At 37.2% G+C, this 144,179-nt stretch overlaps 2 protein-coding genes across 2 annotated transcripts; one reads left to right on the top strand and one right to left on the bottom strand.

Annotated features, from left to right (window-relative positions):
• Positions 1 to 77,197: 77,197 nt before the first annotated feature.
• On the top strand, positions 77,198 to 116,985 carry LOC140161646 (uncharacterized). Its single transcript, XM_072184946.1, is given in 23 exon segments — positions 77,198 to 77,808; positions 79,877 to 80,064; positions 81,771 to 81,928; positions 83,052 to 83,113; positions 83,116 to 83,148; positions 85,454 to 85,543; positions 91,662 to 91,749; positions 92,442 to 92,627; positions 93,402 to 93,659; positions 94,337 to 94,398; positions 94,400 to 94,488; positions 95,276 to 95,934; positions 97,141 to 97,568; positions 97,570 to 98,295; positions 98,762 to 99,172; positions 100,190 to 100,510; positions 101,205 to 101,396; positions 102,738 to 102,845; positions 104,063 to 105,091; positions 106,122 to 106,386; positions 107,164 to 107,306; positions 108,198 to 108,452; positions 109,796 to 116,985. Coding segments are annotated over 22 exon segments (5,712 nt in total). The 5' UTR covers positions 77,198 to 77,808; positions 79,877 to 79,984; the 3' UTR covers positions 109,865 to 116,985.
• Positions 116,986 to 119,491: 2,506 nt separating this feature from the next.
• On the bottom strand, positions 119,492 to 139,013 carry LOC140162482 (EF-hand domain-containing protein 1-like). The gene is made up of 10 exons (XM_072185720.1): positions 138,824 to 139,013; positions 129,403 to 129,624; positions 128,450 to 128,737; positions 127,370 to 127,525; positions 126,825 to 127,017; positions 125,996 to 126,216; positions 125,345 to 125,485; positions 122,683 to 123,077; positions 121,880 to 122,072; positions 119,492 to 120,784 (listed from the first exon to the last, which is right to left on the bottom strand). The coding sequence occupies exons 1-10, from the start codon at positions 138,866 to 138,868 to the stop codon at positions 120,713 to 120,715; spliced, it is 1,926 nt and encodes a 641-aa protein (XP_072041821.1). The 5' UTR covers positions 138,869 to 139,013; the 3' UTR covers positions 119,492 to 120,712.
• Between the last annotated feature and the right edge of the window lie 5,166 nt (positions 139,014 to 144,179).

Here is a 144,179-nt window from a genome sequence, read left to right as displayed (position 1 = left end):
GCCGGCGAGCTACAATTTTTATGGCGAGTCCAGCCGGTGAGTTAAGATATTTATGTCAAGTCCTGCCGGTGAGTTAAGAAGATTTTTATGGCAAGTCCCGCTGGCAAGTTACAACAAGTTCCATTGACGAGTTAAGATTTACGGCAAGTCCCAATAACCGAGTTACGGCAAGTCTTCAGCGAGTAAAGAATTTTACAGCAAGTCCTGTTTGTGAGTTAAGATTACGTGTACAGTCTGATTTAGTCTAAAATATCAAATGCGTAGTCTATTCTCACCATCATGTTCAACCAAAAATAAAAACTATCCTTAAACTTACCTCATCACTGATCATATATTGCGTATGCGTTGTAACTCCCGAAGGGACTTGATTAATTTGTCGTAACTCGCTTGTGGGACTTGACAACATTTTTGTAATTCGCTTGCATTACTTTTATTCTGTTGTCATAACTTACCGGTGGGACTTGATAGTGTTGTTGTAACTCGTAACTTTGTGGCTTTGTCGCAACTTCGTTCACGGGATGTGGTGTTGTTGCCGTAACTCGCCGGTGGGACTTTGATGGCATTGTCGTAACTCTCATTTAGCTTACTTTGGGGGGGGGGGCATGGGTAACATTAAACTTAAAAATAAGTCTTAGCAAAAATGGTGGTCATTAGTTACAGGTAAAATAACATAGCCACAAAGTGAAGTTACTTTTCAGTATACATACCATATGACCTGATTGATTGTTGACACCAAATTGTAATTGTTGCAAGTCACCCAACACACTTTAGGTGTAACACAGAAACCAAGATAACAACATTATACTGTAAAAGTGGTAATTTTCGCGGTACATTAATTTTTGCGCTCAATGCAACTACCGCGAAAATAAAAGTATTAAACATGCGAATATATTCTTTTTTTGTATAGGTCTATGTATAAAGAAAACTAAAAATCACAAATTTTAATAAGTGAAATGGTTAAAAATCGGCAAAGCGTGAACATTTACACACACAAAAATAACCACTTTTACAGTATATAATGTTATTTTCCTACCAACTGTGAGTACATGAAGGTGCGTTCATGCTGTCGCAATCATCTTAAAATTTTTAATATCTTAAAACGTTGCTTGTTTGAAATCTGCATCCCCTGTGTGAGAGATTGACGTCATGTCTTCCATAGGGGTGTACAGATTTTAACTGGTATGCCCAAATTGTCCGAAGAATGAGGTCTGGATACTTTCCATTTAGACTGGATATAATTATCTTTTTTTTTGGGGGGGGGGGGAGTGGGAGTCAGGGATTGGGGTCCTGATTGAGTGGGCTCAAGCTCCATTTCCCACAACTTTGTGGTATGACCGATGCCAATATCATATTCGCACCTAAAGCATGATATGTGATAACAGATTGGAATTAAGTGTTCACTCAAACAGATTTGAAATCTTTGTCTGATTTCTTGATCATGAGAGATGGATCCAAATCACGGAAGTAGAGAAGGAGACTCGGAACTCGACTGCCATCTTGATACAGGCATGGAGACAAAAATTGGGGGTTTCAGTTTTCCTTGGAATGCGCTCGTTGTCATGGAAGAGCGACATGAATGATGGGCGCATTTGAGAGATGCACTTGATGCGACCTGCACGCGAGTCAAGTACCAAGATGCTACAGATGAGACACAGAATTGTTTTTGTTCGCATCTGCGCACCGTCAGCAAGGCCCTGAATACTGCCAATTTTCTCCTCATAGCTGACAGTGCGATTATGTGGCTTATAATAATATAGGGAGTCCCAGTTCTCCTTCTCTAATTCTGTGATCCAAATGGACATATTGGATCCAGTGCTTCTATTCAGCCAACCAATATGTGAATATTGATCTAAATCTTCCAGTAGATACAATCATCTTGTAGTGTGTTCAAGAAACGATACAGGTTTCAAAACAGAAACTCCACAAACTTGAGTGATTGGATTTGTTTCAAGAGCTTTGCTTTCCAATCTTAACTTATCTTTTCAGGCCAACATCTTTAGAGAAATTGGTTTGTAGTAGTCTTAATATTTTGTGCCCAGTGTGAACATGACCTGAGTCATGTAAACCAGGCAGCATTGAAAAAGTGACACTATTAATAGAGCAAGAGCTAGGCCTGTAGGGCACAAGTAGGGAAGGACGGGACAAAAGCCGCTGGCTTCATTGCCCAACAGTTGGTCACATACCCGGCGGCCATTTTTGAAGGATGGTGACAACTTTTTGTTATCCTTTTTATGAAGGGTGCCTGCTAGTACTTGATCATAAGGATACAGATACACGTACATGGACGTGGCAATTCAGTAAGACCTGTACAAATAGTTGTAAAATCGACAACATGGCGTAGTATCAAGTTCCTACTCCAGCACTTGCATAATATGAGCAGACTTCGGCTATAGAGTGTTTCTAGATGTTAACAATGTCCTTTTTGTCCTTCATGATGGGGTTTCTAGTTTTATTGATGTTTATTGGTCAGCCAATCGTAAGGCAACTTCCAAGCTTGGGTGGTGTGTGGCAGGTTCACCCATTGTTACAAAGCATCAAGTCATTACGGATGCAGGACCTGAGTGGCTTGATTTTGTCCAAAATGGTTTTTCTTTTCAGCAAAAGGCAATGTATTGTATGTGAAGAAGCACTCATCATACACAGAAAACAGTAAACAGGAGGAAAAGGCATACAGTTATGTTTTCATAGTAACGCATGTTTATTTCGGTATACTGTTACATGATGTTTAATTGTTTATGGTATGAAAAATATGTATTTTTTAAGTCAATCATGAATGATTTTAGCTGTTAGCATTTAGCTCCAAGCCCAGAGACACTCCAAATCCGAAAAAAAAAACTATTATTATTATTTTTTCTTCTATTACTTTCATTACATTGATTTGCTGCTTTTCACTGAAATTTAACAAGAAAAAGAAACCAAAAATCGGATATAAAGTTGCTTATTATTTTTTGTTATGGGACATGCTAGTATGAAACATGTATGGCTCAAAATATGCTAAGGTGTCATATTATAGCCATATATTTTGACATCTTTTTTTTAAAATAATAATTATAGAAATGGAATATTTGCTAGTTTAGTGGCAAGTTTAGGTAGTAAAGACATAGCATACACAATTTAAGTAAAATCCTTTCACTCTAAATAATAAAAATAATAAAAATAGCTGTAAAAATGCCTATTTTTACACTTTTATTTGTAACATGCCAAGAGACGCCTTTTTTCAACAGCTTTTAATTTTTTTTATGGATCCTTATAGAAATTCATGTGACCTGTTTCCCAAAATGGTGCAGTAAACCAATAAAAAAAACAGAACAAATTAGAGGCATTATGAATTATAAGTTAACAGATCAAAAAAGGATTTAAAAGTTTGCCTTATGTATGTTACTATTGTCTGTCAAACTTTTGATTGATTTTGAAGTCCCTCAGTTTTTTATAAACAAAGACTTGAAGCATAAACTAAAGGGTAAATCTATTGTAAATAACTTCATTTCTCCATATTATAATCAATTTGTAAGTGGCTGCCATCTTTTTGGAACATATAACAATTTTAAAATTTTTCTTGAAATGTCTGTCAAATAGTAACATACGCAAGACGGTGCTGTAATTCCTGCTAAACTAGGGTGATACAACTAATTATGCTACATGACATAGCATTTAGCTCCACCTAGCTTTGTGGCACTATCACTTTGTGAGGAGAAGCTTTTTTGATGACACAATCCATTGTTAAGTGTTGTCTGTCAAACATTTGTACGCAAGTAACATACGCAAGATTTGTATGTGTCTGTCAAAAGTAACATACGAAAAATAAGCTTTAAAAAAATTAAAAATCACTTGATGTTCACATTATGATGATAGTTTAGAGTTTATAAAAGTGTTTTAAAACATGTGATTTATAAACTGCATGTGATCTTTATTCAATTTCCCATCTTGAACTACTGTTTTTGCCAAATTATTATTCTGTATGTTACATTTGTCAGACATCTTGTGTATGTTATGGCTTGACAGACACACATATTTTATTTATAATAATTTATCCTCCTTATTGTAATATACATGTATGGACACATTTTTTTCCACAATCAGTTGCTGTAGGTCCTACACCTAAATAACCACAAAATACCTTATGTAATACTTTATAAATTTTTATTTGATTGCAGAAAATCATCAAAATTGTGTCTGTCAAATATAACGTCACATAAGGGCTAGAAAATTAAATTTGTGAAGTAAATGGTCTATAACTTATCTTTCTTTTAGTGTATTATGAACGATATATGTGCATACTATAATTTAAACCTGGTTGGAGACCAAAAGAAAAGAGCTGGAAAAATAATTGTGTGTTACACTTTTATGACACCTTAGCTTATTTTGAGCCGTATACAAATAAGTGTACGGCAGCATGCAGTACCATACCAAGTGGCAAACTGGCTCACATGCATCCTGTTAGCCTGTTTAAGGCTTCAACTAGTAAATCTACAGCTTAACTTACTAGCGGAAATGCTCTGTGCTCTAAGCTTTCTTCATGGGGGGCTGAGGTACTCGCTACTATGTAGATAGTGTGTCGATTCCTTTCTGAAGCGATGTAAAAACCTGTGCAATGTTTACAACTTACAAGTACCACTTGCTGTATACTAGTTTGGTATTTTAGTGTTCATGAACCTGTATTTTTTCACATTTTTTTAATTGAAGTGCTAATTTTACATCGGAAAAAACAACCTCCCTCCCTCATCAATTTTTGACAATCCTCTGGATGAGAACCAAAATGTGGTTCACAGGGGTGTGATTCTTCAGAATTTGTGCTGATTTCAGTATTTTTGTGGCCAAAATTTATGCAATTTTATTCATTTTCAGCCCGTTTTGTGGTATTTTAGCCCAATTTCACACTGTTTTACAGGATTTTTTTTACTATTTTCAGGATATTTCATTGAATCTAAAGCCAAGAATTTTCTGCTTTACAAATGCTAAATTCCGCTTTTCTCCGCTTTGTAATTTTAGCACATTTCTGACATAATAAAATTCACGTTCAAAAGTTTTCCTGAAAACATTACTTTTATACAGCCAGTGGAAAAAGACACAGATGTTTGGAATCCCTCAAAATTTAAAATCTTTGTTCCTTATTGTCTTCTATAATGTTTTTTTTTGTATATTTTCCCCTATTTGTGAGTGAAGGTAAATGTCCTCAAATGGGTTAAAATCCTGAAATGGGGTTGTAATATTCCCAGTGGACAGATCACACAGTCCGTGTCGGAAACCCATGGCAGGCTAGAAAATGAGCAGGTTCTATGTTGGACTTAATGGAAATGTTAGAATGCAAAGTATTATTGAGACATTCTATGTTCGATCAGCTTCCCCTTATTCCAGATCATGAATGATTGTTTTTGCAGGGGATTGAGTGCAGCTTTTTAGCTGATTTCAGCTATCTTTGTTGCCAAAATGTATGTGTTTTCTTTTATTTTCAGCCCATATTTGGCACTTCCCCCCGATTTTACACTGTTTTTCAGCTATTTTAGTAATTTTTCTCTTTTCCTTTCACACCCTTGTTTTTGTACTTTGAATCACTAAAATGAGTGCATGGATCTATGATTTGTTTTTTGTCCTTTTGGCATAAACATGCATAATGTCATTATGTGAGGGTTAAAGTATGCAAATTTTGTTTTTAAAAAGAATAGTTTACTGTGTCTGGCCATGGAAATTGAAGACTGTTTGGCAAAATAGAACTACTAGTAGTTTAAAACCAGGACTAGAAATTTGGAGAAAATCAGTTCTCGCAGAGATCCCTGCAAAAGTTCCTCTTAGCTTATTTAAAAGCACTTGATATTTGGCATAGGTTTTTTTTACCAAAATGCATAGAATGAGAGGGTGCCCATTCACCATTCAACAATGAAAAATAAAATGTTCTCAGAATCAACCTACACTACATTCCAGAGAGGGGGCACTCAACATGACCATACGTGTATTTACCCCTGGGAAGATCCCCCTTTTTTGGATTTCGCAGCTCCGAAAGACCCCAGGTATATTTGACCAAAATAGAGCTCAGAAAGACCCTTGATTTTGATAATTTCAGCTCTAAAAGACCCAAAAATTGCTCATTGCTCATATTGTGTTTTTCAGGCGATTTTCAATCAAAAAAAGCCAAGAAAGTCTGATTTTGACTGTTCGCAGCTCCAAAAGTCTGCATTTTACTTGTTCGCAGCTCCAAAAGACCCCCTTTTACCGGTACGCCGTCAGCTTCCAAAGACCCACCACCTCAAAATTCCGGGGGAACATACCCACCAAAACTTTTTGATGAAACCTCCCCCCCCCCATCCCGGGTACGGTATTCTCTTGTTCTAATTGATGTGAGCATCCTGAATGCCAATCGCTTCTTCAATGCGTATTACTGTAATCAGCCAATTAGATTACAGGTCTGTAGTTATGACTGTCAGACAATTGAATTAGCCAATTCGAATGCCACGTCCATGTTTACGCTGCAGTGCAAGTTCTCAAAATGTAAGCAAGTGCAGTTCTTCTCTGCCAGGAACTGTAGTGTCCACTGTCCACTGCCAATATACTCCAGCCAGCAACTGCATGCTAAACATATCACCCATTAGCTATTTCTAAGAAGCAATCTTGAGTTGGCCAAGATGCTTGTTGAGTTGAGAATCAATGCAGTTGTACCTGGATGTGACATAAATACCACACAGCTGACACACATACTGTATGCACTGATCATACATAAACATTTATGCACCAGTCAATGTAGTATTTATACAATGAAATCAAAATAATTATGCACTAGTGGTTAAGGTCTTTGCCTTTGGTGCGAGAGATCCCAGGTTCAATTCCCCGCAGGACCAAACAAAAATCTAATGTAATTCCGCTTTTCCCATGGCTCATCTGGTAAAGGCGGGGCAGATGACCCATGATAAAAAGACCTTGTCCTGTAAAAATACCCCAACCAGCTATCTATGGCGACCCCCTTCACCAGGTCACTTGTGCCTGGCCGAAGTTTTGTCAGCATTATCTTCTAGATTTCAGTGTGACATAAAATATGTGACCTAGATATGCTTGACATAAAAAAACGGAGAAAAAGGGATGAAAAGGGAAAGAGAGAGAATAAAAATAGGCAGATGAGAAAAGAGTGGGGAAAAGGTTAAAAGAGAAGTGGAGGACAAAAAGAGTTACTTTGAAGAGATTTACATAATTTATTTCCCCCCTATCCCTCGTATGAGCTTGTGAGAACCCAATTTAGATTCAAGTATACCCCCCTGGGTACATAGGATACTTTGATGAGTGCATTAGAATTACTGGATCAAGACTTGAACTCTGTGCAACCTAGTTTCCTGCTGCCCTACAATGTGCTGTGCATAATTAGTGGCATATTTTAGTGGTGTATTTTTTTAGAAATATGCAATTTTTGTGATTTCTTTTATTCACATTTCAAAGTTCCGGTCCTGAAATATGCCCTTCATGAATGTATGTGTGTAAACAATTTTTTGCAGCTTATTTGTAGGCATGAAAACTGAAAAGTGCGAAAATGAAAACTAGCGAATAGCACTATTATAGCAGTACATACACATTCATAGTTGGATGCTGGAAGAGTTGTACATGCTGTGTAACTACAATTTTGCTTTGTGCATGTTAAAGCCAAGTAAAAATAAAAACATGTTTCTCGTCAGGGTTTTTGAAAAAAAAAAGAGGGGCTTTTTATTTTTATCGAAAAGATAGGTGTAAATATCCATATTTGGCTCTGTATTTATGGTAAACAATAATACGTGATAACAGGAGGAGGATTTTTTTTAAATTTTTAATTTTATGTTGTGGTAGGTTCCAAGCCCTCTCTAATATTCACAGAACCTTCAAGAAGTGTTTCTTGTACATACGACAGCTGTTCAAGCTTTGACTTACGTTTGGTGGCCAGAATGGTGGGAACTTAAAGTGAAAGATATCCTACTTATAGGAACATTTTCTAGGGTGAAATTTTGTGTAGAAACTGAATCTGACATAAAAAATGCATAATTGTCAACTTGAAAATTTTCCCCATAGCACTGTACAGGCATATTTCTGCCCAAGTCCTCAAATTTGAGCGAAAATTAGGCATAAAAAAATAAGTCCTTCAAAACTGGGACTCTCAGGGCTAAACAAATATAAACTTGCTCTAGAGGGAGGTCTTGGCTATAGCAAGTTTATATTTGTTTAGCCTTAAACCTCACGGTTTTGAAGGACTTATTTTTTTTTGCGAAGGCCTGTATTTTTTTCACACCTGCCGAAATGTTAGGGGTAGGGGTAACATATTACTACTTTAATTTTTGTCAGTACATTTAACTGAGTCAAGTTTTATACCACCATTTAGCTATTGAAATACTGAACAAAAAGACACAAAAAGCATCTCAATAGCTCATACCATTGAGGAGTTATGGCTTTTTCAAGCTCAAAATTAGACGAAAATTTCATTTTTTCCCAAACCAATTGTCACCCTGACCCCCAACTTTCTAACCCTGTTACAAAAATAAAGAAATAGATTTATCCCATTTAATGATTTGAATATCACAAATGTACCCTTGTCACATAATTAGAATAAAAAATTAGGCACTACTCACTACTCAGTAGTTTTCATGTTCATACACTCACAGGAAATTAGCAAGTCAAAATTTTTGTCACCCCAAAACGGCCATTTTCAGCCAAAATTGAATTTTTCTCAAAATCGGTGAAAAATAAGGAGTTTTAAGTGCCAAAATCTGAAAATATGTGACATTTTACCCCTAGAAACATTTTGACTGTTTCCACCCCTAAATATTTTTTCACATGTGTGTCCGCCAAACGTAAGTCAAAGTTTGAATGCTGTCATACAAATGTACGATGCTTGCAAGGCTGTAGAAAGCCTCTCAAATTCCTAGACGTCTTTTTTCATGGTTAAAACTGAATTTATAAAAAACAAATTGAAGCGGCCTCAAAAAATGAAGCAGGAGGGGATGAGAAACGTGTTTTATTTTGTACTTGGTCTAATTAAACAGTTGGGCTAAAAATAATGTATTTACATTGATTCATTCAAATGTATTGATATGTGCCCATTAATTAGCAATATCATGTTGTTGTGTTCTATTGCAAAGGAGGGCATCCATTTGTCAGGGCTGGAAAAATGAATATTTCCTGGAAGATGATCAAAATTTCCTTCAAAAGATAAATCTCCTCCAAATTCTTATGTATTTCTTTGTTTAAGGACCTTCATTTCCCTCCAAACTTCCCGGGAAGGAGCTTCCCACTTTCCACATATTTCTTGATTTTCTTCAAGGCCTGCCGTTTGTCGCTCTGCTTGATGCATATGTTTCAGGGACATTGAATGTAGGCACAAGACGTTATGACTACCCTATTTTACCTAATTAGCGCCCTCAAGAACTTATCTAACTTGTATTTTGTTTTAAGCACCTTGTTTTGCTACTTGAATGTGCATCATAACAACCTAAATTGCTTTGTTTTTGGTCGCTACAAAAAATAAAATGTTGTTTTAATATAGTCATAGTGTGACATATAGAAAGTAGGGCATGCATTTGTCGTTCTGCATATGTTTCAGGGACATTGATTTGAATGTACAATTCTTTACCATGTTACGTTATGACGACCGTATTCTACCTAATTAGCGCCCTCAAGAACTTGTCTAACTTGCATTTTGTTTTAAGCACTTTGTTTTGCTACTTGAATACACATCATAACAACCTAAATTGCTTTGTTTTTGGTCGCTACGAAAAATAAAATGCTGTTTAAAAATATTGTCATATTATGACACATAGAAAGCGCTGCAGTCCAAAGTACAATTGAGTGAGCTCATTATGTACTGTATAAGTGGTAATTTTCGTGAGGGTTTTATTTTTGTGAATTTTGCGATTAGAGCTCCAACTGCAAAAATAACACCGCGAATGTATGCAATAATGTTTTTCAACTATAGGGAAAGACTGGGCAATCGTGAAAATAACAATCACAAAAATGTATCTCTCACTCCAAATCACGAAAATAAATGTACGCAAAAATTTATACCACTTATTATCAGATGGTCATTGACCTTATGCAGTGGCAATAACTGGTAGACCCTAAACGCTTCAGGCTCAATCCAGCCTCACCTACCATGAAATAGAAGTCCTGGGCACTACCCATGTGTGAGATACATGTAACTACAGTGTGGAATGGATCATGGGGATGAGATAGTTGGTGTTATCTAGTCAGGCTGTGTAAGGTAGGGGTGGGCAATATTGGTATTTTTGTTTTGTGAAGATGACATTCATTGTGAGGCGCCCATGACATTAAACAAGTTCTAAAATTTATGTTTTTATGCCTTATGCCTCATGCCTCCACCGCGAGGCAACCGCGAGGCATACTGTTTTTGCAATGTCCGTCCTTCCGTGCTTCCGTCCGGATGCGATATCTCGGGCATGGATGGGCGGATTGACTTCAGATTTTCAGGATAGGTGGGTCATGGTCAAAAACTCTGGCTACTTTTTTTTGGGTGAGGTTCAAGGTCATATACTGAGGTAAAAGGTCATTTGAGGTCAGAGGGCCCATTTTCCTTATTTACCTCTTTTCTCGGAGACCGGGGGTCGCACATTCCTCAAACTTGGTGGGTGGGTGCATCTTGACCCCAGACAGAACAAGTTTATATTGGTTAGTGGGTCAAGGTCTCCTGAGGTCATGCAGGGGTCATCTGAGGTCAAATTAGCAAAAATAGTCATATGGCCATGAAACTTGGTAGGTACAGTCAACATTTAGAGCCAAATTTTTGGAAGGTCATTTTGGGGTCATCTGGGGTCACCCAGGGGTCATCTGAGGTCAAATTAGTAAAAACTGTCGTATGGGCATGAAACTGGGAGGGTACAGTCAACATTCAGAGCCTAATTTTTAGAAGGTCATTTTGGGGTCATCCAGGGTCACCCAGGGGTCATCTGAGGTCAAATTAGTAAAAACTGTAATATGGGCATGAAATTTGGTGGGTACAGTCAATATTCAGAGCCAAATTTTTGGAAGGTCATTTTGGGGTCATCTGAGGTCATCCAGGGGTCATCTGAGGTCAAATTAGTAAAAACTGTCGTATGGGCATGAAACTTGGTGGGTACAGTCAACATTTAGAACCAATTTTTGGAAGGTCATTTTGGGGTCACCAGGGGTCATCTGAGGTCAAATTAGTAAAACGATTGTATGGGCATGAAACTTGGTGGGTACAGTTAACATTTAGAGCCAAATTTGTGGAAGGTCATTTTGGGGTCACCAGGGGTCATCTGAGGTCAAATTAGTATAAACTACTATGGGCATGAAACTTGGTGGGTACAGTCAACATTTAGAGCCAAATTTTTTGGGGTCATTTTGGGGTCATCCAGGGTCACCCAGGAGTCATTGAAAGGTTGTTTTGGGGTCATCCAGGTGTCATCTAAGGTCAAATTCAGTCTCCTCTTTTAGGCTTGAAGCTTTGTATCAACTTGTGAATTCCACATCACTCCCTTTGGTGGAGGCATCACGGTCGACGCTGTGCGTCGAATACCGCGACATCCGAGAACCGCGGTCCATCTAGTTTCTGTTGGGAAAAGAATAATTTGAATCTTTTTGAACTTCGAACAAGAATTTGCAGTTTTTGGATCAAAATGTTCTTTCATGTATGTGTGCAGAAAACTTTGTCTATTCATGCAAAGTGTTTCATGATATAAACTGGGGTGGGGTAAGAATGGAAATCTGTTAAAGCAAGCAGAAACATAAATAAATAAATAAATGTTGGTATTTATACAGCGCCTTTCACATGTGAACATGTACCAAAGCGCTTTACATTTATTCCGCCGTCGTTAGAATATGTCAGCTGCCACAATGCCCAAGGCATGCTCATACCTTTGGGCGGCGCTCAATGGACAGTATTCATAACAGCTCCCCATTTCACACCTGGGTGGAGAGGAGTAATCGAGATAAAGTGCCTTACTCAAGGGCACAACACGATGGCGTCGCCTGGGCTCGAACCCGCAACCTTCCGATTATGAGTCCTAGCCCGTTCCGCTCGGCCCCCGTGCTCCACATAAACCAAAACAAGCAGACAAACAAATTTAAGCAAGGCGACAGACATAACCACGCAGGTATACTTGCGTGTCTGTGAGACTTGTGTGTCTTTATGACACGACGGACGTGTGACGGACAGCTTGTGTGTCTAAATGGCCCAAAACAGCCCATATGACAAATGGCAATCTGACTTCTGATTTGTAAACAGGTTTGTTGTAGTATCAGCAACACAAGTCACACAACAAAATGATAACAAAATTCACTGAAAAATAAAAAATGTACAAAACCGGTCTGCAGAGAACTACCCTAAATGCCATGCATGTATATTGTGACTGTTTTCTTCACTACAATAGGCCTACATTGTTTTTAGAGAGAGCATTATCACCACTACGTCATGATACTGTGATCGTATTGACACCACACATTAATTCAAACACCCACACATAGGCCTTAATTTTATATGAATTGCTCATTTTTTACCCTCATGGATTTCAAATCTCATGATGAATAGTACTTTTCCTTGTGGATGATAAAATTCTGCATTTTGAAGAGTTTTACCAAAATGTTGGTTATCAGATATGATTCAGGAACTTTGATGTAACAATTTGTATTCTACCTGGTGGTAGTTGTATATTTTGCTTTCTACCTTTTGCTTCACATTTCTACACTAGAGAATTTAGGGAACAAATCAAAAGTCCAATGACACCCAATAAAAGAAAATGTGTTCGTTTGGAAACCGACCCCTTCCTCCCACCTTGTAACATAAATTGTAAAATGTTGAAAATTCCAACCCCCAAAGGTCAACTTTGACCAATATTTTAACTAGTTTTTGACCCCTCCCCTCTAACAAAAGGACTTTTGTTTTGTTTATAGGGCATCATCGAACTTTTGGTTTGTTCCCTTCGTATATTCTTTTTCAAAGGTCATTTTATAAGCGCACTTCCACTAACCATATGAGGTTTAAAAACGTTGGCACTGCAAGATGAGCATGTATTCTAAAATTGGACATTTTCATGCTACAGTTATTTTCCCGTTCCAAGCTGCTACCGCGAAAATAACAACATGAGCTGATCAAACTATAAAACTATGTACACATAAAAGGCTTCTGTGGTCAAGAATATTTTTGTCCCGGCTTTTATATTTGCGGTCCTGAAATTAACCTTTGAAATGGGTGAAATTAAAACCTTTGCAATAATTTTACGCTATACAGCATAAAATTAGAAAGTTTCTCCTACCATTTTGGAGCTAATATGATAGGTTGTTATTTAACTTCTTTCTTGTGAAAGGTTTTCACTTAAAAGCTGTCTGGCTGTGAATGTCGCATAAATTAAAGGAGGATGGTGTGATCATATGCCGCTATTTTAATGTCACATTCACAGATTCTGTGGTATGTTTAGAATGCCCTCATTTTGATATCAGCTGCGTTTTATTCCGTGGAGAGTTTGGTTTTGATAATTTTTTACCAGCTCTTATGCAGTTGTCAGTTTCAATTCTCGCCCCCTGGATCCCGGCAACAATGGGGACTTAGGCCGGACTTTACCGGTGATGTAACAGCAATGCATCTCAAAAGTGTCTGGGATCTATTTGGACGTATAAACAAGTACTCTGAACTGTGCCGGATCGTACGCGGGGAATCACTGATCTGTTATTGATTTACAAGGGAATCCAAGATCTTTTTGAGAAGTCATGTACCTTTTGTGATCTTTCCGGCGGATGCCTGGGATTAGGGGGCTGAGGATGTATGTACATCACTCTGCCAGGACTTGTCCGGGCCTAGTCCCAGTTCCTGTGGGGCAGTGATTACAACTGACGGCCACATAGCACACTACTCAAACCTGTGGTTCCTGACTGGATGCTTATGCTCATACCGATTACTTCATAAAATAAAAAAAATGGTTGAACAATACTCAATTTAAAAATAAAATCGTAAAAACGTATGAATTTTAACCAAAATTCCAACCATTTTTGATGAAGTTAGTAAATAAAAACGGGTTTGTTTGTTTGTTTGTTACATGGCCATTTTGGATTGTTGCATGGGGACCAAAATAGAGGAGTTTTTGCAGCAGGGACCAATCTGTGCCAAGTTGAAATTTGGCAGAGTTTTATGTATGCACAGTAAATATGCTTAGTTTGTTTACTCCAAAACAAGGCACCTTGCCATTTGGGTGAAGTTTTTTTTTATGGAGATGGAAGACAATTTTAGCTTGCTAACAAATTTGAAAAAAACTAAGCAGCGCAGCCCAATCTGTAGTGACATCGATAAAATGACCGATAATCAACTTGGTGGTTTCCTAGTAGGCCCAAGGCGTGGAATAGTATTGAAATAATTCAGGATTAGGAGGATTAGTGCAATTTGTTCTCCTCCATGATGGTTTGTTGGTAAATGCAGTGAGCCAGAAAATGGGACGAGGGTGTTGCTGGTCATTGCCTTGTAAAAGAAAGTGTGTGCTTACTCCTGATTCCAGAAAAATATAGTCACTCATTTTTTGAAATAAAAAAATATTTTCTTGTTATACCACATAAGACATAATCCAACCCAAACAAATACTTCCAATTGGAGCTAATATTTGGCTGCATATAGGATAAGATGCTAACTCTTATCAGCATACTAAAAAAGACCCCAAAATCCACATTTTTGGCTCTGATTGGACCTTTATCATGCCAAAACCAAAATAATGCACTGTATTGTTTGGGAGTAGTTCCTTCCCTATGTGAACTCAGCTATTGTCAAGAAATGTCTTACAAAAAGTAGCATGAGTATTTGCTCAGTGCCTGTACCTGTACCTGCTCCCAAACTTAGGACAAGTACATTGAGAAAAGAGGTCTCTCGTTTCAGGTCTAGAATTTGTGACAGGGCTTTGAGACTTTGAGTCTATTGACAGTTTATAGTTTAAAAATGACACATTGCGTTCATCATTTGAGATTTGTTACCGAACCCTGGACATGACATGACAAAACCACTATGAACATCAGTAGCCTCAATCACCCTCCAGTCTTAACTTTTTGACAATTTGTCAAAATTTTTACAAGCCAGTGATCATTTTGTCCTGGCATAGTAGCTACAAGCCCAGGAGGGTTATTTCTGTAGTAGCCTCTCTTGTCCCAAACCCACAAGTATTCAGTGAACCAATAAGAGCCATAGAAGAGATCTAGTTTCCCAAAATGCATTTCTTTGCTTTTTAATTTTCTGTACTTACAATCGCAAATTTCCAATTTGCGAGTGTTCTGTTTTTGGTCAGTTCTTCTTTCTTTCTTTCTTTCTTTCTTTCTTTCTTCTGTCAAACTTTTAACGAGCCATTGTAGCCATATGCTTTAGGCCAATGTAACCATATTTGGTCACAAGGACCATTGGGTAGGGGCACAAATGTTACATGACCAACTCGAGGTCAAAGGTCATCCAAAGGTCATTATGGCCAAAATGTGATTTTCACTAAAAATGCTTCTTCTTCCACAAATTACATAATACAATGACATCACTTGCATACCTGCATCGCCTTTAGCCAGTGTCTAAAAGTTGTACAAAGAATTGGGGTCAAAGGTCATTAAGGGGGTAAAATCTTACAATTGCATTATCTCGACATCCATAAGGGGTATGGGGCTCAAACTTGTTAACAACAAATCTCATGACCAGGGGAACATTTTACAGGGGTCAGGTCAAAGGTCATGCAGAGGTCATATTTTAGAAATGCATTTTCTGTACATCTGTAAGGGGTACGGGACTCACACTCTGTGACAACAAACTTGATGACCAGGGGAATATATTGGAACAATTTGCAGGGGTCAGGTTAAAGGTTATCTGGGGTCAAATCTTATAATTTCTTTTTCTGGACATCTGTAAAGGGGTATGGGGCTCAAACTCAGTGATAACAGATCTCATGACCAGGGAACATTTTGCAGGGGTCAGGTCAAAGGTCATGCAGAGGTCAAATTTTAGAAATGCATTTTTGGACATCTGTAATGGGTACGAGGCTCAATTTTGATGACAACAAACCTCGTGACCTGGGAAACATTAAGGTCAAAGGTCAGATCAAAAGGTCATTAAAGGGTTACATGTCTGGCGATTGTCTGCGCTCTGTGAGCGCAAATTATCTCTAGTTTGTATTGATTTACTATGTAGTGCTTTTTCATGGGTCAATGGTGATAAGAAGTACCTCAATGAATAGAGCACATCCAAATCTTGCAAAATATGTTTTATTATGACTATCAAGTCAACCCATTAGCCAGTCTATTCTCAACCTGAAAACAAAGGTAATAGGAGTGCCATTTGATGTAGTATACTTCATAGCCCCTTTTGGAAATTCATATCAACTCATCTCACAATGATTGCAAGTTTTAAAAAAAATGTTGACATTTATACAGCGCCTTTCATGTGTATCAAAGCGCTTTACATTTATTCTGCTGTTGTTAGAATATGTCGGCTGCCATACAATGCCCAAGTCATGCTCATACCTTTGGGCGGCGCTCAATGGACCATATTCCTATCAGCTCCCCATTTTACCCTTGGGTAGAGAGAGACAAGTGAGTAGAGACTGACCGATCAGATCGGTAGCTTCCGAATCGGACCGATTATTAGCTTAACGGTAGTGATCTGCATCGCCGATTTTTCCTTCATCCACCGATGTAATGCACCGATCACCCAGTATCATGAAAGTAATTGTTGAAGCTTAACAAGTTTTCATTTATTGATATATTTCTTCGAATTAGACTAGTTAAATCAAGCGAAATTTAGCATAAGAACAAGCTTTCTAGGCGATAAACTTATATTCATACCGTGATTCAGGCACGCAGCTGAGATAATCAGGTAATTCCCCGCATGCACATGTACGTACGCCGTATGGCCAACAGATGAACATATACATTATTGTAGTTCGTACTTCCGGGTTAAACATGTGCATATCAGTTTGGAGAGAGCTACGGGCCGTGTGCAAAACTCATGTACTGACTTGAACGAAAACACACTATTAAAATGGGGCGATCGAATGATTCAACAGACTCAGACATTAGGGGGAAAAGGTAAATTGAACTGAGAATAATCATGGTCAAATTAAGTATTTTAAATGAATACGGGAGAGTGTTTTTGGTGCTCAGAGCATGCATTAGTAATTACAAGTACCCTTTCAACATACGGGTGAAATTTACTCGGCGATGGCAGCCATTGTTTACATTTGGGGGATTGATCGGTGATCGAATCGGCAGATCAAAGAGGGAATTGATCGGCCGATTCAGATAAGGATCTGATCGGTCAGACACTACAAGTGAGGTAAAGTGCCTTGCCCAAGTATACAACATGATGGCACCGCCGGGGCTCGAAACTCGCAACCCTCCAATTACTAGGTAGAGCCTGTACCGCTGTCCAACTGACCGTGCCCCTCAAGTTCAGAATGAGAACTGCTCCCATCTGAAAACCATAACGCCACTAGGGTTTCTCTGAGCAGAGCAGTCACTGGGGATGTCTTTTGTTTTTTGGAATGGCATAGCTGATGTGAATTGTTTATCAAAAAGGGAATGCAAAGCAGTCTACATTTGATGTAGTGAGGTGATGCATCATGATGCAAAGGATTCTGGGAAGTGTAAGATATCTTCTGTGTAAGAGCATTAAGAGCAAATATAAAAATAATTTTGCACAGGTACTCCCAGTTTACACAGTCAGTACATATACAATACATTTTGTGAAAACAGTACATAGAGTGCAAACACATTGTCATTATGTTATGGCAGGTTGGTGAATTTAGTATGGAACGGTGGAATACCTGCCTTTTTTACTCTCACCACAGACCCTAGAAAAGTCTTTTTTCTAGGGTCTGTGCTCACACATATCACAGTATACAAAAATGCAGTGGCAGCACCAGGGATTTTTTTTGGGGGGAGGGGCAAAATTAACAAATTGTGTGCAAAATTGCTACAAGAAGTGAAACTTCTCCTAATATTTGGAGCAAGAGTTCTGCCGCGGAGACATTTGCTGCCACCACGGCACTGCCACTGCAAAAATGTAGTTATTGGTTGGTTCACAAACTTAGATTGCTACTTTAATTTAATAGTCACAGAAAACTTTCAGAAAATTGGGAAAATATTGCAGTATATTGCAGGATGTGATTAGTGCAACCTACTTGTAGTGCAGGGCGATATATTCACAAATTGCTATGGTATTAATCCTGTTACATCATCACTACTACAGTGAATAGGGGTTAAAGGACTGAGATCATCAGATGAGCATGTTTGATAATCCTAGTCATATCGTCTTCCATGGATGCATACAAATCCCTCTCAGATGTTTCCATAAGTAGCAAATGTGAGCACAGAAATGTGATGTCATTAGACAAGGAGAGGAGGTGAATTAGAATGCCAAGATCCGATCCTAAGATCTTTTAATCTTTCCAATCTAGGTTGAGCCAACTTGACACACTTACGATGTTTCATGCACTATGGACCACCATGGCCTCATCCCAATGGCATAGTTCAATAACCTCAATTAAACAATCATAGTGCAAAATTTGACCTCAAGTTTCAGAGTATGAGTTTTTGTACCCAAATTTTCAAAGGTCATTCAATGAATGTGCAAATGTATTGGGGTTAGAACTGTGCCTTGATAGATGAGCATGTTGTGGATCCTAGTGATGATTTGAATATGAGCTCCTTGTGTCAAGTTTTGTGCTCTGAGTTGTGACTAACTTACTCATGAACAGTTGGTCCCACTTTTGAACACTCAAGTCATTGTAACTGATTTTAAATTAAATCATAAATGTTCTTGCATTCTTGGTTTTAATAAATATTAAAAAAAATTAAAAGTTTAACTTCTTGAACAATTTGAAGCACTTGCACATTGCCTTATTGGATGCAAGACTACCCAGCATGCAGTTTTCTCCCTAAACTGTGCAGTCTTTTGAACTTTCCAACCTACAATTTGGATGGTCTATGTAATGATTGGGTTATTCCAGTTGAAATCCACACTACCCCAGTGGAAGATTTTGGAAATATCCTCCACAGGGGGAGTATGTTCTTCAAATGTAATTGGTCAGGGTTAATCATTTTGAAACCTATACTCTCCTGTATTATATGGCGTTACCTATATCTTCCACAACTGGAGTGAGTATTTCAAATGGAAGTTACCAAATTATCTATTCTATTCAAAACTAATACTCCCTCTGTGAAAGACTTAAGCTAAATCCGGGGCTAAATCATCCACTGGGGTAGTATGAATTTTAAATGGAATAGCCCATTACCATCTTCCCATTGTTGGAGTACAAATTTCTGCTGGCCATGATTGACTGGCTCAAAGTTTGTAATGTTTGAGTCATGCTATATGTTGGCTCCATTTCTTATGTGAGAGAGAGGGAGGGGAGGGGGAGAGTATCATGGGGTGTACTAATGACTCGGTATTTAGTGCAATGAACTGATTCCATCAAGATGAGATCAGACAGGTCAATTCAACTCATGTCTAATTACACAGCCGTGACGTTAGTCACGGCTGTGTCTTTTTTCTTACAGGTTCTTCTTTCTTTCTTTCTTCTTTCTTCTGTCGACCAATAAATTTGCTCTAGCACTCACATGCTTACATCGATTTTGACCTAATTTGGTCACAATGATCATTGACCGTGCCCCTACATGTCACATGAAACTCGTGGGGTCAAAGGTCACGCAGGGGTCACAGGGGTCAAAAACGTGATTTCAGCTCAAAATGCATCTTCTCCTACAAATTACGTAGGACAGTGACGCCACTTGCACACATGCATTATAATTACCCAGTGTCTATGTGGTGAACACAGATTTGGGGTCAAAGGTCATTAAGGGGTCACTTCCGGCATAAAACGGAATACCTTCAAATTTTTTATTAGCTAAGGAAAACATAGGACAGTAACGGTATGTTCACATATGAGTTGCAGTTACCCAATGTATATGTGGTATTTTTTATTTGGGGTCAAAAGGTCATTAAGGGGTCACTTCCGGTATAAAACGAAATACCTTTAAAATGCATCTTCTCCCACAAATTACGTAGGACAGTGACACCACTTGCACACATGCATTGTTGTTACCCAGTGTCAATGTGGTGTACACAGATTTTGGGTCAAAGGTCATTAAGGGTTCACTTCCGGTATAAATTGAAATATCTTCAACAAATTTTATTAGCTAAGAAAACCATAGGAGATTGATGGTATGTTCACACATGAATTGTGTTTACCCAATGTATATATGGTATTTTTTTTATTTGGGGTCAAAGGTCATTAAGGGGTCATTTCCGGTATAAAACGAAATACCTTTAAAATGCATCTTCTCCCACAAATTACGTGAGGACAGTGATGCCACTTACACACATGCATTGTTGTTACCCAGTGTCTATGGGGTGTACACAGATTTGGGGTCAAATGTCATTAAGGTGTCACTTCCGGTTTATTAGCTAAGAAAACCATAGGAGATTGATGGTATGTTCACACATGAATTGTGTTTACCCAATGTATATATGGTATTTTTTTATTTGGGGTCAAAGGTCATTAAGGGGTCATTTCCGGTATAAAACGAAATACTTTTAAAATGTTTCTTCTTCCACAGATTCTGTAGGACAGTGACGGCACTTACACACATGCATTGTTATTACCCAGTGTCTATGGGGTGTACACATATTTAGGGTCAAAGGTCATTAAGGTGTCACTTCCGGTCTGATACGAAAAACCTTCAAAATGCCCCTTCTGCCACAAATAACATGGCAAAGTAATGCCACGTGCACGCATACATTGACATTAGCCAATGTCTATGGGGTTTTCATATATTTTTGGGTCAAAGGTCATTAAGGGGTCAAAACACGGCTGTGTTCGTGGTCTTAGACCACAGCTAAGTCTAGTTGCAGTTTCATTCTGATGATAACATGCATCTGTCCTAGAATACAATGTATGTACTCCAATTTTGTACAAGTTTGTCCTTTTAGAGTGACAATGTTCGGAGTCTCATATTTATTTTTTTCCGCCAATTGTCTGCCGAACAAACTATACCCGTTTCCAGACATAGTAGGATGAGAAACCAAGAACAATACAGCAAGCTAGCTCCACACTGGATCAGACAGGTCGCGGTATATATGTGACATCATGTATATATAACCCAATTTTATATGGAGGAGGAGAAAAATATTGAAAATAGGTCTATCTATTATGAATATTGTCTGAATTTTATTGTATAGAGTGTAAATAAGTAATTATAGTTTGGATACTTGAAATGTAGGCCTACTTAACTATTATGATTTATGAACATTGTCTACATTTTATTCTACATAGTTTAGATACTTGAAAGTTGGTCTACTTCTAATCTGTTATGCGACAAAAAAACAACGTTTTACAGGCCTGACCGACCCAGATTTTGCATTTTGGGAGGCTGAGCAATTTATTTCTTTTACCTTTTTGCTAAAATCATGTGAAATCAGCTGTTTTGGGCCACAATTGATTGATTTTGACTGAAAATTTTGGGGTCCAACCAGTGAAACCAGTGAGATCCTGGACTCTCATTGCCTTAGGATATGACTTTGGAGTTGGTTTTTTACCTCTCAGTCTCATTACCTCTATTTCAGCATTTGCTTACAAAATGCAAGATTCTTCGCAATCGCAGGGCTCGAATTTCAGTTTGGCCACTGAGGCCATTTGCCTGCCCTTTGTGGAATTTCAAGGCATTCTTCATCACTTGTTGGCCTTGGTGCCCTTCTTTGTCTTTGCCCAGTGGCCTTGAAAATGGGTGCCCCAACAAATTAAAATTCAAGGTCTGATTCTTCGACTTTTCCACCCTGGCCTTAAAAACTCTCTATTTCTAAACCAGTTTTTAAATCCACAGTGTGTGCCTGGTGCAAGGTATTGCTCCTGATCAAGTCACATCTTACACCAGCAGGTGATAGCTCCATGTTTATTTCTGCAACTGATTCTGCAATGCCATGTTTAGGTTCAATGCTAGTGACCCTTGACATGCCAAGTATATTTATAAAATGGGTCATGTACTATCTGCCAGGAGTTTGATGTGATAATGTTGGCTACCAGACATTTTCACTCCGATCTCACACCACTGACACAAAATGACAAAGTTTGCATTTGGAAAGACTGTAGCTTCTTCAATTAGGGGCTTTGCTGAGCCCTGATGGAGGGTAAAGTTGGGGGGAGGGGATAAGAAGTTTTTGGCAAGCTAAGGGGGGGGGTACGTAATTTTAGCAGGTCAAAGGGGGTAGTCAGGTGATTGTTGGCAGGTAAAAAGAGGGGGTGGGGCAAATGATTTTAACATACATTTACATGTACTGGGTAAAATATTCAAAATTTACTGCTCACATTCACTTTCATTTACAACAAACAGCCTAAGACAAAATCGTAAATGATTCTGCAGTGAACACCATCATCCATGGAATATGATTTGCTCTATTGGTCATGCACCTTACCATCCCAAGTCCCTACTGACACCAATAGGGGAAACTACTGCCTACCATAAGCTATGCAACATACACCATGCACTAGCATCCACAACATACTCATCTATCAGGGCACAGTTCTTTAACCCCAATACATTTATACATTCATTGAATAACCTTTGAAAATTTGGGTACAAAAACGCATACTCTGCAAATTGAGGTCACATTTTGCACTATGATTGTGTAATTGAGGTTATTGAACTATGCCATTGAGATGAGGCCATTGTGGTTCATAGTATGTGAGGGTACCGCAGTAGCAGCTGCACTCTAACCAAGAAATCATTCTCATAAATAGCATTCCATCTCTGTGATTTATGAACATTTGTTATGATTCCAAGAAAAACAATATCATGAATGAAAATTATTATTATTGGGAAATATCACAGAGTGAAACTATACCAGATATGTGGAAATCAATCAAAGAAAAATAATTATTAGGGCCTACTCATGAGCAGATTATTCCCATATGGGGAACTTGATAAAACAGCCTAGAGAAGATGGAAGGATTGCTGAATGTAAGCTGAGATGTAAGCTGTAATAACCTGAAAAATACCTCAAAGATCAATGACATCAGACTTGTAATATAGGCTATGTACTATCAAAAATACAGGGTGTCCCAATAAAAACAGAACCCTCATTGCACCCTCTTTTTCTCCTATTTCTGAAAAGTGGATCAAATAGGCCTATATTTTGGTATGTAAAGAAACCTTTATTGTAAGCTTTAATAAACCCAAACAATTATTTCAATTGGCTCAAAATTTATGCAGATATGCCCTTTTTAAGAAATGTACCTGTGCAAGAGAAGTCCCATCCCATATCCATCTTCAAAAATTTTGAGCCGATTGAAATACTTTTTTCGGTTTATCAAAGGTTTCGTTACATACCAAAATATATTTGATCAAAATAGTAGAAAAAAAAGGGCGCAATGAGGGTTTGTTTTTTCTGGGACACCCTGTACATGTATAGGTTGCCCCTTTGCCTCTTTACCACATACTCTAAAGATGGGAAAATTTAGACTCTGACTCCAAGTAACCCCCTGAACACCATGGGAAAGGCAAAATATTGAATTGTCACTCTTAGGGGATCAATATACTGTCACTTCAGCATTTTTTCAGGATCAGGGGTAGAATTTTATTGCACAGGGCAAGAGTCAAGATAATTCTTGCAATAATTTGCAAAATAATTCTTGCGAAGCTAAATAACTTTACTGGCTGCTACATGACGTGTACTGCTATTAAATTGTGCAAGTTGTATCTTCAGTTTGCCTTTTGGCATCAAAATCTGTACATTAACCATATTAAACTTGACTGCACTATGCCACAGATTCACGCAGGCCGGGCCATCGTAACTCCCATGGCTACAGATTGGTGATATTCTCCGTGGCATGGGAGGGGTCTGAGGTTCGAATCACGGGGGGTACAAATTGACTTCATTATTCATCTTCTCTCCTTTCGTTTCTTTCCCACCCAAAAGCAAAAAAAAACATGGTTTGGGTTAGGGTTAATGAGCATCAAATCAGGTTTACAAACTGAGGGCAGGCTGAACTTGGATTATAGAATTGCAAAAAAGCAAATTCTTTTTTTTTTGTAAATCCATTAGCTGTAACATTTCATTCCCATTCACCTACATGTAGTCATTCAGAGTTTTCCTTTTCATCTTCTCTGCTTCATGACTATGGTAGGACTATCAGATTAGAGGCAAGCATGTTAGGGTCAAGAGGTGACCAAGTGGTAGTAGAAACTCTGTGACTTGAATTTCTGTGTAAAGTAATTTCTGTGTACTGTACAGTTTGTATATTGCGCCTTTGCTTGATATAACAGAGCTAGGCAACCCAGTGTACATGGTGTATGCAAGGTATTTCTGGTCATTTGAAGTAGGGCCCAGTATTCCATGAAAATGTATTCACCATTGAATGGGAAACAATCATAGGCTGCTGAAAATTGAGAACCCTTGCATGCAACCCTGGATTCTGTCTGTCTGGTTGGTTCACACAACCTTTCACTAGCAATATATTTATAACCTCTCAGACTCGGCCTCAAATGTACTCAATTTGAGTGCAATACATTTTGCAAAAAGGATGTGCTTACAGGTTCTCAACATGCCGGCCTCTCTGCCCACCAACCACTCATATTTGGCCCTTGACTACTTTAAAATTTAAAGGGAAACATAAGAACTGTGGTATATGGTCATTTTCACAGTAAAGGGTGTAACTTTTGATTTTTGGGTCAAAATTTCAAACCACTTAAATATGTTTCTGTTTACTGAAATCATGCATAGAAGCAACTTAAATTCCAGTAAAATACTGTTTCAAGGCTTAAACCTTTTGATTTCTAATAAAAATTTGACATTTCCATAACATTTTGGTTAAAATCTAAGAAAAATGTATTTTACATAACCTCAGAAAATGTATGACATGAAAGCTGGAATACATGTGAAATTCCATTCCAAAGTAAGTCAACAGATATAAGTTAAATTTTATACCATATTTTGCTATGTTTGTAATTGCAGTTTTGACAATTTTTAACATCAAGTGTCACTTACAATGGCAATTTCCAAACCTTAAACATATTTTTAAGTTTTAATTGGGTTCCTAAAATAATTTGAATGTCTTACTTCATGTACAAATACTACTTGATGAAAGGAACCTCCCAGCCAAGTTTCACAGAAATTGGAGTTATTTTTTAGAATTGGCAATTCAAGCGATTTGTGTTTCGGAGGCTTCAGTTAACAACACAGGTGATCATAAAAGTAAAATATTTGGCTAACCACTACAAGTTGACATAAAAAATAGGTAAAAAATATCACAATTACCAATTTTCATGCTTTGCTTCTAAGTATTGAATTTCAGTTGTGACAAAATTAAATTATCACAGCAAGTCATTTTTTTTTGTTTCGGAGGCTTCATGTTAACAATTGTTAAACATTGCAGAAGTAGTTTTTTGAAAACAACAGTGTTGGGATCATCTAAGCTGTTATTTTCTTGTGTATATTGAATCAATGATTCTATGCGGCAGATATTGTAGATTTATCACATGTTAATTTTTTCACCCATTTGTTAAGTATGGTGTTTTTTGCATGTGAAGCCTCCGAAACAGGCTTTTTGGATATCAGTATATTTTTCAAACATTAACCATAATGTCAATTTTTTTTTAATTTATGACATTCTGCACATATCAAGTAATAATTACAATGCAGATATCAGTATGAAACACACCAATTTAGATATGCATAGATGATAAGTAATCTTATTGTTGTTTCGGAGGCTTCATTTGTTTGGAGGCTTCAATTGTTAACGGAAAGTTTGTATTGGGTCCCATTTTCAAACGGTGATATATATCTCCACGATTTAAAACATGTGACTTGAGGATCTACTTTGCTACATTTTGATAAATAGATTTGATGAGCTCTTTTATTTATATTTGCACAAGCTTGCTGAACAGTTTGTTTCGAGGCTTCAAAAAGTTAACGGAAAAACGGCTCTTTGAAGTCAAGATTTTATAAAAATTTTAAAAGCTTGCAAATCGACTAATTTTGTTACCCATTTCAAGTTAAGATAACAACTGTTATGAATCAAGAAGAAGTGAAGAAATAACCAAGAATTATGAACTAAAGCTACACCCACAAAGTTTGTTAACAATTGTTAACGGAAAATGAAGCCTCCGAAACGACAAATATCCAAGTCCGGTTCTCAAAAATACAGGGCTGTTCACAATTAAATCTAATGTGGCAGTGTTTACTGAACATATGACTGTACTTTCAGGATAAGAAAAATTATCCATGAACTAACTGAAGAAAACACAGGGTTTTACAAAATGTTACTGTTTTTTATAGTTTTTCAAAATGGCAATATTAGGTACATTTAAGCCTGCTAAAACTGAACGCAGTAACTCCCGAAGATGATTATGCTACCCAAGGTAGCTGCTAACTAGATGACTTATGTGGCCAAAAATCATGGAATTCTGTGGCTTTATTAGAACACAACGGATCAAAATGTTAAAAATCCAAAGTTACACCCTTTACCGTGAAAATGACCATATACAATGTATGGCCCTCAAGCATATCGATTCTAGTACTTTTTATCAAAATTCTAACACTGATATGTCAATTTTGCACTCAACTGTTAGGAGTGCAGAAATGAATTTAGTTGGCATACTAAAGTTTAATGGCAGTATGAGCAACAACTTGGTGAGAGAAATGGTTTCATACATCCCAAGTCAATGGAAGATCTGTTGGGTTGGAAAATGGGGACCAAAACAAATTACATAGGATTATGCATTAAAACTGAAAATTGTTATGTTGCTGAAAAGATTCAACTGATATAGATAAAAATGTGGAGCACCGCTTTTGACCAATTCTACCATATTTTGCTCGATATTCAGATAAGAATGGGGGGAAATAAAGCAAAATTTCAGTTGCCCACATGTTTCAGAGAATGAATAAACGTCACCGGGGGCGTTGCATTTTTCAAAACGGGGGCGTTTATTAGAGAACGACAATTCCTTAAAACTTATGCTGAAATGACGAACTACAAACTAGAAACACCGACTTCTGGTTCACTTCCTGGTTTCCGACCAGCTTTTTGCCGATTATCGACGCCATGTGTGCAGCTTGGAAATATCAGCATCATAAAACATCTTGGTTGAAAAAAGTGGTGGGGCATTTATGGGGGGGGGGGGGCGACTATTCGAGGAAATACAGCAATTGTATATTGTGCTGAGGTGTTTCTAATGAGCTGACAAGCTTTTTCATTATTTATCACAAGCTTTCTATGATCCATCAATGGGCTTAATAATGAGCTTTATTTACCTCAATATTTCCACCTTCATGAATTTACTTGGGTGGGGAAAGTGGAAAAATGACTTTAGAATTAGATGTAGGCTGAGTATGCCCTTAACAAAACAAAATCTCAGTTGGTGAAGCCAACCTATTTCATAGAAAGAAGTTCATCAAGATCTAGAACAGAATGTTTATTGACGTGTAGGCCTACATTATTGTGAGATGTAATATAACTAGCTGACGCAGCCTTTTCCATTATTTACAGAGATGCCACTTTTCCAATTTTTTTTTCCCAGAATTCTGATTTGTTAACAAATCCAGATAATAATTTTTTTTTTTTTTGCAAAATTTTTACTACAAAGAAAGACATTTTTCTGCAGTTGGCATGCCCACAGTACTCCCCTTGAAGGGCTTTGTGCTTACAGCACTCACACTCCAAAATGCCACAACAGGTAGATCAATTTAAAATATCAGGTTTTTTTCCATACCCCAGTGGCATCTCTGTATTTATCATTGGGTTTTATCACATGATCGATCAATATAATTTTCACCATTATGAACTTATTTGGGCAAGAAAATGGAAATATAACTTTCAATGTAAACAAAACAGAATCTCAGTTGCCCAATGCCCACCTGGGAAAAGAAGTTGCCTTAGATCATGGAAGTACTCTTACTTCCATGCTTAGATCCAGGACAAAATATAAATCTTGAAGTGTACATTATTATGAGATGTAGAGCGATGTATGTAACAAGCCAACACACCATTTCCATTATTTATCATTAGCTTACCATGATCAATGGTATAGCCTTATAGTGACCTATATTTACTTAAATGGATGTGGAGGATTTGTTATGGTTTCTTTAATTTGATAGTGTTATTGTACATAGGATTTTGTAAATTTTTAAATAGATGATGGTTGTATTCTGATTTTACAACAAATTTGTGCCATCTTCCCCAAATATGGACAAAAGACTAAATAAAAGGAAAACTTCAGAATAGTGAATTCTTCAACTTGACCTAGAAAACAAATTTAACGCTCACGATGCTGCAAAGTCGGAGCTAACAACGCAGTACAGTGCAAAATTGGTATAATCTCTAGATATTGTGCCTGTGAGAACATAACTTTCATAAAACTGGAGTACTCTAGCTAGGGCATCGAAGCGAAAACATAATGCAGCGCTTGTAACAATGGCTTTTTGTATCGTTGAGTCACAATCTTGGGGGTGGATGGGTGGGTGGAGATGATTTGAAACTAGCAAAAATGCATGTTTTAACATGACTTTTCCGCCATGAAGTAGATGAATATAACATACAAAATGGAACAATCTATAAAAGTGTATGTGGAAGTTGATACACAGATTTGAGAAGTATCTTTTACCAGCAGTGAGCAAAATAATTTCTTTAGATTTTGGATTACAAGCATATACTTCATTTTAAATTTCCATTGATGTATAATACTGTTTCCCTGGGTTAGCCATTTGCATGATTATGCATTTGTGTGAATGTGTTGACATCGCTATTATAAACCAAGATGGCGAAAAAAACATCATTGTTTCATTGGTGTAACAAGCTGAAAATAATAGGGTTGGTATCTTGGGAAATTTAAAAATTTAATAAAAAATGAAAAAACCCACCCAAAGTGTGTAATTTTGGTGGGTGTATTTTCCAATAGTTTTTCAAAATGCACCCAAAATTGAAAATGTGGGTGTTTTTCATGACCCTAAATATTTTAGTTTTCCTCCCAAGAATTAGGGTAGGTCACCATAATATGTGCGATGCGATCAAGCAAAGTGAGTCGTATGTCCATCAAAATCAAAATTCAGTTTTTAAGTTCATTATATGTGACCTTTCAGAGCATTATGTTATATGATGATGAAAACTCCATCACAATTGGACTGACAGTTCCAGAGATATTACCCTTTTAGTATTGCTCAGAACAAGAAAATACAAAGGAAGTGGATTATTATTGGCTATATATCTCAAGATAAATATTGCCAACATCCGACTCATTTTGCTTGATCAAATCACAACAACAATTTTTATAAGGTCTGTTTTTATTAATCATTGATTAATGAAATCTCTTTGTATTTTTTAACTTACAGGTAGCTTTAAGAGGCATCAATCACCCCCTCTGTCTCGCTAGCTCTTTGTCGCTGACAAACTTTATCTTCATATCGTGCAATCTACTGAAGAATCAGATGTGACTCCTGAATACCAGGAGTAAGTTGTTTGCTCCACCGACATCATAGGCACAGAGAACCTTAGAGGAACTTACTTTGTGCACACCGTTTTGTATTCAATGGATGCATAAAACTTGTACAAGGTAGGTGATAAGCTTGTTCGAAATGGATCTAGCCAGTGGGGCCAAGTCTTTTGTGCTACAAATTCAGGGACGCATTTTTTTTTTGTATGACAATTTTTACAGATATGTTAAAAAAAATCAATGTTTTTCACTTTAAATTAATATTTTATTGAAAAACTAGTCTTAAAATGATTATCTAACAATTGTGCAGTTGTCAAAATTGACAAATGTCCCTAATCATGCTAATGGAAGAAGCATTATTCAATATTTGTGGGGATTTAAAATTTTTAAAAAATGTATCTACAGACCCAACCTTCCCATTTTCCCACAAACACAACATTTTGTTTATGTCCTAGCTTCCGGAAACTAACATGTTTAGGTGTTTGCTTAAAAGCCATCATGAATCATAATAAAAGTGTGTAAGCTAAACAAGTTTTGGAAACAATTTCTGATGAAGGAAACAGGATGTAATATTTCCCATTGAGTAGGCGTTATCATTTTGCTAGCTTATATAAAAAGTGACCAAAGATGTATTACCAAAGAGTACCAACTCAAAATTGCACTGTACTCAACACTATGGTATATCGGCCATCTTGGTCTAGGGAGGCCACTTGACCCCCTGGACACTACTGGTCATCTAACAACATTTCTGATTGGTTGATAACTTGAAATACTCATTTCAATTGCCAATTATGACTAGGCGTTAAACTATTTATGGTCAAATTTGCATTTGCAGATGATCTTATTAACACCCTCCTTGATTGGTTCAAAATTGGACACAATATTCATTTTGGCCAATAGGCAGGTAGTTTTCATGGGGTTAATTAATGTACCAGTGGCATTTAAGGTTAGACACTACTATTTAACTGTTGCGATTTGGTAGTTCATAGCATCTTGCGAATGGTAGTGAGCTTTGGCAAAAATTGCATTGATCAATTCATTGCGAGTGTGTAGAAGAATTCAAATTTCACAGATATACTTTTGTAGGTCCTGTGGTTCTTGAGTTATGTTGTAAAGAGGGCTGAAACAACAACACCTTTGTAAAACGTACATAACTCGTTTTAAACAACAATAAATCAATCAAGTTTTCAAAGTATATGATTTGTAGAATGAACTTTTGCAAAACATCAAAGTATTATTTTTCAATAATATATTGATTTAGAATTAGATAATGAAAATCGATTTGTTTGGCTGCTTCGACCAACAATACCTAGTCAACCCTTAAACGGCAAGGGCCCAAAATCAAACAATGTATTTCTCATACATTTAGAAGACAGTGCGTTGTTTCGCTGCAACCACATCACATAAAAGTTTATGTAGTATTTTAACACATGAATACGCATTCATTATGTTGACTTGCCGAACACCAAAGTGAAATAATTATGAAATACTCTTTGATTCTACTTCATTGGAAGAGACATTTCAACAATTTTTGGAATCAGTTCTATAGGTACAGGATGTTTGTGAAATACGTATTGGTTTTCAGGTGGGGTTATCACGTGGGAGGTTTCCTGAACATATACCTTGTACAACTATTCCAGTTGAAATCCATATACCCACCTGTGGAAGACATAACCTCAATTTCTCACACAGGGAGTGAGACTTTCAAATGGGGTTACCTGAATGGGTGACTCCCATTTGAAGTCTATACACCCCCTGTATGATAGGTTAAGGTTTTGTCTTCCATAGGCGGTATGCTTTCCACCGGGGGGGGTACTCAAGTTTGGTTTTGGTAGGGACGTGCCGCTGAGATTTTGGAAGTAGACCCATAAATATACCAATTTTTCAAGAAATTTGGACCCATTGATATACCAAAAGTCGAACTTTTCGGCCGAATTTACCCAAAATTTTGGCTAGATTACCCAAAATTTTGGCTAGATTAAGGAAAAATTGGGCTGCTTTCCGAAAAAATTTTGAAAATTTTGAAAAAGGACCCATTCATATACCAAAATAGGCTTTGAAAAAGGGGTCATTGATATACCAGAAGGCTGAAAATGCTACCCATGTTTAATGCACGTCCCGTATGGTCATTTGTACTGAGTACCCCCTGGGGCTTTCCATAGGGAGTATATGCTTTCAACTGGAATAGCCCAGGTTGTAAAAGGCCTTCAACTTCTTGGCTCCTATTTGTCACAGTAGCCAGTTTTCCCAAATCATGTTGTTCATTCAGCAAATATGATTAGTAATATTTTGTTTATAGAAAGTAGCCTCATCAGCACTCCTGACTTGAGAGTGAAAATTAATTTATTGCAAACAATTCCTCTGCTGCAGTATCTAGGTAAAATGTAAATGTGAGAGGGGTATTGCTTTTTATAGAACAGAACAAAATAATCGACAAGGTATCTTTGCACAGAAAAAGTCTTAAAATAGAGCAGCAGTTCCATACTGCCTTTAAAAACCACACCACTCACAAAGAAACTGGCAGAATTTCCCTAGATATATGACAGGCCATTTAGCTTCACTTTTTGCTTTTTGCTTGAACACTATAAGAAATACATTTGAAATTCTAAAAAAGTTTGCTTTACGTTGAGTAAAATTCAGGATCCAAATAAGCGATAGCCAATGCTATTAAATTTTCAGTCTGGCTACAAATCTCATAGCCAATCGGGCTATTGATACTCACTGCCATGTTTAAATTTCACATGCATGACAATAAATAAATTGTGTGTTTGTGGCCAAAGACAAAAAGAATGTGTTCGCAAAATTATGTGTAACTCAATTAGGCCCTAACTGAATAATCGATGAACGCCTGGTTCAATTAATTTTGCGAACACAACAGAGATTGTACGTTTTCGGGAAATCTCCTGGGTTTGTTTGGGTTTGGTTCTTTTTCGGGCATTATCATGCTTTTCTCAGGAGTTTTTTCGTGGCTTACATCTCTGTCGTGTGTCTTTTTCTTCCACCAAGTACAGGGAATAAAAAAAAAATAATTTTTGCGAACACAACATCTTTTCTCTTGGGCTACTGAATTTCCTTCTGGGCTATCAGAAGATATGGCTGGATAGCACGGATTGCTATCAGGGAATGATCCCTTAAATTTCTCCCCCTGAAAATTTGGCTTATTTTCTGGGAAATAAACGTTTTTTAGCCTTGTGTGAGAGTGAAAGGGTAAATTGAACAAGGAGCAAGGGGAAATTATTCTCTAGAATCACTGGCAAAGATAACTGCAATTTTTAAAATGTGTGCAACTCTGCATGGCTCTCACTGTACAATTACTGGTTTATGAACCAGTGGTGTGCTCGGAGATCTAGAGCAAGTTGCCAAAGGGGTTTTAACATTGGAACATATCAGCCAATATAGTTTCACAGATCAGAGAATATAATGAGAATATTATCAAAATAATACTATTGGTTAATACTTGTCAGTATAGGTTGTGTTAGCAGTTGCTTACTCAATATTTTAGTCTGATTTTCTGCTGCTGTTCATATTTTTATAATGTTAGTGATTGAGGTTAATATATGCATTTGTTGTAAATAGGGCATACTTGTGGGCGATATGTTTTACCCCCATTTTCTTCTTTTTACATATCAGTTGATATTTTGTGAAACTTGTAATGTTAAAGCTCTCAAAAGTGAGAGCATACTGTTTTGGAATACATTATTGATTCGTAGATCAATTTTGAATTGTCATTAAACTAGATCACAGATGCAGCTGACTTTCTAGTAAAGTATTCGGAAGAAGTGAGATACTTTACTGAACGGACTACAGTGCGAAAGAGGAAGTAAGGAAGTATGAGTGACTGATGTAAAAAGGGAAACATTTTAATAGCTATCTAGCGATGGAAAGGTTAAAGGTCACAGGTCAATAACTTTGATCTAGCTAATTGCTATAGCCTAGATTTATTTGTCTGGTCTTGTTTTGAGTTCACAGAACTTATTCAAGCATTTATTTTAGAATTGAGCATATATATCGCAGACATTCATTTTGCCTGTCAAAGGAGCAAACAGCGTGTCCAAACTGATAGATGGATGGGTGGCTAGCTAACGCCCTGGTGTTGGGCGGCAGACCCTCCCTGGCACTACAATCCCCCTGCCCCACGGCCTGTCTTCACTCTCTGCACTACACACCTTCCAAGTTATAGACTACTGCCAGCCCCCTGATTGAGCAACTGAACCACTACCATCGATTGAGCAACTGAACCACTACCATCAATTAACCCTAACCCAACTAGGACTCACTAAAGCTCACTATTAAAACCACTTTGCGTGCATGCATTCCACAGGACTTGATGACGCATAATCCGACCAAAGTCATATATACCCAGGGAATCGTTGGCGGGCCAACGCGTCACCTGTGTAGCTACATGCTGGGGATCTTCTGCGTGGCATGCGAGGGGTCCGAGGTTGAATCGGGGGTGCCAAGTGACTTTCTTCTTCATCTTCTCTCCTTTTTGTTCCTTCTTATCCTTCCGATAGCCAAAAAACCACGGGTAGGGTTAGGGTTATATAAAGTTCCTTTTACATGTATGTACCATATACAAAGATAAAATTTGTGGCATGAATTTTGTGTGGATCACAAAATGGATACAAATTGTCTATACTGTGAATGACACAAGCAGCTGTTCAATGGCTTCCAATAAATATTCATTCAAGAGTTTTAATGTTTTGAAATCAAGTGTTACTATAAATTGGGGAATTCCCCTTCATTCATTTATTTTCTGAATTACCATGTTCTGAACATTGCAGACAATAAAATCACTAAAGTGAAACAAACTGAAAAAAGTTTTAAAATTAATTCCATGTTTTGCTTATAATAGAAATCGGCAACTCTTGCTATCCTGAAAATGTACTTCCTGTAGGCCTATATTAAGTGAAATAAACTGAAAAAGGTTTAAAATTAATTCCATGTTTTGCATATAATAGAAATCGGCAACCCATGCTATCATGAAAATATACTTCCTGTATAAATGTGCAATGTTTTAAAATCACATTCACTCATAGATTCATCTGTGCATATCTATTTAATTAGGAAAGTGCAGTGAACTTTGGATAATCAATATGTCTGGCTGAAGGTGGGTATTGAAAAGTGGTCAGACTCAAAAGTAGCAAAAATAATTTTATGTCAAATTGTAATAAGGCCAGATTTTGTATAGTTTGATCAGCTCGTAATAGGCGGGGAATGTTTGGCTTTTACCACTGCGCCAAAAAGTAGACCCACGGTAAGAGTGCTATTCGTTGACCTGTCTAATTTTATGTCAAAGTGTAATAGGCCAGATTTTGTAAGTATAAAAAACCTATAGTTGATCAGCTCGTAATAGGCGGGAAATGTTAGGCTTTTACCACTGCGCCGAAAAGTAGACCCACGTTAAGAGTGCTATTCATTGACCTGTCTGGTCTTTATTTTGTGTGTTTAAAAAGAAAGTAGACAAAGTATAGGACTTGAATAATAATCTGTGATGCTTCTGACGAGATGTCACAAAAAAATTCTCAAAATAAAATATTTTGATATTAATCCACGAATTGTTATAAGGCCCGCCGATTATGAGCTTTTCAAAGTATAAAAGATGACATACTTAAATGTCAGTGCAATCTAAGGGATACCCTTAACATAGTGTTTGGTAACATGGCCCCTGGCAAACTACACAGGAAATAACAATTTTTGACCAAATCTAAACAACACTATATTTCTGTACATGTACATAGGAATACATGGGTACATATTTTTTCATTATTAAAAATGAAAATATTATATAAGCTGTGTGTACAATTTTTGGGAATAACTGGTTTCAACTGCAGAATTAAACTATTTTTTTGTACATTATGTGATTATTCATTGACAATTTCCCTTCAAAATAAATCTGACGCTGTATTACAGGGATATCTAAATAGTAAAATACAATAAGCCAGGGAGGGCCCACTCCAGTTTCGTAGTGTACATATGCCTTAGCGGAGAGGGGTTGTTTTTAAACCTATTGGTGTGTTTAGGGGGTTATTTTAGTGATTTTCTCATGTACTTAATGTTCGTTCTTCTAGGATTCAACATAAAAGTCCAAAGTGTTGAGATATTTTCTCAAAATATTAAGAACCACTGAACCAATACTAGGCTTGAGACTCATTGTAATCAACATTGTACAAAAAACATTTTTGTGTAACGCTTTTTCATACAAAATATTTTAAAACGTTTTCATGACCTTTTAGATTCTAACCTGACATTTAAATGGCATTAAAACATTTTGACCGAAACCCAAGAAATGGTTTAAAACATTTTAAAAGCATTTGTTTGTATGCTGTGATCACAGTTTATAATGTCAAACACTCATGTATGTCATTGGTGAGCAGGCCTGCTGCCCAGAACATGTGAATCTTCACGCATGCGTGCACAGTAAAAAAATGTGTGTGTGATTTAACCAGGCACGAGATGATCATTTTGGTTGAGTAGTGACGTCAAGGGAGTTGGGAAATAATGCTAATGAGATAATATCGAGAGAAAATCAGTTTATGAATCCTTTTGTTTACAAAATGTTATACTGTAAAATAAAACATGCTTCTTTAGCAATTTTTTTCCATATTGTCAAAGTCATTAAGCCCTGGTACATGTAAGAAAATAATTTTTACTCTTAATTTTATTAATGATCATGCTTCTTTAGCAATTTTAATTTTCATGTAAATTGTCAAAGTCATTATGTCTTGTAAGAATATAATTGTACTCTAAATTTTATTTAAAATGATAATAACGTCAATGAGACAATACAGATCAGATTGTGAATGCTGCTTTTTACAATAGCATGGAGTAAAAGACAAATGTTTTTTAACATTTTTAAATTCAATTCCTAGATTTATATATAAATTGTTAAATGTTGTCCTTTTGGAAAAAAAGATGGTCATTCTGTTTTAGTTATGGCATATTTATGCTGCAGAGAAGCCAAAAAGTAAATAAAATAAAATGAGATTTAAAAAGTAACTGATGAATAAATAAATAAGGAATTTAAGGTTAAAAAACCCATAAATTTACCTAATAAATAAGTGATAATTGTATTATTAAAAGTTAAATCTTTTTTTTTCATCAAAAAATAGAACAATTGAATGCGCTGTTTCCAGTTTAAAAACAATTTGCTAAGCATTTCATCAGACCCCCCTGAGAAACCCCACAATCAAAATAAAAAAACAATGTGTGCAGTGTATGCCACAATGATCACACTACTGCACCCGTACCGTTCATGAAGCTTTTGCGTTGCTGCGTATATATCATATGCAACAAAGTGTTCAAGTGTCCCTCTATAATAGATCTGCGATTCTTTGGACATCAATAATACACATGAAATGGTCCCTCCATCTTGATCCATTGAGTATTATGCGTGACAGACCAAGCTCAGATATAAATACATGTGTCCCCACATGTGCAGTACTCTCATCTACTAATATCAACGTGATCGAATATTCACGCAATAAATGTTCACATTCAGTCACTAAATTTGTCAAATATTATGTGCAGCATCTGTAAGCTGGGATTCAAATGGCTGCTGATGTTTAGAAATGAACATTCTCATTTGGTGTAGAATTTTACGCTGCCATGGAAATATTTGCGAGGATTTGAAGTGGATGGATTGTAAAAAATTCCAGTTTACATTAAGCTAGTTTGCCTTGACCAGGGTAGACCCGCCTCACACTATTACGTCAGGCAGTAGGGGCCGGAGGTATGTGAATTGCTTCTTTTCCTCTCCGTGCTTGTGTGCCGGCCGGCTGTTGGGTCGACCGGTGTTTTGTTAACCCACTGGCCACTGCTGGTCATCTAACAGCATTTTTGACTGGTTGATAACTTGAAATGCTCATTTCAATTGCCAATATATTTAACTAGGCTTTAAACTATTTATGGTCAGACTTGTATTTGCAGATGATCTTATTAATACCCTCCTTGATTGGTTCAAAATTGGACACAATATTCATTTTGGCCAATCTGCAGGTAGTTCTCATAGGGTTAAGTGAGATGACAGGTCTTGCGGTGGTGTGAAATCTAGAGCTGCATAATCAGATAAATGCAGTGTACCATTTGGATGTGTGCTGTAAGCTTAAAATGCTGAATAAATTTGGAAGGCTAGTATATATTATTTTGTTACTTTGCAATATGATTATTAACGTAACATTCATTTTCTATATTCTTATATTTTTCATTCATGCGTTCATTCATGCGTTCATTCATTCATTTATTCATTCATTTATTCATTCATTTATTCATTCATTCATCATTGTAGTAATGGTAATGGCAAAATTCTTCAGAAAACTGAAGTAAAAAAAAATAAGATCCACATTTAACTTACTAGCTCTTTGCATATTTTCTGCACGTTTCAGGCACTTGTTTTGAAACACATTTTTTGCTTCTAAATATCAAAACCGCTAGTGCAATTTAACTCAAAACTTGGGAATCAGATTATTTTGGTACATGCCTCCAATTTGAGGTACAGAAAAAAAGTTAGATCTACATATTACAATTTCATATAAAATGTTCTATTTTTAATACATGGCTTTTAAATTAACCACAGAGCACTAGTAGGCTAATTTTACTGTTACCACATGCTACGTGCCAAAATGAATTTTGAACATATCGCTGAATAGGCCGTTAAAATCAACTCCTGCATCTGTGCCAATACGTTGCTTCAATACAGCTGGGCCACGCATAATGCGTTTTGTTTTTATGGTAAAACCCACATAATGCTGTTGTTATTATGCCATCTTCCTATAAATATACTTGTAAAATTACATTACATATTTTTGTAAGATGTTATTCAATTTTGAGAATGAATCATGCTGTATACATTCAATACTCACAATAAAGACCTCAACTCATACTGTCACTGTGGTTATTTTTGGCAAGAATTCATATTTTTCTTTTTTTGAAACATTTCTGCTAGCATTGATAATGTGATTGTAAGCATATTTGACTTTCTTACTTTTGCTTTGTATTGCGGCTAAGGGGCACAATCATTTCCTGTGCTGTGGCATACAAAGATACATTTTCCATGCACAATTTCCCACAGTATGAATTAAAAAATTGTTAAAAAAATGTTTCATTTTCTACAAGCTATTTAGGAACATTTTGTGGTAGGTGGGAATGGCAGATGAATCAGATTTTAATACTACCTTGATCTGATTCAGAGAAGATATATTACCCTTCCCAGAGTCCTTTGCAACATGATGCATCACCTCGTTATTACAGCAAATGGTACTGTCTCCTATTAGTTGCTTTATATAGATTCCATTTGTTTTAATGTTGAGAAACGGCTTGCTAAACATGGGTTGATAGTCAAGAAATAAACATCTTTTGAAATCTGGATGTGCTCTGTACTTTTTGTTTAGATATGATGTAGCAATAAGTTAGCAAACAAGTAGGAAGACATGCATCATGGGAAACAATTGAGTTTTAAGGCGTGCAAGTGTAATCGCAAGCCATAGCACACCTTAAATCACCTGTCTGAGTGCGATTTATAGCACACCTCAATTCCTTAACCTCTTACAGAGTGCAATTTAATAGCACAGCTCAGGAGTGGACCCATCAATATACCAATTTTGCAAGAGATTTGGACCCATCAATATACCAAATGTCAAAACCTTCAGCCCAATTTAACACAAATTGTTGTAGTTTTTACACATTTACACTAATTAATCATGCGGCCCTACACACACACGCGAAGAAGTGCGATTTGTCCATATGCTGGTGATGCAACCCTGTAAACGCACTTGAGATGAGACATACTCATGATAGTTGTGAATTTACACAAGAAGTTGGGACTAGTATGATGATGCTTGTAGGACAAAAACCAATTCAATTTTAAAATTCATACCAAGTATTTTAGTGCTGTGCTGATCAAATGTACATGACTAGTGCATAAATCACAGCAGCATACTGCTAATGTACTATAGACAAGGTCAAGTGTGTTGTTAACAATGAGTATACATGACAACAATGAGTGCACTGGTCACTTTACACAGTAAAAGGCTTCAGGGCATAAAATTAAGGCCAGCTGGCACAAAAAGAACTAGAAATTCTAAACCTTTTATTTACAACATGGCTGAGAAACATTGTTTACAACACTTTTACAAATTTTACCATTAACCTAATTAAGAACACAATTGAAGAATCAAATCATATTCACAATATCTGAAATGCTCAAAATGTTATAATGATGTATATTCACATGTAGTGGACTAGTGGTAAATGTAAATAGAAAGTATGTATTGATTCCCAACCAGAAGTGCACTTTGATTAACAAGATAACGTCACAAATGTGGTGCTCCTGATTTCAGCAGTGCCACAAAAATCCCAAAATTAATAGTAATATATTTTGACAAATATGGGCTTAAACATTATTTTTTGTTTATTTATGTTGTCATATGTTCATACGTAACAAATAATTAAAAAATTATTCTTGAAAAAATCTTGACATATATTGACTTTATTTTCAGAGCTCCTCTATTTTCTTAAAATTTGCATTCGCATGGTATAAATGTGAAAATGTGAAATTATGTGCTCTAAAGGCATAATCTCAGTCCACGGCGGACTCTTCTAAATGCTGGCAAAGCAAGCTTTACGCGAAGCGGCCAGCGAGAGTCACTAACTCAATGCATGCAAAAGAAAGTATAATATTAAAATGTAATGGTCAGCAGAAGAAGAAAGAAGAAGAAGATCCTGTAAGAAAACAGAAACAGTTGTGAAATACCTAAAGTTTGATTTTGTGAATTTACCAAGTAGTGAAATATAAAGGGGAAAAGCTTCAACATTGTGAATAATAATTGGTAGCGGGCAAAAATAGTAGTAGTAACCTATTAATAGTCCAGTGCACAGTAGCCCAAAGTCATGTTTGACTGGACTTGTGGTTAGTTGAGCTTTTGTGTGCCAATAAGTGGTTTGTGATTGGTCCAATTGGGAATGAGGCACGTAGTAGGCCTTGTTTTGACTGTCAACGATTAGGATGTCTCAGGAGGGGGTGGGGACAACAGGGTGAAGTGCGTGTGGCAAGGAGAAGTTTACAAAGTCAGTTTGCCAAGGTGAATACATTTGTGAAAAGAGAGGGGATTGAGCTTGTTAATCACACTGATTTGCCTCCCTCTTTAATGCACTAATCTGATGTATAAAGGGACATTTTTGTGAGGCTTTAATTTTTGCGCTTTTCGTGATCGAACAGGCAGTCGTAAATTTGTAACCCTGCCAAAATATTAATTACACAAAGTAGGCCTACTTTGTGAATATAGGTGAATTAAATATCCACTAAACTGTCCAAAATTGATAAAATCACGAAAAATTAACCCAGCGAAAATATGCCACTATACAGTACTTAATGATAAGTTTCCTGTCCCAGCCCAGGTTTTTATTTCGGTTTCAAAAGAATTATTTGTTGTACGTCAAAGGTGATGTGCAGTTGTGCATGTATACAAATAAATTTGACCTGTTGACCTTTTGCACACACATCAGGGATATTATGGCCATGTTGTGCATGTACACTACACTTGGGTCTGTGACTGTGCTGTCATGATTGCTGTCTATGACATGTAAAATTCTATAAGTGTGTTCTCAGAATAAATTTTATCGATAGAGATGCAAGCAAGAAAGAAAGCAATTAAAGCCATATCGTAACATTTCCATAAAAAATTGATTTGTATTTTCTTTTCCACAAAATGTTAGTTTTATTGTCAGATATGTCCTAGAAATATTGAGCCGAATAACTCTTGCAATTTAATCCCAGCGCCGATGTTGCCAAAGTCAAAGTCAACTTGAACATTAACCCCAACTCCCTTTCTGCTTTTGTCTAAGTGGAAGGAAAGAAGGAAGAAAGAAGATGAAAAAAACAAACTTGTTTGCCCCGCCCAGCGAACTGTTTTGTGCCCATAAAAATTAATAGGTAGTTTGCCATGATTGCGAAATTGGATCATGTGGGATGCGTGGTCTTGCAGTCAAGGGTTAATAGAAGGAGAATAAAAATTAAAAATTAAGAAATTTGTCTGGTATAAGAAATCTGCTTGGCAGACAGGTAGCAGGCCAAGATGCTTTGGATGTGTGATTTGTAAAACACAGCCCTAATAATTTAAGACAGTGTAAATAGACCACACAGGTAGCATGAAGGTATGTCCCATATTCAGGTAAAGTAATCCTCATACTTCTGAAAATCTATAGTCTCAAAAGCAGACTATACTAGCCAAAGGTTCTTGTCCACTACAGTATTTATGTGGTCAGTCCACATTTACCTGGGCAAGAGACTAACTGTAAATCCTGGGCAAGGTCAAGGGTCAGTTTACAATCCCAAGATCAAGATCACTGTATGGTGGTGCCTTATCATAAAGTACCTGTGATTATGAAAATGTTTTACCTCCATAATGCACACTAGGTCGAGGTCATTGGTGTATATTATTATTCACAGCTTTTTAGCAAAAATAATTTGAGGAACAATGTATTTTCTTGGTTTAGGGATGCACCATTTGATTCTTGGAGGGGAGCATGGGAGTTTGGATCTGGCAGATTAGGCGGCAAAATTATTTAAATATCACTTGGGCTAAACGTCCATCTTCGAGTGAGTGAGCGGTAAATAACAATGCGTCTTACAGAAATTATGTGACCGGATATTTAATAGATCAATTGTCAGTAGCCTTATATTGTTGAAATCGGATATTTTACAAAGTTGCAAGCTTGGACCATTTGAAATTTATGCGAGGGTTTCATTTGCATTTAATTGTAATTTTTCACAAAAATTCAATTAAAAAGAATGTTTATCAAAACCCTCAGAATGTGTGCATAATTTTTTTACTCGGAACTCAGTCCTGAATTTATTTCATGTATTGGGCAAAGGTGTTGAATTTGGGCAAAAATTTTGAATTTTGGTATATCGATGGGTCCAAATTTCCTGAAAATTGGTATGTTGATGGGCCCTGTCAAATTCTCAGCGGCACACACCTATTTGTCTGTAGATCTCAATTCTTAAACACTTGAGAAAGTTCATGCAATCTTATTAGCTCTTAGCTGTGTTGTATAATGACACAATATAACACGATTTAGTGTGGAGCGTCAACTAAGGTAGGGACTGAGTCCGGAATTCTAATCCGCCGGGTATACCCGGCAGGAAGTCATGCCCGGTACCGAAATAAAAAATAAAAAAACTTGCATGATGTTTTGTGTTTTTAACCCTAACACCCAAAAATCTTACGATGAAAAAATCTGCGCATGCATGAATCCCAGGGTCTGGCGATGACGCCTTAATCACCCTAAGTGTTATATCGCCGACGGAATTGCTGGCGGGCAGCAATAACCCGATGTAGCTACCGGTCCGTGATCGTGTGCTTGGCGTGCGAGGGGTCGAAGGTTCGAAGCCCGGGGGTGCCAAGTCAAAAATTCTTCTTCTCCTTGACTTTTTCGGATCTTCTCTGACTTCCGATCCCAAAAAGCAGGGTCCAGTGTTAGGGTTAACTAAGATGTATTTTTCCAGATAAGAGCCTACCCTAACACCCAAAAATCTCACAAAATCTTACGATGAAAAAATCTGCGCATGCATGAATCCCAGGGTCTGCGATGGACGCAATCACCCTAAGTGTTATATCTTGTGCTGGAATTGATGGCGGGCAGCAATAACCCGTGTAGCTACCGGTTCGTGATCGTGTGCTTGGCATGCGAGTGGTCGAAGGTTCGAATCCCGGGGGTGCAAAATTCTTCTTCTCCTTGACTTTTTCGGATCTTCTCTGACTTCCGATCCCAAAAAGCAGGGTCCAGTGTTAGGGTTAATATGAAAATTGATAGTTTGTATTCATGTCATACTCTATTAATGATATCAAAATGCATTGATTTTTTCAAATATATATTTTTTTTTTAGGTCAACCATGAATGATCCTAGCATGTAGGTCTAGGTCCAGGGACACTACAAAACCGGGGGAAAAAACATTAAAAAAAACAACAAAAAAACGCAATACACACGATTTGAATCGGAGGTGCATAGCAACAACGGGACTGATCAATTCGTAACCCCTAGCTAATTCCTTGTAAAATGTATAAAAGTGTTAATAAACGTTATTTTTACCATTCAGCTATATACCTCGCACATTTTTGATCGTGAGAAAGTTGTACAGATGGTTAAATGCAATGATGCATGCGTAACCCGTGTGCATGTACACACCCATCACACGCTTGCACACACATGACTGTATACCAGGAAATTTTCACAGGGGTTTAAATTTTATGGTTAAACAGATAACTGCAAATTTAAATCCCCCACAAAAATAATTTTTAACTTACTGTCTTCATTTAGCTGTTTGAATTGAAACCGTGAATAAAATACGGTAACCATAAACAATGTTCACAACATTGCAGTTTCAAGTGTGAAAAATTAATCCAACGAAAATAAACGGTTATGCAGTGTACAGAGAGACTGAGTACTGTTGTTTTTGTTATTGATGAAGCAGATGAGGAGCGCAAACCCATAAATTATGCAGTGTAGTATATGGATGCGATATAGCGGGATAGGGAGAGAGACTAGTACCTCTTTATGCAGTGTAGTATATGGATGCGATATAGCGGGATAGGGACAGAGACTAGTACCTCATCTTCAGTGTGATGCTATGGCAAACATGTGGGAGGATTCAATGAAGAAAAGCAAGATTCTTGAACAGATTTACAGAAATATGGAGTTTTTTGTTTGTCAAGAATTTTTTTTTTTCCTCAGAAATATTTGACGTTAATTTATGCGGGGTATTAAATTGTACTGTGAAACCATGTGGGAGTAATTTAGGAAATGCACAAAATATCAGATTCAGGAATTTTTCCTAATTTTAGAAGGTAATTTTATGTTTGGATTTCTGAAAAGATGTGATTTAAGTATGAAACAGGGACGGGTAAAAATGGACTATTCCAACCGAAATCCATACACCCCCTATTGAAGACATGTCCTTAATCTTCTACACAAGGGGTGTAGATTTCAAATGTAGTCACCCATTCGGGCAACCTACACTCCCTGTGTTGAAGATTAAGGTTATGTCTTCCATAGCAGGGTGTGGATTTTCAACTGGAATAGCCCTATGTAAGATAGCGGATTAGCGGTTCAGAATACCCGATGCCAAGATGGAGAATTAGCAACAGATATTGAAAATTGAATGAGCAATTGAGTGAGCCAGTAGGTGATTGAGGGAGAGAGGGCCAAAGCGAGGGAGCAAGGGTAGCAAAATATCAACAAATGGTGAATGGTAATTTTGTTGATTTTTGTATTCATGATAAAGAACAGTTTCAATTAGACGATGTAAATTCATCAAAATGTGACATAAATTTACAAAAGGCAAGGAAACATTACGTATAAACAGCAAAGGAACATCAACATTTTAAATAAGCAGTCATTAAACTTTTAAAAAACTACTTCGGTAATTTCTGAAGATGCTTTTGCCCCATTTAAAGCAAAATCATCCAACTATATTAAGCAAGTAAATTGTATGTTTGTTTTCAAGAATCTTCATATTGTGCCTCCCCCAATCAGGCACGGTGCCTCCCAATCATGGTTGATGCTCCCAATAGGATAAATCGCATTACGCCACTGATGCTTAGGGTGTGGTTTTATATATCTACAAAAAAAGCTTATTTGCAAAATTTTACTTGATAGCTAGATACACATAATTGCATGTATTACAATGCCCCACAGGTCATATGTTATAATTTCTGGCTATCAGATTGGAGCATGACTTAATCAAACCACGAATCTACGAAAAAGGTTATGAACACAAATATTATGTAGTCCTAGGTTTCGAATGGTATAAAATAAGGCTGTGTGGATCACAAAATGCCCCTCTGACAGTTTTGTGAAGCAGGAGTCAAATTGGATTGAAAAACCAGTTCACTCACTCTTTTGACATCAATTTGAATGCTAAAGTAAGACATCTAGGTCTCACCACTGCTCACTCTCCTTGTCTCCTCACTCCTCATCTTACACCAGAGAAGAATCAGAAGATATTATACTTCCCATAATGCATTTCTCCCATTTCAACTTTCTGTACTGCTTTGCTCTCTAGTGCAGCGTGGGTCGATAGTGGAGAATTTACCTTATAATGAACAGAGCACATCCAGATATTGCAAAATATGTAACTATCGGCCAATATTTAGCAAGTATCCTCTCAAAATGAAAGCAAAGAGAACCTGTACAAAGTAATTTGATGAAATGTGGTGATGTATCATGTTGCAAAGGATTCTGGGAAGGGTTAGATATGTTCTCTGATCTAACACTGAGATTGCTCAATACTCTTGCTGTTTTACTTTTCACTTACAGAATTTTTCATGATTTTCAAGTTTCAGTAATTTTGCGAATAATACTGAAATCCCCAAAATTAGGGATTCCTGTAGATTCCTGTAGTGATGCTAAAAACCATTATTTTCTAATGTTGTCAGGTCATGTTGCAAGGGTATGTCAGGCCTTTTTTTTAATCGTTTAGGTCTAAATTTCCCTGTCAGATCAGATGAAAATTCCAAGAGCAAGGATTTATTTTGGAGTGTGTGGGACTCCCCAAATGTGGACTCTTTATCAGGTTGTACCCAGAATACCTAGAGCAGTTTGATGAAAATCTGAGCACAGCAGACAATGAATAATAATTAACATTTTCATAAACCATATCAACATAATCATTTCTAGAGATCATGTTATCAATTACTAGGCATGTTTTCAATTTGTTTACGGATTTTTTCAATTTGTTATGTTTTCATTGAATTTTACATACAGATTCCAAGTATGATTATAAAATTGCAGATATTCAGAAAATAATATTTCACAGAAATCAAAATTCTGTGCATTCAGTCAATAGTAGTGCACTCACAGCGCTAACAATACAGGCAATTTTCATAAGTCGTTGACCCTTCCAAGCATCTAGCCGGTTTCTTCTGCCACGCACTTGTAATACATCCATCCTGGCATACCCACCGCCTTGGGTCCCATTCATATCTAGGCCAGCGTTGCCAGAGAATTCTCAGCTTACATTACCTGTGTCATTAGCCTCTGAAGTACAGGCTCCTGGAAGACTGACCTTTGAACCCTGAGCAGCTGAACCGTTGATAGGAGGCCCCCATGATGATGTATGAGGTACATCTATCACAGGGTTGCCAAAATTGCAATTTGGTAGCCCAATTGGGTGACCTTTGAAGACCCCCCTTAGACCATTTTCTGTACCATAGAAACCAATAGTTAAAGAAAGTCTACATCAATTATGCCTTATATCATATGTAAGGAACATCACATGGTTTTATTTTAAACAAACAAAACAGCTGTGTCTCAACACAAGATATTCAAAATTCTGGGGCGCCAAAATTGTCTGGTGCAATGACGTCCGAGTAATACAATAGGAGTTTTTGATTTCCAGGCGGATCAATGGTTCTGGGACAGTAAAACACCAAACGTTGTCGTCGTCGCCATGATGGATGTCAGACTCTTCGCATGTTGTAGAATTTGAACAACGACACATTGCAAAGTCGACGACAACAACATTTAGTGTTTAAGCGTCGCATATTTGTTCGTCGTGAAAATCGAAAACTCCTTTTAAGGCTGGCGACAGTTGATACACAAATAACCATGACACGGGAATTTCGAATATCGCATGTCTAGAGGCGACTGTTTTCATTCGTTTTTTTATGGTGAATATGAATTTGTTTACATATAAGACGTAATGTTGTGATTGCCGGAGACTTCCTTTAGAACAAAAATGGGTGACATAACTTTCCCAGGAGTTCCGGTAGTTTCCTGTTCCATACCAAGATACCAATAGCGAAGACAAAATTGGGAGACTTTCCAGTTATTCGACACACCATTTGGGCTGAAATCTGGCAACACTGACCTATTGGGGTGATTGGGTGAAGAAATAAGTTGCAAAAGAATTGTGCATGACATATTAAAATGTATGATACAACAATTTTTGTTCCAAAGTAGAGAAGAAATGATTTTGATAGCTGTAATGGGCCAAAGCTAATGGTAGTCATCTCTATGTGGGGGAACAATAAGTAAAGAAGTTAAGGGGGAATGTGTGTGATATATTACAGAATTGAAAGAATAATATTAGTTTAGGATCATAATTTATGAGAGAAGTCATAATTCTGATTGTTCAGAGTGTTAACAGTCAAGGAAAATCATGAAGGAATTATAAATTTATTTCTTTTCATGAAAACAAAAGAGTATGAAGAGTGGGAAGTACTTTTTGTAGCCCAAAACCATGGTGTCTGACAAGTGGATCCAGTGGTCAGGTGAACATGTTACCAAATTGGGGGAACCCCCAATTCTTCAACAAAAAAGCCCATAGCAGGGACTGTCTTTTGGAATTTACAGGAGAGCATTAAATAGCTCTTGTGGAGCCTTCTATTATGCTAGATCAGTAGAGAGCAATTACTCTCGGTCTCAGTTCAAGGGATAGCAACTTGATCAAATTTTGTGAATAAAACTTTTTATCTCACACAAACATTACATTTGACTGTCACTACTAAAACAAGATACTTGTGTGTAGAATATGACAAATAATTTGCGTTCAAATATATTCCCTGACATGCTGAAAATACAGGAGTTGACTGCTGCTACTGTAAAAGTGCACATTTTGGAGCGATTCATTTTTCACTCTTCACCAATTTTGACTTCAATTTTACATGTGATTTTCTTTAAAATGTGATTTAAACTTTTCTTATATTGGCCTTTACACAAAAGGTATATATTCGCTCGCTAAGTAGTCTTTGGAACGTGAAAAGTGGTAAAAATAAACGTCACGCAAAAATGGCCACTTTGAGAGTATCCTGGTAGCCTACAAGCTACTAAGGTTATTCACCTAACAGTGTCATCATCAGAGTCTACCTTTCTAAAATAAGAAAATGGAGAAATAAAAGGATAAGATCTAGAGCAGTCGTTGAACTGAATTCTAAACATCCCATTCAGCTCTTGAATCCTACATATCACAATCCCCAGGGCTAAGTTCTTTAATGTCAAACTGTTTGTAGAGTAATGGACTGACTGTTTTGGAGTTGGGTATCAAACTCATCCCCTGCAGCGTGAGGGTAATTTGCATTTACACACAGGTTGATTGCAAGTTGTTGGACTGTGCCCTGTGTAGGTGCTGCTATGATAGTAGGGATCATGTATAGAAGTTAATTACACTGGTAATGGCACTGTCAGTCCGGTATTCGCATGTGAATAATATCTTCAGATTTTACAGACTTTGTGTCAATGCGATTAATCTGTTGGGCTCAACAACAAGTTGACAACATGGTCTGTCAACATCGGGTGTGGTGGGGGAGGGGTAGCAGGGCTAATTATAATTAACCTTGGGGTCTTACATGTATGAACAAACAGTTGGGCCTAGAGTTTTAAGGTCTCAGCATCTTCAGGGCTTTCGCTGACCGCATTCAAGGGGGTTTGTCCCTTGATACCTCATATCAATATAACATTTAATTCCATAAGAATGAACATGATGCTATCTTTGTAAATATTAAAACTCCAGGCTCGCTGGCAACTTTGTGCTGCACACACTTTGCTCTCGGTGTTTCAGGACATCACAATCCGGCAAACTGAACCAACAGACCTCTTTTTGGCCACATACTATTTATTGAGGGCATCATGGAACGGAGCAAGTTATAAGATTTGCCAAAGCTGAAGACATTTTCATTAAAGGGGTAATAGTTTGGGAATTTGAGGGCATCATAATAAGGCAAACTGAGCCAGGCGGGCCTATGTTTGCAGGGATTGCCTTTTGAGGAGAGCGAGAGCAATCGCTCTCTACTGCTCTCCTTAAATCTGATATAGGAGAGTGATTTTTTGCTCTCCTTAGTTGACCATTCTCCCCTTACATTCTGTTGTAAATGCTCTAAACAGCTCTCCTTGAAGGCTCCAGAAGAGCTATTTAATGCTCTCCTGCAAATTCCAAAAGTCACTCCCTTTGTTTGGCTACTTGCTTAATTGAGGGCATCATGACCGGTGGAATCGAGCAAGTTCTAAGATTTGCCAAATCTGAAGACATTCATCACTATATGTGCTCATCAAGTATGGCAAGGGGGCAAAGTTTTGGAATTCAATTTGACCGATTTTGTCTGGGTGATGGAACCGGGTTGTTCCATTTACTAATCATACCCCCTGGTTATGATGGTCTAGTTACTCATCTTTCTCAGTCAGTCACCATTTGGTAACACTCAACATTCACAAACCAGATTATGAGATACTTGATGTTTTTCCTGCAAGTTTTAAGTCCGATTCAGACTCCATATCACGATGCTGCGATGCTTTGGAAACTAAAATTTGAGCCAGGTTTTTCCGAGCTCGGCGGTGAAAATTCTCATCGCGCGGTGGAAATTTCGGTCCGCGATGGAGGGTGAATTTTGTTCAAAATGTTCGCATCACACTGCGATATCGCGGCCGTGCACGCTTATGATTGGTTGCCGAAAAATCGAGGTCGGCAGAATGACCATAAAAGGAGATGGAGACAGGCATTGATGTTTTAAAGGCATTGCAGAATCGCATGGTGCTGCGATGTGGAATCTGAATCGGACTTTACAGGTATTTACTCATTCATGTTGAGTATACTTCCCACCTGTGCTTAGAGTGTCAAATGGGCTACTCCAGTTGAAATCCATACACCCCCTATTAATGCTGTCATCGTCGTCCAATTATGACATGCGACATCAGAGAAAGTTGCAGATGTCGACATAAAATTTGGATTACAACATTTATCGACATTGTGTATGAAACATGGTACATATGAAATACTGGTAAAATTATGTTGCATTGAATTTTAAATATGATAAAAGGTCAATTCCTTGGTAAAAAATCTTAAACATAGCCATGATGTCCTGTGTTTTAAGTAGCTTCACTAGCTTGAACTTAAGCTTAAACTTGTAGCACATAATGAAGTCAAAATACGGACATTCTAAAACTTTCAGTTGACCACCCACAAAATCTGTGAATGTGCCATATTAACCCCAACGTCGAAGCTACTTTTTGTGTAATTGGACGGAAGGGGGAAAGAAAGAAGATCAGAGAGAAAGGTTGTTTTCCACCGGGGTTTTCCCCACCCGGTTTGCCCCCACCCGGTTTACCCCCACCCGGTTTTAAACCACTGACTCCTCGGGTGCCGACTACCATACTGGGGATAGTAAGCCATGTGTGTGACTGTTACTCGCCCAACGGTTTTTTGTGCTCTATAAATGTGGGATGCATGGTCGTGCATTCGCTGCGTGCTGCTTATGGTTTTGTATGGTCTAGTAGCACAAGAGATAACCTTTTGGAAAGAAAAATTGCATTTCATTAGCTATTTCTTAAGAATTGTTTGCACATGATCACAAAATCATACCCATGTTCTATTGCAAAGTTTATATAATTAAGCATGTGTTGATCAGGGAACTGGGTCAGGTGGATGAGTTTATATGGTCTTGGCAGTCTTTCATTAGCTATTTCTTAAGAATTGTGTGCACATGATCACAAAATCATACCCATTTTCTGTTGCAAAGTTCATATACTATAATTAAGCATGCCTTGATCAGGGAACTGGGTCAGGTGGATGAGTTTATATGGGCCTACTTCAAATGGCTATGTATCCGGCCTACTTTCTCTCTCATCCTCCTAGATATAGATAACACTTGAAATCCTGTATATATTTTCACTCTGTTTTTATTTTCACACAATTTACAAATCTCATGCACCTCTGTGCACGCTACTACTTGCTACTTAGGCAACAAAAACAAACCCTACTCTATGGGCCAATCGACCAAGATATTTCATTTTTGGGGTTTAAAAACCCAAAATACCGTAATTAAAAAAAAAGTTTTTGGCTGATGAAGTGGATTGATTTGAACAGAAATTGTTTGAAAAAATTCTGAATATTTTCAAATTATGTTTGAAAAAAATATTACAAATTTGTCAAGATTGTGGTTATTTTGAAGTGGTCAATTAGCTTATTGTCAGATTTTGTATAAATTTGTAATCCTGACTGCGACTGACTAACCCTACTTGGCAAAACCATCCCCAGCGGAACAGGTTTTAAAACTTTGTCGCCTTAGAGCTGTATTTTACAGTAATTTTATTTTCACATAATTCTAAGTCAGTGTAAGGACGCTTTTCCGCCCTACATCTTTTGCCTATCAAATGACAAAGAAATTAGCACTTTATTTTGTTACATTTTCAAAGTGTTTCTTATGTTCATAACACTCATTTCTTTGGCAAGAATTAGATTTGAAACTATTGCACATAATTATGTGGGCTTATGTCAGGGATGTAAGCTTTCCGGATTAATCCGGGTTTCTGTTTTTCTTTAAATATTTTGATTACAATTTTTTTTACATTTCCTGAAATGGATGTTGATATTTGTGGATACCTCCATAGCCTGTTCCACGATCTCCTACATACATTAAAAAGAGTGTATTTTGTGCAAGTGCTTGACGTGTTGTGTTTTTCAGGGTTTTTTTCCAACAGCTAAATAATGCATCACTGCATTGTGTGGGGTGTATATCAGGGGGATAGTTAGTTCAACCCTCTAGCAGAAAGATAAAATGAACAGATTGCAAAACGTCAAAATCTTAGTGGCAAAACAAAATGTATTTGAAATCTAAGATTATTTTGTGACATCACAGCGGAATGTGCCGAGGTCTTTGTGCTCATCTACAGGCAGTGAAACCTCAAGATCGTATTAGCTCTCCTTAAGTCATACAAGGAAATTGCAGTAGATTTATATTTCGTAATCAAGGCCCTTTTCTAGAATGTGTAGCTAACCTCATAAATCATTATCTTTTGAAGCGGTTGTTACCAGCCGCGAAAGAAAACCGGTGTAAAAATAAAAATAGTTTTGCAGCACTTTGAGTTTGGTTCAATGATCTATGAAGGAGTCAACAACAGGAATCAATCTCCTATGGAAGCAAATGAGTATTTATATTAGGTGGCATATCATGTGTTAACTAGTGCAAAGAGCCTCATCCCAATGGCATAGTCCAATAACCTTAATTACATAACCATAGTGCCAAATTTGACCTCAAGTTGCAGAGTATGAGTTTTTGTACCCAAATCTTCAAAGGTCATTCAATGAATGTGCAAATGTATTGGGGGTTAAGAACTGTTCCCTGATAGATGAGCATGTTGTGGATCCGAGTGTGTTAACTAGTGCAAACTCCTAGGTTATTTGCTACACTTTAATATGGACCACAAGAGCCTCATCCCAATGGCATACTCCAATAACCTCAATTACATAATCATAGTGCTAAATTTGACCTCAAGTTGTAGAGTATGAGTTTTTGTACCCATTAAGTCTTCAAAGGTCATTCAATGAATGTGCAAATGTATTGGGGTTTAAGAACTGTGCCCGTGATAGATGAGCATGTTGTGAATCTTAGTGCTAGTTTATTTGCTAGAGTGAAGAATATATGAATGTATACATCTACAGAAATGTAGGTGACTTGAGAGTCACAGTTGACGAAAATTAGCAACCCAAATCTCAGGTCAGATCATCCAAAAGTGGCCCAACATTTTTTTAACCATGTGGGACAGGAAAATACTGGAAGTCCCTGTAGGTACCAAATGTTGAAAAATCACCCAATTTAGCTTCTTAACCATTGCTTTATATGGGATAAGAAATGGTCAAAAGTTGCAGGGAAAATCTTCAAAAGTCACCCAATTGGGCGACAATAGTGGGTCAGATCATCCAAAAGAGGACCAAGCCTTGAAATAAGGATTTCGGAACCAGGAGCAATTGTACTATAATTTAACAATAAATTGCTCCTGGTCTATGTCTTTGTGTGTAATTTTCCAACAGAAGCAGGAGCATTTTGCCAATCACCAGGCACAAATTTGCTCTTTTGCGCCCCTTATTTCAAGGCCTGAAGAGGACAGATTTCTTTTAACCATTGGTTTATAATGTTGGACAGGAAAATACTGGAAGTCACATAGTCATAGCCAATGTCGAAAAAATTACCCACAATTATGAAACCATTGTTTCTATGGGATAACAAATGTTCAAAAGTCGCAGGGAAAATCTTCATTTAAGTGCCCAATTGGGCTACCAAATCACACGTTTGGCAACCCTGTGGAGAGTTTCTTGAAGTGAAGCAAAATGATCTGATTTCCAATGGCATAGTTCAAATCCCCATTCAACAATCATGTTCAAAATTTGACCTCGAGTATGTGGGTATGAGTTTTGTACCAAATTCGTACAAGTCATTCATTGAATGTACAAATACAGAGAAGATATTGTATAATTCCCACAATGCATTTCTCCCATTTCAATTTTCTGTACTGATTTGGTATCTAGTGCAAGATAGGTCGATGAGTGGCAAAAATGAACCTCGGTGAACAGAGCACATCCAGATCTTGCAAATTGTGTTTATTTCATGACCATCAATCCATATTTACCTAGTTTGTTCTCAACTTGAAAACAAAAGTACATACTATGTACAAAGTAAAAGTGTTATTTGATGAAATGAGGTGATATATCACATTGCAAAGGATTCTGGGAAAGGTACAAATATATACTGAGGTTAAACAACCGAGTCCATACAGATGAGACTGTTTAAGATCTTTGTGTTATTTACCAAAGAGATGAATAATGAATGTGTAACCAAGTTGTGTAAAACTCAATAGCTTCTTGAAGAGTCAGTACATGTATTACTTACCCAACACAACACACCTGCTTGCTCTAGCCTGATCGACCTAGATTTTGCATTTTGGGGATTTATTTTTTTAGCTATGCTAATAATTATGTTCTATTATAAATAAGTTTATGTATGAAATTTCAAAATCTTATATTTAAAAACAAGCAAATTAGTTAAAAATTGGCGAAACACAAAAATTTATCCGCACAAAAATGAGCTGAGTTTTACAGTATTCATGAACATAGCCCTATTATGTGTAAATCCTTATTTTGAGAGCCAGAATGAAATACTGTAAAAGTGGAAATTTTCACGAGTGGACATAAAATCGCGAAAATAAAAGCTCGCGAAAATAACCTTTTGCATTAGGTTTCTATTGTATCAATATCAAAACCGCGAAATTTAATTCTTGCGCAATTGATAAAATCTTCAAAATCGCGAAAATATCTTCTCGCGAAAATATTGACTTTTACAGTAGTTCAAACTTGCAGAGATGTCACCGGCTGTAGCAAAGCAATGGATCTGTTATTATCATACCACTAAGGGAATAGAACACAGCTAACTGGGGATATTTTCATATCTAGTTAGTGAGTGCATATTTACGCTTTATCTAGTCAGTGAGAGTGTATTGCGTAAGCATGATACGCGTATATGGCGAGATAGGCGCACAAAGGAAATTCGCATGTATATTGGTCTCATAAAATGCATGCGAGATGTAATACGTGGAACAGTCATCAAGGTTTGTAATGTTTTTCCATTTTGGTAACAATTAAAATACTTAAAAACTTATGACTTAGGGTGTATATGATAAATTTGCGCATGATTATTTCCCATACCATACCTCCGCTTCAATAACTAATACTGCCAAAAATCTGTTCTCCCCACTGGCATGCTAAAAAATCATTACCCCCCCCCCTTTTTGGTCTGCCAAAAAATCCTTGTTCCCCTATAATTAATTGATCAACATGGTGTACACATATTTATTACACCACCCCTAACAATTTGTGTTAAATGGCATAAAAATCACAAAATCATTAAAAAATAGTATGTTCTTCACTTGAACACTTGGCAAAATGAGATGCAAAAATGGGTGTTTTGAATGTATCTGCAATACTGGGGAGCTGGGAGGAATAAGTGGGTGCATGGAAGTGCAAACGGTGGGTGGGACTAAAATCTGCATTCCCATTTTCTTGAAGTTGTGGTATTTCAAGCCAACAAGATTGCTCCCTCTTGGATCTGAGTTGTTATTAATGAGATATTTTTTCAAGAAGTTATTTTAATAACTTCTTGAAAAAATATCTCATTAATAAAACACTGATTACAAACAAGTCAAAGTAGCAGTTTTTTCAATGTCTCTATTTCCAATATATGGAAGTTGAGCAAAAAAAAACTACATTTTAAATACAAATGTATTATTGAATGAATACCACCCACTCGCATTGCATCGTTTTACCTTTAGCTTTCTATGGTATACAACAAATGTACCATCAAGCATTTGTACCTACGTTGGGCCATGTCTGGATCTAAAATGTACCGGTATGTCAATGGTTGCTATGACGATGTGGTTGCTATGGCATCAATGTGATGTATGTTATCAGTCAGAGTACAGTCCTTTTTTATGAGTGAGAATGTTAAACTGAAAACATTCTGCACATTAGGTAATGTAGAAGCCCATTGAAAGTATTCATGTTGTGTTCAAATGTCTTCTTTTTTTCCCTGTGTACTTATGTTCAGTTTATGCTATAAGATTGATTATATTGTCTCATAACTCTCAATAGGCATCACACGTAGAGTATTTAAGCTCAGCAACATGCTTTTCAAGCAAAAACTTATGAGAGCTATCTTGAGGATGCTAGTCCCTAAAGTTTGTCCACAAATTCATCCCCAAATGTATCCTCAAGAAATTTAGTGGAAGTACTTCTCTGGATTGTTCCTGTGTGCATTACTCTCAGGGTTGTACCTGGAGAATTTTTAGTGGTGGTGCCATGGGGGGGCATGAGGGGAAAATGCCCCTAGTCAGAACTCTTGCTCCACCCCCACCCCCCCCTGGCTCCCCCAGTAAAAACCCAAAATCCCCAAAAAGTCCCCTTTCTGCGGCGATTTCGTGTCAAAATTGTTGATTTTGCCCCCCCCCCCTGAAATTCACTTTGCCCCCTCAATGCCCCCCATAAAAAAAAATTCCTGGCGCCGGGTGGTAGTTGACTAGCCTTTCAACAAGGCTCTGCCTGGACCGCCGTAGTGGGAGCGCCACCTATAATATTCCACTCGCCGCTCGCTGTCGCGGCTTCGCCGCTCTGCCGCGCCTGCGGCGTTCAGCTCGCGGCTTAGCCGCTCGCCCCCCCCAGGATCGCGAGGTCTTTGACAAAGACTAGTAGTTGACTGACAATTTTATTGAAAATTGCCTAAATTTGGCCAAATTCTATGTGATTTTGTAATTTTTGACACTTGAGTGCTGGGTGCTAGAGCTTTGTTTATCAGTGGTGGGCTCTAAATCTGAGTGCCGGGCTCTGCCACCGCCACCGCCCACCATAGCTACATCCCTGATCAGTGATCACTGTTGTTTGGTGGTACATACAGAGGCAAATAGTTATAGGGACGGAAAGATGTTTCCACTCATCCCCAGCACTCATCTGCTCAAAAATGTCTGGCTACAGGCGAACCTGTACAAACATTTATAACTTACAAATACTATTTTGGTCAAAAGACGATTTTAAAATGGGTCAAAATGGAGATATGTACAGCAATTTTGGTAAATTTTTGCCCATTAGATCAAGCTGGCAGTAAGAGCGAGCTATCTGGGGCCTCTTTCCTGAGACTGCCCTTATTCGCCAGTGCCCACAGACGGGTAGTTATGACATTTTACCAGCAAACAACAATAACACAGTTGCCTCTGGCTGCAGACAGGTGTAATATTAATTTATCCAGGTTCATATGTGGCACATGCCTGTTGGCATTGGGCTATTCCAGTTGAAATCCATACACCCCCTATGGAAGATATGACCTTAATCTCCCACACAAGGAGTGTGAATTTCAGATGGAGACACCTATTCAGATAACCCCATTTGAAATTCACACTCCCTGTGTCAAAGATTAAGGTTAAAGTCTTCCATAGGGGGTGTATGGATTTCAACCGGAATAGCCAGACCGGGCAAGTTGTAACATGGCCGTAAACCTGTAACTTGCCCATTTGTGTTGGGCATTTGTGTAGTTGTACATTTGAGCATTAGGTAATGAATAAAAAAAAACCTTTTTCAACATATTTTTGTGACATGGGTACCAAGTGAACCCATGCATACTCCAAGTGAATGCCGGGAGCTATCTACCGTAGACATGAATTAAACACAACATTCATGTTCTATCTACCACACAATTGTGCATTATGGGAAGTGTAAGATATCTTTTCTGTTAGTACTGTGATTCTCAGTAGGTGGCCCACTGGGCAATTGTGATAGGCCCTTAAATAGCCCTCAAATATACAGTAAACATAGCAAAATAAGGTGTATTTTGGCCCTCAAACAGATCTTTAAAATGAGTTAGGCTATCTGTGGCCTGCAATCAAATTAAGTGAGAACTGCTGGATTAAAAAAAAAAAAAAGAAGATTTGTCTCAAAGCTCACAAGTGGTTTGAAAACAAATGTAAAATGAAATTTTTATGGTATTTTGAGAAAAAAAGTCTGATTTTCGCCGAATTTTTCCTGGAAAAAAAAATTTCCGCATTTCTTTTTTTTTTTTTTCAAATCGCGCGATTTTACAAATGAGCGTGCAAGCTTTTAGACAAACCGTTTTTTGGCCTTACGGAGATAATGATGTGTTCCATGACTACCTGTATAAATCCATAGCACAATAGTGTTCTACATAGGAATTGAAATTTCTGCATGGTCATTTATAGCGTCTATCCTGTGCTGATCATGGAGGCACTGATGATCAGCTAGCATTATAATGGATTGTAAATATTCATTAATTTGTTCAGCAGTTAAAAACATGTGTGTGATTTTGATCAAAATGAAATTAAAATTCTGATCATATGTGAGATAGATAGATCAAGGCAAATATTGTTTATGTGATGTTAAGTATTTATATAACTGGCACATGGTAGAACATTCATGATCATACGAGTAAATTACATCATTTACATGTGAAGCATATGGTGGTGTGCGTGAGTGTTTGGTGGAGGGTGCATGGGTTGGATGTGTGTAGGTGGGGTGGCTCTGTTTTCACCCAGAGGATGATTTAAGGAAGCCCCATCATGCACTGCAAACGTGTTATCACTAGAGTTTCAACTGCCACTTTACTTTTCAAATCCCATTGAATTCTGTGCAAAAGATGTTGTTTTAAAAGAATTGTGCGTGTGTCATTATTACTTGGTCGATTTCAGAACAAAAGTGATGTATGCATAAAGGATAATTCACACCTTCTGTAGGTAACATAAAATGTGAAATCGACCAGCATTTTGAATGCGTTTTTATTGTAAATATATCAGTCCAAATTCAAATTTAACCATACCCGTCAATGCAATGTGCGAGCAGTGGTGTCATGTTCACTCACACAGCTGTGCTAACCGCAAGTCAACACAGTGGCATGGTGGGAAGTGCTTAAATCCTCTGGTTTTCACCATCAATTGTGGACTTTTAAATGAATTTACACTATTAAGGTAGACACACATAAACTTTGCCCATCTACAGTTATTACACTCATCCAGTGGACCCCAAACAGCCTAAAAGAATCAATTAGCCTATAAGGCGGCGAAAAAAAAAGAAACCCTGATCTATGGTCAGACGGACCTTTCAAGTAGGGTTGGTCGGTCTGTGGCTTTTTAAATATTTTTTTTTTTGCAAATGACCCCAAAAATCATCTAAATCTGTAAGTATGTTGCAATTTGGGTCAGTCGGGCCCATAGAACAGGGTTTCCTTTTCGTCGCCTTATTATTATTATTTTTTTATGTTGAGCATACAGGCATTAACAGCTGAAATCTAGGAGATGACGCTGATGAAACTTTGGCCAGGCACAAGTGACCTGGTGAAGGGGTTCGTCGTAGATAGCTGGTCGGGGTATTTTTACAGGACAGGCAAGTGTAGCCGACAATCGGGTGTTACCCTGATAGGAACCGAATTTAACAAGGTCTTTTATCATGACGATCATCTGCCCTGCCATTACCAGATGAACCACGGGGAGAGCGGAGATTTTTTTTGGTCCTGCTGGGAATTGAACCTGGGACCTCTCACACTAAAGGCACTATTATGTAGCTCTCCCATTCACTTTAAAACTTTGTTCTTGAAGCCAGGTGGGTCAGCTGGAAGTGTGACATAGCAGTGTTTGAGACAAATAAAGCTGACACACAAGAAGAATGTTATGGGTACTATAAAGGAAATACTAAGGGTTAAAAGGGCCTGGTATTAGTTTTGCCAAATGTGCATGATTTTACTTGGGGTTGGGGGACTCATTTACTCACATTGGGCTCAACTCAAGAACTGCAAGACTATGGAAATAATAAGCAATTTTTTGCTTTTTAAATGAACCTGCTTCCTACTTGTATAAGATCAATGGCTTCATTATAAATATCAACAGTAAGAAGTATGTATAATTTAGTCAAGTGGCTGTTATTTGAAAAACAGGGCTAAATACAGTTCCTAATGATAAAGCAAATTTTAGTAATTATGTTTAAATGCAAAATACCCCTAAGAATATGTTGAACATATAAGTTCAAGTTGTTATATAAAAGAAAAAAATATATAAGAAATGTGTTTGATATAAGACTATTTTTATACTTTGTTACGTCATACATCCGTTGCTCCGTCTTTTTTGTGTCTTTTTTTTATAATCTTTACGTCAATGTTAATGTTAGCCTTGTATAACTAGAACAATATGAATCTAGCTAACGAGGAACTTTTATGCATTCTCTTTTGTTTCACAATGTGGGGGGGATTCAAAGGGAAATGCATGATATTCAATACTGAAGTATACAATTAACATTACCGAATGATTTGTGTTTAATATTAACATTTTGGTTATATAAAAAAACCAGCATTCTAGAAATACACTGAAAATAAAGTGCTCAATATTTGACATTTACGATTGTAGCATGCCGGTGTACAGGTACATGCATGCGTGGGCCAGTCGTATGATTTGATGTATGTGTGCACACTTATCACTACACTCTGAACAGATTAAACCTGTAAAATCTGTTTCCTGTAAATTTCAATTGATTCCGTATATCTGTGTGTGTATCATAAATTTGGTCTTTTTAACAATATTGATAAATCAATGCATATTGTGTTAGTACACCAAAGTGTATGCATTTTAGTGCTTGCAGATTTAGTCATGAAATTTATGGTTTAAAGGGACATTATTTTTTTCAGTAGCTTTAAAGGGACTGTTGGGTGCATTAAAACCCATTGTTGTTGATTCTCAAATTATGCATGTCAAGTAAAAAAAGTAAAAAGTGTCATTTTTTCACAGCAGCAAATCATATTAAAGGAAGGTGACCTGATTTATTTGGAAAATGGAATTCTTTAAAACTTGTGTATCTTGGCTAAACATAAAATGTTGTCAATTTCAAGCATTCATGCAAAAAGAATACATAAATGTGTAAATGTGACTAATTCCTTATGGAATTACTGACATTTTACAGGCTGATACTGGTAGTTTACAGTGTTTTTATTAATGAAAATTATGTATTTAGTTTAAAATGAAACATCCTATTTTTCTCATTAAAATATTGAATTAGGAGTTCCAAATCGGCGTATTTCCAAAGATATCATCATATCGAAAAACTGTTGAATTAGTCTTGAACATGGTATACCACAGTCAAGACTAATTCAACACTTTTTTGATGATTTCTCCGGAAATATACCGATTTGGAAAGCTTCAAATTCAGTATAAGTTATTGAGAATAATATGAGCATTAACCTATACCAAAATCTGCTTTTGATTGGATTAAGTGGGGGACAGCTCAATCTGGTCACCCACCTTTAAAGTGTTTCAATTGTTGTTCATAACACAGTACTACGTACATGGCGTGTGGGACACACACACACGCCAGAGGATCGTACTATTACAACCGCTGGAGTAACATGCATTGGTGCGTAAATTCCAATTTTCTTTGCTTTACCTCACTTGTTCGGCTCAAAATTAAAAGGGGACATATCTGACAGTAAAAGCTAACATTTTATGGAAAATAAATACTAATCTATTTTTAAAGAAATGTTATAATATGGCTTTAAATTAACCTCTTTTTTTGGGGGGGTTGGTATTTAGGCCTACAGATAAAAATGTGTAAGTTTACTTTTTTTAGGTCTATACAATCAACGTAGTTGGAGTCCAATTCATAAATGATATTCATGTTAGTAGGTCTGTAGTAGGTATACAAAGTTGACAATTAATCTTTAATTTGCATTCCAATTGTACTAAATGAAATAATTATCTGATTTTATGTAATTTTTATGTGGGAGTGAATATGTGAGCCAGTACAAGTGTACCAGCATTGCTGTTGCATTGTGCTATATCCCAGAACAGCCAGTGTGATATGTTTCCTACTTTCGCAGTGGGATATTTTAACAGTATACATTTTTCACAATTTTCACTGATTCTTAACAATTTTGTTATCTTTTTTAGTCACAGTTTAATACACATTAAAGCCTGTAAGTCACAAATATTTATGCTGGCTTTTTAATTTGTGGGTCTGAAATTAACCATGAAAATATAAACATCACATAATTTGCCCACTGTAGAGTATCATAGGTCATGCAGTTGAGAATAGCTGAACACTCTGCTGTCAATTGCAGGCAGGCTGGCTGTGTTGCCACTATGAATGGTTTTACTGCCATGCTCTAGATTTAGAGAATTTGGTGAAAAATTACAGAAAGTTGGGAAAGTGAAATTTTGCCCTGAATATGCTGTGCTTAAATAGCAAATGTTTAGAAATTAATGTAGAGAATGCCTGTACTGGATTGTAGATTTGTATATTGTAAGGCAGACTTTGCCACTGCAGATTTTTGAATTTGATGGAATTTGAAAGATTTCGTTCTTTTATATTTTTGCCTTTTGGGACACTATTTTGGTAATTTGTCTGGTTTGAACTAAATTGAGTAAACATAAGTACAATTATGACAGGATCGTAATCGACAAGAAAAAACCCCTGTATTTTGAAGCAACTTCACATTAACATCAAGTGATTATGTTAGGATTATAAAACAATTTGACATAAATTTGTAATAGTGTCATGACAATTTATAATATCATATCAAGGAATCAAGAACTTGTTGAACCAATGCTCTGTTGTACATTGCTTTGACATAGGCAACCTGGCCTTCACATATATTTCTTGTTTATTTTGTTGATAATGGTCATTGTTTCTTTCAGTCAAGGCTACAAAAAATGTATGTTGAATGTAGTCTATTACAGTTTGGGCCATATAAAATTAATGTTTTGGTTCTCGTCCAGGGGATTTTCATGAATAGATGAGGGAGGTTTTTTTGCCCCCTTTAATGTAAAATTAGCATTGTTTACTTAGTTTTTTTGTCGTAGCCAACAGTGCTTGAGGAAAGGATTTTCTCTCTTTATTTCAAATGTGAGATTCTCAAGGATGAACCCCCTAGAGTACCACAAATGAAAGACTTAAGGTTCGTTCATACTACCACCGCATTTGCGATGCGTTGCTTTGCGATGCGATGCGTTGTCGCACTGCAAAATACTGCATTGCGATATCGCAATGAAGTTAAATACATTTTAACTTGGAAATGCGACGAGTTGCGTTGAGTTGCGGCAAAAAGTTATCGATATATCGGCATCGCAAAGCCACGCATCGCAAATGCGGTGGTAGTATGAACGAACCTTTGAAGTGATGAATCCTAATATTTGGTCTTTAGTAACCAGGAGTATAATTTTTGACAATTTTCCCTGATTTCTGGATTTTTGTGGCCAAAATTTACACAATTGTATTGATTTTCAGCCTGTTTTGGGGGTATTTTAGCAAAATTTCACACTGTTTGTCAGGGTTTTCTACTACTTTCAGGATATTTGTCACAAGATTTGAATCATCCCTGAATAAACTTATTTATGTCAAAAAGTTTCCTAAATCATTCACAAAAATTCCAGAAATAGAAGGAATGAGAACAAAAACATTAGGCCTACATTTTTTCGGCCTAAAAATGCTGTTAAAGTTCTAAATTAGGCCTAAAAAAGGTTGTTTGATTGGCATAAAAAAATGCAAAAAAATATTAAAAAATTAAAAAATATGTTACGCCAATCAAACAATTTTTTTAGGCCATAGGTTATGAAGCATAGGTTATCAAACAGTCAAGTATGGCTTATGAATTTGACATCTACACAATGGTCATAACCTTGTGGGCCAGTATAGAGGGTATGCAATACTATGTAACTTACGACAGAGTCCTCCTCATACAATTCTGTCCTCCATAATGTACCACAGGCCAATTCGTATGGTACATGAAGCAGGTGATAGGTATGAGTGGTTGTGGAATCGAACTACAGACCTGTCCCTCTATAGAACTATCCTCCATGGCTGCCATTTCAATTTTTATACCAATCCAGTTAATAGTCTATAGGCTCTGTCAGATTAAAGGGTGCACGCAGCAAGTGAAAATGTTGCCAATTATTTTGAAAGATTTCAAGTGCTAGGATTTGGACTTAACAACCAAGGCCTGTTTAATTGTGTTCCCTGCAAACCATAATTACAGATACTTAACAAATTGAATATCTGTGTTATAACAAGGACATGAAAACATGATGCAATAAAGTGTCACTTCAAATTACTTGTGTTCTTGGAACTTGTGTGCAATTCCTTGACCTGATTTATAAATAAAGGGAAATGATCTCTCTCTCAGTCTCGGAATCATTCATATTAACTTCAATACCTGTCTTTGCATTTCATGATCCATAGCCTCATTCCTGATTTTTCTCAAAAAAAGACTTTGAGATTTTTGAACAAAAACCTCAACTTCTGTAATTTTATTACAAATCTCAGCTTTTTGCAGAATATTAGTTCAATATGGTATGATATTCAATACAATCTCGTAAATATCAGAATTGTGAAAAAAATGAGAGTTCTTTTCTGCAAATGTTACATTATTGCTTGAATGTTGGCAAGTTAATGATTTCTTGCTATCCAGGCATTGCTTTATATTCTTGACATTATATAACTTTTTGCATCATGTCCCAAGTCCAATATACTGATTGAATAACAGGCCTAAACAAGACTACATAATAATAGTAGATAAATATTAAAGGAGCTCTGAGAGATTTCACACACAAAAATTTGATTGGTTGAATACTCATAGAGCGTACTGACCAAAATAAATGCGAATATGTTAAAAAGTGGACTTTGACCAAAATTGATGATGCAATTTTTGCAAACTCTCACAATGCCCCTTTAATGTAATTATCAAAAGGCCAATAACGAAGGTCAATGTCTATACATGGTGTGATTAGTTTATAATTATTGCATAACATCAGTGTGATGATGAGTCCCATGATGAGTGCGCTTGTGTATCTTTCATACAGAAATACCAGGGACTATATAAATGTCTACTCTAGTTTCGTATCAAGTTTGCTCACAAAAAGTGTAGTTTAGTTGTTCCTCGTTGTTTTACTTAAAATAATGCTCCCCCAGTTTTATATCTGACAATACCTTGGCACCAGTAGGAAAACAATGCCAGTGCATTCAAAGGTCAAATGTTATGAAATAAATAAATAAATACCAGAGGTCTATACTTTGAATTTGTGAAACAAATAAATAAATAAATTTGTTAAATAAATAAATAAAAAACAAACCAAACAAACACAAACAAACAAAAAAATAAATACAGATATGACTGGCTTTCAAGACAATACTTTTCTCTAAATACCATAATTCAAATGAGATTTGTAAATGTGTCACTTCCTGTCCGATTCCGACCGAATCTAGAAAATGTAGAAATAGGGAAATATTTCAACTGAGTTGTTATGTTTATTCATTAATGCCTTATTTCCTATTCTGTTAATTATTTGGATTTCATTTTCACTCCCATAAAGGATATTGGAAAAATGGAGAATATTAATGACCTTATTCCAAGGAATTCAAAAGTAATAGTAGATGTTTTTCAACATTATATTATATCCTTGTTCTGTGCCAGGAACTTGTAGTAGGCATGTCCACTAAAAATTGAAGTACTTTTAAATTGATTCAGACCTAACTTATTGGATGGGAATTGATGAAAGAAACATTTTGGCGTTTAAATAATCTTAATCGGACGTTTCATTCCAGAGATATGGCCTTTCGAGTGTCACGGTTTTATATAGGGCTGCTAGAACATGTTAAAAAGTTAAAGTCCAAAAAGGAATACTAACAGAAAGTGCAACTTTAAGGTACTTTTTCTTAATGTATTTATTAACTATGGTCACACGTTTTAAACTCGCCACCCAAAAAGGGTGGAGATGTTACGCTTTTTGGTATCAAGCTGCAGTTAATCTCATATATTTTCATAATTACAAAAGCTAGATCAATGCATGTGGTCTCATTTGAAAGCTGTGTTATTATGCCATATTCCTGCAAAGTGGCATTGCCATAGTCCATCCAGAAGTGAAGATATACCTTTTTGTAGCTTGAAGTACAGGGGTGGAGGCGGAGGCGGCGCCGGCGGAGGCGGCGCCGCCTGTACAAACTATATGGGAAATTGACATTTGTAGTACAATTTTTGCAGAAACGATGATATTTTTGTCAAATCTTTGTGTATGGCTATAAATTTGGTACCAAAAGAAAGCTAACATATTCTACTTTATTGTTTTATGATTGACAAGTAGGTAAATGAATGTATAGTATGGACAAACTGGGTGATAATAAAGAAAATAATAATAACATAGTGATTTTGTGACAATTATAAACTTGCAAATTGGTAGGAAAATAATTATTTTTAAAATAATATTTCATGTCCATTGATTTATTTTATTTTAAAAAGCCAAATAATGTTAACTGTTGGGCCAATATACCTTCCAGTAATTAAGAGTGCACTTTTTTGTTTATTTTAAGTCAATTAATGTCAGCATGATGCTAAAGACCTTTTTGCATCCAATAAATCGGAAAATCCATGAAAATGAAGATGAATTTGGACATCAAGATCAGTATCCTCCAGGAACTAAGGTCATCAATGGATACTACTAAAATGTACAATCTGCACAACATTCAGGCAATCCAGATCACTACAAAGCCAATCCTAAAGCCAATTGATGCTGTCATACCTAAAGACTGTATCATATTTTGGCATCAAAACATGCTATCGGACACAACCTGCATGGACTATGTGGATGTAAATGTGTGCAATTGCACTCTTTAAATACTTTTTACAGTCTATGAAGTTAAAATCCCAATATTTGTGTATGTATGTTTGAAAGAATCAGCCTGTTTTCATGGGACATAGATAAATTTCATGTACTATCTTTAAGATGCATTCCCATCGACATATTTAATTACTCGGTAAACGCAAGTTGTTTATCAGGTATGTTAATGTTTTTTAAGTAAATTATGATGACTTGTTTCAGTGATTCTTCCTGCCACAAAAGCATGTTGGAATGTGTTTAGTTAGTCTGGTATAAATAGATAGGTTTTTGGGGTGATAATGGGCAACTAAAGACACTTACATACATGGAATCTGTGAAAAGATTAAATTTCCGATTATAAATTTGCACCAAATTGGGATGGAAATATATATTTTGGGTGAATCATGAACCCCATGCAATTTGATATTGTTGTAAGGGCCTAAGTGTGCTCTGCAAGAAAATAGCATTATTTTTGCTATAGGGTTACCACAGAAAATGTTATTGTAAAAAACATTGAATGACTAAAATATATAAAAATTCACATTTCAGTCAATGTTACCTTTTTATCTTACACCTAGTGTCAATTCTGAGTGCATATTTGGATTCCTTGGGCAATTTCCTTTCAGAAAATGTATACTTTTACTACCATAGGGGGTATACTTCAGCAAATATGAATTTGTAAAGGTAAAATCATGTCGCGAATGCAAAAATCACCATGTAACGCGAAAGGAGGCGACCTTAAAACGCGCGACCCTATCTGATCTGGAACATTATATTTGCTTATAACAACATGAAAATAAGATCATCCTGAAAATTTTATCGATTTTGTTGACATACAACAAAAATATAAGACCTCAAAACCCATGGTTTGTTTGGTGAAACCTCAAGCATGATCATAGATGGCCGCCATGGAAAATATCTCCATAGAGGAGATGAACAATAAGTGCATTATTTCAAATGAAAAGCGGTAGTCTTAAACATTGTTCAATCTTTTAAGGTCAGCACATTTATCTTCAAAAATTATTATATGTGACCGTACAGCACGAATGAGCCGTAAATGTCCTCAATTGTATTCTGAGTTACAGTGTAAAATGGGCATGAAGGTCATATTCATAGGTATTTCAATTTGGTGCTACGTGTATCTCATTAAATGTGGTACACGTAGCACCAAATTGAAATACCTATGAATACGACCTTCATGCCCATTTTACACTGTAACTCAGAATACAATTGAGGACATTTACGGCTCATTCGTGCTGTACGGTCACATATTTCATCATGGCATAAGTTTGGTAACATTAATCACTACCAATTTTGAGAAATTTGCTCCAACTCAAAGGTTATCTTTACTACATTGAGCAATACTGTGTGTGCATGGAAGACATGATGGTCCCCGGTTTTTATACTCCCTATGAAATGGACATGGTAGTGAGAAGTGCACGGGAAGTGCATGATTTGAGATGGGCCATGTAGGCTTAAACATTCTTAAATTTCTTAACATCCTACACATTTTGTCTTCATAAATAGTTAAATTTTATGAGTATGTAAGTTTGCTTGTCTGATTTACTCCAAATTCGGAGATAATTGCGTTTGAACACCTGATGCACGGAATGGTGTCACTTCAACCTGATGTAGTTCTCATCTCATTAAATTTTTCATTAAAAAAAGTTGATCTCTTCATGCAGGAAGGTCCTCTCTATTTACTGACCAAACAGGAAAAAGTTTGGTTAATGTTTTCTGGTGGAATCAGGAATTTCTTGAAACACCCTGATATAGGCCTACATTTGGATCAAAACAAGTATGTACGCCATTTAACAGGCCTGGGATTTCTTGTATCGATCAGTTTCTCCATATACAATACGTGTGTGAGAGCACGCACACAGTAAATGAAAAATCGTTCTAGTGGAAACTGTATTGAGAGTGGGCATCCCTACTTGTAGTTCATTTCTAATTAGAAATGAACCACATTCTAGCGGCACCTCTTTTCTTATCATAAATAACGTACCGTTTGTCTTTCACTGAAATTCCAGTGTAGTAACTGGATTCCTTGCCCCTATATTATACATAAATTTTGTTAACATTGTGTTATTATATTTTGAGAAAAATGCAAAAATAGTCACAAATTTATCAAGGGGTGTAGTACCACCTTAAATTTCTTTAGGAAACGACAGCATTTTCCTTCAAAATTTACAGAAATGGGATAATACACTGTCGATTTGTATTTATTTGCTAGTAAAATTGCATGAAACACTTGGTATTCAAAATGCATTGTTTGTGTAAAAACATAATTACCATTTCTGCCTCAGCCTACACAAACATATCAACTGCTGTAAATTACCAAATGCTCACAAGGCAGTTATTGCACTTATCCACTTCTGGCACTGAGTCGACGATATAAGTAAAACAAGAAAATTTAGTAAAAGTAGCAATTAAACATCTTGCAGAAAATGTGTCAGTACCATAAATTGGCCTCAAGTTGAATTTGCTGTAACATTTTTTCCACTTGAATGAGTGAATGAATAAGCTCAACATAGACCCAAGTATATATACCTAATAGCCTGCGCACTTTAAGCAGAAATAATATTTTCAGAGTCAATTGCTAGCTTCAAACTGATAAGTTATTTTACAGTTTTGCTTAAAAAGCCGCATGTTTTGACAGGAGTATATTTCGTCTTGTAAGTTCAAGAAAGTGATGCTAGGAAGAGGTTCTTTAAATGATTTGGAACTTGCCTTTTTCAGAAAATTGCAGATCAAATTGGTTTTTTAATCAAGAGGTAGTCACAAAAATAATGAATAATGTAGCTCATTATTCCTTATTTTTGTGACTACCTGTTGATATTTTTGTTGTAATTTAGGAATCTTTTCAATGCTCAAATTCACCAATGTGAAATGAAGTACCTTTACTTAAGCAGCAGCAATTCACTGGTACAGGTAGAAAGAAGAAGAGCTTTGTAGTTTCATCTCAAAAACCTGAATTCAAAATTGGTGCTAAATATTATTAAATGGTTTCAACCAAAAGCAAGCTGGGCCAACATCATAATCAGCGTTCGAAATTTTGGTTGTCCGGTTGCCCGGGACAACTAAAAAAGTCGCCGGACAACCAAAACTACTGATTCGGTTGTCCACCGGACAACCATAAATGTGTAGCCAAAACTCACCTTTGTATGTGTATCTTTTAGCTGGTAATGTACGGACAACCAAAAACTTAGACGGACAACCAGAAATTGTAACCTGGTTGTCCGTGGGACAACCAATTATTTTTCCTTAATTCGAACACTGATCATAATGTACAGTCTAATATCTGAATGAGAAATTAAGGTGGATAATGAGGCATTTGCTGGATATTATAGGAAATGCTCTGAGCATCAATTGGTAATTTTTGTATGACAAAACCAAATAAGTTTTTACTTAGGCCTATTTGATATTTTGTCCATTTCGTTGGAGGACTTCATCAGACATGAGCATCTGATCCACTTTCCTGGGAAACTGACTTCCGGTTGTGTGTAGTTTTACTTTAAGTCTTCAATGCTCACATCTGACAAAGTCCTCCGATGAGATGGACTAAATAATAAGTAAAAACTTACTGGTTTTGTCACACAATAAACACTAATTGATTTGCCGTACAAACCTGATGAATCTATTCATCACTGAAGCTCTGAGCATATTAATAGAGGGCAAACTGCACTGATCAATGAGCTTTTGTATGATGCAAATCAGACATATGGTTAGTATAAAACATCAATTTTGGTTTTCTTTGTATCATATTGTTTTACCAATAATCAATATAGTTCATGAGGTAAAATTATTGAAAATGCTGATGAATATCTGAATACCTGGATGCAACAATAACCCAAGCTCATGACAGGTGATTTTGACAAAACACAATAAAAACTTCTTATTTGTTTTTTTATTTTTTCAGTTACATATCTTAGCATTGGTCATTAGGTTAAGACTTATGCGAATATTCTGCATTAAGCATGACACTTGCCATTCATATTGTTGTGGGGTGGGGTCATTTTATTTGATGGACTTGGGTCGTAATTGAATCACATGGACTTGAATTCTCGCGATTCCAAATACAGCGCGCCACCTACGATCAAGCCTGGCTGATCTACTTCGCGCAGAGCATCATGGGTAAAAGTCGACATCCATGACGCGTCGACGATGAACCATCGACCAAGGAAACGGAAGCGAGTGTTGCTATCGATTACTCAACCACTTTTGTTTATTTATGTTGATGATGATCAGCTGTTGATTCAACCCTCCGACGATTTTTTTCCATTTCTGCCTCCTTTTTAAAGTTAATTTCGACAGTCATGGTTTAGGCCTACCTCTGTGAATGTTTGATTGGGGATAGGCCTACTTAGACACTCATGCATATAGGCCTATCCTTTTTAAAAACCCAAATTTTAAACCTTGTTTGTTTTAAGTAAACGGTAGGCCTAATTCTCAATATTTAGAATAACGAAAATTCAATACATATTTTAACAGCATGGACAGCGTAAGGCATTTTTTTTAATATGTTATTTTTTCTGCCGCCTTTTTAAAGTTAATTTCAACAGTTATGGTTTATGCCTACCTCTGTGAATGTTCAGAGTGTTAGGCCTATTCCCACACAAAATAATGGGCATCAATTAAACCCTTATTTTCAAACTTTTCCGAACCCGATCCGAGGCGCTTGGGAAAATACTTTAGGCTCTCGTTTACAAGAAAAGAAAACACTGAAAAATATGATTGGGGATAGGCCTACTTAGACCCTCATGCATATCCTTAAAAACCAATTTTTAAACCTTGTTTGTTTTAAGTAAAGTAGGCCTAATTCTCAATATTTAGAATAACGAAATATTCAATACATATTTTAACAGCATGAACAGCGTAAAGCATTTATTTTTTTTTAATACGATTAAAAACGTTTTGAATTTCAAATGTAGGCCTACTCTATTCCTATTCAACCATCTACGGTTAAAACTCGATGTCAAAAATGTTGATGTCTCTGATCGACCATCTAAGCCTATAAACCCGATGTCAAAATGTCAATTTTCGAGTTTGGGTAGGCCTATAATAGCAAATGCTTTTGATGCAAGACAATTTCAATAGGAAATTTAATCTAAAACACAAATTCGTGCCTTTTTTATTTCTTGTTTGGATACTTTTCCCATAATTATTCCCATGCGTGATATATGATTAAGATAAAAGCTTTTGGTTTTCATAAATGTTTTGAACGCTTGTCTTATTTTTATTTTTATTATTTTTTTCCTAGGCCTATTATAGATGTTTTACATTTATAACCTTTTTACAAACTTTAATAGATATGAATTAATTGTTTTAAAGCATTTTTCGTGTGACATTTTGAAACGCTCTTTGTAGCATGATGTAGGCCTACTGTATGATCACGAAAGGTCGTAAATTTAAAAGCCATTTCCTTCTATATAGCCCTATAAACAAAACACTTTGGCCCCAATGTATAATGTCGGGAGAAAATATATACTTGCACTAAACAAAATTAATAAACCTGTTAATTTTTAAAATAAACTCTCGTGGTGCAATTCTGTCAACAAAATTACATAGGCTTATACCGGGGGCTGGGGGCTCAGCCCCCTCAATAAGCCTACCCTTCTGTATGAATAGGCACGTTTTCATTTTCATTTAGGCCTATAATGGCCTCCAAACTACATTGTTAAGCATATTAAGTTATCTTGTTTTTGTCAAAAACATCAACTGCAAATTGTCCCTTATTGTACAGTATATCCTTCACCGTAAATCGGTGTGTGTGTGGGGGGGGGGGTGTCCCGGTTCGCCCCTTCAGTCTCAAATGAAGCAGGCCTAACCTAAACAATGCGTCCATCACCAGATTTGACCTCTTTACTTTAGGTTGAGTCCTTGATCCATGGGCCTGATCCATTATTTAATATGCAAGAAATGTCGACCCTCAATTTAAACCTTTCCAATTTGGCCAAAGTCCACAATGCCGTAAAGGTTGGGCTACACTACAGTTCAGTTCTTTTCACAGTGTTGACTTATAATTTCACGAGAAAGAAAAAGAAAATGGGAAAGATTTTAATCTTTCTCATTTTCTTTTTCTTTAAAAAAAACATGTATATGCCTAGGCCTAGGTGTTTAAAATTGTCCAATTGAATATTTATTTGAATTTTTTTTTTTTTTTTTGTTGTGCCGACCGATAATATGTCTAAAAAGAAACTCATTCCAACCAACGTTAATGTTTGATAGTAGCCTAATAGGCCTATAATTAAAAATACAAATTTAGGCTAAAATAAAATAAGGATAAATCAAACAATTACAATAATAACAAAAACGGCAAACCAATGTGATGCATATAATAAGTAATGAGACATTAAGAATCTTTTTAAAATTTACTTGAATTTCTTTTGCTGTGAGGCCTATCCCTTGCTTGGCGGGTCGCTATGCATATCGTGCAAAAAAACCCCATTTTTAGAAAATGTAGGCCGATTACAAAAACGCAACACCTATAGTATGGATGTTCTTAAGTATGCTGGTGTTATATTATTATCGTATTGAACAAACAATAAATTCAGAAAGAATTAAAACAATTTATTCTAATAACCAAAATAAAACCTATCGTTCTCCATTAAAAAGGACAGGCCTAGGCCTACTTCGCATTGACTATAGGCTCGCGCGTATCGGGCTGAAAAGCATCGTAAAGTTTAAAAACAAAAAAGGGCGGTTTTAGAAAATGTATAACAAAAAGGAAACACCTAGTATCAACATCAAGTTTGCGGGTTTTAGAAAAGGACATCTGTGAATATCAAACTGCAATATTTCACTTCAACACAGAATTTTTTTTCAAAAAGTACTATAAAACATTGTGTTTTTAGAGTAATAATCACAAACATGGTCAGCTATGGTTGATGAAAAAGGATGTCGACCCCAGACACGGGAAATGCCCATTTTCACTGCCGTCGTTGGTGGCGCGCTGTATTTGGAATCGCGTCAATTGCATTGTTTCTAATTAATGTGTTCTAATGTTTCATATTGTCTAGCTTCCCTCAAAAGGCACATTGATTAAATATTGTACTCTAATTAAAATATGCTTAGGCCAAAAAAAAAAAAAGGTTTGTCTCAAAGCTGACGAGAAATTTAAAAACAAATGCGAAATGCGATTTTTTTTTTTTTTTTTTTTTTTTTTGGTATTTTGAGAAAAAAGTCTGATTTTCGCCGATTTTTTCTGGAAAAAAATAAAAAAATAAAAATTTTTGAAATAAAAAAAAATTCCGCATTTGTTTTTTGTCAAATCGTGGGATTTTACAAACGCGCGCGTCAGCTTTGAGACGAACCTTTTTTTTTTTTGGCCTTATAGCATTGTCAAAATGCCTGATGTTCCACCTTACACACACTGAGTCAGGCCATTGCTAATTAGGCTCTTACTCATTCCCACATGTGTTTTCATTTCTACAAATTGCTCCGATTTGTTTTAAAATCACATCAATTTCTAACCTGGCATTGCTAATTAAGACTCAGTGAAACAGTTCATTTATTTTCACAGCAAATACTTGTTTTCCTAAAAGTAAGCTTTTTTTGTGTTAAAGCAATAATGTGCAATTTCCATAAAGAATGGATTTTTATTTGTCTTTTTGATCGCATAACGGGAATGCACCCTTGTTGAGCTGAACAAATTTAAAACAAAGAAAATCTCTCTTTCATTACAGTGCCTATAATTATTGTTGATGCGTGTGTTAGCTTGCTAATACTTCTTGAGCCGAGTATTACCAAGACATATTTCTAAATATAAGACAATAACATTTTATCCAATTCATACTGCACGAGACATTTCAGCCATCACTAATATTTTGGTTGGTGATCTTGAGTTTGTTATAAAAACTCTTAAATTTACTGTGTAATAAAGCACTTCAGGCTGAAGTCTTTTTGGGGCCCCTGCCATAGCATCTCCTGATGGGCATGTTTGGCTGCCTGCACTTCCATTTTAAAGGGATTTTTATTGGTTCCTGGCCAAACCCGTTTGTGGGGCACAATTTTCAAAAATTGCTCTGTGAAAATGTGCACTTTGAACTATTATTTTTATTGATGTGACTGTACAATTGGCCAGGTTTTACAGAGGATGAGCTAATTGGGATAGCTGCGTGTAAGTCCTGACTGGGAATTTAATTAATTTAGTCCTTGCATAAAATCTGACTCATCCTGTGTCTATTTATTACTGCAAGAAATAACAGTTAGCTTTTGATCATCATGAGTGTTTTTGGCATGTGAAAAATATATGGTGTCATTTAGATGTGTAAACTGGCATGAGAAATGTCAGGCTTTTGCCTGAATTCAGGCAGTTGTGTTGTCCAAATTTACGCATTCTTATTAATTTGATTTTTTAAAACTGTTTTGGGCCTTTTAGGCTGAATTCACACACTTTTTTCAGATAGTTTTCAAAAAAGTCATTCTCATGCCTGTGAAAATCATTTTTGGAAAACATTTGCAAAATTTATTTTTACAGTGAAACTGATTTGAAGATTAGATTTTGGGCTGCAAGTTATTTGGGGAAAGGGTAGGGGCCTATACAATGTACAAGTACCAATTATTATTTATGGAATGCTAAGAGCCCAATACATAGTACATTTTTACTTTCAAAAAAGGTTTTTGCATTAAAACTAAGTGTAATGTTGAAGACTTTGGAGCCTGTTGGTGCAAGTGTAGGCCCTATCCTGGGGCCCAGTTCAGTACACTTGTTGATACATTTTGACATCGTCAGCCTGCTACGCTAAATGCCTAAGTCATTTTTACATGTTTCTTATTTGCAATTTTGATTTTCTGAGTAATAAACCCATAATTCATCAAATTTCCAGCCGCATTTTTCATTGTGGAATACATCAAAAGACATGTATTCCACAAGTTAATGAAAATGCGGCTGGAAATTTGATGAATTATGGGTTTATTACTCAAACATGTAAGATAAGAATGACTTAGGCATTTAGTGTAGCAGGCTGACAATATAAAAATCAGTTAGGCCAAGTAAAAAAAGAAACAAGTTTCTCGTCCGGACTTTTTCAAAAAAGGAGGAGGCAGGGCTTTACTATTTACTATTTTTATTTTTTGCTATTTTTTCCAAGATGGCCGCCATGTTAAATATGGCTGTTCAATGTATATTTAATCACCAATATTGTGCTATTTGAGAATACTGATGCAATGTATGACAAAACAGATGATTTGTATCATTTTTAGTCCACTTGCTAAGCATGTTTCAAAATTCAGAAACAGTGAAAATGTACATTTGCTTGACAATAGGCATATTCGATATACTGAATTTCCTGGTTTATACCGAAACCGATACCTTTTTTTTTTAATTTTAATTTTTTTGTAAAATGTTTACCCTACCCTTACACAAACTCTAACCCACCCCCAAATCTTACTACATATACACCAACCCAAGCCCAACTAACCTTTAACCTAATCCAAAACCCTTGCCCTTACCCCCAAAAGGGAATTAGGGGAGAAATTGATTCCACCTGAAAATCGGATCTGTATTTAATGTTTTAAAATGCATGAATGTGTTAACGTTTTAATTACTTTTGCCTCATTTCATTGAAATTATTATGTTTATTGCTAACAAAATAAAAGAGAAACCTTTTACATAATTTTAGAAATTTAAATTTTTTTCTAAAATTCTAAAAATACCAAAAAAATACATTCGAGTGCAAAAGCTTTTTTATTCTGGGTAAGAATTTTTTTCGTACATGCAACAGCTTTTTTTTTATTGCAGGTTAGAAATTTGATAAATAGGTCATCATATACAAAATGCATGCATGGGCCTATTTATCAAATTTCTAACATGCAAGAAAAAAAGCTGTTGCATGTAAGAAAAGAATTCTTACCCAGAAGAAAAAAGCTTTTGCACTTGAATGTATTTTTTGGGTATTTTTAGAATTTTAAATTTTTTTTATAATATCCAAAATTATGTGAAAGGATTCTCCTTCCTATAATTGGCCCTAAAAAATGCCATTTTGATGAGATGAGGCTAAATATATTCATGCATTTACTAAGTTTAAAAGCTAAATATAGGTCTGATTTTGGGGTGAAATCAATTTCACCCTTAATTCTCTTTTGGGGGTTGGGGCAAGGGTGTTTGGCTAGTTGGGCTTGTATACATGTAGTAAGGTTTGGGGTGGATCAGAGTTTGTGCAAGGGTAGGAAAAACAGTTAATAACTTTAAAAAAAATAAAATAAAAAAATAAAAAAAATCGATTTTTTTTTATTTTTATTTAAAAAAAAATTTTTAATAGTAAATAGTAAATAAAAGGAGGCGGCGGCCAAAAAGGAGGCGGGCGGGGACGAGAAACTTGTATTTTATTTTACTTGGCCTTATGTGATAATAGATGTATGCTCAAATAAAATGCTAGTCCAGATTTGAGGTCATTAAATTGCATGTCACTCTCGGTTTGCAATGTTGTTGCAAGGAATTTGTGAAACAAAAATCTAAAATTCTTACAATATTTTGTTCAGATTTGCTATGAAGCTGGTAGACAAAATTGTACTAAGTTAGTGAACTCTACACACACTTTATAATGTCAGGACTGGGTTTATTTTGGTTCCTAAATAAAGGTGATTTGCCCTTTGCAATCCAAGGCTCCACTAGCTCCATGCCTGTTCTAAGGTCCTAGAAAACCACTCAAGCATTGAAACTATGATGCATAATGAGCACTGGACAAAGTACATGGGGATCTGCGGATGGACTTGCCCTTGTTCTTCCATAGGTACCAAGGTTTTGCCTTTTGTGCAATACATGTCAGCATTTCATGTATGAGTGCAAATCAGTCAGAGAAAATGCAACCAGCAACACTGTGTGGTACCTACACAGTGAATAGTGTGCAGTGTATGCTGCACACATACAACACAGTGTACAAGGTCATGCATTTATTTATGCCTCAGCTCTGTGTGTGAGTGAGCGCTGCTGCTGCTGCGTTGAGGGGAACAAAATCGGAGATATATAGGAAGCCCGGTTAGCATTTCACAGGACGTGTATACTGTGTTGTGCGCACATAGGATTTTACACGCCACAAAATCGGACGCTGGACGTACTATTATAGGAATTTTACTGCAAAACTGGAATTATTATTATACAATCCTGTCTTGGATTTATACTGTTGTATGGATTGTGAATTTATTTTAGTGCGTGGAGGTGACATTTGTTTGTCAGTAGGTTGACCTGACTGTAAGCTCTTGTGCGTGTGGGTGAATTGCGTATCACAGGGCTTGTGCTAGCTAGCTGGCTGATTGCACTGCTGGGCCAAGTTCTACTCTGTCGAGCCATATTGTGTGTATATGTGTTAACTCCAGTATGTAGTTGCACTTGGCTGTTGTGGTGTGTTATGGTGTGTACATGTACACGCAGTTAAACAATTTTGAGTAGCCGTGGAATGGGTCTTCCTGTATACTGAATAGGAACTATAAAAACCTTTTAAAATGTACTGCTTCATTTGTTTATGGTAAGTTAGTGATAACTATGAGTTCAAATTGGTGGGAAATTAGGTATGGAGTAGTTTGGAACTGGTTGTGCAAAGGTTACGTTTGACATTATACAGTTTATGTAAGGCCTACATGATATGTAGTTATTATATAGTGGTTTGTAAGCATAGCAAAACCATTTTGTAAATAGGACATGTTTAAATAGTATTTTGACTTTCAAGTGCATTTGTTGTGCAATTGTGTTACAGCAGCCCAACTGTAATGTAATGTAAATATGATAGCAAATGTATCTGATAAATGTACTGTGTAAACATACATGTTTACATGCATGACAAGAGCATAGAGCCATCAACAAATTAAATCATGATTTTAGGGCAATATTAGCCTTGATTGCTGTGTACCAATATTCTACAATAAATGCCCTGCATGTAATTTGTAGTAAAAAAAGCTTAAAACCGGGATGAAAATCGCAAAGTATGACTCACTTCCCTTTCGTTACTGGGTTCAAATCCAATATGGCGGTGCCCCCTCGTAACAACATATTATTTTGCAGCAAATTCCATGAACTGGGTCACATCAGGTCACGTCATGCTACTCTCCAGTTTTAAGGGAATGGGGCGTTAGATGTTCATCATAAGCTTTTCATGACTGAATCAATCGCCAATCAAAACCCGAAGCATGGAAGTCGCATATTCCGTGAGATAAAAACACATCACAAATTACATCAACTTCAAAATCGCAAAAAAAAAATGTATGTGTCTGAAAAAAATGAAGAATAAACCACAGTGTGCATATATTTGTTGATTCAACATTGTTTACAAATTCTTGCCACTATTTGGCCATGTAAAAATTATGCAATTTCCATGCTGAGTCACACAGCAAGTTAGGCAATGGCCTACAATAATTGTAGGTTTTACATTAATTGTAAGTCTAGTAAATTGGCATCAAGTGTTGGATTTTAGAATTGTACCGCTGTGTCGTTGTCGGTGACGATTTGTACAGTTGTGTCATACAAAACTTTATGCATTGTACTTGGTGCCTTGTAGATGTTCTGAAGCATTGCACACTTTGTCAAATAGGCCCTATGCACTGATGTATTATTACAGGTATTTTTATACAGCTTGCACTAGGATCCACAACATGCTCATCTATCAGGGAACAGTTCTTAAACCCCAATACATTTGTACATTCATTGGATGACCTTTGAAAATTTGGGTACTAAAACTCATACTCTGCAACTTGAGGTCAAATTTTGCACTATGATTGTTTAATTGAGATTATTGAACTATGCCATTGGGATGAGGCCATTGTGGTCCATAGTGTTGAAGGCCAAACAAATCAATGTTCAGTAGATTTAGCAGACTAATTTACACTAAAGTGATTCGTTTCAGGGATTTAAAGCTATAAATAGATAAAAAAAGTTTCTACAGACATTTAAATGCAGCACCAGTGTGCAATTTCTAAAGGAATGGTTATTTTGTTTTCCTCAAAATGTTAGTTTTCACTCTGTCCTCTATTATTTTCCAGTTGAACCAAAAAAAATTGCTACAAAATGTATTTCATTCCGGCGCCTATAATTAATATCAATGTGTGTATTAGTCGCTGATCGTTATTGAGTGGACCATCATGCATATGTATGTAGGCCTATTCAAATCATATTTTTTGTGAAAAGGTACCAAACTGCTTGCCCCCTTTTGACAAAATTAATATTTGAATGGCATTTGAAAGAATGAAAAATTTGAAAATTGAAGAACTCCATTTTGACATGATAAAAATAGAATTGGCCTTGTTACTCTCTCTATAATTTGCAGCTACAATGTAATTTACTGTCAAATTTTGTGTGTACTTCTCTTTATAATTTTAAATTGTTTTAAAATGGTTCAACATTTAGCAATTGTAGACTTGTTATGGAACTCCATTAGTTTGTTTTTGACAACAAAAAAGTAACACAAAAACATTTAAACATTTAGTAATTTACCTAAACTGATTCTATTTGCAGTCAGTTTTAAACATTGCCGTTGACACCCCTAGAAACTGAATGCCTTCATCTTACCAAATGTTTTTATTTCTGTCTCTTTGCAATCACAGACCAGCTATTACGGCAGTTGCTTCCTTTAAATGTACCCAAACGTTCCGTCTTGATGTAGTCTCCAACCGTATCATATCATCTACACCACCACCCCGTCCGTCATCAACATGAGTTCTTCAGGCGGCGGCGGACCCATGAACAGCGGGGGCGCTCCTCGCAAACGCAAGCGTTCCGAGAAAGGTCCTGGGTAAGTGTTGTTCAACCTTTTTTAAAGACAAAATATGAGTGTCCCAAAACATGACTAATTCAACGAGCAAAAAAGGCGGGGTCTGGGTCAAATTTCAACAAGCCATATCTCCAAAACCGCTTGGAGTTGAGCATTAATTTTTTTTTACACATGACACATGTTCATTATGTCCATAGAGTTTTCGTACTTAGCCTGCATTCATGAGCAAGTTAAACTGTTCATGTGACATGATGCAACACAAAGTTCATTACTGCCATCACAGCCACCGTGCATTTGGCGGCGCAATCGAGTTGGCCCAACCATAGCATGGCAGATGCAGAGAATAAAGCTTGTTCAGTTTTAAGCATATAACTTCAAGAGTTCAATCAGAAATGTGCAATATTCTTACAGTAAACACAGTGCTCAGCGATTTCAACTGAACAAATTAAAAAAAGGCTTATAAATAAAAAATGCAACAGATTGTTAATATCATTAATTTTACTAAGTTGATGACAGAAGATACAGAGCTTGCAGAAACGCTTTCACCAAAAACATGTTCTTCTCTAATGACCATCTTCCTCTATTTTAATCAGCACGAGTCAAGATCTGATACTGATTTATTTTCACTGTAGGCCTACAATAAAAAATTGACATTGTTTTGTTGTACACATACCATCACAAAAAGTGGTTCATTTTCATCATGTGTCCTTTTTATGGGACACCTTACTGTTGCTGGATATTTGTAACCAAAGTGGGAATTACTGTTAATGTTCATTTCCAAGTAAATTGCCAATCCAGAGTTGCACACGTCATGCGTTTTTGTTTCAATGTAGCTAGCTACGTATGGCTTTGCACTCTGCCCATTTATTTCATAGCAAGGGGCAATTTTACAAGTTTGTTTTATTTCTTCTGTAACCTGGGACTCTCAAAACACAATCATCTGTTCTTCCTTGAAGTCCAGATGTTACAATTCGGTAAACAGGTCTCATATTTTGCCAAACTAAAGAAAAACTACATGAAACAATGAGGTGAATAACATCCAGTTGAAACAATCAATGTTTTGTAAAAAAAATACAACTTACAAGTTACTTTTGAGCTTTTTCTTGCGAAAATCTTTGAAATCATATCTATTTCAAATAAAAAAGAATGAGGAGGCATATATACTTCACCCTGGCAAGACGTAAGACAATGCGTAATGCGAAGATCGAAATGCAAACCCAAGCATTTATAATTTAAAAAGACTCTCTCCACGCCCATATAAATTGGAATCCGCATTTTTTGCATTGTAGTTTTTGGCTAATTCATCATATTATAAATCAGATACTTCCATATACTAAAGCACTATTAAAAGTGCTATACAAATGCAAAATTGGGTAGCAGTTACTTCAAAATAAGGAGCAAACTGCTATGTGATACAGCCTAATTCGAACCCTGCAAACATTCAGTGGTTTTTGAGATAGCTCTTAATATAATGATGTATATTATATTTATATCTTGATATTTTGATATTTTGAGAAAATATTTCAAAATTTGAACTTTTTATGTTGAAGCATATGGGCCAGCACACCAAGCATTTATAAGCTTGGGCAAACTAACACAACAAATTAAGAGAGAGAAAAAATCAGGACTCGGCGTAGATTGAACCCTGGTCACACATTTATCGGTTGAGATGTAATGCCGCTACAATATGTAATTTTATTTCCATCCATTTCGAATACAATTTTCAGATCTAAACGACGAGACCAGGAGTCATCCTACATAGAAGAATTGGCTGAGTTGATTACAGCTAGCCTGAGTAACCCAGAATCACTCAACATGAAACCAGACAAGTGTGCACGCCTGCAAGAGACTATCAACCAATTCAAAAGAATTAAACAACAGCAAGGTAAAGTGATAAGCCCTATTTTATACAAGAAACCTTACAAGGAAAACCACTACATGCATCCCACATGATGCCATGATGCAATCACCCTAAGTCGTATACACATGGTTTCGTTAACAGGGCCTGCGAAACAGCCGTGGTTTACCGGTTTGCGATCTTTTGCTTTAAATGGAAGGGATGTAAGGTTTGGGGTGCCAAGAAACTTCTTGGTTCAACTGCTCTCTTTTTTGTTCCTTCTTTCCTTTCCTATAGCCAAAAACAAAAAGAGAGGTCTGTCTGATCGACAGCATTAAGTTCAATCGCCATCTCAAATAATAAGTGATTCCTCGGCCATGAATGGAACCCAGAATCTTGGCTTTACATTTCTAGGAGGATGGCAATTTATTCCTTGCATTTAGGCCAAATACCATTTTCCACCCTGATGTGGCAGTGACATCAGTGCACATTTCATTAGGCACAGCTTCAAGTAGCTAACTCAAAGCGCTGGCTTTAGCACGCACACGCTTAAAGATGCCGCATGCGCACGCAACACAACTACCTTAATGCCACATCAGTGTGAAAAATATTATAGCTATATGGGCAGGGATGAAATAAGTTTAAGTGACCTTATAGGTAAAATTTCAGTGGCTAAGTGATTAATGCATATAAAACGTGAGGTCCTGGATTTGAACCCTTGGCAGAATTAAGATGGTTAAAAATATAGAATTGCATATTCATACGTATCTGGTAATTTAAGATGAGAATAATTTAAAATTAGACTTAACACTGAGCTTGTTTATTTCTTGATGTTACACGGCTAGAGACCAACCTGATCAATTGACTGATCACAAGTGTGCAGCAAGGTGAAGGAAAAAAATAAATAAATGAAGATATTTATATAGCGCCTTAAGCCTTAAACAGCCTCAAAGTGCTTTACATTTATCCTTGCTCAAGGGCGTAACATGGTGGTGGGACGGGGACTCGAACCCATGCACGTCGAGCAAGCTCTCAGATTATGAGTCCAAGGCCGTAACCACTGACCCACCGTGTCCTGACTCAAACTTCATCAGCAAACTTCATGAACATAAAACCTATCAAATTGTTTCAATAGTAACAATTTCAAGTAATTTGTTTCTTTCCCATACAGAAGCAGAGCATGGCAGTGAAGTACAGCATAGCCATGTGTCCTCATCCAAACCTGGTAGTATGCTTGCTCGGATTCCCTCGGAAATGTCCTGCTTGAGGTAAGTTTTTATACAAATCAAAACTGGACCAGAGGTTGACCGCCAGTTCCGTCCGGTTTCTATTGTTAAACAAAGGCATCTGGGCGGTCAACCACCGGTCGAGTTATGATTCCATCCCTTGTTGGAAAAAAATATTTCAGCATAATGCTGGATAACAAGTTAACTATAGACTGTCCATATCTAACATGCTAACACATACAACAGACTTTATACTCGCAATCCATCAGATTGTGAGTATAAAGTCTTCACAAAAAGTAACACAGGCATTGTAAATACGCTTATGGCTTCAGAAATGTTTATTTACGCAAATTTTGATACCTCAATCATCAAATGTTGTTCAATATTAACAACACAGTAATGTTTTAAAGAAAAATACCCAAATTTAAAAGTTGCAGTTCACCACAATGAATGGTTATCACGCAAGCATTGTGCCATGTAAGACCGGTCATAATTTTTGGGCTGTATTCAAATACAAATAACTGCAACTTTTAAATTCTGGTATTATTCTTTAAAACACTACTGCTATGTTTAAAATATTGAACAACATTGGACAAATGGGGCATCAAATTGCCATCCATCTTTCTATGTTAAAATATTGTGTAATAATGAAGGGCGTAAGACAATGCAAGACACTAATTAATATGCGAGGATCAGAAATAAACAATGCAAGCCCGAGAAATTATGATTTAAATGACATGTTTGGGGCTCGAGCAAGCTGACACATACAAATTTTGAGAGAGAAAAAGTCAGGACTCTGCAGGGATTGATCCTGGTTAATAGACCTGAAGCTGTAGGCGTATTTACAATGGCTGTGTCACTTTTTGTGAAGTCTTTATTTCGAACACTCATAGATAGAGTTAATATTATCACCTTATTCTAGGATCAAGCAAAAATTGTGAGATTCCTTATAATTCCTGATGATAAACAAAGCAATTTAAAAGTGACATGAGCAGACTTAGATTTATATCAGCCCTTTCCCACCTTTATCCTTATGGATCTACCTACTGTGATTCGACTCTATATTTAGATGATTGAGAGAATTACAAAAGCACTCTATTTCATGGCTGTCTTAATGTTACTTAATTTGACATTTCTATGATTGAACCAAAGCCATGTAGAAGTAATGTGTTTAAAAACCTTTTAAATCATGCTTTCAAGGTTTATACATAGATCCTTAAAAAAGAGATGATATTAGCAAAGCTTTAAAAGAGTAAATGATCTGTAAGAGCAAAATCTAGATGGATTTCCCACCATGTAGCATTGGACTTTATGGAAAGCTTTTATTTTTCCCCAGTTCATAAAACTGGTGTATTTTTAGATGAGTTATGAGAAACCAAGCAATTGATATAATCATATCCTGGTTTCATTTCAATGTTTCATACGAATACTGATACCGAGATGATAATGACAATCTGAAGCATTGGATGTAATAGATGTTAAACTAATCAATTTGTTATCAGCAGTATTTATTCAAGAGGTCTTAGTTAGGTCATGATTTTGGCCCAGTAGAGATGCCACTTGTCAGGTTTTAGCCTGAATTCCGGTTTTTTGTGAGTCCAAATTCCCGTATATTTATTTATTTTCAGCCTGTTTTGGGGCTTTTGCATTCACATGCTTTTTCAGGTTGTTCTCACCAGTTTCAGGTTTTTTGAGTGAAACTGTATGGCATCTCTGCCAGTGAAAATTTAATTTTTTTTGCACCTTTTTCTAACAGAAAGTGAATAAACCAATTTTTGAGCAACAATTATATATTTTGGATAATACGTGGGTTGCGTGTTGATATTTATTCAGACCAAACTTATCAAAATAAACAAATACTTGTATTGGTGAATATGCTGTAGGTTTTTTCAGAAAGGGAAGAGTTTTTGTCAAAGCAGAATTTAAACATTGTACTACAGTGTGGAGATATTGAAACTCAAACCAGGACTGTTTCATCATTTTGATTTTGACCAATTTGATTAGTGCTAGTTCAGTGAAAGAGGGCGCTCCATCCAATTTCATTTGGGAACAATTTGCAAGGATGCTGCGTGTATTTTTGGTAGTGCTTATAATTAGGTTGAATATAATACTCACAGCCTGATTTCATGATCGAATGACTGATTTCATGATCAGAACTGAAGCGATTGATTGATTGATTATAGTTAATAATCATAATGCCTTTTTGTTTGTTGTGTTTCAGACAAATATTTTGATCAAACCTGAAATGATTGCTTGATTGATTACTTGATTGTTTGCTTGATTAATTGCTTGATTGATTGATTGATTGATTGATTTTAATGAAATGATTACCTTTGTTTTATTTCAGACATTGGATGGGTTTCTGTTTGTCGTCAACAACCAAGGCGAGATTGAGTTTGTAACAGAGAACGTGCAGACGTACATTAATTTCAAAAAGGTAAACATAAAGCATTGCGATAGAGCTTTGCGTGTCTTCGTGTTTACGCGAATGACTGCAAAAATATGCGGTATGTGCGTAGTAGTTTTGCCTGTCGCATGTCATGGAACAATCGGCCCTCATTATCGGGTGATGCTTATACGCGGTCTGTTATCTCTTTCGTCCATGAACTTTACACAGTGATCAATCAAGGGGTAAGAAAATCCTTGAAAAAGACAATGACACTTATGAAGACACAATGTGCTGGATAATTGGCAAATAGAGGGACTTTACCATCAACAAAACTCTGTCTTGATATTATTATATCCTTCAATTTGTTTGGTTATAGTGTAATTGCCTTGGATGGCATGAAACAATGTAATAGCCATACCCAAGGCCACTGTGACTTTTTATCCAGTAGTTGCTTGTGTTTTGATTGGATACTTACTGACTATATTTACATCCCATATCCTACCCTCTATGTGTGAAATGTGCCCATAACTGGGAAGTAACGTACTACACAAGTCATCTCACGTGATGCCAGCAAAAGCCATTCGCTCTTTGCATAATCATAGCTCGAACCAAATTGTACAACTGTATTCGGACAAAATTTACTGAAAAACATCAAAGATCTTTGGAATCCATGTATAGTTATGTTTAGGAACCAGAAAGAATGATTTTAAGTACCGCTTGTTTCAAAAGATTTTTGTTACCGTAAATTGTGGCACCTTTTAACACAGTGTGATATTCATTTCACTGAAAAGGAACTATCCTCAGGAAATGATTGGTTTATAAGTTTTGAGAAAATCATATATATCTTCACAGTTTGGCATGTTTGTGTTTTATGCACTTGCTATGTAAATTGGTTATCAAAGATACGGTATATGGCAAGGTGTGCATCAATTATAGAGATGACACTGAGAAAATGGAAAACCAAAAATGGTATAATGCTAACCCATAATCAAAGCAAAGTTCATATTTTGCATACACTATAATCAAGGGTATACAAGTGTAATCTTGGAAGGTTCCTCCTGAATATCATATCATGTCAAAGCAGATATATGGTGCTAGGATTATTTTTTTTTAAATCAATATTATAAAATTTAAAAAATTTTCTTTCTCAAAATTGTTTTTAAAAAAAACCCAGAAATTTTGAGAACATTGTACAAAAACAAGGAATTTGCGTATACGGAAAAGTGGCACCTCTGACCAAAGAGCCCTGAACGAGATCCTGGACTAGAGGTATAGGAGTTCCTAGACTCTAGATAATCTGTTACCCGCCCACCAACCTTGCTAAATAAGGCCCCGAACAATCGATTTTGAGTTTCCGTCACATAATTTTTGAAAACAAGTGAGGTAACTTTTTCATTATTCATTATTCATTATTTTCGTGACTTTCATTATATGACAAAATGCGACTGTAAAACATGTTGTTAGCTGTTGTTATTTACCGCTCACTCACTCAAAGGATGTTTAACCAAAGATATAAACTTGCAAAGAGGCTGCAAGGTCAAAATTGATACCAATTCAGTCCTTCGTTTAAAGAAATCATTGGAGCTCAATTAATTGCTCTCCTGGAATTGTTCAGGAGCGCAACTTTGAGCACTTAAAATTACACTCCTGGTAGAACCGAGGAGCTCAATTTGTGCTCCCAATTGAACATGAAGGCAGATCGATCTGCGTCCATATCCCATGCATTTGTTGTATGTGGACGCAGACAAAACTCCGAAATTTAATCATTAGTTGAAGATGAAAATTAGAAATTTCAATTCTTAATTCTTATCAATATTTTTTAATAATAAAAGCCCCAAAATTTTGACCAACCTGCTAAGAATTGAAGTAAATTCTGCAATATTTGTAAATACAACGTCAGGAAATCTTGCACTTTGTGTATGCTTTCCGTAACGATGGTTCGATGGGGAAATCCCAGCCAGTCCCAGCCGGCGACCCGGTTGATGAAATCACACTTTGTTTTGTGTATTACAGGCGTGGGCGTGGTGGCCTGACAACATGAGGTTAATGTTTATTTACTTATTTATCACAACCTGAAAATATCCAGTTTTTAATGTTTTAACTTTATTTCATCATAAATAATCCACATTTCCTTTATTAATATTATTGTTACGTTGTGTAAAAGCAATTTTAAAGGCAAAATCGAAATGATAATTTTTTTGTATTATTGTGGCACCACGTGTTTTAGCGCCGGACCCGGAAGTACAAAAATTTGCTAGAAATTGGCCGAGTTTATGCATGTTTTTGCACCTGTTTCTGACCATGTTTTGGACCAAAACTGACACAGAAATGAAACCATATATCGTGAGCGACTGGAGATGGAATATTAGGTCGAAAATGTACTTAATTTAATTGAACAATTGGCATTTGATGTGTTCGGTTCGCCAGAGCCGAGCAGCCATTCCTGAAAAAAATATTTTTGTTCGACCGCATATTTCGTGCAACAGTGTCACAATAGAGCAGAGTTGAAATATATAAATTTTGCCATTTTTGTACAATCAAATTAATGTAAAACGATACCAAGTACTATTTTAAAATATATGATTGATATATATGAAAAGAAATCCAAAAATAACAGAATCAATATATTTTTTTTAAATTCGCACAAACATCACTATTCATTGTGCGATTTCGCGAACAGCACTGTAGAATCATTGATCTGCATGACAGCATTAATCTGGCAGTCCAGTAGATGATACGCACGTGGAAAAGGACAGCGACGTCAACATATTTACAAAGCGTTGCGAACCGGGCCTACAGGATCTAGGCTATCACTATCAGATGCCAATCAACCGGCCGCAATGAGTTTACTGCCAGTAGCGAAATCGATGTTTTGAATTTGATTTTTCCACTAAAAATGCACGGATTTCATCGGGTTCTTTTGCAAAAATGATAAGATTTTATTTTTATTTTTCAAAATCGCAATAATGAATTCAAGTGCGGGCCCAAAAATGAAGTGCGGGCGGGCGACGGGAAACTCAAAATCGACTTTGCCAGGCCTAAGCTGATAATACTAGCTTGTGTAACATTGAAATACATGAACCAGACACTGCCAATGTCATGGCCATAGACCAATGATTTCTACAGATATGCAACTTTTCACAAGGAGCTCAAATTCGCTAACTTTGAATACCTATGAAATTATTTTGAGTCTGTGATTTGACCAGGTTATCAATTACGAAACATTGAATTTCTGGGTGCAGGAAAATAAGTACCCGTGAAAATACTGGTTGTTTGGTGGCTATTCGCGAAATTAAGTACCCACAAAATTAAATAGTTACACAGCCAGGATATAATTGGTTGGGATATTGCATGATACCATAGGCCTGTCAAGGTCATGTGTTTATTATATTCCAGTATGTCTGTCTACAGAATATTGATCAAATGTGCTATTCCAGATAAAATCCATACACCCCCTATGGAAGACATGAACTTAATGCGCTGCGTGCTGGCCATAGGCTTCAACATAAAGAGTCCAAGTTTGGAGACATTTTCTCCAAATATCAGAGCAATCTTAACTGAACCAATACTAGGCTTGTTTGTACTCATTTTAATGCATTTTTAATGCTGATTCCAAATATGGTCATGAAAATTTACAATTCTGAAATTTTTGAATTTTAAAAATTTGTTAAAACTTGTCGTCTGCAGTCGACACCCGCATGGAGAGAGTTAATCTTCCACACAGGGGGTGTATATTTCAAATGGAGTCACCCATTCAGGTAGCCCCATTTGAAATTCACACTCCCTGTGTGGGAAATTTAAGGTAATGTCTTCCATAGGGGGTGTATGACTTTCACATGGAATAGCCAAGTGCATTAGGGCAATTCAGTTAATGGCCCTTGAGGTAGAGGCATCAGTAATTTTTATTTTAAAGTAAAAAATAACAGAAATATTAATAAAATACGCAGCAGGTGTGGCCCTTCTTAGCTTGCATATTTGGTTGGAAATTTTAAATGCTTACCATGAAAAAGTTTTCCTTCTATCGCACAAACAAGCTCCTAAAAACTCCACCTTTTCGTACCATTTTTTTGTATTTTCAAAAATTAATACCATCAGTTGGAAGTGGCTGAATGTGCTCATGAATATGTAATGTTGCAATTATTTTGCTCAACTTTTAACTTGAATATTTATACAGCAATGTTGTCTGGAATATTGCCTCGGGAATTCATGCAATATATTGTTCATGAATACTTTAGGCCTATAGCACAGACAGTAGAAGCTAAAGCGTGATATTTAAGCGGTATATTTTCTGTGATTTTTACAGTTCATACAATTTTTGTTCTCGATTTGTATGTGTGATTTCAAAGAGCTACTTGTTAAAACATATGGATCATAAATATTTCAAGGACTTTTAATTTTGTAGTTCTGTTGTAAACTGCCAAAGGCATGAAAATATATAATCCTAAAAATGTCCCCCCTTTACAGTGAGCCTGTCAAGGTTAGCGAGTCAGACATTGCTGATGTGCAGCATGGTACATTGGACACACAGACAACATGGCCAATGTTGTGGGCAATGCAATATAAGCTCATGTGTGATGCTCCTGATGTAAGCCACGTTCACACAAGTATGAACCGCCAAGGTTTTGAACTCTGAGCAGCAGGGCGGTAGCAAGCGGAATGGCCATGGGTGGGTTACGGATTTTGTAAAAGTTGACCTTTTTTCTTCCCAAAATTTAGACCATATTAGACCAAACAAGCATAAAAACACTTTTTTTTTGCTCGATATTGCATATTTGCAGATTTTTGTCAATTTCTACAAATTTGTGGGGATGTGGGAGCGGCCCTGTGTGGTCATGACAAGTCTATTACACCAAGAAGTGCCTGAGGCCCTGAGTGAACATTCAAGGGTTCTAACCCTGAGTTTATGGCTCCAGTGTGGATGCGCCTGTAATAAAGTGAAATAGATGAAGCATATTGAAACTGATCAAGTAATTAAAACCAGGATAGGTGTGAAAATAAATGCACTTGAAACTCCCCCAGTTTACAGTCACTATGCACCACAATGGCCTCATCCCAATGCCATAGTTCAATAACCTCAATTAAACAATAATAGGGTAAAATTTGACTAAAAGTTACAGAGTATGAGTTTTTGTACCAAAATTTTCAAAGGTCATTCAATTAAAATACAAATGTATTGGGGTTAAAGAACTACACCCTGATAGATGAGCATGTTGTGGATTCTAGTGAGTGGGCCTGTCATGGTCATGAAATCACACATGGCTGATCATGACAGGGAAATTTTCACTAGGTTTTTATTTTCAATTTTTATTTGATTAATTTCAGGACGTTGCATATAAAACCCTGCTTAAATATTTTTGACCCATATGCTTTTATGTGTAGGTAGCTATTTGATATTACAAATATAAGAAACACACAAATTATTCAGAGCAGAACCTTAAAATAGCGAAGAATTAATGACGATAAAATATCCCGCTGGAATCACATGGTGCAGACAACATGGCCAATGTCATGGCAATGTAATTAAAGTGTATGTGTGAGGTGATCAAGTGGAATGAGATTGGGGGACTCTATAGGGGGAAATTTTCGTGAGGGGTCAATTTTCACGATCAATGCAGCTACTGTGAAAAATAAAACACATGAATATGATCATTTTATGGATAGGTCTATACAAAAGCTTAAAATTGTGAATTTAATAACAAGAAAGTAGTTCAAAATCAGCAAAGCTCGAAAATTTACGCATGCGAAAATTACCACTTTAACATTATTGCAACTGATCAAGCAGACAACATGAACATAGAACCATTCCAGTTGAAATTCATAGACCCCCTATGGACGGCTTGACTCCCACACAGGGGGTGTAGATATCAAATGGAGTCATCCATTCAGGTAGCTCCATTTGAAATTCACACTCCCTGTGTAGAAGATTAAGGAAAAACCTCCTATGTGGCCCTTGAACATGTTTAAAACAGGATGTTACATGTTTTGCTTTAAACATGTTCAGGGGCCAGTAATACATAGGAGGTTTTTCCTACCCAACAATGACATTGTCCTCATCTTTCACATTGATACCTGTGTAAAGTAAAAGGGGCAGTGGCATCAGGCCTTTCCAACGTTCAGTCGAAAATAAGTTTTTCATTATTGTTTTGCTTTCTTTTCTCACACACAGGAGGAACTGGTAGGGTCCAGCATCTACAATTTTATCCATGTGGGAGACCACAAACCATTTCTAAATTGTTTGATGCCAGCTGCATCAGGTAAGAACCAGTTTAGTTATATTTTAAACCTGGTTAAGATGTACCCATTGCATTTTGCACCCTGATGTGGCAGACTGACTTCAGTGCACATTTCATTGGGTGCAGCTTCAAAGTCACTAGCATCACTTACACACGCACGCTCTTAAAGATGCAAATCAGCTGCTTCAACACGTTGATATCACTACCACATCAGGGTGAAAAATTGTATAGACAAGGTTCGAACCATTTCTTGAAAATAGGATGACTCATGAAACCCATGTCAATAGTTTTGTTTAAATTCATCCATAGGCATGACCCAAAGTTCCCAAGATTATGAGGAGTCACAAGTAGAGTATTAAGTTTTCAGTCAAAGTTGAGTTGTATCTTTTGATCACAAGTGGTTATAAGTTAAGTTTGGTAACTACAATTAAATTAAGTAATTCTTGGCCAAGCTCGAACATTATGAACACACGCGCAGATAGCGAGGTACAGAAGAAAGCATATACACACCTTACATTGCATACACGCTTAGTGTACTACATGGATGCAATGCATATGCTCCAGCTTGGCCGAGAATAACTTTCAATTTACCTGTATTTGCAAAGTGCAAAAAAAAAGGTAAATGTACAGAAAAAAGTGTGAGTCTCATTTTGAACATAAAAGCTTTTCTTACAACTTGGTCCATTTCACATTATGTAATGACCTTTTTGCAGCTGGAATGTGGCCTCCGGACCCCAACACCCAGAGTAGCCGTAACAGATCCTTCAACTGCCGAATGCTGGTCAAAATAGAACAAGAAGATAGCTTACAGGAACAGATCTATGAGAATATGAACTGTTCTGCCATCTTGAAACCAGCACCAGAAAAAGATAACGAATCCTCAAGTTCCTCTAAAGGAGGTAAGGAAACTTGTATGATGGAGGTAGAGATTTTGTGGGGGGGGGTGTGTGGAGAGGAGGAAATGAAATCATGGGGATGCTTTAATATTGTTAACAACACTGTATCACCTTCTGATGGGAGTGAAGTGTTGAAGGGTTTGTTTGGTGGTATGGGAATTGAAAGCTGAGTCAAGATTGATTACATTTTAGAAGAAAGTTAACATTAAAGCGGGAAAAATAAGACTCATAACACTGTGTATTGATATAGAATGGTATGTATGCAGTTGGGCACAGTGCTTACGCTAGTTGTGCGCTGTTTAGTTCGTGACTAACGCACGCGTATGTGAATCTACGAGAGCGATAGTTGGGGCGCACACAATAACAAAAGCTAAATAATTTTCGCCTTCTATAAGCCAAACAAACTTAAGGGTGAGGAAATACATTTTTGAGACAGTTTTTTTTTTCATTCGAGTGAAAAGTTGAGGAGGGAGTCAAAGTTAAACTGTCCCGTACGATGTAGCAGGCATTTAAGATGTGGAAAGCCGTGCCTCAAATTTGAATCTATTTCTGAATAGGAAATTCTCCCTGTTGAGTATACCATCATGAATAACTAGTAAAAGATACCAATGTTCAAGTATTATAAAACTTGTATTCACATGTTATAATCACACCATTTTGTAGATGTGCCCTCCCACCTATTCTGCATTGCACGACGAGCATCATAACTAGTAAAAGATACCAAAGTTCCAGTGTATAAAACTTGTATTCACATGATATCATCACACTATTTTGTAGATGTGCCCTCCCACCTATTCTGCATTGCACGACGAGCATCAATGGAAGAAAAGAGTGCCATGATGTCAACATCTACACCAAACACAGCAGATTTAGAGCAGTTCACCACTCAGCTGGATCTCAATGCCCAGATCCTCATGGTGGATTTCTCACATGTGAAGCCCCCGTATTATACCAAAGAAGACATGGTGGGTCAGATGATCTACAAGTTTTGTCATAGTAACGATAGACAACAGCTGCAGCAACATCTTGAAGAAGGTAAGGAAGGGAGGGATGATTGGAAGCAGGAGAGGGAGGGGAGGGAGATTGTGAAGGAATCTTGTTTTGAAGAATGTAAAGAAAGGATGGTTGGAAGCAGGAAGATGGTGGAGAGTGAGGGAGGGAGGGAGGGAAGTAACAATAGACAACAGCTTGTAGCAACAGCTTGAAGGTAATAAGGGATGATTGGGAACAGGAGGGGATGGATGGAAACTTGAAGGGATGGTTGGAAGCAGGAGAGTGAGGGAGGGTATGAGTTTTGGAGGGAGGAAAGAAAGGAGGATTGAAGTTTTGTCACATTTGCAGTATGATCAGGTATGAAAAGAGATGAAAAGAAGGAGGTAGAAGGAGAGAAAGAGAAAAGAATGTTTTGTCAGAATAACAATGGGCTGTTCCATTTGAAATCCATACACCCCTATGGAATACAATTCAAATGGGGTTACCTGAATGGGTGACTCCATTTGAAATCTATATATACCCATAATGTGCCTTTCATAGGGGGTGTGGATTTCAACTAGAATAGCCCACTACGCAACTCTTTACCTGAAGATGCACAATAATTGTACAATAATTACGTTGCACATATAATTGCATTGCACAATAATTTCATTGCACATATGCCAAATCATAATAATGCAGGTTTTCATCACGTTTGTCTGTCTGTTTGTACATTTCAGCTAAGGAGAAAGGTTCCAGTTCTTCTCTGTTATACAGATTCAAGATTTATAACAATGTTACGTGTGTGTGTGATTACTAACACTCGTGTGTGTAGAAATCCACACACAGGCAAACCAGAATTCATGCTAGCTGAGCACTCTGTCATACAGAGGTAAGTGGAGAGACCACCATTTTCATCTACTCCTATTCCAGAAATATGTGACCTGCTCCCACAAAATGAGCATAAAGTCGCCAGGGCACTATAGAAGATACAGTACATTATGACAAAATTCAATAGAAAACATAGAAATTCTAGAGGAAAATTGATCTTTGAAGACCAAAACAAGGAGCAATCCTAACATTGATATTACAACCCTCAAACTCAGATCTGTTCACATTAACAAAGGGCAGTATTCATTGAACAGCTCTTTTCAGAGCCATCGGTAGGCAAAGGCAGCCTACATGTCTCATGCTTGGGAACTTTGTCCTGAAGAAGTCAAGAGCTACTCCTGACGAAAGCTTGACAATTCTAAACTTGTCCGACGGAGAATCCGCTTAAAACTTAGTAATTGAATGGAAGAAATGCATTGTGGGAAGTGTCAGATACTAAATTTTTCGCTTGGAATTTATTTTCGCTAAATTTAAATACCCACAAATTTGACAATTGTAAACATGAATTGCTGGATTAGCGAAATTAAATACCCACGAAAATGGTTGTCATTGGCAATTAGCAAAATTAAGTACTAGCAAAATTAAATTGCTTTACAGTATCTTCTCCTGGCCCTCGCTGGTCCAAGACCAAATATAATTCTGAACCCGTGCCCAAAATCTCATCCCCAAACCTGTGTGCACACAATTAGTAACATTATATTATTTGCATATACTATACAGGGAAGACGGAAGTCACAGCAGTCATGCAAGTACAAGTGGTGTCAGCGACAGCAACAGCAGTAGTAGTAACACCGGGCCAGCACCAGCACCTCATCCCGATTAAAACAATCCATGAACAATGCACCCAGTGCACCCAATCACAAGGGTAATATATTCCAGGCCTTGTTCCCTGATGGGACACAGACGAATAAGACTCTCAAATCCAGCCTCGGACAGATAGATTTACCGACCTTACAGTCCATCATCAGGAAGCAGAAATTACAACAGCAGCAAAAGCAGCAAGGAATGCAATTGAACAATTTAGAGTCACTGAAAAAATCGTCGCTGAGTAACATACTCCAGCAGGGTGGAGGTAATTATAGCGGAGGCGCCGATGCCGGCGGGATGAGCTACCCGGCAACATATGGGAATAATGATAAAGACGGGCCGGTTGAAAAGATGCCCAGATTGGACAGACTATCCCCAGAACAGAACGTCGCGTCGACGACTCTTCAAAGGGCGTCGTCGATGGACGCAGGGGATGACGGGGATGTTTTCCTCCCCAATAAATCTCAGGATGGCGGCACCTTTCGCTCGCAGGATATGGGAAATTCCTCCAAGTCGGGAATGGACGGGGTCTCGTTCAGAAATAACAGTAGTTCAAATCCGAGCCCGGATACTAATGAGGACGATAAGGATTTGGCTAAGAATACACTACTTCAGAAGTTACTTCTTGAAGATATTGAAGGTGAGTGTGACATTGAGACATTGTGAAAGAAGCTGTGTGAGATTGGTAAGTGTATGGTGAGATTGAGACATTGTGAAAGAGTCTTTATGAGATTCAAGCCAGATCTATGTTTTATTGAAACACAAAATTTGTTATACAGCACATCAAAAGGGGGGACTTTGCTGCGGCAAAGTGCTTTCAAGATATAGAAGATTAACAGAGACAGAAAAAATAAGGGAAATAATGTATTTGGGATGCTTTGTCACTTATAAAAAATGAATGCCTTGATCAATTTTAACAAGAGGTGTCATTTTAAAGCTTGCAAAATGCTTTCAAAGCAGAATTACTGACTGAACTCAAAATTGACTTCACCTGCAAAGCCCCCAAGCACCTTTAATGTGCTGCATCACATTTAAGATGAGTCCACTGAATTCTATCACACATTATTATTTCACTTTGTTACTGTTACTGTGTCTCCAACACAGAGAGTGTAGATTACAAATGGAGTCATTCTTTCACATAATCCCATTTGAATTCTCACTCCCTGTGTGGAAGATCTAATTTGCATAGGGGTAGTTTGGATATCAAATATGATCGCCCATAGGCAGGGTTATAGCTAGGCAAATTTTAGTGCCGGGTGAAATTTATATGAATTGGTAAAAAAATTGAAATTTTGATAAGAATTGCTAATTTTTATACTGATTGTTCATTGATTTTGAAACATTCGAGACTGGAGTACCGGGTATTTGGGCTCAAAATTAACTTGAGTGCCGGGTGGAAATTAAGTGTGCCGGGCGGGTCCGCCCGCCACCGCCCAGCATAGCTACAACCCTGCCCATAGGTTATTGTTCTGAAATGTTAGTGTAAAGAAATTAACAAGATCCGATTCAAATCAAGTCTTTCAACGGACCCAAAAATATGAAAAAACAGGGTCGCTGTTTTTTCCCCCAATGTCATATTTTGGTTTATAATATTCAAAATATGTGTTTTATTTATGTTAAGCTGTGGTACAAATACATACAATTGTCAATTACTTACAAAAAAAAGCTTTTTTCGTTGATATCGACTGTAAAATGTCATAAAAAAGAGGATCCTAGGATCATAAAATACTCTGTTTAAAAGCTATAAGATTGATATTGACTTAGCACTGAGTTTTGAATGTTTTTTTGTCATAGCATTTTTGTTGTTATTATTTTTCATAATGTTTTTTATTTATGTTTGTTTCAGGACACAATTTAGCGAAGAAACGCAACAACAACTCGCCTACCTCCTCCACTACCAGTAAACTAGATGGCAGCAAAGCGCCACCACTATGCAAGGACAACAAACAGAAACACGACAAGAAACCGTACGCGAAGGGGCAGAAGGACAACACACCAGGAAATCGACAAGGGAATCAAAGTAGACCTGATCCAAGTAGGGATCCGTTAAGTGCCAGCAATGCTGCAAAAGAGGAGCGCCTTCTTGGGAAACTCCTTGATGGAAACCGCGATGTCTGGTTGGGTAGCAAAATGCTTCCGACGGAACAGCCTGGATTTGTGAGCAGCACAGTGGTATCAACCACAACAGTGCTAAGAACAAAAAGCGAATCGGACGCTGAAAAAGAGAAAGAACAGAGCAACAAATTAAAGCGAAAGAACGTTCTTCTGCAGCAGTTGCTTATGGAGGGACGACGATTCGGCATCGTCACCGACGGATAGCAGTAGCTTCCTCAAGCTTGACGAATCGCAGAACAGTGACAACACCACCAGTCCCACTGTGTCCACTACAAAGCCCAAATTGAACTCGACGCAGCGTGGTGCCGGCAATGAAGGCTTTATGGAGGAAGGTGACTCGAATGGAATCGTGCAGCAGCTGCTCCAGGCAGCTAACGAGATCTCGGATGATATCAACCAACCAAACATGATCGCTGACTTCTTGAAGGAATTGGAACAGAGCCAAACATCAAGTGATGCCGCTCTCATGCAAAATATCCTGGGAGAAGATGGCGGTGGTGGTTCAAATCCGTCAAATGATAATGCCCAGTATGGTAATAACAATAGGGAAAATAAAACCGGAATGTCTAGCGGCACAATGGTTTCTAACACCAACACCACGACAACCACATCCTCACATACGCCCATGAATAGGCAGAACTCTAGAGGGCGTGTTGACAGCACAAACGCGTCTGGGGGTAATCAAGGACCGGTGTCGAGTGCATCAAGTTCTCAGAGCAGTTATGGTTCTAGTCCACTTGAGAGCTTGGGTCGTTTTGGTACGACACAGCCCATCAGTACAGGTGGTCATCCGATGGCACAGATGCAACAAATGGCGCCACCAAACCAGACAGCACCCTCACAAGGTCCCGTACCACACCTGCCGCCATTCCCATCACCATCACCGGTAAGTGCTGGCTGTTACTCGCAATCTTTATGCTTTGTCTTGCTGTGTGTGAGGGTATGTGTCACTTTTCTCAGCAGAACTTAAAAACATGCTTATTCATCTGAGGGAAAAACAAATTCTGATGACCTAATTAGTGCCCCTTCCTAATAAGTGCCCCAAGAATTTTTTATGTTTCCATTGCAATGCAAATTAAATAAAAAAGTTTGCATTTCTGTCTGAGGTTGCCTGTGTTGACACATTTATTGATTTTGACTGGAAATATTTGAAAACAATTCTGAACATTTTCAAAATATGTTTGCAAAAAAATACCAAATTTTTGCCAAATTTTGAAGTTTTTGGTGATACTTTAGGGTCATTTTTAGCCTCCAGAGAAAAAAAGTCTGACTGACCCTACTTGAAAAGTCCATCCTCCCGTAAAACAGGATGTTTTTTTTTTTGCCTTACAATTGTAATATTATTTTTGTAGAATAACCCCATGGAGGAGCAGCAGCTCATGCAGCAATTGGAGCAAGTCCTTACCAGCGACAACAACCTGCTCTCAGAAATCGACGATGCATTAGGCCTCAACTTCTACCCGGACGGCACCCCCATGACACCGACAGCACCAACAGCATCAAGCAGTGGTGGCAGCGGCATGCTACACTCCATGTTGAACAACTCCAGCTCAATGCCGATGAGTTCACCAAGCATGCCTCACATGACATCAAGTCCTATGCCACAGGGTGGTATGGGAGGGTTCCCTCCAGGAGGTCCGGGGGGTATGGATATGCAGCAACAGCATCCAGGGAGTGGTGGCTCAATGATGGGAATGATGGGACCACAAGAGATGGGAGAACCAATGATGAGACCTGGATACAGGCCGCAGCAGCAACAAATGGTAAGCTTATTTGCCTTAGAAGTGATGTAATTAATCGGATTAACTACCATAGCAATAGATGAATACAATTTTGAATATATCGCCCTGCACTACATCATTCACACGGTACAGTAGGCATGATACGACTTTTTTCCCTGAATTTATAGCAATTTGAATAAAAAAGGGCTTTTCAAAAGTGACAAAAATTTACGTTGACTTTTCCGTATGTGTAGAAGCTTGCAGATATTGAACACAGTTTTTACGTGTCTCTTTTTACATAATAGCTAGGAATAAATACCAGACTCATATACCGTAAAGATTCGCCTAATGTCACTATGGGGTTACTTGACATATGGGGAATTTTAGGCACAACCTAAAAGTACACTCCCATATAAGCAAATTAGGTCATCACAGAAACTTTATTCTTGTTGGGATTTCAGAGGAGGGGGCTCTCTATTTGCACATGAAATTTTCCCCAATACAAGGCAAAGGAACCCAAGTGCGCCATTACAGTTTTGGCAGAGAAGAATGACACTTGTTTACATTTTGAGAGGGTGTAGAGTGTAAACATGGAAGTGGGGTTCTGATTTTGCATCAAATCTTTGGTTGGCTTAAATCGGCATCCACAAAGCTCTGCGTATGTCGCTCATTAACAAGGACTCTCGTCATTCTGAGCAAGGGACTGCCGTTCTTCTCGGAAATCTAGTGTAGTTGAATCTTTATTACGGTAGCCCAATATGGCAGGTAATGGGTACAGGGTCAGCCAGGATCATTAACCTCATGAGCACTACCTGCCGATCTAACATTGCCTCTGATTGGTCAATTACATGATATCTTCATTTTAATCACCAATCAGAATTGAGTTTTGCAAATAGTTCACCCCAATTTTTTTGCGTGGTGAAATGTTTCTAACAGTGATGCTGATTGGTCCATTTAATAATGAAAACTCCTTTTTGACCAATAGGCAGGTAGTTCTCATGGGGTTAATGTGTACTTTAGGACACCTCATTCATTTAGATTATTTGATATATGTTACAGCGTTACATGAATCCCGTGCAGCAGCAGCATCAACGTATGTACAACCCCATGAATTCAGGGATGCCAGGACAGGCTCCAGGTGGCCAGAATTTCACTCCAGGCCCAGGCAACATGATGCAGCCTCCGCAACAGGGCAGTCAGTTCAACCAGATGATCCGACAGACACCACAGTATCAGCTACGGCATACGCTGCTGATGAGACGGCGCCACCAAGAGTTAAAACAGCAGCATTTGATGCAGCAGCAACAACAGCAGCAACAACAGCAGCAGCAGCAACAGCAGGAGCAGCAGAGACAGTGGCATTTACAGCAAAGACAGCAGGTATGCGTTAAGTGATAAGAAATATGTGATGCGATCAAGCAAAATCAGTCGGAACTCAGAAATATTGATTTTGAGATATAGCCAAACAAATGGAGCATTTCCCTTTCTTTCCTGATATTTTGGAAACGTTTTAATTGCTCATATCTTTAAACTGGTTGTTCAATTTTAATTAGGGTTTTCTGCAAAATTCAGCTTTGTAAATGCTTTTTACTATCCTAATGAAAATTTAATATTGCCTGAGTTCTGACTGATTTAGCTTGATCGCATCACATATTTGTTTCTTTTGAACCATTTTTGAGTATCGTATAATAGTTTGATGCAATAAACAAGAAAAAGGTAACATTGCTTTATAAAAGGTTTAAAAAAATTAACTAATTTCCTGCACTTTCAGTATCTACATCTGGACTCTTGATGCATTACTTTTTGTTTGTCTCAAGAAACATGAATATTTGAAATGAGCTATTCCATTTAAAATCCACACTCCTCCTTAAAATAACTTACGAAAAAATCTTTTGACATCATTTTTTGCTTGAAAATTAATTTTTTTCTGTATTTCTCAATTTAAACATACAAAATTGTAAAATTGCTTCCAAAAATGAAATGCGCACAGCCTTCAGGAAACAAACTTGTTTTTTTTAGCCTTGAGAGTTTAACTACTTATTCAACTCCTACATGTATTATTCCTAATTTACAGCGACAGCAACAACTGATGCGCTCACAATCCCTAGGTGCCATGCCAGGTGGTCAGCCTCCACAGCAGATGGCCGCTGCTGCAGCAGCAGCTGCAAGTCAGCAGAGTCAGCAACGTATGATGCATCAGCAGCAGCATAAGAACCTTATGATGTTACAGCAGCAACAACAGCAGCAGTCCTTCACTGGTCCACAGGTAATATTATTAGGTGTTTTTGGAAATATAAAAAAAAGAAAGAAAAGTGCAGCAATTTATAGTGCGCTACGCACAGGCACAACTCCTAGATGTTGATCTACAAGCCTCAGCACACTTTAAAGGTTGACGCTGACCACTACGGCCTCATATCATTCCATACACCATTAAACAACAGCACAGGGATTTGCAGCTAAGAAGCGCACACCCTAGACATTCCACAATTCCTGAGTTTCGTATGGGTTACAATCAGAGACGTAGCAGTAAGTTTTTTGTCCAGGCAATTTCAACATAATTTTTAACAGGAGAGCGTACTAACCACCGCCAGGGTTCGTATATACCCACAACCTCTTATAGTCAAACGCTTTATCCATTGAGCAAACTTGACTGCTCAGATAGAGAGTTCAGATGCAAAAAATTATATGCCGTCACTGCCTTTGTTGCTTTTTGTTAATATTGAATATGTATATGAAGAAATATCACAATAAAGGATTTCCCAAATAATAGATGAATAGTTTGTTCATAAAATAGAGTATCTATTAAAATTGACAAAGTACAAACATATTACAGACAATTCTTCAAATAAAGTGTAGATGACAACTCCCCATTCCAGAAAAATGCAGAACAAAATGTTTTGGATTAAAAAGATTATCATCCTGTTTTGCCAAATGAAACATAGCTATATCTTAATCCTTGAGTTAGTTCTAACTGGCAATAAAAGTCAAATTTTGATACTTGTGAAATTTCAGGAAAAAAGGGGCACAAAACTTGCAATTTTGCATGTTTTCTTACAATTGCAGTCACAAAATTCAACGACTTGACACAAGTCTAAGCATTCAAAATCTTCAGTCTAGGCTATGAGTTTGCTTATAATTTCAATGTTTTATGGTAATTTTGATAACTGGTGATAAAATGTATTAGAAAATAGTGATAAAATGTATTAGAAAATGTGTTTTCCAAAAATTAGAATGCATAACCTGAAATTATTCTTAGTACAAGCCTTTGGACATGATTGTCACAACATACGAAAAACACCCTAAAAATATGTTTTTAGCCCGTATTTCCAAAAATTGGCCAAATATTAAAATTCAACTTTTTTTGCGAGTTAGAACTAGCTAAAGGATCAAGAATTAGCTATGTTTCATTTGGTAAAACAGGATAATATTGTTTATATCCCAAGATATTAGTGCTTTATTTTTCTGGAATGGGAAGTAGTGTCAATGTGATGAATGTTGCTGTAGGGATACTACACAACAATCCCAAGTTGGAGCCAGACGCATAGGGAATGGGTTTAACCAGAACTTCGTTTAACTCTTCGCATTTCTGTATTGTATTTTTAAGCAGGTGGAGAACACGATATTGAATCAGGTGGACCCGCAAGCCTTCCAAGATAAACTAAGCGACATCCTGAATCCATCTCAAGGGGGCGCTGCACCCAATGTAACAATACAGGTAGGTCAAGAGGCCGTTGCAGGTTCTTTGTAAATAGTTACCGAATTCATCCCAGGGTGCTTAACAAAAACCAGACCTGCCAACCTACCAAAGTCAAAAATAGGGACATTGAGACTAAAACCTTGTAAATGTATACAAACCTGGTGCCGACAAATTCAATGACTTGGGGTGTGCAATACTTTCAGTATTCAGAAGGTTTTGCAGGTCGGAATGCTATAGCAAATTTTCAGAAAGCAGGACTGTCCCTCTTTTTCACTTTAATAAACCCCAAATGAGGGACAGTTGGCAGGTCTGAAAGTCATTTAGGACAGTCTGAATTTTTCCTTGGAGTGAGAAACTATTTACTATACTTATATCACCTGCTGGACTGTTTAGGGCACCATCTGTTTACACTTCCCATAATGCATTTCTCCCATTTTAATTTCCTGTACTGATTTGCTATCTAGTACAGTACAACATGGGTCAATATTAGTAAAGAAATGTACCTCAAGGAGTAGAGTGCATCTAAAACTTGCAGAATATGATTATTTCCTGTCTGTCGACCCATGTTTAACCAGTCTAATCTCAAAATGAAAACAAAGGGAACCTGTATAAATTACTGGGAGTGTAATTTGATAAAATGGGATGATATATCATTTTGCAAAGGATTCTGGGAAGGGTAAGATATCTTCCCTGATTCAAGATGGCATCACTGCAAAACAAACCACTCTGGATGTTTAGATTAAGGACATTCTTCTTATTAAGAATGCAATTTTGTGTGCTCTTGTGTCCCCCCCCCCCCAAAAAAAATACTGTGAAAACATCGCTATCTGATCCCTTAACACTTTATAAACAGTATACCTTTTTGTTAGGGAATCATTGCAACCTTTTGAGGAGGAAATTCATCCGCAGAACTGCTCCCAAAATAACCTTTCTAGGACAAACACCAGCAAAAATTGGCAATTTCGGCCCATAATGAACCTGAAATTCGTAAAAGAAAAGACAAAAATAAGATGCACACAGCAATTTTTGGTTGATTTTGTCCTAGTATTTAGAGCCAGGAAACTTGCTCTCCCTCTAGTCAGTAAGCCATTGATTATAATTATTTTAATTGTGCACATTCTTAAAATTTGCAACATTTCTTTTTTCTTTTTCAAAAAATAAAAGAAGAGAAAACATTCTGCCGTTTTGGACTTTGTTGTTGTCTTACCATTTTCCCCCTTGATTTTCATTTTCAGAAACAACCATATGGAATGGGACCTGGAAATAGGCCTATACCACAGCCTGGAGGTCAGATGATGGGTCCAGGGCCGGGGCCAGGTCCAGGTCCAGGGCCAGGTCCAGGGCCGAGGGGCCCACCTGGCCCATCACCGGGTATGCCGCAGCAATACCCACAGAACCCCAGCATGGGAGGTCAGTTTAATCAAATGATGCCTCAAAACCGACCAAATTTCCCAGGTGGCATGTCACAAGGAGGTGGCGGTGGCATGGCACCTAACTCTATGCAGTATCCAGAATTTGGTGGAAACATGGGTTCGAATCCAATGAGTGGTGGTGCAGGTGGCATGGGTTCGAATCCAATGAGTGGTGGTGCCGGAGGAGGAGGTAACATGATGCAAGGTGGTATGATGGGGCCGCACCATTCTAACATGATGGGAGGACCTAATATGCCTTCAGCTTCTGCTATGGGCAGAAACACAGGAATCAACCCCAACATACCTCGGCCAAATTTACTGGCCTCACAAAATGTGGGTGGGCCGCACGGACCAGGTCATGGACCTACACCGGGACATTTGACTCGCTCTATGAGCATGCCGGTAGGTTCACCCATGGGACCTGGGAACTCTATGAGTCCAAACCAATATCCCATGCAAGGAAATACAGGCGGTGGGCAATTTACAAATCTACAGAGTGTCCGAGGAGGAACCCCGAATCAGATGATGACCCGCATGCCGAACAGCAACATGCCCTCGCAGAATACATCAATGGGGATGTCAAATCAAATGACGTCGAACACTTCCATGTCACAGTCATCATCTATGGGCAACAGATGGGGTGGTGGTAGCGCAGTGTCCACCGCTGGACAGACAACACAGCAAGGCCAGATGTACCCTACGCCTGTGACGACCCAAGCGCCCTCTATGGGTCAGGATATGTTTCCTGGTCCTGGGGGTAGCGGTGGAGTGAATTGGGGTAATGAGTATCAGGGCATGATGGGACAGCAGCAGAGGGGACCTGGTAATCAGAATGCACCAGTTACTAGTCAGGTAAGAGGCAGTATGACAACTATACCATTTTTCACCCTGATGTGGCAATGATGTCAGTGCACAATTCATTGGGCGCAGCCTCAAATTGCTATCATTCACTCAAAGCGCTGATGTACATACGCACATAGATGCGCGAATGAAACAGTTGCTTCAACGCATTGACATTACTGCCACTGTGTGCTGATAAATGGTAGAGCAGTATGTGCACAAATAAAGCTGACACACAAGAGGAATTGGTATGGGTTCTATAAAGGAGACACCATGACTTTATATAAGGGACAATGGGACAACATTTATGCTAAAACATGTTTTCATATTATTAACTTTTAAGTCACAACCTGCAAGACCTAATATAAATGTGATGGAAATAATTGGCTTTATTGAAAAATTTCCTATTAGATCAATGTAATAATGTTGAGAAGTACATTACAGTTGCTAAGTTAAATGGCTAAAACTGAAAAAATATGTGACACGATCAAGGGAAATGAGTCGGATGTCGCTAATATTGATTTTGAGATATTGGCAAAGAAAGTGTTAAAATTCTTTTGTTTTATATTGTTTTCAGTGATTGAAAAATTGATGTAACTTTGCAAAGAAAAGTTGTATCAACATGGGGTTTTCAGTTTCTGAAAGCTCTAAATGTTCTTGTTAGAAACATAAGTAAAACTAATTTTCGACCAGGGTCGACATGTGACTCGTTCCTCTTGATCATGAATGTCACATATGGTCCCTGCCATCCCACTCGCCTTGCAGTCTCCCAGTCTAGAGTTTGTTCAATTTATATAAGGCAAAACACTGTGTATTGATATAGAATGGCATGCACACAGTCATGACCATTATTTGGAATCAGCATGAAAAATGCATTAAAATGAGTACAAACAAGCCTAGTATTGGTTCAGTGGTTCATAAGATAGCTCTTAATATTTTGAGAAAATATCTCAAAACTCTTTATGTTGAAGCCTATAATGCAGAGCATTAATGCCGACTTCTATTGATAATAACTCTCTCATGTTTCTTTCTTTTCTTACAGACTTCCTTAACCCCTTCCTCCAATAGCAGTATGCCCAATAACCCCAACATCCCCACCCCAACCAATATCCCCACCCCCGTCAACCTACCGCCGGTGTCTAGCTCCTCCCGGGCCAGTCCGGGGGTGTTTCCTCCGCACACACCCGGTAGTGGTGGTGGTGGAGGGGGAGGCCCAGGAGGGGGAGGACCAGGAGGAGGGAGCGATAACCACTGTGGACCATCAGAGTTGGATATGCTTGGGTTAACAATGGAGCTTCTTGATCAGAGTAAGTACATGATCTGTAAATTATAGGTTTAAAATAAATGCGTATCACTTATTTTGAAATTGTACAAAATAATGCATGCGTACTGAGATGTTGATGGGTCTAATGCAGGAGTTCCGCAGGGGGGAGTGCATTAGATGCATCAACATATCAGTACAAGTGCATTATTTTGTACAATTTCTCGAAAGCAACTTTAAGTGATACGCATTTATTAACCTATTTCATACACGATTTGATTAAAAATGTAAGCAAATATAAATGCAAGAAATATGATCGCGTCCAAATGCACTGTGCGTACAACGCGGAGTGGGCGCTTGTGCAATTATACAACATTTATGCATCGCTAGTAATTTAGTAACTAATGCTCTGATTGGTTCTCACTATCTAGGAGTGTACGAAAACAATTTCATTCATCTGAAAGGGACAGTCAATGAGTTGCCGACCCAGAACAACTTGAATTTTGGAAAGAGTGAACAGTTAATAAAGTTATTTTTACATGGTAAATCATGATGAAATTTTTACGATTTAAGATATTTGACATAAAAAGTACACAAGTGTATTGATATTAATGTGTACATCAATCATGGCAACTTCCTGAAATGGAAACCAAAGGTTGTTATTAACCTATGACCTCTTGAGGTGATATCACCTGAGGTGGAAAGTTGGAGGAGCACATCCATTTCTGCATATTGATATACTCTGCATGGTTAATGGACAATGGTAGGGTAAACCAATACAGCTCCATCAAGACTAATATGAAAGTGTGATTATTGTGCACAGATATTACAGGCAGTCCTAATCAGGCAGCCAGCTCCACCACCAATCCCACCAGCCAACCAGATAGCACCAGTACAAGCCAAGCAGAGCAGTATAAATCTATAGTAGAGAGTTCATCCAGGGAAGAAGCCAGGCGCAGATTTCAGGTACGTCTCTCTAGTGTCTATTAGAATAGACCTTTTCAAATCAAGATCAGGCCCGTAAAACATGTTTTTTTTTTTCATTGCCTCATCGATTTCTGGGTAAAATTTGGTCTCATTTGCACAGTTTAAATCCTTTTGTAACTTTGATCATAGCTGCACTATTATTTGGTGGTGTTGAAAGTGTTTTTGGCATTCCGGAAGGGTACTGGACAAATATAACCTGGGCTACCCTATTCAAAGTGTCGGGCATTTTTTTGGTGGCATTTTGTTCGCATTTTTAGAAACAAAGAGTTGTTTGTGGAACATTAGCATTGGTCCCTGGCTATAGGTATTGTTAATGTGGATCTTTGCAATCATATTTTCAGAATTCTTAATGCTTTATATTTGTGTTCAATTTTGTGTGTGTACTTAACTGTGGAAGAACAACTGTATTTGTGTTTAATCTGATTTTTACCATATACATTAGGGAACAAACCAAAAGATCGATGACGTCCTATAAACGAAACTAGTTTCGTTTAGGGGGGAGGGGGTAAAAATACTTGATTACGTTTGTACAAAAACATCGGTCTGAAGAATGTGTCATTATTATTATTGTGTCAACATTTTCAACATTTCATTATTACGTTTCTGACAGGGAGGGAGGGGGTCGGCTGAGAAACGAAACTAGTTACGTTTATAGGACGTCATCGATCTTTTGGTTTGTTCCCTGACAAATGAAGTTTTGAATGAATGTATGAAATGGTCATTTGAGGTCAACTTGTAAAATAGGGTGAAAATGAAAAAAAAATCTTTGTAATTCTTTTACACTTTTACTGGGATCACTGAATGGGCCTTTAATTAGAATCACACCAAAACAAAACTTGTATTAATTCTGGTCCCAATTTCCCACCACAGGATTTCTGCAACATATCCGGAGCCAGGGAAGCGCCGGACGCCACCACACGAGCCACCAATCTCTTTCGTAACCAGTTGTTAAATAGTACCCCCAAGGACGGACCACAAGGTGCCTCCAAGCCCAATATGCCTCATGGGTCTCAGCAACAGCAGGGACAGCAACAGCAACAGGGACAGTATAAACAGCAGCAGCAAGCAAAGCCCAGCTCTTCTCAAGGACAGTATCCAGGGCAACCAAGACCTGATGATCACCAGGTATGTCAGTCAATGCTCATATGTGATGTGATCAAGCAAAATCAGTCTGAAGTCGGAAATATTGATTTTGAGATATACATACGAAAGCTTATTCTATTGTTTTGGAAGCTTTTTAACTGCTCATATCTTTTGAAATGGTTGTTCAAATTCAATGGGGTTTTCTGCAAAATGTAACTTTGCAAATTAATGCTGTTTACAATCCTATAAGAAACTGAAAATTGATTGTCCGACTTCAGACTGATTTAGCTTGATCACACCACATATCATGTATCATGTTCTGGGACAGGGTCTTAGCTAGAAATTGAGGTTTGCCCATCATTTGAATATAATTGCCCATTCAAATAACTGGACCTTTTAATCTTTTAAGTAGACCTCTACAGCCCATTGGGGGTTCAATAAGTTCACATATGTGTTGCTATGGCCTTGTTTTGCAAATCTAGTCGACTAAAAAGATATCAATCACCTTTCTCAACACCTACAATTAGTATGTAACATTCTTATTCAATGGGTGCGTCTTGTAAAGAATTCACGTAATTTGATTGGTTTTCTGGTGTATAATATCTCACAATAGTTGATAGTGATATTAGTCAGGGCGCACGCCGCCACGCAACGGCGTCACGCGTGTTGCTCCTCAATGATCGCATACGATAATGCGTTCGCGTAATACACGTATGGCGAGAACTAAGAACGCGATTAATGGCTTAGATGTTCGTGATGGTTTCGTTCATTTAAAACAACAGGGATGTCCTCACAAAAGTAACTTAATTTTTTTCTTAAAAGTTTTTCTCGCACAAATTACATTAAAACTGAATAAGAATGAGAATAAAAGATAGGATTTTGTCTTCCGCCTATCCAATATCGTGTCATAATGGATGGGCTGGCCAATATTTGCAGCCGGCATCCACTACGATAAAAATATTGGCCAGCCCATCCATTATGACACGATATTGGATAGGCAAAAGACAAAATCCTATCATTTATTCTCTAATTATCTGTCACAGACATTAATATTGCCAGTCACAGGAGCAAATTGTCTAAAATGACGGGCAGACGGGGCTAGCTATACACTGCCCTAGGATCTCACAAATTGAATTTATACTTGAGCAGAAAAGCGATTGTCGCGCATGCTCTATGTTTACTTCCGTTTTCAGAAGTAAGAAGGACCCGCGCTCCCTATGGCTCGCAATTGTCCATATTATTTTCAGATTTGTTTTGGCAAGTCACTGGCATCACTGCATGGGCCACAGTGGTCAGCGTGTTTCTGCAAAGCGCATTAATCTTATGTAATTGGGCTAAATCTGTGTTGATAATAATATTGAATATTATTTTATTTTTCTCCGCAGCAAAATCAGGACAATCAAGATCCGGATGCAAAGGGAAACAGTTTATTACAAAAGCTCTTACTGGAGTAAACATTTACAAACAAATCACTAGCCAACATGACTCATAAACCTGCCTACCAGTGGTCTTTGAAACAAATAGATATATATTAAAGGTCAAAGTTCAACTAAAAGGGACCAACAAGAGCTACAAGAAACTGCCTTGGCAAATGACAGCGAAAGACAATCGTACACAAAAGAGAAAATGATGACCGGAAAGAATAGAGGAGAGATGTAGGGAGGAGAGACATAGGGTGGTGTTTTTTCAAGACATCCCTCACAATTTGTAGTTAATGTGTTGCTGATTTTGGACTTCAGTATTTGTAAAATGGAAACCTAAGTGTTTCTAGTTTGTGTAAAACAAAAACAATGTTTATATATATAAATATATATATTTGTAAATAGTTATAATCTTTAATGTGCTTTTTTCCTCCACCGATGGTATATCATGTGGCTGTTTATCAAGCATCTTCTTGAGTGCAAATTCATTGCAACTATGATGGCATTAAAATTGACTAAATTTATTTTAATTTTTCACATAAATTATTGAAAGAAAGACCATCTGATACTGAGCATATTAGGCTATTGCTGTATAGTCTGTATGCCTTCCACAAGGCAGTAAAGTAAAATCAAATTTTGTGATTTTTTTTTGTTCAAAATTGCTCATTTTTTGCTGTTATGCCAGTTGGATTCCGTACATAATTTGCTTTCTGAAAATATATACCTATTTATACATTAGTAATCATCATTTAGAGATACAATGAAAACAACATCTAAATTAATGCTTTTAGGAAGGCATACAGACTATAGTTAACCCCCTGAGCACCACCTGCCGATCTAACATTGCCTCTGATTGGCCAATTACATGATATCTTCACTTTAATCACCAATCAGAATGGAGCTTTGCAAATAATTCACCCCAATTTTTTTGTGTGGTGAAATTATTGTAACAATGTTGCTGATTGGTCCAATTGATAATGATAACTTCTCTTTGGCCAATCGGCAGTTAGTTTTCATGGGGTTAAAATCCATACATATATATGACCTTAACCGCCCACTCAGGGAGTGTGAATTTCAAATGGGGTTACATTAAACAGTGATTCCATTAAAATCTTTACACCCTGTTTAGGAGATTAAGGTCATGTTTTCCATGGGGATGTATGGATTTCAACCGGAATAGCCAATATTTAACAACTAGTAGTGCACTTAAGTTGCAATTGCTAGACTCCTCAGCTGATGAGAAACAGACTCAACAAGATCACAATTATTACAAAAATAGTGAAAACAATTAGCGTTGTACAGTTTTGTACATATTTGGGTAAAGAGTGACTTGTATGGTTGCATAGAGCTTGCACTCATGTAACGATGCTCGCAATTGGCTTGAAAATGTAAAGCTGTCCGCTTACGACAAAGAGATGTATCTTAAATGTTTGTATCCAAAGGGTAAGCTTTCTTAAGCTGCTAGATTGCCATCTTTATTTCACAGATACATTGCATGGATATGGAAACTGTCATTTAATTATATTCGTCATTAACATATTTGGCAAATTGTTATGGTGCCCTAAAGTGGGAAAAATGGAAAGGTTGGGTCGGTCGGTCGATTATCTTTTTTTTTTTTTTTACGTTCAGTTTTTAAAAATCCTCACTAAATAATGCTTCTTCCATTACTAGGGACATTTGTCAATTTTGACTACTGTATACTAGTTGGATAATCAATTTAAAACTAGTCTTTCAATAAAATATGAATTTGAAGTGAAAAACATTGTTTTTTTAACATATCTGTAAAAATCGTCATTAAAAAAAACCCTTTTTTGCCTTGATTTGGTAAAGGTTGACAGTTTCGACACAATTCTGTAACCTTGGTCACAACAAATTTGTAAGAAAATTTTATCCATGAAAAAGTCCTCCTGTGGAGTCTGTTTAACCGTGATTATGTATGATAAGGATTGATGACAGTTTCCAACCCAGTGGGCTATTCCATTTGAAATCCATACACCTATGGAAGACATGACCTGTAATCTTCCACACAGGGGTGTAGATCTCAAATGGAGTCACCCATTCTGGTACACCCTGTTTAAAATTCACACTCCCTGCATGGAGGATTAATGTCATGTCTTCCATAGGGGTGTATGGATTTCAACTTGTGTAGCGTATTATGAGAGCAGCCATTTAAGATACAGTCTTTGAGCGTAGAAGGGCAAAAAGCAAACATGTATATAAGATAAGATGTCAAAAACAGAATATAAAGCTGGCCCTATCAATTTAAACCAAGCAAGATGTATTATATTAAGTCAGAGATTTTATAAGAAAGCAAGGTTTGTTGATTAAGGGCCTTATATTGATTCACAAAATGCTCCCATTTGAATTTTTGATAGCAGCAAAAGAAACCAATATATTAGGCTATTCCATTTAAAATCCACACTACCCCTGTAGAAGATTTAGGAAGTATCTTCCACAAGGGGAGTATGAATTTCAAATGGAATGAGCACATTAGCAGCTACATTTAAAACTCACCCTCCCTCTTTGGAAGATTCAGTTTGAATCTTTCTCAGAGGGTATATGAAATGCTAATAGAGCTGCTTAATGTGTTCATTCCATTTGAAATTCATACTCCCCCTGTGGAACATTTTGGGGCAGTGTGGATTTTAAATGGAATAGCCCATTGCTCACAAGGCGACAAAAAAACCCTAACCCAATCCAGATTTTACGATTTGGGAATTTATATTATTATTTTATTTTATAGCTGTATTCAAGTAAACACAGCTGTTTATTGGACAAGTTGATTGATTTTTGAGTCATTTATTCTCTTCCAGAAGAAAGAAAGTCATGACTTGTTTTTTTTTTTTGGTTTTGGTTATTTTGTCGCATGAAGGGAGAATTTTATCCCTTGAAATAAATATCTAGTAGAAATAGAACAAGATCAGTCAGTTTTGAAAGTGAACAGTTTGGTTACCATAGTAACAAAAAGTGGATGACTTTCTATAGTCTGTTCAGTTTAAGTTGATAAATGATTAATGGACATTGTATGACAGCTGACATATTCTAACGACAACGGAATAAATGTAAAGCGCTTTGATACACATGAAATGCTAACATTGATTTATTTTGTAAGAAAGATAAACAGGTGTGGGTCTTTGTACTTGTGGCCCTTGAACATGTTTAAAAAAAACTACCAAGAGGTTATATAGGAGATTTTACCTTAAACATGTTCAGGGGCCAATGTCACAGGAGGTTTTTCCTGCCATAACAACTGAACAGAGTAGAGTGAAATATTTGCATAATTTGTAATAATGGCTAGATAGAACCCATAATGCCGTACATAGCTGGATTTTGTGACAAAGTGTGTTTTGAATTGTATGTTTAGAAGCATGGAGTGTGTACAGATTGATTGGGGAAATAAAATAATTTGTAGACTTTTGGGAGGGTTTGTGTATTAGGTATTAAAGCCATAAGGTATAAAAGTTTCTTTTTCAGATCCAATTACAGGCATGAACATTTTCAGCATTTTTGCTGATTTCAGCGTTTTTTGTTATTGTTTTCAGTGTTTTTCCGCCTATTTCTGAATCAAATTCACAGAAAATATTTAAAAAACATGATTTTCAGTGGTTTTTTTCCAAGACCAGTTTTCATGCCTGCAATTATTATGGTACTTTCATTTCAATTCCTATCAGGAATCTTGATCACTCTGTTGTGGTGTTTCTAGATGTTTGATGAAACGGCAACATGGTTTGGTCTTTTCCAAACTTCCTGGTTTCATCAAACATGTCTGCAAAAGTGTCGCAGTTAAATTTGACATTGTATCTGACCTTCGTTATCTGTCGCCCACTTTGCTTTCTGTTGTGAAATTTGGCGGTAAAGGCCGACACAAACGTAAAATTTTCTCGGTTAATCTGAATGTTGACCACTGAGTGTGTCAGTATACCTTCTATGTGCATACTTTGCCTACATACTAGTACATGAATCTTTTCTTTCCTTTTCTTTGCACAGTTGGGGGAGAAATAGGTAACGAAGGGATAACAATTTTAAGCTTTATTATATTTGATCACTTGCTCATATTTTGAGACATAATTTACTCAGTCGTTGACCTGAGTTAACCCCCCTGAGAACTACCTGCCGATCTAACATTCCCTCTGATTGGTCAATTACATGATATCTTAACTTTAATCGCCAATCAGAATGGAGCTTTGCAAATAATTCACCCCAATTTTTTGCGTGGTGAAATTATTCTAACAAGGTTGCTGATTGGGCCAATTGATAATGAAAACTTCTTTTTGACCAACCGGCAGGTAGTTCTCATGGGGTTAACATACTGAGGGTGTCATTCAGCTCTGCTTTCTAAGTTGTGTATACTTTGCTTTCATAGTAAATAAGAACTTTCTTTTCGCTGCACAGTTGGGAGAGAAATAAATAATGAAGGGACAAAAAATGTAAGCTTAATAAGCTTATTTGATCACTTGCACATATTTTATGAAAACAACATGGCTTCCTTTTTTATTTGTAGTCAGTCTCCCACCGTGTAGTTCTTAAGCTTTATTATATTTTCAATCATACTTTTTTTTAGATTACTAGTTGTAGAGTTCATTGGAAAAAATGTCAAATTTGATCTAAAGAATTGGCATAGCTTGGTCATCCTGGATGAAATTTGATACATTTTCTAATAGAAGTTTTAGTATCACCTGTTTGTTAGCGCTCATATGGAGCCAAAGCTCTATGACAGTTGCTGGGTGTATTGAAGGCCACATGCCTGACTTAACTAAAACTAACGGATAATAACTTGAATGTGTCCCTGTCAAGCCTTCACAAGGGCCAGAATAGGTCTACTCGCTAAACCAACCCTTTCTGAATTTTTCACTCAGCCTAGTACAGCTATAGCAGTTTTGTGGTGCACTGAAGGCCATGTGGCCTTCTTGAAATGCTCCATGAAATATGTCAACTAAACATCAGTTTTGGTAAATTTTTGAATAAATTAATTTTCTTGTGTGTTCCAAGAAAGATCACAAGAACTGAAACATATTTTTTCTCATACTTTAATATCTTCAATTTTGTAGTATATGTGTTCCAGATATTTTCGTCTGATGCTTGTAGTCATTTATCTGCCATTAATGATTTTCTTTTTTTTTTTTTGCTGGAGATGTCATTGCTATTACATACCAGGGTGTTTGCTAGCCACCCATCATTTTGGACAGGCAGTTTGCTATTGGGACATATGCTATTCTAAAAATAATGCTTCAAAAAGTTCTGTGAACTCAAAACCAGACCAGACTAATAAATCAAGGCTATTGCAATAGCTATTTGAACTGAGTTAACCCCCAGAAGGGGCAGAGATCTGGTTTTTGTTTTCAGCGTCAAATTTTGGACAGGCTGCTGCGGTGAAAATGATGGACGCTTGTCAAATCCTACCTAAGACCTGTTACATACCTGTAATATTTTTCTTCAAGTATTTTATAGATCATGTGACATGATCTGATCCAAGACCAAAGTTGGCAATAATGAAATTGTGATAAACATTTGACAGAGAGAAGAAGAAAGAACATAATAGAAACAGACTGTAGCCATTTTGCAAACTGCCTCCATACAGGTTAGCCTAATATCAAGATAGATTATACAGCTTACGGAGTAAAGCTGTCTAATTCCTCAATGAAGTTTTGACAATAGGCTAATTTTGTGTATAATTACATTTGTGAAGCTTGCACACAGTTGGCCTAGTGTATTAGGCTATTCCAGTTGAAATCCATACCCCCTATGGAAGACACAACCTTAATCTCCTACATAGGTAGTGTGAATTTCAAAATGGCTGAGGTGCTTGCTTCATGAAGGTTTATTATGCCAACATGTTCCACATGAGAACCAAGGGAGAACAGTGCCAGTGCATTGATTGGTCACCCCAGCTTAAATAAGAAATAAATAAATGGGCAATCTGCAGTGATGTGTCAATGCTGTGAACTCCGTTTGGCAGCTATCCATCCATCATTTGAGAAATATGTACAGCATATAATTATACACCATAACCTGAGGTTCTCAATATGTGCAGTAAACATAGCAAAACAAGGTGTATATCGTCCATGTGCAGAAAAATACCTCCTGTGTGTCTTTGGCCCCTGAACATGTTTAAAGCAAAACCTTCTATTCGCAGTTTTGTTTTAAACATGTTCAAGGGCCCAAGACACATAAGCTGTTTTTCCTGCACATGGACCTAAAAACCCTCAAACACAGATCTTTGAAATCAATTTAGCCCGTCATGGCTTACAAGCAAATAATGTAATTAAGAACTCCTGTCATAACCCCCCCCCCCCAGTTTTTGGTGGCATAGCAGTGGCAGGCAATTATTGTGTGTTGTGTACTTAGACATTGTAATCTTCTTATTTGTGTGTATCTCTTTGTTTTGTTGATGTGTATTCTTAAAATAGTACAATGGGTAACCAACAATGGGTGACACCACACGACAGGTCTGATCCGCATCATTCACTAGGATCCACAACATGCTCATCTATCAGGGCAAAATTCTTTGACCCCAATACATTTGTACATTCATTGAATGACCTCTGAAAATTTGGGTACAAAAACACCAGGGCCTAGATTTTGTCTTGGTTTGCGAGAATCTAAAATCCATCATAGTCACTGCACTTACTGTATGATACATTGAGAGCAGGGGATTCTCGCAACCAAATCTTACGAGAATTGATTCTGTGATTCTCGTTGAAATCTAGGCACTGAATGCGATCATTTCCCAGATGGTTCGCATTGCCGTGTAGACAGGTGTTATACTTGATGCAGATCTGACTTCCGTGTGGAGTCGGTCCTTATTATATGTGATGTGGTATATCAAAAAGAGACACTTTTGGGCAGGATCGTAAATGGAGAAAGAGGCAAAAATCTGCCATGGGGTGATTTTGTCACAATTTGGGATTGTTGCAAATTTGTGATGTTAATAATGTTCAACATAATTGTCTGATAGTCTCAGACTGGAATATAACTGGCATCTTGTATTTTTTCAGACATTAGATGTTAATAATGTTCAACATAATTGTCTGATAGTCTCAGACTGGAATATAACTGGCATCTTGTATTTTTTCAGACATTTTGAAAGGTCATTCCTACTCTCAACATTGTCAATAATATTTTTAAAGGCTGATATCTCAGTTTCCAATTTTATATACCATTATCGGCAAGTTCCTCTTTAATCGATACTTATACCATAACTTACGAACTCAATATCGTCGCTTAGGAATGTCCGATTTCATTGGGGAAAACAACATTGTGGAGCAAAATATCTCTATATTTAAGATATGTTAACCACTCAAAATGGATAACCTGCCCAAAAGTGTCTCTTTTTGATATGCCATGTCACATATTAGTCAGTTGTGTTCTGTAGATCCATCCAGCCAATGGAATGCTTCATTTTTATGAATCTCGGAAACACTGTATAGCGGAAAATTTTCATGTTGTTTTATTTTTAAGATTTAAGGTGGATCATGGGTTTTTTGGGTCCATGTTAAGTTTTGAAGAATCATAGTATAGTTTACAAGACGAAGGGCCTGTTTTACAAAGGACTGACTGTCCATCTTGTTTGAATTAATAAGATTTTGTATGATAAATCAAAACATATGTTAGTTTTGGATAAATACGTATATACATGGCTAATCTTACTTTTGATTCAATTTGATAAATCAAACATAATATCAACCATAAGTTGGTGTGAAATGGCCCTCAGCTGCATTATTTCTTTGAAATCTGAATTCATCAGGACATGTAAGTTATATCCACTCAAATTATATTATTTGGACGTCATATTGGACATCATCATGAAGTTGCCTTCATTTATCCATCTGATGTTCTTAATAACATACACATATACACACCCAACACTGACACATTTCTCTCAGAATCAATAGCATGTAGATGTAAAGGCACCCCTACATACTCACACAACCCCCACCATCCTACACCTCCACCGCCTCTTGTACCATGTATTGATTGGGGACACTTACCTAAAATAATCCAAAGGGAACTCACAATTCTAGCCTAAAAGTAAACCCACCAATTGACAGGCTGCACCAATCAATTAAGGACCTGAAATACATTCTTATTCCTTATAAGGTGTCATTAATTATTGTTGATGTGAATCCTTATCCCCACATCCATCCCCAGTTCCCACACATGTTATGCCCACCCCAACACACATGCCCACCCCGCACACATTATGCCCCCCCCCACACACATTATGCCCACCCCCACACACATTATGCCCACCCCCACACACATTATGCCCCCCCACACACATACCCACCAACCACACACACACTTTATTAAATTTCTCAACATTTTGATCAAATTACTATAGAGCAGTTTTCATTTTCTCTGTTGATGCTCAAGTTGCCATAGCATGGATTCTCTCAACTTATTTGTAGGCCAAATAGATTCATGCATGTTGTGTTCCAGATATTTTCGTCTCAATGCTTCTTTGTTAATAGTTTCCTTTGCATGAGGTGAAAGAACGAGACATAATGAATGTATTGTACAGGAAAAAAATATTTAAGATGTGATCGATATATCAATGGGGAATGATTTTGAACAGAATGATTAGCGGGAGATTAAACAAATTGTGTATAAATTTCCAAATTTATCTCCCGCGAACCCCATGACTGATCTTGTTTTGCGTTGTTGATAGTGATCGTTGACCTTTGACCTCACTGTTTTTAGTAATTTAAAGAAAAAACACAATTTGTATGTGTATTTGCCATACTTGGTTGTAATTTCAGTCACAATTTTGTGGAGTGTGCTGTTGGGGTCAAAGGTCAATGATTGTCGTCAACCAATACAGGTATTATATATGTACTATTATTATTTGTAATAAAGAATGTCACTGATGATGATAACTCTATTGTATCCATTTATGAAAAAAATTATAAAAAAGTGTGCATTGAAATAAATGGACACCATTTGTGAATGTAAAACGTTGCAGTGTGTTAGTTTGTCTGGTGTGAAAATTTCATGACTTCGAGCAGCTGAATTTCATCTTCCAAGTAATGCACGGTTCCGCCATGATGCAAGGAGAGCATCGAACTGGCATGACATGAATTACATACATAACTTTACACAATGTTATACAACTGATTCAATTCCCATTCATGCATGCTGCCAGATCGAGGCTCTCCTCGCACATTGCGGAACCAGCCCTCGAATTAAGGATCTGAAAGGGCACAGCAACTTTTTTAGGGCAAGTTGATAATTGCCTTGGATTATCACTGAAAAGGCAAGGCAGCACCGCAGTTTGTAATATTTCAAGAGGGCATCATGGCAACTGTTTAAAATTTGAGAAGGGCACCAAGGCAATTTCTCAAAAGTGAAGAAAACACACACAAACATAGATAGATGAGTTTATAGTGAATGGGCAAGGCTGGGGCACCGACAGCAACTTCATTAGAGGGCACGGCAAGTGACTGCCTTGGGTAAAGGACATATTTTGAGGGCATTACGGCAGTGGGGATGGGCACCCACGGCAAAATGCCATGGGTGCCGTGGGTTAATTCGAGGGCTGTGCGGAACCATGCAATAGGTGAATGGTTGGTGCCAGGCCATTTTTGACACTCATGGAATATTGTGCCCCTTTCTCTTTTTCTCTATCAATACTTGGATCACAGTAACCAAATAAATAATTCAAAACTCAGTTTTATATATTTGGAGTTTATTTTCACACTGCTGGTACAAGGTATTTACACATTTTCATGGACGGAATGAGTCATTTTCGGAAATATGGACGGATTATTATTACTACTTATAGCCTGGCTGAATCAGATTGCATCACCAAGAAACCTCTCAATAAGTGATGAAACTTTTTACCCCCCCTCAAAAAATCCTCATGGTTCATCACAAAATTCAGTGATTTTCAAGAGAAAAAACTGACTGATGAATAAAATATGTACAACCTTTTTATATATCACATATCTATAATACCTGTACAATATGAATGTAGTAATAATTATTTCGACTTATAAAATACAGGCTGCATTGAAAGTCTGCTTCCAAATTTATTTTTGGATCCTCTTTGAATAACCTTTAATATCATAAATCTACACAAAGTATGTTGCATTTTAATAATCATTGACACATACAGCCTGTATATCTATATTGTGTTTTTAGAAGCAGATCTGTTTGAATTTTGAAATGTTACTTAATTTGCTATTCCAGTTGAAATCCATACACCCCTATGGAAGATTTGATCTTCAAATTGAGTTACCTGAATGGGCAACTCCATTTAATATCTGCACTCTTCCATGTCTTTCATAGGGGGTGTATGGATATCAACTGGAATGACCCAATACATCAACTAAAAGATGGCCACTAATACACTCTTCAGATTGTTTTAACTTTGGCAGACGGCTGAATTCGGATTCGTCTTTTTGTTAAATTCATATCACGCATGAATTATTTTGAATTAAGCAGCATAATTAATTTTTTAACAATGATTAGCTTCAACCTCTATGTGCCACCATCTATTCTCTACTTATCACGCTGAACATGAATTTATCAAAAGAGGAATCCAGATTAAGCTGTCTGCCAAACAATACGAACTCAAGCTTTTTCATTTGCGATTATTACATTTCAAATTCTTTATTCAAAACTTGCCTAACCCCAGCTCTTTGAGCAACAGTAAGATGCTAGCTCTTGGAACTCACATTCCCATACTATAAAGTTACTGTACATTTACTGACAATAAATTGCACTGGCAGTACAAAACTTATCCCTTTCTGCAAAAACACCCAACATTTTTTGGGTCATGATATGGTTCCACAAGTAAATGCACCGATTTGCAGATATTCATTTAATTTAAGGTACATTTTTATTGAGCCCCTCCCCATAAACCCACTAATAATAGTCTAGTTACGATAGGAATTTGACAAATTCGCTGAAATCAATCATTCCATCTGAGTTCACGTCACATTGTGCGATAAGCTGAAAGACAAAAAACAAAAACTTGAGTTAAAATACAAGACAATACACATAATGGTGTATAGTTTGCAGCATTGGACAGAGCCGGTAGCACAGAGCAAAATGATCACTTTGCTACACAATTTTGCAAATGCATCACCGCCATTCGAGTTTTTATCACGAAAAATTTTCTAACTCTGTAATTTATTATAAAGTCTGCACAAAAAGAAACTCAGCTGTTATAAACACGCCTATAGCTTCAGAACTAATAAGTGTTGTCACATTATTTTAACATAAAAAGAAGGATGGTTTATTTACGCGCATTTTGATACCCAATTTGTCCAACTTTGTTCAATATTAACAATACAGCAGTGTTTTGGAAGAAAAATAGCCGAATTTTAAAGTTGCAGCTATTTGTATTGATTTTGAAGTAAGCGTGAAGATAATGGCGGGCTTTACGTGCCACCGTTCTGGCATAAACATTGATCGCTGTAAACTGCAACTTTTAAATTCGGGTATTTTTCTTTTAAAACACTACTGTGTTGTTAATATTGAACAACATTTGACAAATGTGTACATCCATATCAAAACGATGCACTTGTCGGCTGCTACATGTGTCTCATTTCACATAATAGCTAGGAATATATAACAGACTAATCTGAAGTGGATATCACTTCAAATCATCCCCAGGTCACATGGTTTAGGAATATGTTCTCTGTATTCCTAAATCAATTGCCTTCGGTATGATTTGAGGTGACTTCCACTTGAGATGAGTCTGGTATTTATTCCTAGCTATTATGTAAAATGAGACACATGTAGCAGCCGACAAGTGCATCGTTTTGATATGGATGTACACAAATGTGGTATCAAAATACGTGTAAATAATTCATCCTTCCCTCTATGTGAAATATTGTGAAAACAATTATTAGTTCTGAAGCTATAGTCGTGTTTATAACAGCTGAGTTTCTTTTTGTGCAGACTTAGATTATTAGCCATAAAGCTGATATATGTCATATTGATTAACCCATTAACTCATACCACACCCCATACAGAAACACAGACACAGATGGCCTAACACTCCACAAACAAACCAAAAAACAATTTTTTTAAAATTCTTACCGCTTCCATAATATCATCATCTAGAGGAAGATTCTGTTTGTGACAGATATTCTTCAATTCTCTGGCATCAATACGTCCTGATCTGTCACGGTCATACTGTAGGAATGCCTCTGTTAATGTGCCAAAGTTGAGATAATTGTCTCTTTGTAATTGCATGCGGACTTCTTGGATAAGACGCTGGGTGTCACCAGGCCTGTCATAAAACAAATGATCAATTTAAGTTATTGTTCCTTCACACCAGCAGAGTCGATATATCTACCTCCAGTCAGCAGCACTAGCTTCGCCTTTAACTAGCCTTACTTGGTGGGTGTACATTGTACATACTTGAATGTGTGTGATCAACGTGCCACATATGTACACGCAATAAGCCAACGCAGCACACGCTGAACTTCAAAGCTAGTGCCGGTGACTGGAGGTAGTTATATAGACTATAGGGAGGAAACATTAGGTGAATAGGTGAGTTTTCAGGTTCTTTTTGAAGGTTTGGACATTGGCAGAGTCATGAATGTGGGAAGGCAAGCCAATCCATAAAACAGGGCAATGATGGAAAATGCTCTGTCGGGGGAGGCACATCCCCAAATAGGCGTTTGTACATGTGTACACCCCCTATGGAAGACATGACCTCAATCTCCCACACAAGGACTGTGGCTACCTGGATGGGTTACTCCATTTGAAATCTACACCCCCTGTGTTGGTGATTAATGTCATGTCTTCCACAGGGGGTGTATGGATTTAAACCAGAATAATCCATTATAAAAAATTTCAAGTTGATAGTTTGTAAAAGTATTACTTCTAATTCTTACGTTCTTTTGATCTTTAAGGGGGCGCCTTTCACTGGCACTTTCCGTTGGCTTGGATTCGTCATCCTCTTCTGTCTAATTGACTCGATGGTCCTCTCGCATCCGGGGAAGTCACCTGGGCGCGCTTCCAAATATCGCAGTACGTAATCATCAGCGTCTGTGATGATGAACCTATGACCAAAACTGATAACAATTGCACCGATGTACATGTCTTGTGGCCCATAGAATTGTGGATTTTCTGGGGTAGAGCCCGGTTTGGTCATGCGAGTGCGCTCTTTGAATTTGCCGCTGACGATACCAGAATTTCTGACGGGAGGTTCGTAGATGGTGATCATGTCATCAGCTAGTCTGTAGCTGATAATGAATCGTCTGCCTTTATCTTCTGGTTTCACAGAGTCCTGTTTGAAGAAAAAGAAGAATAGTTTATTAATTTGGTATCTATTGGACCATTCCTGTTGACTATTCCTGTTGAAATTCATATACCCCACTGCATGTATGCAAGATATGACCTTAACCGTAGATTTCAAATGGAGTCACCCATTCAGGTAATCCCATTGGAAAATTACACTCCATGTGTGGAAGATTGTGTCTGCCATACGGTAAGGTAAAAGGAGTTGAACCTGTATTTTACAGGACGGAGTGCCCATCTCTCTTTCGTTAGCGATTAGGCCAGACTCCACCGTGAAATATTGCTGTGGGGGGATCGCCACATCTCCTCCACAGTACCCATTTATACACCTGGGTGGAGAAGAGTCGGAGCCTGTTCCTCTGGGCCACCATACTCCTGTGCTTCCATACGGGGTGTATAGATTTCATCTGGAATCGCCCATTCATAGAAAGCCAGGAAGACCTGCCCCAACATTGAAGAGCTTTGTTTCAAAACCCCTTACATCCACTTTTGGCCAAATTTAGTTATTGGCATAATATTATAGTGTGGGTAAAAATACACATTTTGGTGGTTGTTTGACCTTCATACTACCTTCCCTTCCTGAGTTATCGCATATTTCCCGTTTGGGAAATGTTAGGGAATTTCCGGAAATCTGAACTTAAAATGAATATAGAATTGTTTTGTTTTAAATTTTTGATGTATAATGGTAGCCTGGAATGTTCTTTACCTATTAAAACCAAAAGGAACTGTTTTTGGGTCACTATGTTTGAAAAAATCATTTTAATTAACAAAAGGTGTAGCTTCGGAAATACCCCAAAAATGCCATTTTTTTTTTTTTAATTAAAAATTCATAATTAAAAAAGTGAATGAGATATTTCAATTTTTCGTTTTGATTTTCAAAGCATTAGTCAAGTTACATAATGTAGTGCAAACAAATGGGCTCAAATTTGATTGCAAAGGTGGTTTCTAGAAAAGGGTAAATTTATTTTGTTGCAAAACCCCTTACATCCACAAAAGGTGCGATATAAAAGAAATAATAAAATAAATAGGAAGCCTTGAAAATCGTCCCAAACCTATTCTTTTAGTTTCTATTTATCACCACTTTATCCAATCCCAAATTGAATCAAATCGAACAAGTAATACTTGCACAATTAAAAAAAGCTGTTTTTCTCAAAAAGTCAAAAGTGGATGTAAGGGGTTTTGCAACAAAGCTCTTCATATATTGACATACTACTAGGCAAGACACATAACTTGAATCTCCTGAGATTGAGACAGAGATACAAGACAAAAATATGGAGGGTCATCACTAGTTTAAGAGGACACCCCTCCACTTAGGCAGGTAACAGGCACCTACTTTGGTTTGATATTCCACGACAAGATAAACAACCTTTAATGTATTGTTTTATTAATCACATGTTAAAAAAGAATGACCTCACAACTTTACCCCCACCCAGGATCTTAGCTATTTAGACCTTTCAAACATTTACCAGACTTCTACAGCCCAATTAGTGGGTTTTTAGCGGGTTCGCCGTCTGACAAGTTTAGAACTTCTACAGCCCGTGGGGGGGGGGGGCAAAGAATTTAAATATGTGTTGCTATGGCCTTGTCCCACAAATCTGGTTTACTAAAGAGGTCAATAGCCTTTCTCAACACATACAATTATAATATAGCATCTGTCAAAGGCACTAATTTTGCCCGTCCCAGGAGCAAACTCCCGGTCTTAAATGATAGGCAGACGGGTGGCTAGCTAAGACACAGCCCCCAACTTTATCCCTATTAAAAATGAGATTTTGGCATTGCCTTTGTAAAATGTTAGGCTCGATATATTGTTTTTCAATCTGCTGTTGAAATTGATTTTGAAACACGCAACTCTGAAGATGGGCCTCCCTTAAAGGTGTAAACATTATGTGAAAAACTGTTTACACTGCTGAGTCAGAACCTATTGAGAAGGAAGGTTAGGACCATATCAAGAGGCAGTGATTCGTGAGAAACATTCAAGTGTACCCCTTGTATATATAAAATTGTACACCCCTCAAAGATTCACTCTTATAGTCCATATATTTACCTCGAGTCACCAGCACTAGCTTTGAAGTTCAGTATGTTCTGTGTTAGCTTAGTGTTACTTGGTACATGTATATATTTTTACGTGTGCGATCATCATGCCGCATATGTACACGCAAGAAACCACGCTAAGCCAACGCAGCACACGCTGAACTTCAACTGCCGGTGACTCGAGGTAGATATATAGACTATAGCAACCAAAGATGATAGGCTTACCATTACAGCTTCAAAGCGCAGAATCTTGTGGTCATTTTCCAGCATCTTGATGAAGTCCTTCTTGGGTGGTTGAGGCACAAGTGATAGACAGGACTGTAGGGAGTCTTCTAGAGAACCAAATCCATTGTATGGTGGTAGATCCTGGTGATGGAAGAATACATAGAAAAATAGATGAGTTATAAAGATGTCTGCATATACCCCCTATGGAAGACATGACCTTAATCTATCACACAGGGGGTGGGTGTACATTTCAAATGGAACAACCCATTCAGATAGCCCAATTTGAAATTCACACTATTATATGGGAAATTAAGGTTATGTCTTCCATAGGGGTGTATGTATTTCAACCACAAAATGAGCGTAAAGTCACAAGTTGGTAGTTGCTGATCATGTTCTTTGTTTATCGCGCACCTGGGCAAGCCAGTAGTATGTCCTTTGTGAATGGCCAAAAGGACATACAATCATACTATTGGCTTGAAGTGTGTGTGTGTTTGAAACACAGAACACCAACGCAGCAGCCAGAACGTCTACCAACTTCTGGTGACATTACACTCACTTCGAGGTAGCAGGTCATATATTAATCCTTTAACAATTGGTTTATTTGCACAACACAGACTGCACAGGGCCGGACCCATTTTGTTTATATCTTACCATTTTAGGCACCCTGGATGCAGGACCAGACACCTCTACTGGAGTAAAATTCCTCACATCATATTTAGCATTCAAGTAGCTCTTGGTGAACTCATCGCAGTCAAAGATCAGGAATGGTCTATTGTAGATCAATACACTCTTGCCAATACCAAAGTCAGCCGGTCCGTACCAGTTTTTGATCTCGTGATCGGATAACTCCATCACTACTGCAGGGAAGGATGCTGAGTAAAAAGAGTAGATATGAAATTGAAATTTAATTTTTGATTGTTATTGAAATGATACAGTGTGATATGATTACATGTATCTAAAACAAATTGAATTCATTTTTTGATACTTTGTCCATCTACAGCTATCTCATACTCCAAAACGTTGCCGAAGCAGTATAACTGAGAATCTTTCAGATTATTTTATTTTTATTACAATAAGTATATCACCAGTATTTACTGACACTATTGGCAGAAGTGTGAGGAAAAAAACAAAACAAAAACAACAACAATGCAAAGAACAACAAAAAGACACTGGAAACAGTGTTTTCGAAATAAGAAGTAAAGGTGGTTGTCCCCTGGGGTTGTCCAACCTGGGCCTCGGTGTCAAGGAAGAACAGATGATTAATTGTGCTAGATTTAGTTGTCTCAGGCGAACAGAAAACCACTTATTTTGAACCCTGGGCCTCAAGGAAGAACAGATGATTAATTGTGTTTTCAACTGATTGAGTGTCCCAGGTTAAAGAAGAAATAAAACAAACAAAAACAAACAAACGCTGACTGAAACACACAAAGGAACAAACTTAACAACAAACTCAAGACAAACAAGCAATACTCAGACTTACATTCCACATTGTATCTATTCTTAGGCAGTTTTTGTCTCCTGAGAAATACTGGGAATGGATCGCGGCCATCGTTGGGTTCATGTACCTCTCGCACCTCCACTGTGTCATCTACAAGGTAGTACTGGATGATGTAGGGGCGCTTTTCACCAAACATACTATCTCTGTCATCCCACACACAGTAGAATCTTAATACCTGTCACAAAAGCATAATATATAGAAAGGTTAGATTTAGCAGAAATGTACAATTTCTCGGGACAGAGCTTATAGCCCAGTAGAGCAAATTGTAATGTGAGAAGTGCTGCTACATAGCCTAAATATTATAAGGCATATAATTTCCTCCCTATATGCCAAGTCTGCTCATAATCTAAGGACATATTAAAAAGACTAGTTTCCATCTGACGTCACTGTCAATCAAATTCCGCACGCCCTTTGATTGTTAGTAGCACGTAAAAGGAATTGATTTTCAGCAGCTGAATTCACACCTCTGTGATTAAGCATTTTTTTTCTATTTAGATACACTGACTGGAAAATACATGACTTCTTACTTTTCTATCCATGTTGAGGAATTGTTTGAGTTTATCAAATGTTGAGGGTGTTGTGAATGCTTCCAGTGCTGCGGTCTCCTTGCGTGAATCTGTGTATGGATCTGTGGGTTGACCTACTGGTGGCTGAAGCTCTATGCCCTCACTAGCCATGAATTCCTGAAAATATAAAAAATAATAATCACAATTGAAACCAAATTATGACTGAAGCTCCATGCCTTCACTAGCTATGAATTCCTGAAAATGTAAGAATAATAATTACAATTAAAACCAATTGAATTATGACAAAATTGTTCATCTTGTGGTTGTGGATAAGAGTGGAGAAAGGAAGCATGTCTTTCTTGACAGCAACTTGAAGTTTTACATTGTACATATGTACAATGTAACAAAAAACCCAAATATTAAGGGTCCTTTTCAGGAAATGAACATGAATCCCATTTAGGTCAACAACACCCGTTTTCAAGAAAAAGGGCTGTTTTTAAACTTCTAGTTGGTGTGTCTAGGACAAGCATGAGACTGCACTTTCCTAAAAATAACTGAAAAAACTGAAAATGCGCGTGAAATTGGGCAAAAAGTACCCAAAACAGGCTGAAATTAAATAAAGTTGCGGAAATTTCGACTATAAAAAAATGAATTCAGTTTTTAAACTGAAAATTCTCAAGCCTGTAGTAGGGGTCATTTTAATGATCCCTCTATTTCACAAAGCATGTTTCCCTGGTGTGTTTCTTCATGAACTATAAGGGGTTACTTTAATCATGCAAAAACCCATAAGGGTGGTATCTTTCAGAAAAAAAATCCTGCTTATAGGGATATCTTTCAGAGTACAATAGTCCTGTTTAGGGGATAAAATTTTTCTGATACAACACACAATTTCTGTTTAGAGGTGTTTTTTTTTTGCTTAAAAGGGCAAATCCTGTTTAGGGTATGTTTTGAAAATCTCTGGTCACACATTGACGCATGTGTACACAGTGAAATTTAAGCCCCCCGGTCAGCCATGCCACAGTGTATTGATGGATTTTATCAAATTAGTCAAAACAACAATTTTACACAAAGTTTAAGTAAAAAAGTGTCATTTAAACTTACCGCTGTCCATCTATCACAATTTGTGATGTGAAACGTTTTGCCATAAAATGTCACATTGATATCCAGATTGAGATCTTTCCAATGCCAGTGATCACCCTGGTCATTTTTAGGCAGAGGTTGACGCTTTATCAGCTTCCCTTGTGGCATTCCGCTGTTCTCCACATGCGGCTCAATGACAGAGATGCTGTCGTCTTCTAGGTAGTAGTAGATTATGACGGGACGGATGCGGAAATATTCGTTGGGTGATTCGTGGACTGTCTGCTTGAAGTAGCCATCAAATTTGAGAACCTAAATTGGAATTAAAATATTCACAAAATTTTGCTAAATATGAAAGATCTGCAAATAAATTTTAAAACTTAGTAGAATTAATTGTCTCTTGAAAACTAAACTGCTAGTAACACAATCAAGCTGGAGCCACACATTGTATTACATTGTACTACAATTTGTAGCCTGACTATGTAGGCCTATTCAATTTTATGCAATATGGTCACTGCTGGCCATATAGGCAGGCTTCAACATAAAAAGTTCCAAGTTCTAAGATATTTTCTAAACATATCAACAGGTATCTCAAGCACCACTGAACCAAATTGGATTTCTTTGTACTCATTTTAATGCATTTTTTATGCTGATTCCAAATATGGTCATGAAAATGCAATATTCTGAAATTTTTGAATTTTTAAAGAAAATTTGAAACTTGTCATCTGCAGTCGACACCCGCATGGAGAGCATTAATATTTACATAATGTCAGGGATGAAGGAAATTAAATAGAATGAATAACAATTCAAGTCATTAAAGTTTTGCCTCAACTGACCTTGGTTATTACAAAGGAATTTGTGGGAATCACTTGATTCCCACAAATTATGTGTTGACTGAAACACAAGAATCAACTTGGATTTATGCAAAATCCTTGGATTCTTACCAAAATAATAACCTGAATAAAATTATGACTGACCTTTTTATCAAATGCAACATGAGCTGGAATGAAGTCTTCTGGAGGTGCCTGCTTAGCCTGGCCATAAGTCAGAGTTGGTCTCTTGTTATTCAGTTCTTCTAGCTCTTCTAAAGAGAGTTGATTCACTTCAAGGGGAACACCTCCGATACCAACCTCTGGACGTGCTGGTAAGGCATAGCCATTCTTGTAACCAAGACTCTGTGAACGATGAAATCTTCTTTGCTGGAATGACAAAAGTACCGGTATATGATTTACGGAGTGATCATTAATGGATTTTCATAACCTCATTAATAAACGCAGCAAGTGCGATCCAATCACAGATAATAACTTTTAAATACGCGGACGCAAATGCAGGTCATTGAAAAAGTATAATGACCGCGTCTCGTGATGTAACTAAAAGTACGCTCTACAATGACCGTGTTACGTGACGTGTTACACGTTCGAACAATTTACGCGGACGCTGGCCGCCGTATTTAGACATCGCATGATTGCGTGTAGTGTGATTGGTCGCTAGCGGTATTTCCTTGATAGGCTATTCGATTTTTTACAGGGAAAACGACAGATAAAGTTAAAATTGTGTTCTGTTTTCAAATTAAAAGAAGAAAATGTGACGTAAATTGAATTTAAAAAAGTGAAAAGTGACGGTTATGAATGAGGTTAATGACAATGTACAATGTTTATATATTTCACAATACCCTCAAAACAACTGATGCGCAGTCATTAACCTCTAAACAATACATTGTTTCTCTTGCCCAAGATCGCATTAGTTGGAGAAAGCTGAAGTTGTAGTCTACTGATGATGATGATGACATTTAAGTTATGATTCAGAGTAAATTCATGATGCAGAAAGTATACTGTGTTGTCTTCAGTCAGGAAATCAGAGAGAAGTGTTTACTGCCTACAATATCACAGTAGAAAATACCAAGGTACACTTTCAATTCCACAAAATCTATTGATCAGAATTTGCTACCGGTACCCAGTGCTGTACGGTGCGACCATTTTAGGCGCATTGGCGACTAGATTTTTTCTGATGCGACTAAACCTTCAATTTCTGGCGCCAATGGCGACAAACTGTTGTCAAAGCTTTTAATCGCCAGCAAATGCAAAACGTGTACATACCGTACCATCCAATAGTGTGAATGTATGCCTATGAATATGCATTCTGGAAAACATTTTTTTTTACTTGTGAGCAAAATTGATGGGCGCCTAAATTTATAAAGTTAGGCGCCATTGGCTCCTCAATCAGTTTTTGCACGGTACAGCACTGCCGGTACCGTACCTATAGTTTAAGAAAAAAAATTTACGGGCTTTGAAATCAATAGTGATGTTTGCACAATATCAGCATTTTTAGGTGTTTGGGGGATAAATGTATAAGAAAGGTTAAAATATGATTTCATATGATGGACAGCTTTTCATCCCAGCCACATACATTTCAAATTCAAGTACATTAGATTTATAAAGTTTACCTTGAGGACTGTTAAAAAATCAAAAATATCAATTACCGTATTAATAATTTACTGGAAAATTTGTATTACATCCCATTTCAGAACATCTAAATTATTTGATATCAGAAGGTCACTCCTCGTATTTGCAATGCAATTTGGTGTCTCTGATTAGACAATAATAACTGTGCACCATCTATTTTGAGGCTTTGTTTTGGGCTGAGGTATACCTCCTTCTCCTATCAAACACATCATCCTATTTATAGGGGAGATTGGGGTTAGTTGGAACGCAGGGTAAGTTGAAACATTGTATTTTTTTCTGACACAAAAAATTAATTTGGTAAAATACTGGCACCTAGTAATAGGTCTTGTCTTGTCTTGTCTTGATGAATACTGCCTAACACCCCTTTGCAGGAGTCACTCAAGCAGGTTTAGGTGGGCGCGTATAGTGCTATTTGATGCTATTCTTCTTCCGTGTTGTTATACAATTTGTTGACTGCTGATTTGAACTTTTGTTTCTCTTCTATGGTAGTAATTTCTGTGGGCAGGTTATTCCAATCAATCAGTGTTCTTGGAATGAATGATTGTTTATAACAGTTTTTATTTGCTTGAATTAGTAAGGGTCATCCGCCAAATTAGCAACAGCACTGATGCCCCACCAGTGTTGGCTTGGGAAAGGAATATCTGTTTTTTGACTTACTGACTAATTTTTATACCCCTCAGAAAGGATGCGTTATCTCCATGTTGTTTGAAGATTCAGGGGATTATTTTTTGAGTATCATAAGCACTAGTAGTAAGTCCCAGAATAATGTTAAATAAAAGTTTTATTGTATTTCTTCTTTTGTGTAATGAACTTTGAAATGTAAAAATAGGCATCAGGGTTAGTTGAAACTTTTGAGGTGGGGTTAGTTGACACGTGAAAATCGCATAGAAAAATATGGTTAAAAATTTGACTTTTTAAAAATTTGTAACATGTTTACCATTTCTTCAATTGGTTTAATATGGTTAAAAAGCAATAATACAAGCAAAAAGTGCACACAGAAAGTACATTTATCTATACTATTAAAGAGGAACTTGCCGATAATCGATATTTGAAGAGGAACTGATCGATTCATCGGTATCATCTCGGAGATTATAGATAAATTATAAATTAATAAATAGATAAATAAATAAGTTCTAGCATTTCCAGATGAATGGTAAATGCATAGATAGATAGATAAATTAATAAATACAAATAATTATTTGGATTTATTCGGTAGATCAACCAATGGTGGCCCGCTTATTTACGGTCCGTTGCTGCGTTGCTATATCGCGGATTACGCACAGGTCGTGGCAACTTCCCGACGCGCTAATGGTAACAAAACTTCCAGTTTCATCTAAGACGGAAAATATCACATCTCTTAGACGGAACTAACAAATTAATGGCTGAGACAAAGGTGGTTTTAAGTTACGTATTTTGAAAATAAAATGGTCCAAGTGATCTAATAATTTTGAAAGTGATATTAGTTTATCCGTTCGTGGTGACTTTCGACGGAGAGTGGGCATTATGCGGCATGGTAACCACAACGGCTATAATAATAAATCAACTGCATTCGTTTATGCAAATTATGACTTTCGGAAACTTCTTTTGTGATGACTTTCCGAAGATTTTAAATTCAAGGTAGGCCTAGGCATCATATATACGGTATTGGAAAGTAATTTGAGTTTATTCGTTTGTCATGTTGTGATGAATTTCGATGGGGAGTGTGGGACATATAGCATGGTATAAAACCGCAACCGCTAAATATCCGTGGCGAAAACATTTCTTGAAGTAGGCATATTAATAGTGAATCCGGCATCTTTTGGCAACATTAACAATGGCGTAGATTTCTCTTGACATGGCATGGGGGATAGGTCCGTTTAAATCAACTTCTTGCAATAGGCCTACAGTGAAGCCAGCATCTTGGCGACAGAATAATTTATGGCAAGCTAATTAGGCCTACTGGTGAATTATATTGTGCAAAAGTGGAACAAATTCGCACGAAGGCCGCAAAAATTGGCACTTTTTAGTTTGGCCAAAAATGAGGTTAATTTTGTCAGAAACCCACATATATTTTACATGTGTGAACTTGGGGTGATTGTACGGACCATGGACCTTATCAAAACATGGGGGGGGGGGGTTATACCGACCCCAACACCGGAATTTACGCTATGTAACTCAACCTTCTTGAAACCCAATGTTGCTATAGGCCTACTTGATGAAACAGAAACACATATAAAAAAAGAACGAACGAAAGAAATAAAGGAACCCACATACATCCTTCAACATGGAGGTGATTCAGTAGATCATGCCCCTTATCGAAATATTGAGGAATTTATTACTCATCCCGGGATTTATGCCTATGTAAAGAAAGAAGAAGGAAGGAAGGAAAAAAGGAAGGAAAGAGGGAAGGAAAGAGGGAAAGAAAGAGGGAAAGAACGAAAGAAAGAAAGAAAGAAAGAAAGAAAGAAAGAAAGAAAGAAAGAAAGAAAGAAAGAAAGAAAGAAAGAGGGAAAGAAAGAAAGAAAGATAGAAAGAAAGGGGAAAGAAAGAAAGAAAGAAAGAAAGAAAGAAAGAAAGAAAGAAAGAAAGAAAGAAAGAAAGAAAGAAAGAAAGGGAAAGCAAGAAAGAAAGTGAGGGAAAGCAAGAAAGAAAGGGAGGGAAAGCAAGAAAGAAAGGGAGGGAAAGCAAGAAAGAAAGGGAGAGAAAGCAAGAAAGAAAGGGAGGGAAAGCAAGAGAGAAAGGGAGGGAAAGCAAGCAAGAAAGAACGGGAAAGCAAGAGAGAAAGAACGGGAAAGCAAGAAAGAAAGAACGGGAAAGCAAGAAAGAAAGAACGGGAAAGCAAGAAAGAAAGAACGGGAAAGCAAGAAAGAAAGAACGTCGTTTGCAAAGTAGAGGCAACAAATGGTAGGCCTACCACATCACTAACCGGCGTAATAATTGAGCTGTTAAAAGCGATACCAATTGACATGATTACCATTTCCATCGTTTATACTAACCGATCCCGTTTACTAACCGCTCCCATTTACTCATCTAGCGGGGGCCCGCGCGAAGCGCGGGTACCCGCTAGTATAAATAAAAGGAAGTCGCCAAATCTTGTGCGCGAATAGACTCAGAGATGATTTCACTTTCAGCTCTGATTTAGTGGTACATTGATCGGGTACATATTGCCATTAAACCATCTGAGGTTCATTTTTGCAAAAATTGATGGTAACTAAGAGAATAACATAAAAAACTGTCGTGTTGCTATGCAAAATCGATCGCAGTGGCATTGTGGGTAATAAGGACAGTGTGAACCGCGTAATAATATGTCCATTAAAAAACCATACGCAGAGCAACATTGGCCCGTTTTCTGCCAACTGCGAGGTGGCCAAGAAATGATTCAGGCTATCTAAATGCACAACAGCGCATAATTTAATAATGATCTTTACGAGCTTTTCGTCCCTCACGAGAGCCACGCGCCCCATTTTCCGCCACTGCATCGAGGTTGGCAGCCAAGAAATTAAGGCTACGACGCGAGAATCAGGACTTTGCGTCATCAGTAAGGGAACGTACATGTAGGAAACAGTGACCTGGTAGTCTAGAGTGGTGATAGTGCCTGCGTGGAGACCGGGTGCAGACAGTCAGTGTACAATTTCATTATTTATTCTAGGCCTATATGAATCGTCGAGATTGAGGAATATATACGGGAAATGCATTGCACTTTATTTGGTTGAACACGGTCAACAAATATGGTTAAAACTGGGTTTATTTTCCCGGGCTTTTTTTATTGCCAAACTCAGTGGTAGCTAAAATAATGAGAACATAATTAAATGCAAACGGGAAATCACACGCTAAGCAGGAAATATGAAAAATGGGAACAAAATAACTATGTAGAAAAAAAAGCCAAAGCTAAAAGGAAGGACAAACGTAAGAAAGGGTAGATTTATAAAATATCAAATAATAATAAATCAATAAATAAATAACATGGAATCGGAGAATAACAGCATATATTTATTGGAACAAAATAGCAGACAAAAAAGATACGGGTTATGGTTACAGTAACTAAATGAAACGGGAGCAAAATAAAGACGGAAAGAAAGAAACTAATCAGGAAACGTAAGAAAAAAAGCTAAAATTAGATTAAAATTAATCAGGAAATATAAGAAAAGAGAAGCTAAAATAATAAGAACAGAATTAACACGGAAGCGGGAAATCACAAGCTAAGCAGCATATAAAAAAGAAGCTAAAAGGAAATGCAAGAAAGGACAGATTTAGACAATAATGGGAATGCGGTTAGGCCTAAATAAATAAATAATAGGGAAACGGAACATCACAAGCTAAATAGCAATGTTTTTTTTAATGGGAACAAACTAGGCCCATGTAGAAGAAACTGAAAAGAAAGAAAGAAGCTGAATGAACTGCCAGAAGGGACAGGTTTAGAACAATAAAATTTACCTTTTCAATGATTCTACCTTTTCAGTAATTCCTCCCATTTTAGTGATCGCTCCCATTTACTCATCTAGCGGGGACCATGGCATGGCGCTGGTATCCCGCTAGTTTTATAATATTTTAGGCTTCTCATATTTTGGTCCATGGTGACACTCGTCACCTTGTGTCCAAAGTATTGACCCGAACTCCCACATATTTATTTATTCATTTTTTCACACTGATTGTATGTTAAAGGGTGCCTTCAAGGGAAGTATAACCCTAACAATACAATAATAATTATTTTGAAATTTTTACAAGCCAGGTGTTTCAACTAACCCCACCCTATGTTTCAACTTACCCCAGGGGTGGGGTTAGTTGAAACACTTTTTTTCAAATTGGATTATATGAATAATCATAAGCAGGTCCAATAAAGTTTAAGGCTGTATTTGTAGCATGTATGTGTATGTTTTACCCTGATATGGTTAGTGTTTCTTGAAAGTAATCAGTTTGTGTTAAAAAGACGATTTTGTGAAAAATGTTTCAACTAACCCCAATCTCCCCTATATTATGCCTGGTACAAAACAAAACAAACATGTTGAACACAACTATGTGAAAACGAGTTGAAAGCTGAGTTGTGCACATTGGCGGCTTTTTCAAGCTTACGACGATGACCAATATTATAGCATTGCAAAAGTTTGTTTCCAAGGCTTTCATTCATGCATTTAAAAAACAACAGACAACTTTCGCAATTTCAGATCATGGTGCATCATGGGTAATATTTGCCGATAAAATTGGAGATAAACCACACAAGACTACTGTACATTTCCAATGCGGTGAACTGTGCCGTTTGCATAAAAACATCTTGTACTGGGATTTTGCCAATTATTTTGTCTTTATTTCTTCATGATATCAATATATTTAATCAAATATAATGTATCATGAACTAAAAATGAAGAAAATAAAATAAAGACAAAATAATCGGCATAATTCCAGTACAAGATGTTTTTATGCAAACAGCACAGTTCACCGCATTGGAAACGCACTGCAGCCTCCTCGTGTTTATCTCTCGTTGAAGAACTGTGTGACGATGTCTGAGCATGCGCAGTTGCAATATTCCGAAATTGCGAAAGGGCTTATAAGGGTATTTCTCTGAAAAGGTGTACTATTTGAAGATAGGCAAATATGAATTTGAAAATGATTATAAAAATGTTTCCTTTACATATCTGTAAGGATGTAAGTCTCTAGTGCATGAAAACAATATTTGGCGCAATCTTTAGGCGCCCTCTATATTATAGAGGCGTAATCTGCAGGTTGTGCCAGGTGAGCATCATCTCCGTCACATTTAGGCCAAAAAAAGAAATAAGGACAAAAAATTTGTTAAAACTCTTAATTATGAGTTTTATGGATAACTTGTAAGTTGCTTGATTCATGTTTGCTTTTTCATTTAAAAAAAAATATGATTTTGTACTTTCGTCATTTAGTTGGGACAATGAGAGGCAGGCTGTAACGGAAAATGTCATGTCTGTTAGTATTTTTTTATACAAACTTAAGTATATTCATAATTTTGCTTGAAATAACTAAATAAATTTCTATCGACATAGTAAACACATACAATATCAATTACATTTTCCAAATAGTAAATTCCATGTTGTCTGGGTCAAAGGTCAAATAAAGGTCAACAACAATTGTGATGGAGATGACAATGCTGTGATGGAGATGATAGTGATGTGACGGAGATGATATTTCTACACAAATTCCTATAGAGAATCATCTCCGTCACAGACATTTGATTTCAGTAATGTTTTCACACTACTTGAAAATTAAATTCATACAGATGAGAAGGTCTAGAATTGGTAAGCATTTTCTGATAAACTAAACTGGACTTCGCTGTATCTCAAGATCCGGTGATGTGATGGAGATGATGGTGATGTGACGGAGATGATATTTCTACACGAATTCCAATAGAGAATCATCTCCGCCACGGCAAATTGTGACGCCAACTGATGTAGCGGAGATGATGGTTCAGACATTGCTTACGATTAATAGCAGGGTTAATCTTACCCCCGTGTTACATATCACCACAACAGCTTGTGGGACATATTCAACCATCATTATTTTCCGGAAAATTTCAACAATAAGACTTATATCAAATTGATCAGAAACGTTTGGAGATGATGTTGAATAAAGGTATGCTGCAGCGTGTATACTTGAAGATACCCTCAAAATTGGCAGGAAAAGAGTGCCAATGTGCACCTATTCGGGTTGATGTTTTAAATCGTCTGTAAAGGCATCGTACAGGGTCAAATTATTGACCTCTGATATTTGGTCTTCACCTCCAGTCGCTTTTGATGCCAATGTGACGGCAATGATGCAAAACCAAGGGACAGCAATTTTTTGACACAAATTTTTGAATTATTCCATAATATTGACTTTAGAAGTGGTTTTAAGCATTTAAACCTTCTTAGACATGATATTTACCCCAGTCAGTGGTAAAGTCACTTCCCACACTTGCTCACAAAAATACTACAAAATCACTAAAATTCGGTGCGTGACATCGGGACATGGGGTTTTCAGGGGGGTCGTCAGATATTGAAGAATTTTTTGACTCCAAGAAATTAATTTTTCCCCACTTGGATGTTCTTAACTATTTTTATACATACAAAAGTCCATGACTAAGCCAAAAAAGAAAAAAAAAATCGGCTTTTAAAACTTTTATGAGCGCCGGAAGTCGCGGGACTTAAAAGTTACTCTTTTCAGAGAATCACCTAGTCACGATTATCGCACTTTCAGTTTCCCACGCGTTTGAACGGGAATTGGATTGCCTACTTTTTCGATGTCTAGTGAGCAAATTTTTTCAATATTTTGAGAAAATGATGTCAAATTTTCTATTCTGTATTGTTTGGTAATAATGTTTTTTTCCAATAGTATGTTTAAAGTTGTAATTTTGTGTTTTTGATCGCAAAGATCGGATATTTTCGCTTCGATTCAATTCTGAACCCTTCGACCGCATAAGGGTGCCGATTTCGCAGAACTTTGACGATAATTTTGCCTTTTGGACACTAAAATGCTTTCGATCCTTAATTTTGTTTCAACCGAGTCTTAAATTAGCAAGCACAATACGGTTGGTACCACTTTTATATACATTGATAAAATTTTAAAGATTTTTTTCAAGTTTTTAACCGGTATAAGCGTTAAGTGTGTATTTCCCATTGACATCCAAAATGGGAAATACTGAGTCTGATGGACATAGGAGCGGCGTCCATGAGACTCAGCAGTCTAGAATCACCCATAAATTGAAATTCTAGTCTAGTAAATACAACAAATTGCCTGCTCCAACGCCCACGCCACGGGGCTCCAAAACGTTCACATGTCATAGCAATAAGATGTATGTGAATGTTGTGTTTAAAAATTGTCGAAAAATGTTTAAGCTTATTTTATGCTTGCATGTAAGTTGATGCTTGCAAACCTGCAGAATTCACCTCTTCTTTTTTTTTTTTTACCCGATTGCATGTTCAACTTTCAACTTGATCATTCGTGATTGTCAACTTACCGTGGGATCTACAAACGAATTTCCAGGCAAAAATGGTAGCGCCATGGCTCTATTTGCTCAGGCCTTTACTATGGAAATCTAGGGTGCAATTTCAGGTCACAAACTTGAAATTTTGATCGACCGATTATTGACAAAATGCGGAAACCACGACCATGTTGTTGTTTTCTCGTTTCTATTCAAATGACGTCACGTTGCTACGAAATACTGCCCTCTGTGGTGTTTATCAAGGCAAGTCCGTGCGCCAGGCAGTGCGAGAACAGGCTCAAATTAAATAAGGGACCGTTCACAAACACTTGTAAGGGGGGGGGCCTGATGCAAAAAGGGGGCCCTGAAAATTTTTCACCCTCCTAAGGGGATCCTGAAAAAATGACCACGATTTTTCCTTGGAAAATGGAGTTTATATGCTTTTCTATGAGGTTGACCGATAATTTTCATGTCGAAAAAGGGGCCCTGAAATTTTCGAGGTCTGTAAAGGGGGGGGGGGGCCGAAAAATTTTCGCGATAAAATTTTTTTGCATCAGGCCCCCCTTACTAATTAATTAATTAATTAATGTAGTTAATTAATTAAATTATAATTTAATAAATTTTATTAATTAAATTTATTGAACTAATTTAAGTAATTTAATAAATTTGATTAATTTAATTAATTTCATTAATTTCATTAATTTCATTAATTTAATTAATTTAATTAATTTAATTAATTTAATTAAAATTCATTTAATTCATTTACCACCATGGGTGGGCAGAATAAGCACCATAGTAGGCCTATACTAAGATGAAACAAATAATGTTGGTTACAAGTGTAAGTTGGTGCAATCTTGGTGCAGTTCACCTGGAAGGCAACATCACCGTTGCCTTCCCTCAAGGCAACATCGCCGATCAAGTGCTTGGTTACTAGATTCCAGAAGTTCCTGGGTTTCGGACCAGGGACCTTTTTTACGTGGCCACAACCGTCTCACTTTCCTGACTAGGCTTGCACCTGCACAGATCGGGTCCCGGTATAGCATTCATATCTACATACTAACAAAGTATGATGTTTTGCATAACTTTTATTTTGCATAAAGAAACACCGCGCGATGTGTGTTGTAAGGGTGTATACCACCCAATTAATGTCCCTCATCATTTATTAGACATTATAATCATCCCTGAAAACAGAAACATACAGTTTGAACCTGAGGTATACTATAGTCTCAAGTTTGAACAAGAACAATAATTTATGCAGGATACACCCCATGTAGCCTACGCCTATACGGTAGGTCTGACCAAACACGGAGAAGCTGAAGGTCACTCTGTTATTTATCTTCTACCTGACCAGCATGCAAATCCCTCAGAATTTAGACAACCGCAGGTCAAGGCCGTGTAGGCCCTATGTGTTGTTCGCTTTAGGGGCAGAATGGATCCATATGGTCACTGTTCTAATATTCTCTACTTTCAAAGAATAATTTATATTATATGTAGCCTAATACTTTAGGATTGTCGAGACAGATACAGATATTGCTAATTCATTTGTTCGGGCATTTGTTACATACACAGTCCGCTATATTTTGCCTTTTAAAATATAAGTTACCAATCATTGTGATATACGCCCTTATTCACAAACACGAACTGCACGGGGTTTCCCAGCAAAACTTGTATTTTTTCATAGTGTGAAAGGTTATAGGAGCACCATTTTTGGAGATTGTCATCTGTGCGAGGATTCTATACGCAAAAGATATAAGTCTCCAGTGATCTTTGTAGGACAAGGGATATACATCAAGAACAACAGAACTTTGTAATCTACAAAAAGAAGAAGGCTGCTGGATTTTTGTTATGGATGTTAAGTATAACATTCATATGTATTTGATTGATTATAAAGTGCACGTATTTTATGTTTATGTATCAGATCATAATAAATCATATTTCACTTTTCATTTAAGATTCAGATATTGTTAACTTTTTTTTTTTTTTTTTTTAGCAACTGTTGAGTCCCCCTGCCATGGGTGGGCAGAATCAGCACCATACAACATGCATAATAAGATCAAGCAAGTCATGTTGGTTACGAGTGCATAAAAAAATTAGACATGGGATTTTCTACACAAAACACAAACCCCCCAGACACCCCACACACAAACATGCAGGACAAGTGACAAGACAAAACACTGAAAACTTTCCCATATCACAGTGCAAATAACATGGTCCACCATGGCAAGAAAAAGAAAAAGAAAATTGAAAAAAGGGGTAAAAAAATATAAAACACACCATGATAAATGAAAATTGTATCCCATTAAAAACCAAGATCAAAGGAAAATTTCTTAAAATGGTTACCCAGTTTTCCCTTGTTTTCCGCAATTTTATATTCTGTGCCAAATTTAACTTTCACCATGTTCTTGTAAGCTTGAAAACTAGGGTTGACATCTTGAAATTTGCATCTATGAATATAATATTTCAAACATAAAACAAGAAAGTTGATGGCATTTTTGTTAACTTAATCAAACAGTGTGTTTTGTTGCGCATTCTGTAGGGAATTTGGGTAAAAGGAGTTTTTGGCCTGACTCGTAACAACACACAACACACAGTTTGATCCATATGGCTTATATCACAGGAGTGACACAACCTGTTCGTGAGATTTCTTGCTCCATAGTTTTCTCCTTAGCTCCAAGATGACATACTTTCAAAAAGAAACCAACTTTACATTAGCAGATAGGCGAGGTCTGCTTGTTCACTGTTCACAACCGACAGTCTTCAGTGAACGGCTCTTTTCAGAGCCGCCAAAACTTTAACATTAGATAGGCGATGTATGCTTGTTCACTGTTCAAAAGGACAGTCTTCAGTGAACTGCTCTTTTAAGAGTTACAACGGATACATTACCTGCAGGGTCTGTTTGTTCACTGTTCGTAAGGGGCAGTCTTCAGTGAACGGCTCTTTTCAGAGCCACCTAAAACGTTTACATTATGCGAGATTTGCTTGTATACTGTTCACAAGGTGCAGTCTTGAGTGCACGGCTCTTTTCAGAGCTACCATAAACTGTTACATTAGCAGATAGGCGAGGTATATTTGTTTACTGTTCACAAAGTAAACGGCTCTTTTCAGAACCACCAACAACTTACATAATAGCAGATAGGCGAGGTCCGCTGTTTCACTGTTCACAAGGGACAGTCTTCAGTGAACAGCTCTTTTCAGAGCCACCAAAACGTTTACATTAGCAGATAGGTGAGGTCCGTTTGCTCACTGTTCACAAGAAGGTGTATTCAGTGAACGGCTCTCTTTAGACCCACCAAAAACGTTTACATTCGCAGATAGGCGAGGTATGATTGTTCACTGTTAAGGGCAGTCTTCAATGAACGGCTCTTTTCATATCCATCAGTAGGCATGGGGTGGCCTAGATGTCTCATACTTAGGTTCTCAGAGCTACTAATTGATATGTTCACCTACTCACATTTGATACATATAAAGATATTAATTATAAATCTATGATTATTTTATATAAAAACAATCTCGCAAACGCGAACCTAACATCTTTAATGCAAGTTCCTTATAGGCGAGGTCTGCTTGTTGTAGCGTGGTGAATGGTTCATTAATCATCAGAACCCAATTAACCTGGAGCAAAAGAATACAGGAATTGACTGGCCAGACTAATTATGCCAATTCGATCGGACCGTGAAAGAGAGATATTGTGCAAGTCATGTACATCATCAATTTCTTATCAATCATCCTACATAATTGGTGATGTAATTTTGCTAACATGATGGTCTGTTTGGCTTGTGGTAGGGTACGGACGCAAGATATCCCGTCCACAATAAAGTGCAGTTTCTTTACTACTACCCACGCTCCGTCAAGATCTGGAATCAGCTATCAGCAGTTGCTGTTCTTCATCTACCAACATAGCCTTCTAGGAAGACGCCCGGGATGGCATCAAAATGAATGCGGCCACCTGAGGGTTCCAGTCTGCTGTAACTACCCTAGGATTTTTAACGCACTCTCGGTTTCGTCTTTGTTTTTGTCCACTTTCTCAAGTGGTGCGCTTACACATGGCTTTATTGTGGTCACTTGTTGATTTGTGTCTGCTGTGTAAAGCGTCAATATGCTGCCGGATCAGTGAAGTGACTCATTTAATGACGGAACCCTTTGTTCGAAACAATGGTACCACTTAATGTCGGCAAATCAAATCGGCATGAAAGGCGCAATGCATTACGTAATATATTTCCTCTCTTTGCTATCTAAGCTCCTTACCGGGGATCTCTTTTAGAACCATTGTGTGACAGCGTCGTCTCCAAATTTGAGTGCAAACACCGCACGGTCATGATACTCTCCTCCAACGCGCCAGGTCTTAATTCATTTACCAATTTTGCGTGGTAACTTGAACGGTCTACTTATCATCACAGCCCAATTTACAGAACTCGTTAGACTAATATAATGCCTTTATTCGATCGGAATGTGACCTAGAAAGAGCTATATAAGTCATGTACATCATCAATTTTGCATTAATCATCCTATATGTCTGGTTATGTGTTACCATGGTGCAGTGTTGTAGTCAAGACCTCTATGTCCGAGACCGAGACCGAGACCAAGACCTGCCCGTCCGAGATCGAGACCGAGACCGAGACCAAACCTTCCGAGACCAAGACCACCCCTTCCGAGACCGAGACCTCTAAGTTCCGAGACCAAGACCGAGACCCGAGACCTTGGTTTAATCCCCTGGGATACTCAAGTTTGGTTTGGGTAGGGGTGTGCCGCTGAGAATTTAAAGGGAACCCATACCAACTGTTCAAGAAATTTGGACCTGCAGTTAACACTTTTGTCTTAATTTTTGCAATTTTTTCTCCAAATTTTGGGAAAATTTCAAAAATGTTGGCGATAGTGGAGGCAAAATTAGGCTAGTGTGTGAAGGGTTGGAAACAACAGTGCGCGAAGTTTTACCATATTTGGGCCAAAAACACACCTGTTTTTCGTGCTGAAAAGAAGATGCAAACTGCACAGGACAACTATTTGTTCATCTATTTTGCTTTTGTGGAGAATGTTCCCCTTGCAAAAGTTAAGTGGGATCCTCACTTCCACCACCTGCCCACCTATGTTTAATCATGAACTGAAATTGGAAGCTCACATCCGAACAAGCTCACTTATGATTCATTTATATCTTTTTATAACCTTATAAAATGATTTCTGTATCTTTATTCTTAACAATTTCTTCAACATTCATTGAAATTTAGGGTAAGGAATAAATAATGAACAAAAACAGAAAATCATATCTTTTTTCTTCAGGTCTCGACAGGTCTCGAACCAAAAGACGTTCGAGACCGAGACTTTTGAGGTCCGAGACCGAGACTTTTGAGTTCCGAGACCGAGACCTTGACATCCGAGACCGAGACACTACAAAAAA

Source organism: Amphiura filiformis, chromosome 10, assembly GCF_039555335.1.
Source record: "Amphiura filiformis chromosome 10, Afil_fr2py, whole genome shotgun sequence".
NCBI lineage: Eukaryota > Metazoa > Echinodermata > Ophiuroidea > Amphilepidida > Amphiuridae > Amphiura > Amphiura filiformis.
Note: the sequence above shows the minus strand (reverse complement) of the source record. Positions and strands in the feature narration are given on the sequence as shown.

What these genes read in the sequence shown, in the direction of transcription:
- LOC140162482 (XM_072185720.1), bottom strand. Translation starts at nt 138,868, where the DNA reads ATGGCGCTACCATTTTTGCCTGGAAATTCGTTTGTAGATCCCACG. An exon ending in TCCTCAACATGGATAGAAAA is followed by an intron (nt 127,018 to 127,369) that starts GTAAGAAGTCAT and finishes CTTTTGTGACAG; the next exon opens with GTATTAAGATTCTACTGTGT. An exon ending in CATCCAGGGTGCCTAAAATG is followed by an intron (nt 125,486 to 125,995) that starts GTAAGATATAAA and finishes TTCCATCACCAG; the next exon opens with GATCTACCACCATACAATGG.